This window comes from Pongo abelii, chromosome 18 (genome assembly GCF_028885655.2).
Source record: "Pongo abelii isolate AG06213 chromosome 18, NHGRI_mPonAbe1-v2.0_pri, whole genome shotgun sequence".
In the NCBI taxonomy this organism is placed as follows: Eukaryota; Metazoa; Chordata; class Mammalia; order Primates; family Hominidae; genus Pongo; species Pongo abelii.
In genome coordinates, this window is record NC_072003.2 from 35,399,846 (window position 1) to 35,544,024 (window position 144,179).

Below are 144,179 nucleotides of genomic sequence, written 5' to 3' on the forward strand. Positions count from 1 at the left end.
CTGTCTTTAGGCAAGCAAGATCACGTCTACTCCAGCGCAATCTGTCATCTGAAGACTTGAAAACAAAAACAAAGTTTTTATAGTCACTGGGTAAGCAGAGTCTGAATGCAAACTAATTAACACAAATCTTTGAAAGGTTACACTCAGTACAGAACTTTTAAACCTTGCTTTGTATGAAATGTACTTTTTGAACATAAGCTGCACTTTATTTTCTAATCCGAAGGATGAATAAGTTAAATACATGCTTTGAGGATGCTAGTAGTTGCGAGTGACATCTGATTGTGATTTTGCTTTGCAGTTTCCTAATGAATAACATATTGAGCATCTTTTCATGAGCTCATTGGCCACTCGGATCATTTAGTCCTATACTGACTTGTTGTCATCACTAATCATCAAAATGTCATCTGATAGAATATGTTTTCTAAGTTAATTTACTTTTGAGAAATTTACAAGGGTATAAAATAATGTGCTCAGTGAATGTAGTCATCTCATTTAATCTTCGATGTTTTAGATGACAATATTTTTTGAATTTTTGAGACAGAGTCTCATTCTATCGCCCAGGCTGGAGTGCAGGAGGGAGAACACAGCTCACTGCAGCCTCGACTTCCCAGGCTTAAGGGGTCCTCCAGCCTCAGTTTCTGGAGTAGCTGTGGCTACATGAATGCACCACCATATCCAGCTTTTTGTAAATTTTGTAGAGATGGGGTTTTGCTATCTTGCCCAGGCTGGTCTCAAACTCCTGAGCTCCAAAAATCTGCCCAACTCAGACTCCCAAAGTGCTGAGATTACAGGCATCAGCCATCAAACCTGGCTAAGATGGCTTGGTTTTCTTATTGGCATATTCTATATTCACCAAATGAAGTATCTACAGTCTCAGTCCTGGTAGGGTAAGCAAAAATAAATAATCTACAGTAATTTTGCATGCTTACATACAAATTTTATATCCAAATCCATAACTTATATTGGCCTAATTTTAAAGTTTTTTAAACAATATATATAATGGCCATCTAAATCTTTCATGGCCTTTTCAAATTAAAAGAGATTTGAAAGAATATCTAAATCTGAAAAATGTTTAAAGAGACATTTAAAACAATGAGAAATTTTGGTTATGTTTCAAAGAGATTTTAAATGTGTTCCTTTTTTTTACTTCCTAAATATTCTTATCTTAGTGTTTGTAGCCTGTATATTTAAAAAAGTACTTATTCCTCTTAGTTTCTTAACTTATTACCAACACGTTTTTATATTAATCTCCACAGTTGCAAAACTCTATCAATAGTTTTAATACTGCTTATTCTTAATAATATTTACATGTGTCTTTCACATTTTTTGTATCCTTTTCGTTTTATTAATGAATCAGAACATAGGCAATAAAAATTCAAAGCCAATGTCTCTTCTTCCGTTTGTCAAACCAACAATCTGTGAACACGGGATTACAATAAAAGAGAAAATGACTGTCTTGAACATCAGCGGATTCTCTTCCCTGTTCTCATTCATGCTGGCAGACTCCAGCTTGTGAGGAAGCGAGCCCAGCTGGGACCAACAGGCAGAAGATGCTGCACACACGTCCAGCTTAGGAGCAAAATGCAGCTCCTAACATTTCAAGCCATCTTGAAGAGGTTCTGAGGAAAGCCTCTGCACTGGGCGAAGGCTGTGGGGACTAGAACTCTGTGGCTCCTCTAAGGACAAACTGCGAGACAGCCTCTGCCCGCACTTTTTCTTTAGACTAAGGAGTGGTGATTGCCATAAAAGAATACCAGAAACGCAGAAATCCAAGCTCTGCTGCTCTGGCTCCCGATATTGGCAGTGGCTGCTGCCATCACGCCGGCTGCAGCAGGGAGGCGCGGCGGGGGCTGCACACTCCATGGAGCCCTGGGAGCCCCGGGAGCCCCATCCCTTCTGAGTTGGAGCCTGAACTCCCCGGTGCGCGGCAGCCGCCCAAACCGCAGCTGCAGACCCAGGCCTCCTGCTCTACCGAGCAGCCAGGAGCCCCGCCCTCCCGAACTGCGGCTGTAGGTCCGAGCTTCCCTGTGCTCTTGGGTGCGGGCCGGGAACAGGCAATATCTGCCCTCCCGGGTGCAGCTGCAGCGACTGACCTCGGTTGCAGACCTGGGCCTCCTGTTTCACAGAGCAGGCAGGAGCCAGGCACAAGCGGGAGCCCTGCCCCTTCCGAGTTGGCGGGGCGGGATCTCCCCTGTGCAGCTGCCTCCGGCCGCCAGCTCAGGTGCAGGACCCGGGCGTCTCTGCAGCCTGCACCCTCGGGGACACCAGGAAGGATCTGTGTCCCTGCAGGCTCAGGGGTATCAGCTACTGCTGCCTGGCCTCCCTCTGCTCCTGTCGCCTGCTCAGATGGCAGAGCAGGGGATGGGGCCGAGCCTTAGGGGCCATGAATGGCAGCGGGAGGCAGATTGATTACTGGGCAGAAGGGGGAGGGTCCTCAGTAAGGACCCACTTGCAGGCCTGGGAGGGCCTGAAGGCTAGAGGCTGGGCTGCCAGTCCCGTGGACCGGAGTCTGATTGTGTTCTGGAGACAGAAGTTTATTGCAAAGAAGAATAGACAAATTAAAAAATATGAAAAGTCTATGGAGAAAAATAGAGCAAGTTCTCATATATGTTTTAAGAACTTGGAAAGTAAAATTTTTCTGTAATTGACTTATGAATAGTCTGAGATCAATGGAATACAAACTTTGCAAATAGAATAAAACATATGAAAATGTACCGTACAATAAAAGCCGTGGTGTAAGAGGAATGCAAGCTTGGTGTGCCTCACTGGAGACTGATGCCCACAAATATGTAGCAAAGACCTTGTCTCTCAACATGTTTGCCTCTTACAGATCTGGCATTTCCAGATGTACAGGAAGGTCATTTAATACTCCAGCAAGACTATCTTTGGCTATGGTCTGATGGACCAGCTCTTTCCTGACTCAAAAAACATTGTAACCTGTTCTCACGGTTCACAGTGTGTTCCCTGTTGATTTGAGATGTTACTGCTGACAGCAAAAGTTTGCAACCTGTTATGGATCCCCTTGCTGGGTTAGAAAACCTTGAAGACAGTGCCACATAGTTTTATTAATGTTTTCTATTGGTGGCTTTCCTGGTTAAGATGTAGTTGAGGGACTCCTTCTTGCCCTAGGTACAGAGCTGGTAAGAGTTTGGAAACACTCCAGGGGGGGGACCAACACTGTAGGGACTTTGGGATGAGCTATCGCAAAGTGGGATACTCTTACCCTATACCCCATTGTGGCCCAGCGAGAGAATTCAGCACACTGATTTAAAATGTCAAGTTACATAAAAAGTTTATATCCCCTTTACATTTATCTAATTTATCTATATAAACAATGTACCTGGATTACTCACAAGAACTGGGATATTAGAAAAAGCTACTTGCCGTTTCAACTTATTTCTGTTAATTATTCTTTTACCATTTTATTATCTGGTGTTCACCAATGTAAGAAACTTAAGTACATGAGTATTTTGACAATAACTCAGAAGATACACCTGTTTTTACTAAACAAACTATTAAATAAGCCTTAATTATTTAGAAAGTATATAAACAAAAATTATTCTGTTTCATACTGGGCTGATATTTGTACATAATCCTTCTTGTCAAACACTAGCACCTTAAAACCCTTGTCAGGCACAAATATTAAACTGTTTTACCAGTAAACCCAGACAAAAAGTATGGTGACAATTTAAAAACATGTTCATTTTTATTTACTAATAATTTGTAAAGCAACTCATTTTTTAAAGATTTGCTCAAGTCATTTGACTAAACAGCATCCAGCTTAAATACTATATATTTTCTATGAGGGCTCATTTATCCTTAAGGAATTTCTGGCCAACGACACCAGATTTTTCCGTGTAGACACAATATAAAACATAATCTAGACACATATATATAAACAAATCTACACACATACATAAACAAACCTACACACATATAAACAGAGACCTTAAAGTTTTAATTGTAGGATTTTAGTCATAAAATAGTAATACAAACTCACCAGTTAGACAATTGAATCAAAATTCTGTGCTTTATGACACATGAGATTTGTACATATTGATGGAGGTATGTATGATATTTTGTTACGTGGATAGAATGGGCAGTGAGCAAGTCAGGGCATTTAGGATATTCATCACCATGAGCATTTCCTATTTCTATGTGTTGAGATCGTTTCAAGTCCTTATGTCTTGCTGTTTTGAAATGTACAATATATCGTTGAAAACAATAATCACCCTCCTCTACTATCAAACATTAGAATTTATTACTTCTATTTGACTGTGTTTGTACCCATTCTCCAACCTCTCTTCTCCCCCACACATAACCACATCTTTCCCAGCCCCTGGTAAATATTATTGTACTCTAATTGAGATCTATTCACCTGGCTAAACTGTATTTGCCCCAGTAGGTAATCCACTGAAGGCTATAGACCAAAATTTTGAGTAAAGCAATACATGTGGCAGTTTGGTTTTTCAAAAATCATTTTTACCTTTTCTTACCCTCCCTTTTTTTAAGTTTTAAATGAGTTTAGCATTAAATTTCCAATGTTCATATTTTAACGACGACTGACTGAACTGTATTTTTTTAAAAAACCAAAATCTCCATGTAGCCTCGAATTAGTAACACATATTTTTCTTTGATGCTCTAATTTGCTTGATTAGCAAATGTAGCTTATATTCCTTGCCATTTTCCTTTTGGCCTCTATGTGACAGAAAAAGCAAAAATTTTATGCTGGACAAAATTACCTTATATTACTGCTCTGAGCTCAAGATTTTGACCTGTTTGATCTTCCAATCTAACCCTTTTTTTTTTTTTTCTTTTGAGACGAAGTTTCCCTCTTGTTGCCCAGGCTAGAGTGCAATGGCATGATCTCAGCTCACCGCAACCTTCGCCTCCCGGGTTCAAGCGATTCTCCTGCCTCAGCCTCCCGAGTAGCTGGGATTACAGGCATGTGCCACGACGACTGGCTAATTTTGTATTTTTAGTAGAGACGGGAGTTTCTCCATGTTGGTCAGGCTGGTCTCGAACTCCGACCTCAGGCAATCCGCCTGGCTCGGCCTCCCAAAGTGCTGGGATTACAGGCGTAAGCCACCGCGCCCAGCCCTACCAGTCTAACTTTTTGAAATATTTCTCTAGTTCTTTTTTGTTTAGGTTATTAATTGTCCAATTAAGTTTTCTATCTTTGTACAAAATTGTTAGGCAAACCTAAATTTATATTTGTAAAAGGTGTCTAGGTTTTTGGTTACCATGGAGCTGTTGTAACTTATAAAGCCATTAGTTTGAAAGCATTTTAGGTCTTCTTTTTTACAAATCTTTGGCTGGGCGAGGTGGGGAGGCCGCCAGAGCTCCCAGACTGCCAGCCCCCCAGCCGCCGCGGCCACCGCAGTCACCCACGCTGCGTCACGGCTTCTGGGCCCGCCCTCCCCTGACCCCTCCCCTCTCTCCGTTTCCCCCTCCTCTCCCCTTCTTCCTCCTCCGACCCAGCAGTGACTTAATTAACCAACAGAGCGCGGTGAAGCCCATTTTTCTCCTTCCTCGCAGCCAAGCCGGGCAGCTCGCGGCACGCGGCTTCTGCCTTCCGGCGGGAGATGAATGCTGGGGCAGAAGCCGAGTTCAACATCCTCCTGGCTACCGACTCCTGCAAGGTTACTCTCTATAAACAATATCCACCCAACACAAGCAAAGTTTATTCCTACTTTGAATGCTGTGAAAAGAAGACAGAAAATTCCAAAATTAAGGAAGGCGAAATACAAGGAAACAGTACTTTATGGGTTGCCGTACATTCTTAATAAGTACTTTAAAGGTAAAGTAGTAGCCAAAGAGAAAATCCAGGGAGCCAAAGAGGTCTACAAAGAACATTTCCAAGATGATGTCTTTAATGAAAAGGGATGGGACTACATTCCTAAGAAATATGATGGGCATCTTCCAATAGAAGTAAAAGCTGTTCCCGAGGGCTCTGTCACTCCCAGAGGAAATGTTCTCTTCACGGTGGAAAACACAGATCCAAAGTGTTACTGGCTTACAAATTGGATTGAGACTATCCTTGTTCAGTCCTGGTATCTAACCACAGTGGCCACAAATTCTAGAGAGCAGAAGAAAATATTGGCCAAATGTTTGTTAGAAACTTCTGGTAACTTAGATGGTCTGGAATACAAGTTACATGATTTTGGCTACAGAGGAGCCTCTTCCTAAGAGACTGCTGGCATAGGAGCATCTGCTCATTTGGTTAACTTCAAAGGAACAGATACAGTAGCAGGAATTGCTCTAATTAAAAAAATATTATGGAACGAAAGATCCTGTTCCAGGCTGTTCTTTTCCAGCAGCAGAACACAGTACCGTAACAGCTTGGGGGAAAGACCATGAAAAAGATGCTTTTGAACATATAGTAACACAGTTTTCATCAGTGCCTGTATCTGTGGTCAGCAATAGCTATGACATCTATAATAAGTGTGAGAAAATATGGGGTGAAGATCTAAGACATTTAATAGTATCGAGAAGTACAGAGGCACCACTAATAATCAGACCTGATTCTGGAAACCCTCTTGACACTGTGTTAAAGGTTTTGGAGATTTTAGTAAGAAGTTTCCTGTTACTGAGAACTCAAAGGGCTACAAGTTGCTGCCACCTTATCTTAGAGTTATTCAAGGGGATGGAGTAGTTATTAATACCTTACAAGAGATTGTAGAAGGCATGAAACAAAAAAAGGTGGAGTATTGAAAATGTTTCCTTCGGTTCTGGTGGAGCTTTGCTACAGAAGTTAACAAGAGATCTCTTGAATTGTTCCTTCAAGTGTGGTTATGTTGTAACCAATGGCCTTGGGATTAACGTCTTCAAGGACCCAGTTGCTGATCCCAACAAAAGTTCCAGAAGGGCCGATTATCTTTACATAGAACGCCAGCAGGGAATTTTGTTACACTGGGGGAAGGAATAGGAGACCTTGAGGAATATGGTCATGATCTTCTCCATACTGTCTTCAAGAATGGCAATGTGACAAAAAGCTGTTCATTTGATGAAGTAAGAAAAAATGCACAGGTGAATATTGAACTGGAAGCAGCACCTCATTAGGCTTTATGACTGGGTGTGTGTTGCGTGTGTGTGTGTGTATGTAATACATGTTTATTGTTACAGATGTCTCGGGTTTCTTTGTGTTTTATGATACGTTACAGCCAAATTATTTGTTGGTTTATGGACATACTGGCCTTTCATTTTTTTTTTCCAGTGTTTAGGTGATCTCAAATTAGGAAATGCCCTTAACCATGTAAAAGATTAGTGCTAAAGTAAGCTTTTTAGGGCCCTTTGCCAATAGATAATCATTCAATCTGGTATTGATCTTTTCCCAAATAACAGAACTGAGAAACTTTTTATATATAACTGATGATCACATAAAACAGATTTGCATAAAATTTTCATGATTGCTTTATGTTTGTATTTAACTTGTATTTTTGTACAAACAAGATTGTGTAAGATATATTTAAAGTTTCAGTGATTTGTCTTTCCAACTTTTCATGATTTTTATGAGCACAGACTTTCAAGAAAATACTTGAAAATAAATTACATTGCCTTTTGTCCATTAATCAGCAAATAAAAGATGGCCTCAACAAAGTCGTTTATGTTATTGTACAATTTGAAAATTATGTCAGAACATACCCTATAGAATTACTAACCTCAGTGCCTCTTGTAGAATGTATATTAATCATTCAACATTAAAGAAAATAGTGGTTCTTAATGGAATGTCTAGGCACTTTACAGCTATTGTATATCTTGGTCATTGTGCCAGTGAAATGCCAAATTTGAAAGGCCTGTACTGCAATTGTATATGTCAGAGATTGCCTGTGGCTCTAATATGCACCTCAAGATTTTAAGGAGATAGTGTTTCTAGAGAGAATTTCTGCTTCCACTGTAGAATATATACATAAATGTAAAATACTGACAAAAGTGGAAGTAGTGTATTTTAAAGTAATTACACTTCTGAATTTATTTTTCATATTCTATAGTTGGTATGACTTAAATGAATTAGTGGAGTGGGTAGTGTGTGTACTTCTTTTAAATATTTTGATTCTATTATATTTTTTATTGTTTTTAAAAATTAAATCAGATATTAAATTGTATGGACATCATTTATTAATTTTAAACTGAATCCCCTCAATAAATAATACTGAAGCACATTCTTAAATGAAAATAAATTATCTCCAATGAAAAGCATGAGGTGTTTCAATAGAAGAATCTTAACTAAAAGCAGAAAGTTAGCTAACTTCAAAGTGCTTGACATCAAAATGTTCTAGAGTGATTAGCTACTAGATTCTGAATCAGACATCACATCTGACTAGAGACCAGTTTCTTTCAAATGATTCTTTTATATATGCAGATCTGTTCTTCTGAGGCAGTGGCTGGCCAACCATGGCCTGAAGGCCAAATTTGTTTGTTGTTTTTTTTTTATGAGTGCAGATTGTCTATGGCTGCTTTCCCACTACACCAGCCAAAGGTAAACAGCTGCAATAGAAGCCAAATGAGATTCACAAAGCCCAGAATGTTTGTTATCTGGCCCTTTACACAAAATCACACAAAAAGTTACCTGATCTCTGTTGTAAGAAAAGGAGTGTGCCTTTAATTTAAAGGGAAATATTGGTTTCTAGGGAAGAGAGGAGGCTAATTAATTGATAATGGAATTTTCCTCTTTTGTCCTTTTTTTTCTCGTTTAAGAATCTGATACTGGAAGACTGATTTAGAAAAGTTTTAACATGACATTAAATGTGAAATTTTAAAAATTGGAAAGCCATAAATCATCTGTTTCAAATAGCTACATGAGAAAATGTTTTATCACTAGAATAATGTAATTAGAAGTGAGATACCTTCATTAAATGTTTTTTGTAAGTGGTATTAGAAAGAATATGCTTTTCAGATGATTCTCTAAACACTTAGTGAGAACAATAAGAACTATTCACTTTTAGTAATAGTCTTCTGTAATCCATGGTAGAAAATAATTTTAAAATGATTTTTTAATGCATTTGAGTAAAGATGAGCAGTATTTTAAAAAACACACATTTCTTCACAAATGGTGCTAAGGGGTGTGTAAAGAATCAAAAGAAACTATTACCAATAATAGTTTTGATAATCACCCATAATTTTGTATTTAAACCGTTTAAACATTGAAATTACACTATAGACAGTATTCTCTGTGTTCTGCGAAGTTCAGCAGCTTCGGAATAGAGTTTAATTTTGAAACTTGCAGTGAAAAAGGCTATCCATTTGTTTGCAACCATAAATCAGGAGATTGAGATTAATTCTATTGGCTCTTAGTCACTTGGAACTGATTAATTCTGACTTTCTGTCCCTAAGCACTTGGTATTTGGCCATCTCCATTCTGAGCACCAAACGGTTAACATGAATGTCAAATAGAACTCTGCTGTGTGTCACCCTTAAATCAGCCTAACTCTTCCAGACAAAAGCAAATGGCATTTATGATTTAAGTCATTAGATTTTCAATTGACATTAATTAATCCCCCTTGATTCATTATATCATCAAGTATTTATATTTTAAATAGGAGGTAGGATTTCTGTGTTAAGACTCTTATTTGTACTCTATAATTAAAGTACAATGGTTTTTATGAGTATTCCTTATTTTCCCTTCTTAAATTGTTATCAAACAATTTTTATAATGAAATCAATCTTGGAAAATTAGAAAGAAAAATGACAAGGTATTTATGTTCTGTTTGCCGTAATTTGGAACTCACACTTAAGTAGTTTGTAGTTTTACATTCCTTTTTCACCCATTCAGTGGAGGAGGTCAGCTTTTCTCCCAAGTTGTATTTTAAGTCTATTCTAATATGTGCTCAATATCAAGTTATAAACATATAATAAACATGGAAATAAAGTTTAAAAAAAAATCTTGGCTGGAATACCATATGCAGTGAGTTTTATCTCCACACCAGTAGAAAAGTAAGCAGATACAGAGTAGGCAGGAAAAAAATAGAGAGACAGAGAACCTAGAGGACTCCATATTTTAACTCTAAAGTTGTGAGTTTTTAAAATAACGACCATTTGAAACCTGCATTTTTCTGATGTAATTTTGCCTATTAATTTTAAAATGTGCCAAAGAATGCATCATAATGTGTAATCATCAGGAGTTCAGGAAAACCTAGCATGCCTTAATGATTGAGAATCACATTCTGTTTCTTATTAATAGCTAGAGAGCAAGGAAAATTCTATAAATCTTGAAAGAAAATGCCAGGAGTTTAGACTAGTGTTTTCGATAGTGGCAACTACTTTACTAGTGACACTTTTTGAAACAAGCAAGGGGAAAAATTCAAACCAATTCAAAGGAAACCAGGATTAAAATGTTCACAAATATATGTAAATCAAACAAAATATTAAACTAGGTATGCAAACCAGAAAATAAATGCTTCACAGACAGAAGGTAAGTTCGGTACAAAACAAGAGTGCTCAATCCAGAAAGATATTTGTCTTTATAGCAGAAAGGACTTACCAGAATAGACAAAAGGCCTTTTATTATGCTAGGAGGGATAGATGGTCTTTTATTAAAGTAGGCTTATTCAAACCAGATCCCAACAATGTCAAAAATCCTGTATCAAAGTAACAGATTCTTAACCTGAGGGAAGACTCACCAGGGCAGAAAAAGTGATTTATACAAGCAGAGCACTCAGCGGTATAAAGTGAGGACTGCATACGTGTTCCGAGAATCACTAATTCCTTCCCATAGCAAACTTTTCAGGTCCCATTTATGGCACCATATGTGTAAACCTAAACAACAAACACACAAAGACTCTCTAAAGTAAAAGACATTTACTTGGGAATAAATTATAGTAATGAGGATGTAAATGTAACAGTGCACATTAATGCTCAGTGATCTCATAAACTAGTTCCTTAGTCTGTCTAAGAATAGACTGAAATGCAGATGATAAGTAGTCTAGAGGAAAAGAGAGGCTTTATAGATTGGTTTTGGCTATACCTATCACAAGATTTAGATTGGTCAGATGGCTGTGTCTGGGTTGGATTCAGAGTGTGTTAGCAAAATGCAGTCATGACCTACCACTGCAAGTTTCTTTGATGCCAGCCTACTACAAGAATATTGAGTCAGTTTCTGAGAGAGAGGCAATTCTTTGTACACATACTGTTCTCCTTTGCCAGTCTTATTCTGTTAACTTCAGTGATGGGGCATGGCTCTGTGTGCAGCAGCTATTAATAATTGGTAAATGGGTTTGAGGTTTAGAGCTGGAATGATCCTTTTGTGACAGTCTTGGAGAAGGACTATGGCTAGAACTATAGAAATAACATATTTGCTAGAAGAATGGCTTGAGACATCAGTGGAATTCTTTATTTTTCAGCCTACAACACAGATGAGCAGGAAAAGCTCTTGGATGAAGCCATACAGGCTGTGAAGGTCCAGTCATTCCAAATGAAGGGATGCCTGGTAAGAATGGAAATGTGGGAGGCACAGTTGCAGTTCGTGTGTTCCTAAGGAAGCATGTGCAGTGTTTTTTAGATTTAGGTGGCATCACTGTTTCTGGTCAATAATCTTCACTGTCTACCAGCATGTATCTTCAGCCTCATCTCCCTCAAGCACTGTGTGGAGCAATTTCAACAGAGCCCTGTTTACTCACATGTATATTTATGGTTTGGGATTGTCTGTCTTCCCTACTAGAATACAAGCTCATAAGAACAAGAGACCCTTCCTTTTATTTCTGCATTACTGTATTATTACCACACCAGTGTCTGACCAGAATTACTAGCTTCCTTGGTTCTATAGCTCAGACCTGAGAATCCCTTAAGATATAATAGGTACTTAGTAAATATTTGTTGAATGAGTGGATTTAAATGCTTTGCATTTGAATTATTCAGCTTTTATTCTAAATATCTTGAAACCTTTAATTTCTTTCCTGAATAGATATATTTATTGTAGAAGCTAACTTAAAAATTGTACTTAACACTTACTTATATATTTTCATATTTTAAAAGATAAAGTAAGAGATAATCTGTGTAGACACAGTGGATTCTCTGGATTAAAATGTAAGGAATTGAGCCAAATTGATTGGTATTTTAAGCTATAAATTACTGTGATGAAGACAATGCTATATTATCTTTGTAGAATGTCTTACTATGCTTCCTAAAGCATAGTAATATGCTCTTGTGTCTTTTATTGGTTTCATTCCCAATTCGAAAATGAAAAATAAATGTCTTGGAGTGGAGAAGATGGGTTTGCTGTTGCTTGCTCCTTTCTCTTCCTGTGTATGGATAGTGTTTCCTCTATCTCAAGGAATTGCTTGCATTTCTGAGTTAAGTGGAACATATGGGCATTGCCAGGGTTTGAAGAATGCAAGAGGAAAGCAAACTTACATGGATAGTCACTTCAGACAGCTCTGAAGAGTCTTTAACCCATGACAAAGCCACGTCAGGATAGTATCTTGTTTCATCTGAATCAGTGTGCCAGGTCTCTTGATTGCTGGTAAAATGCGATGAATGGAGCTAGTTTCCTAGTCTCTACAGATTGAAAAGATTAGCATTCTATCAAGAAGCTTGCAGTCCTAGCTAAGCAAGTCTTACTAAGAGTCATACATCCTTTTCTTTTTAGTAGAGATGGAAAGGTGAAATGATCTAAAGTTGATTTTTTTTATGTGGTTAAAATAATTTAAGTGCTGTATACTTTTAAAACTATGTAACAAGTCCTTGATGTAAAGAGTTTGTACAACCAAGATAAATGTTTATTTAAATTAAGCATTCTCATCTATTCTCTTGGTATTTCTGTAGGACAAAAACAAGCTTATGGATGCTCTAAAACATGCTTCTAATATGCTGGGTGAACTCTGGACTTCTATGTTATCACCAAAGAGCTACTATGAACTTTGTACCTTTTGAATGTTGAAGACCAAACATTTGGACCATACCTTTTTCTTGATAGGACAATTTTTGATGAAGTTTGATGAAGATAACTGGAGTTATCTTATTCTTTGTTATCTGAATCACATGGCACTGCTTCTCCATGCAGATGTGCTAAGTGAGAAAAACACTTTGAGAGTACTCCTTTCCTATGTTTAAACATCTTTAAGTGTGTTGTCGTTGGTGCATCTCAATTTTCAGACCCCTCATGTGGCTATTCAGGCTATGACGCAGTTGGTTCTTTAATGCTTAGATTTTGTTATGCAGCAGTCTCAAATGGAGAGGAATTTAATCATTTGACATTTCAAAACCCATTAGCAGTCTGACAGGTAACCATTGTATTTATTGCTTTGCTTCACCACACATGCTTTAAAACCCTTGTTTTAAAGTAAGAAAAGCCCAGCTAAAATTCTTTCTTCACTTGAGCACTCTCTTAAAGGACTAAAACTTAAGATATCTGCCCGGTAGTTAATAATGACTCCAACAAGTTTCAAAGTTTTGCTTAGGTTGGCTTATCTTTATTTTTAGTCCTTAATCATAATTAAGAGATATGGCCATTTCTGATGAACTGCACTACTTGGAGGTCTACCTGACAGATGAGTTTGCTAAAGGAAGGAAAGTGGCAGATCTCTATGAACTTGTACAGTATGCTGGAAGCATTATCCCAAGGCTGTAAGTAATTACAAATCGGAGGATTTTTGTGTCTGTATTTCCCAATTTATGTTATGTCCTTTATGATTATCAGGTTAAAAAAAAGTTTTAAGGGTAATTTCTTAACAAATTGAGATTAACATTTTGGTAGATACTCTCTTATTTGTTTTAGAGTAACTAGATTTATGTTTTATGTAGATATTTGAGGAATTTTGGAAAGAGAAAAAATGTACATGCTATTTTGTTTAATGTCTTGACTGTTAGAAAAATTAATATGACTATTATTCTCTTCCTAATATGTTTAAAGGTAATATCTATCTTGTATATATACAGTATATGTCTGTACGTGTGTGTTTATGTGTGCATATATATATATATAGTTTTTTTAGAGGTCAGTCAGCAGTTATATTTTAAATCAGATATTTTCCTCGTCATGCAGGAGAAAACAACATGGTTCCTGTCTTGTTTATTTAATGTTTTGTTCAATGTGTTTGGAAATAATCAAATTCTTGATTTGAATATTTTATTTCTAATCAGCATTTCTTCATAATTCTCCTAGTTACCTTTTGATCACAGTTGGAGTTGTATATGTGAAGTCATTTCCTCAGTTCAGGAAGGACATTTTGAAAGATTTGGTAGAAATGTGCCATGGTGTGCAGCATCCCTTGAGGGGTCTGTTTCTTTGAAATTACCTTCTTCAGTGTACCAGAAATATCTTACCTGATGAAAGAGAGCCAACAGAGTAAGTGATTGTCTTTCTTGATTTTGTTGCAATATTTCTTTCATTGTAGAATGTATAAAAGTGTGAAAACATTGACAGAAATACAATAAGTATGAATAATTCTTCCACCCAGTCAGCCATTTAGTTAGCATTTGTATATAGATTTCCTTTGTCATATAGAACTCCTCAGTGTATGCAGCATGATCTAAAATGTAGTCTTATGCAAATTTTATCTTTGGATTATTAAGACCTGCTTTTTAAATTTAATGTAATTGAGCATTTTCCCACTACACTAAATATTCTTTGAAAATGCCCAAGGTAATTTATAGATTCAATGCCATCCCCATCAAGCTACGAATGACTTTCTTCACAGAATTGGAAAAAACTACTTTAAAGTTCATGTGGAACCAAAAAAGAGCCCTCATCGCCAAGTCAATCCTAAGCCAAAAGAACAAAGCTGGAGGCATCATGCTACCTGACTTCAAACTATACTACAGGCTTACAGTAACCAAAACAGCATGGTACTGGTACCAAAATAGAGATATAGATCAATGGAACAGAACAGAGCCCTCAGAAATAACACCACATATCCACAACTATCTGATCTTTGACAAACCTGACAAAAACAAGCAATGGGGAAAGATTCCCTATTTAATAAATGGTGCTGGGAAAACTGGCTAGCCATATGAAGAAAGCTGAAACTGGATCCCTTCCTTACACCTTATACAAAAATTAATTCAAGATGGATTAAAGACTTAAACGTTAGACCTAAAACCATAAAAACCCTAGAAGAAAACCTAGGCATTACCATTCAGGACATAAGCATGGGCAAGGACTTCATGTCTAAAACACCAAAAGCAATGGCAACAAAAGCCAAAATTGACAAATGGGATCTAATTAAACTAAAGAGCTTCTGCACAGCAAAACAGACTACCATCAGAGTGAACAGGCAACCTACAAAATGGGAGAAAATTTTTGCAACCTACTCATCTGACAAAGGGCTAATATCCAGAATCTACAATGAACTCCAACAAATTTACAAGAAAAAAACAAACAACCCCATCAAAAAGTGGGGGAAAGATTTGAACAGACACGTCTCAAAAGAAGACATTTATACAGCCAAAAGACACATGAAAAAATGCTTATCATCACTGGCCATCAGAGAAATGCAAATCAAAACCACAATGAGATACCATCTCACACCAGTTAGAATGGCAATCATTAAAAAGTCAGGAAACAACAGGTGCTGGAGAGGATGTGGAGAAATAGGAAAACTTTTACACTGTTGGTGGGACTGTAAACTAGTTCAACCCTTGTGGAAGTCAGTGTGGCGATTCCTCAGGGATCTAGATCTAGAAATACCATTTGACCCAGCCATCCCATTACTGGGTATATACCCAAAGGACTATAAATCATGCTGCTATAAAGACACATGCACACGTATGTTTATTGCGGCACTATTCACAATAGCAAAGATTTGGAACCAAACCAAATGTCCAACAATGATAGACTGGATTAAGAAAATGTGGCACATATACACCATGGAATACTATGCAGCCATAAAAAAATGATGAGTTCATGTCCTTTGTAGGGACATGGATGAAATTGGAAATCATCATTCTCAGTAAACTATCGCAAGGACAAAAAACCAAACACCGCATGTTCTCACTCATAGATGGGAATTGAACAATGAGAACACATGGACACAGAAAAGGGAACATCACACTCTGGGGACTGTTGTGGGGTGGGGGGAGGGGGGAGGGATAGCATTGGGAGATATACCTAATGCTAAATGATGAGTTAATGGGTGTAGCACACCAGCATGGCACATGTATATGTATGTAACTAACCTGCACATTGTGCACATGTACCCTAAAACTTAAAGTATAATAACAAAAAAAAGAAAAGAAAATACAACTTTTAAAGGGGGTTATATTTGGAAATTGAATTTCTAATGAAATAATAAAGTGTGAGCCAGCTGGATTTCATAATTGTTCCTTCAATGTCTATCAGTTTTTATAATTTATAGACTGCTAGTTACCTTGGAATATAAGTGATTTGAATGATCTGTTACAAGTTAGCTACTAACTCCAGAAAAGAAAAAATAAAAGCCATTCAGAGACACTCCTGTCTCTAGTGTAATCAGCATTCTGGCATCAAAGTCTACTGTAATTTTATCTCACAGCAGGGGCAGGTGGTCAGCCAACTGTGGTCTTCAGTGGAGTGAGCTGTTCACATGACAGGTCCCCAGATTAAAGAACTTCATTCCTTTTTTAAAAAGTTTATGCACATTTATTTTCTTTCTTTAATTTTTAATCTTTTTTCAGTTTGCCCCAACAGATTATGGTTTTCTCTTTTTAATATTTTCATTTAGTTCTGAGGTGTACAATTCAATGGTTTTTAATATATCTGCATCAATTTCTTTTAAAACAGTACAGAAAAGATAAAAAAATTTAACAATGTAGAGAAATTGATGAAGTTATTTGCTTTATTACATTTTGACTGTCCATTTTGAGCATTTAATTAGGCAATCAATAAAAATTTTTGAAAGCTACTGAGGTCTCCATCCCAGGAGATCTAGAAAAATAAAGCAGGAAATCCATGGTCTCTTCACTCACAAAGCTTGCATTCCAATTAAAAACAAAATATTCAACAGTAAAATGATGTACTTAGCAGTACACCCTAAGTGTTAATTTTTTTAGCCTTTTGTTTTTGTTTTTGGTTTGTAGGGATGGGGTCTCATTATGTTGCCCAGGCCGGTTTTAAGCTCCTGTCCTAAAGCAATCTTCCTGCCTTGGCCTCCCAAAGCATTGGGATTACCGACATGAGCCACCATGCCCACCCTTCTAGCCTTTTTGAATTAAGGAAGTTGCCATAAGAGCAAGTCCAGTTGGCCCAGGATAGGGAGTTGGGGAAAGTAATTTGCCCTTTAAATTTATACTGTCCTCTCCAGGTACTTTTTTCCCTAGATTCTGTTCCCTTTGAAATTTAACACTAAGCCAAAGAAATTGAAAGTGGTTTTTTATAAAGCATTGGTGTACTACAGAGATAAGTAGGAAATGCACAAAGGAGAGGGATAGTAGTAAGTTGGTCCTGTAAATACTGTGTAAAGACTTTTCTGTTTCTTTGCAGCGAAGAAACAACTGGCGATATCAGTGATTCCGTGGATTTTGTACTGCTCAACTTTGCAGAAATGAACAAGCTCTGGGTGTGAATGCAGCATCAGGGACATAGCCGAGATAGAGAAAAAAGAGAACGAGAAGGATAAGAACTGAGAATTTTAGTGGGAACAAATTTGGTGCACCTTAGTCAGTTGGAAGGTGTAAATGTGGAACGTTACAAACAGGTTTATATCTTTTTGTTACCTCTTCTTATGTTCTGAGATAAACTGAAATCTGATTTTTAAAATCAGAATATTTTTGTATATAATATTACATTGAAAAAATCTTAAAATGGCTTTTACTGAAGAAGACTTAAATAAACGGAAAGATATATATGCAATGTTTGTGGATTGGAAGATTTAATGTTGTCAAGAGAGCATTTTTTTAAAAATTCATCATAGATCCAATGTAATCTCAGTCAAAATCCCAGCAGAATTTTGTAGAAATTAAGAAGTTGATTCTAAAATTTATGTGAAGAAACAAAGAACCTAGAACAGCTACAACAAATTTGAAAAGGAAGAACAAAGTTGAGACCCAAACAACCCAAATTCATGATTTACCCTAAAGCTACAGTGAAAGCCTGTGTGGTATTGGTGAAAAGGACAGACATACAAATCAATGGAGGGGAATAAAACAGGGAATGGCAAACTTTACCTGTGAGGGACCAGATAATAAATGGTTTTTGACTTTGCAAGACATATGCTGTACAAGAAGCTTGTCCAACGTGCGGCCCAGGACAGCTTTAAATGTGGCCCAACATAAGTTTGTAAACTTTAAAACATGAGATTTTTTGCTTTTTTTTTTTTAAAGCTCAGCAGCTATTATTAGTGTATTTTACATGTGGCCCAAGATAATTCTTCTAATTCTTCTTCAAGCCAAGAGATTGGACACTCCTGGTCTACAACTACTAACACTGCAGATATGGTGCAAAAGCAGCCGCAGACAATATGGAAGTGAATGGGCATGGCTGTGTTCCAGTAAAACTTTATTTGTAAAAACAAGCATCAGCTCAGTTTACTGATCTCTGACTACACTATCAATAATAGACCCAGATATTTATGATCAGTTATTTTTGATAAAAGTACAAAGGCAACCTTTTCAGCAAGTGATTCTGGAACAATTGGATGTTTATATGCAAACAAACAGAAAACCCTGAACCTTGACCCATCCTTCATACCACACAGAAAAACCCAAAAATCGATCAGAGACCTAAATATAGAACCTAAAACTGTTAGAAGAAAACACAGAGGAAATCTTTATGACCTAGGATTAGACAAAGATTTCTGAGGATACACATAAAAGCACAAGCCATGGAGAAAAAAGCTCACTTTTGAGAGACCAAGGCAGATGGATCACTTGAGTCTAGGAGTTTGAGACAAGCCTGGGCATCATAGGGAGACCCCATCTCTACAAAAATTACCAAAATTAGCTGGGCATGGTGGAATATACCTATAGTCCCAGCTACTCAGGAGGCTTGAGGTGGGAGGATGGCTTGAGCCCAGGAGGTGCACGTTGCATTGAGTGGAGAGTGTGCCACTGCACTCCAGCCTGGGCAACAGAACAAGACCTTGTCTCAAAAAGAAAATAGCTTTTAAAGTTTAGAAGTGAAGTCTCGGTGAGAAAAATCTCAAATACAGTGTTCAAGTTAGTAGTTCAAATATGTTACCAGGGGAATAGCTTAAGATTTTGAAAACAGATTTTTTTTAACCCTTACGTGTGTGTTTTGTTCTCTTTTAGATTGTTTTGACTGGCATATTGGAGCAAGCTGTAAACTGTAGGGATGCTTTGGCTCAAGAATATCTCATGGAGTGTGTTATTCTGGTAGGTGGGAATACTTATTTCATTTTTTTAAAGGACCTATTTTATCTTTCATTAAATTTAATTGTTTTGAAAAAATTTTGATGGAGTAGGAAACAAGCTTTCCTGAATAAAGAATTTTCCTTGCTGGGTGTGGTGACTCACACCTGTAATCCCAGCACTTTGGGAGTTCAAGGTGGGAGGATCTCTTGAGGCCAGGAGTTCAAAACCAGCCTGGGCAACATAGCAAGATGCCATTTCTATAAAAAATTAAAATCATTTTTCAATGCTGCTTTTTTTCACGTAATCTTGCTTCTTTGAAAAATAATTTAAAAACAGCAATTTTGTTTCTAATTTATAACTTGGTCTTTGTATCAATGTGGTTTGTTTTCCTCCAAAATGTAGGAATGAGTAATCTGAGTTTTCTAGGTCTCCATAGCTTTAGTTTAATTGTAGGTGCACTTTGTATATTGGAATATTTCTGTCTGAGCTTATATTTAGTAGAGAGGTTCAGAAGTAATGTGTTTGAATTTAGTGTGTTTGAATTTAGTTGTATAAGATTACAGTTTTTTTTCCCACAAATGTGACCTTTACCATATATGAGTTCAGAATATTATGCGAAATACTTTTACTTGTATTGATCATTTGATTTTCAGATTTTCCCTGATGAATTTCACCTCCAGACTTTGAATCCTTTTCTTCGAGCCTGTGCTAAGTTACACCAGAATGTAAACGTGAAAAACATAATCATTGCTTTAATTGATAGGGAAGACCTTCCAACACTGGAGGATAGATGCTCTGACTTGGGAATAATGAATTTTAAACATTTTTTTTTTGAATTCTTTGTTTCTGTTACATCTTTATCATACCAATGATCTTAATTTAATTATACTATAAATAATTTAGCTTTGTGAGTATGAGTACTAGGTACTTGCCTAGGTTAGACATCAAAGAGGCTTAACTTAAATGTGCAGGAGACATGAAGATAATGAATATCTTTATTCTGTGTGTTTGATTGACATTTAAAGACGTTGTACAGACTTATTTTTAAAATTGTACAAATCCAAAGATCATATTGAAGAACAAAATTTGTTTTTTACCATGATGTAAGTATCTTGCAGTGGGAACTCATTTGATTTAGAGTAGCCATAAGATACAGATGATTGAAAATGTTCAAGTAATCTACTCTATCATCACATTTTCTTAAAGAAAAAATTTTAAGTATCACGTATGTTTAGTACATCCACTTTAAGTTTTATTTTCTTAGATTTTTTTTTTTTTCACACAGAGTTTCACCCCATCACCCAAGCTAGAGTGCAGTGGCGCTATCTCGGCTCACTGCAACCTCCAACTGCTGGGTTCAAGTGATTCTAGCGTCTCAGCCTCCAGAGTAGCTGGGATTACAGACATGCACCACCATGCCTGGCTAATTTTTTTATTTTTAGTAGAGATGGGATTTTGCCAGGTTGGCCAGGCTGGTCTCAAACTCCTGAGCTCAGATGATCTGCCTGCCTCAGCTTCCCAAAGTGCTGGGATTACAGATGTGAGCCACTGCGCTTGGCCAATGGGTGACTTTTTTGCAGCCATGTTGTGTAGTAGTATATAATGTCCGTCCTACTACTTGTAAGCATTGTCATGAAACCAGAATCCTAAGTGAAGATTTATTTCTACAGATACGTCTTGTATATTTTTTAAAAAACTAAGTTATTAGTTTTAAAGTCTGAGAATTTAGATAACGAAGTTTTCCAAATTACCAGCTCAATCCTGGACAGCAGGAATTCCATACTTACTGGGCTCACTCTTAAAGGAAGCTGGTAACTGGATTTTCCTGTGTTGCCTGTAATGTCACTTCCCCATCTCTGTCAGTAATGATGCTTCTGGGCATAACAAAATGTGGATGTAGTTGTGACTCTGACAAACAGATAATGATAATGAAGCAGACATTATTTTGAGTAAGTTAAGATGTGGGAAATAAAAGTTAATTTTATGAATTTTAGACTTAGTTGTATTTCAAACTTTAAGTAGTAAAAATACAGTATCTTAAAATAGTCTATATACTTTTATTTTTTAAAGATTATTTATTTAAATCATGGTTGTTGAATACATTTGTCCCTTTAATGCATTTCTGTCCATATCTACTTAATTATGCTTCAAAGAGTTTGAGAGAATTATCTTGTTGAAAATCTACTTAGTATGGTATGAAATAAGAATGCTGATGAAAAAAGGTTTCATTGGCAAAACTGTTTAGTTAAAAATGAATTGGGGAGGCCAGGTACAGTGCCTCACATCTGTAATTCCAGCACTTTGGGAGGCCAATGAGGGAGGCTTGCTTGAGTCCAGGTCAATACCACCCTGGGCAACATGACAACACCCCATCACTACAGAAAACACAAAAATTAGCTGGGCATGGTGGCACATGCTGTTAGCCCCAGCTACTCAGGAGGCTGAGGTGGGAGGATAGCTTGAGCCCAGGAGGTGGAGATTTCATTGAGTGGAGAGTATGTTACTGCACTCCAGCCTGGGCAGGAGACGGAGACCCTGTCTCAAAACATGAGGGAATGATTGACTTAAAAACCTTTGGGGCTCATACAAAATATAGAAAAGCAATAAAGAATAAGATGTCATGCATGATCTCACTACCCAAACCCTATATCTTTTAAAATAAAGGGTTTTTGGGGTTTTTTAGATTAGCTTTATTTGCTCACTGTGAAGATGGACCTGGAATCCCAGTGGATATTATACTTTTTGATATATTTTCACAGCAGGTGGCTACAGTGATACAGGTTTGTGTAGTTTTTCTCCTAAGTTATCAAAACTTTGAAACTTCTCTGTCTTCCCTTTACAATTGTTTAAAATAAATTGTACAGTTTTCTAAACATTCCAGTCTAGACAAGACATGCCTTCAGAGGATGTTGTATCTTTACAAGTCTTTCTCATTAATCTTGCCATGAAATGTTACCCTGATCGTGTGGACTATGTTGATAAAGTTCTAGAAACAACAGCAGAGATATTCAATAAGCTCAACCTTGAACAGTAAGTTACATCTTTGTAAAAATCCTCATAAAGACATTTTTGTCCTAGATTTGCTTTTCTTTCTCAATTGTTTTTTGAACTGCTGGCATTTGTCTTGTTTTAATCATGCATTAAGATTGTCATGTTTAGCACTACTAGGGGCAGAAAGTGGTGACCAATTATTTGGTTGTGTATATTAATGAAATTGTGGTACCCAAGGACCATAGGCAGTCTTCAGGGACCAGTCTCTCCAATTTGGATCCCTTTCTGTGTATCAGGGGCATCCAATCTTTTGGCTTCCCTGGGCCACATTGGAAGAAGCATTTTCTTCGGCCACACATAAAATACACTAACACTAACAATAGCTGATGAGCTTTAAAAAGTCGCAAAAAACTCATAATGTTTTAAGAAAGTTTACAGATTTGTGTTGGGCCACATTCAAAGCCATCCTGGGCTGCATGCAGCCTGTGGGCTGTGGGTTGGACAAGCTTGCTGTATTGAGTATGAAATGAGTTTGTGTGAATGAGTTTGTTCTTAAACTGGTAAGGAAACTTTGTCAGGCAGTATTTATTTCCATAAGAGGTGTTTTCCTACGAATGAGTACATGGTGACAAATGAGGGGCATATGTATATTTAAGGTGCAGAATTAAGTTGGTTTAAATATCATTTCTATTTTGAGCTTTGATTTTGATACTTCAAAGAACTATCAACAGTACTGTTTCCAACTTGAAGCCACCTCAGCTGTTCTGTCCTAGACTTATGGCGTCCTCTAGTGGCCCCTGTGGGCAGTTCTGATCCTGTTACCCTCCCCAGCAGTTCCCTTCCTGCCCCATTCCCCATTGCTCCGGATTTGGGTTAAACCAGGCCCGCCTCCCACGCCCATATTCTTCAGAATTTTACCTCATGTAATCTTCCTCCTTTCTATCTCCCTTCCAGTGGTTAACGTGCATCAAGAAAATTTCTTTTTTTCCCCCCTTTGTATTATCCTTTTTCTTTTGGTCATTTTTAGGTTTGTGTGTGTGTGAACCGAAAACAAGTCCAGATATGGAATGCTAAGTGTGAGAGAAAATTAAATGATGTGCCAGGTGTGGTGGCTTGCCCCTGTAATCCCAGCTATTCAGGAGACTGAGTTGGGAGAATCATTTGAGCCCAGGAGTTTGAGAACAGCCTGGGCAACATAGCGAGACCCCATCTCTAATAAAAAATAAAATTAAAAATTAAAAAATTTTAAATCAAAAAAATTAAATGATGTATCTATGTCTTTCCCCCAAGTGAATTTTTAAAGTAAAAATAGACAAAATAATTAGAAATAACAAACTCTAAAGGGGTTGTAATAAATGTCCCAATATGCCTCAATATCTACAGAATGCTTTTACTAACCACTACCTAAAAGTCAGTCAGCCTGCTTTTCCTTAATCACCGACATCTGATGCAGAGGAAATAGTTTATATATTTTTCTATTGTGTCGAATTGCTGGTTTTGCATGGATTTTTTTCCTACTTGTTTTCATCGTGAATATACAATACTTGTTGGCTGCCCCCTGGGAACCAAACTACCACTTAAAGTACTTCCCTTAGAAATGTCATCGAATTCTAGGCAGTCATCTTAACTCCAGCTATACCATCTGTTCATGAGTTGGAAACTGTATCTAGTTTTGTATCAACAGAAAAATAATAGATGAATATATGTTTGTGTTTAGATAAGCATTTTTATCCTCTTGAAATGAGGTTGTTATAGTCTTCTGGTGGTATCAGTCACTTTACCCATTTCCTTTAATGTGTAATGAAAAATTTCAAATTCTTATGGAACAAGTTCTATTTGTGTGTATAGAAAGTTAATTTTATTCATTAAGACTTCTGTTTTTCTTTTTGTAGTATTGCTACCAGTAGTGCAGTTTCAAAGGAACTCACCAGACTTTTGAAAATATCAGTTGACACTTACAAAAATATTTTAATAGTCTTGAAATTGAAACATTTTCACCTACTTTTTGAGTACGTTGACTATGAGTCCAGAAAGAGCATGAGTTGTTTCTGGACTTTGTCTCTCAAGACCGGGTAAGAGAATATCTACGTGCTATTTTAGGGAAACAGTGTTACAATTTTAGACTTTGGACCTAGATACCTGAGATGGGAGGGGAGGGTAATTCAATACTAAAGAAAATTTACAAGTAACTTCTTCATCATATAAATTAGAAAACTGGAGATGTATAAAGAATTATAGTTTGAAGTCAGGTAGTGTGATGCCTCCAGCTTTGTTCTTTTGGCTTAGGATTGACTTGGCGATGCGGGCTCTTTTTTGGTTCCATATGAACTTTAAAGTAGTTTTTTCCAATTCTGTGAAGAAAGTCATTGGTAACTTGATGGGGATGGCATTGAATCTGTAAATTACCTTGGGAAGGATGGCCATTTTCACGATATTGATTCTTCCTACCCATGAGCATGGAATGTTCTTCCATTTGTTTGTATCCTCTTTTATTTCCTTGAGCAGTGGTTTGTAGTTCTCCTTGAAGAGGTCCTTCACATCCCTAGTAAGTTGGATTCCTAGGTATTTTATTCTCTTTGAAGCAATTGTGAATGGGAGTTCACTCATGATTTGGCTCTCTGTTTGTCTGTTATTGATGTATAAGAATGCTTGTGATTTTTGTACATTGATTTTGTATCCTGAGACTTTGCTGAAGTTGCTTATCAGCTTAAGGAGATTTTGGGCTGAGACAATGGGGTTTTCTAGATATACTATCATGTCATCTGCAAACAGGGACAATTTGACTTCCTCTTTTCCTAATTGAATACCCATTATTTCCTTCTCTTGCCTAATTGCCCTGGCCAGAACTTCCAACACTATGTTGAATAGAAGTGGTGAGAGAGGGCATCCCTGTCTTGTGCCAGTTTTCAAAGGGAATGCTTCCAGTTTTTGCCCATTCAGTATGATATTGGCTGTGGGTTTGTCATAAATAGCTCTTATTATTTTGAGATACGACCCATCAATACATAATTTATTGAGAGTTTTTAGCATGAAGGGTTGTTGAATTTTGTCAAAGGCCTTTTCTGCATCTATTGAGATAATCATGTGGTTTTTGTCTTTGGTTCTGTTTGTATGCTGGATTACATTTATTGATTTGCGTATATTGAACCAGCCTTGCATCCCAGGGATGAAGCCCACTTGATCATGGTGGATAAGCTTTTTGATGTGCTGCTGGATTCTGTTTGCCAGTATTTTATTGAGGATTTTTGCATCAATGTTCATCAAGGATATTGGTCTAAAATTCTCTTTTTTTGTTGTGTGTCTGCCAGGCTTTGGTATCAGGATGATGCTGGCCTCATAAAATGAGTTAGGGAGGATTCCCTCTTTTTCTATTGATTGGAATAGTTTCAGAAGGAATGGTACCAGCTCCTCCTTGTACCTCTGGTAGAATTTGGCTGTGAACCCATCTGGTCCTGGACTTTTTTTGGTTGGTAAGCTATTGATTATTGCCACAATTTCAGCTCCTGTTATTGGTCTATTCAGGGATTCAACTTCTTCCTGGTTTAGTCTTGGGAGGGTGTATGTGTTGAGGAATTTATCAATTTCTTCTAGATTTTCTAGTTTATTTGCGTAGAGGTGTTTGTAATATTCTCTGATGGTAGTTTGTATTTCTGTGGGATCGGTGGTGATATCCCCTTTATCATTTTTTATTGCATCTATTTGATTCTTCTCTCTTTTTTTCTTTATTAATCTTGCTAGTGGTCTATCAATTTTGTTGATCCTTTCAAAAAACCAGCTCCTGGATTCATTTATTTTTTGAAGGGTTTTTTGTGTCTCTATTTCCTTCAGTTCTGCTCTGATTTTAGTTATTTCTTGCCTTCTGCTAGCTTTTGAATGTGTTTGCTCTTGCTTTTCTAGTTCTTTTAATTGTGATGTTAGGGTGTCAATTTTGGATCTTTCCTGCTTTCTCTTGTGGGCATTTAGTGCTATAAATTTCCCTCTACACACTGCTTTGAATGCATCCCAGAGATTCTGGTATGTTGTGTCTTGGTTCTTGTTGGTTTCAAAGAACATCTTTATTTCTGCCTCCGTTTCGTTATGTACCCAGTAGTCATTCAGGAGCAGGTTGTTCAGTTTCCACGTAGTTGAGCGGTTTTGAGTGAGATTCTTAATCCTGAGTTCTAGCTTGATTGCACTGTGATCTGAGAGATAGTTTGTTATAATTTCTGTTCTTTTACATTTATTGAGGAGAGCTTTACTTCCAAGTATATGGTCAATTTTGGAATAGGCGTGGTGTGGTGCTGAAAAAAATGTATATTCTGTTGATTTGGCTACAGTAACCAAAACAGCATGGTACTGGTACCAAAACAGAGATATAGATCAATGGAACAGAACAGAGCCGTGAGAAATAATGCCACATATCTACAACTATCTGATCTTTGACAAACCTGACAAAAACAAGAAATGGAGAAAGGATTCCCTATTTAATAAATGGTGCTGGGAAAACTGGCTAGCCATATGTAGAAAGCTGAAACTGGATCCCTTCCTTACACCTTATACAAAAATCAATTCAAGATGGATTAAAGACTTAAATGTTAGACCTAAAACCATAAAAACCCTAGAAGAAAACCTAGACATTACCATTCAGGACATAGGCATGGGCAAGGACTTCATGTTTAGCACACCAAAAGCAATGGCAACAAAAGCCAAAATTGACAAATGGGATCTAATTAAACTAAAGAGCTTCTGCACAGCAAAGGAAACTACCATCAGGGTGAACAGGCAACCTACAAAATGGGAGAAAATTTTCACAACCTACTCATCTGACAAAGGGCTAATATCCAGAATCTACAATGAACTCCAACAAATTTACAAGAAAAAAACAAACAACCCCATCAAAAAGTGGGCGAAGGACATGAACAGACACTTCTCAAAAGAAGACATTTATGCAGCCAAAAAACACATGAAAAAATGCTCACCATCACTGGCCATCAGAGAAATGCAAATCAAAACCACAATGAGATACCATCTCACACCAGTTAGAATGGCAATCATTAAAAAGTCAGGAAACAACAGGTGCTGGAGAGGATGTGGAGAAATAGGAACACTTTTACACTGTTGGTGGGACTGTAAACTAGTTCAACCCTTGTGGAAGTCAGTGTGGCGATTCCTCAGGGATCTAGAACTAGAAATTCCATTTGACCCAGCCATCCCATTACTGGGTATATACCCAAAGGACTATAAATCATGCTGCTATAAAGACACATGCACACGTATGTTTATTGCAGCATTATTCACAATAGCAAAGACTTGGAACCAACCCAAATGTCCAACAATGATAGACTGGATTAAGAAAATGTGGCACATATACACCATGGAATACTATGCAGCCATAAAAAATGATGAGTTCATGTCCTTTGTAGGGACATGGATGAAATTGGAAATCATCATTCTCAGTAAACTATCACAAGAACAAAAAACCAAACACCGCATATTCTCACTCATAGGTGGGAATTGAACAATGAGAACACATGGACACAGGAAGGGGAACATCACACTTCGGGGACTGTTGTGGGTTGGGGGGGAGGGGGGAAGGATAGCATTGGGGGATATACCTAATGCTAGATGACGAGTTGGTGGGTGCAGCGCACCAGCATGGCACATGTATACATATGTATCTTACCTGCACATTGCGCACATGTACCATAGAGCCTAAAGTATAATAATAATAATAATAATAATAATAAAAGAAAAAACAAAACAAAACAAAAGAATTATAAAGCATTTATAATTCCACCAAATAGAGAATAACCACTGTTAATTAACATTTTGTGCATATCTTTCCAGACTTTTTTCTGTATATGTGTGGATGACATACATGGGTATCGACTTTCTAACCAAAAAAAGGAATATCTTGTTGATACTGTATTGTAATTTTATAACTGGAAACACTTTTGACAGTGGCTTTATATGCCAATGGTTTCACCTCAGTGGGTTTCTTGTGCCTCGCATGTTACAGGTGGATTCCATAATGAATTTGGTATCCACATTGATTCAAGATCAGCCAGATCAACCTGTAGAAGACCCTGATCCAGAAGAATTTGCTGATGAGTAGAGCCTTGTGGGCCCTTCATTCATCTGCTGCGCTCTGAGGACCCTGACCAGCAGTACTTGGTATGAGTTTACTCTTACTATAACCCTGTATCAGCTCCTAGTGAAATCACATGTTGAAGTGCTTAAAATGGTTTAATTCACCTTCTGGTCTTAGACGGTTTTGAAGGAATTGCAACTGAATTAAAGATTCACTTGAACCTGGGAGGCAGATGTTGCAGTGAGCTGAGATTGTGCCACTGCACTCCAGCCTGGGCAACAGAGCGAGACTCCGTCTCAAAAAAAAAAAAAAAAGATTCATGGCATCCATGGGCTTTTACTTTATATATAAACACATAATTGTTTGTCAACCTCTGAAGCATGTAACAATTCAGTTGCTCTAATTTCTTCTGAAGACTATCTGAGAATTACAAAAAAGTCTGTCTTCTTTTACTTGAGTGCCCATAATTATTCCATGTTCATTTTTTTCTGATAAACTTTATAAGAAATACAATTCTTATATTTAATTTTACTTTTCCAAATTTGCAAGTATAAGTTATATTTGTCACATTGAAAATGTGAGTTTTTGTTTTTCGATGAAAGATTTAAAAATTCATTTTGCCTTTTTCTTAACTTTTTTTTCTGATAAAGAATAGTCACATGAGGTTCTCTCTTTATTATTAGTCCACAGGGAATCTTTGTGAAATGGATAAAACATGTTGCCTGAGTAGGGGTATCAGTGACCGATACTAGATAATTTATTTTAGTGAAGGGTTAGCACAGTTGGCTGCTTAATTATTGTTTGGGTAAAGTAGTTTAACCATCCTTGGATGCATAAGGCTGTTAGGCTGCTATGAGGAAAAAGACATTTGCTTGAGGATGTCCTGTCTCATCTCCTTCTGTTGACTTTCTTCATTGTAGTTGACACTCCTGTACTTCTTCGTAATCAGTGTGAAATAAGAGGCTGACTTCTGTTGTTAGTGTGATGGTCTTTGTCTTGGCTTAGTGACAAACATTCCAGGACTGTGGTATCATGCTCTGTGAGCTATGTGATCTGTACAGAGTGACAGTCTGAGTATTTTAACTGATTCCCTTATGTTTCTGTGTGAGATTGTGTGTGTCTGTGTGTTTTCATTTTCTATTGCGTACCAAATGTAGTAGTTAGAAAGTATGCCTTTTGGCTGGGCGTAGTGGCTCACGGCTATAATCCCAGCACTTTGGGAGGCCAAGGTGAGTGGATCACCTGAAGTCAGGAGTTTGAGACTAGCGTGGCCAACGTGATGAAACCCCATCTCTACTGAAAATGCAAAAAGTTAGCCGGGCATGGTGGTGGGTGCCTGTAATCCCAGCTGCTCGGGAGACTGAGGCAGGAGAATCACTTGAACCTGGGAGGTGGAGGTTGCAGTGAGTGGATATCACGCCATTGCACTCCAGCCTGGGCAACAAGAGTGAAACTCTGTCTCAAAAACAAAACAAAAACAACAACAACAACAACAAAAAGAAAGTATGCCTTCTGCATGTGGCTGATTGGTTATTCCCATATATAGAGATGTTTACTGATAGGGTCATTAGCTCTGACTGCCCCTAGGGGAAATGCATTCTCTTATTCATCTACCATATCAGAGAATTTCACAAAACCTGGATGTCATTGTGTCACACATATTAAAAATATTTTATGAATTCTGTGTACTTTTCATAGCTAGAGAGAAGTCAGTGCTAGGCTTCACAGCTTCAAAGGACAGGCTGACTCTCTCATTCGGAGTGAATGTAACTGGTGACTTTAAGTTGAAGCCAGTGCTCATTTACTATTCTGAAAATCCTAGAGCCCTTAAGAATTATGGCAGATCTGCTCTGCCTGTGCCCTAGAAATGGAACAACAAAGCCTGAATGGTAGCACATCTGTTTATAACGTGGTTTACTGAATATTTTAGGCCCATTATTGAGATTTACTGCTGAAAAAAAAGATTCCTTTAAAAATATGATTGCTTATTGACAATGTACCTGGTCATCTGAGAGCTATGATGGAGGTGTGTCGGGAGATTAATGTTGTTTTCATGCCTGCTAATAACATTCATTCTGCAGCCCACGGATGAAGAAGTAATTTCAACTTTCAAGTCTTACTGTTTAAGAAATACACTTCATAAGGCTATACGAGCTATTGATAGTGATGGGTCTCGGCAAAGTCAATTGAAGACTTTCTGGGAAGGAGTCATCATTCTAGATGTCACTAAGAACATTTATGATTCATGGGAGGAGGTTAAAATCTCAACATTAACAGGGGTTCTGGAGAAGTTGGTTCCAGCCCTCATGGATGATTGAGGGGTTCAAGACTCAAATGGAGGAAGTAACTGCAGATGTGGTGGAAATAGCAAGAGAACTAGAGCCTGATGATAGCAAGTAGAACCTCAAGATGTGACTGAATTGCTACAATCTTATAACAAAACTGGAACAGATTAGGAGTTGCTTCTTATGGATGAGCGAAGAAGGTGGTTTCTTGAGATGGAATCTCCTGGGGAGGATGCTGTGAACATGGTTGGATGACAACAAATGATTTAGAATATTATGTAAACTTGGTAAAGCAGAGGCACATTTTGATGGGATCGACTCCAATTTTGAAAAACCTTCTACTGTGGGTAAAGTGCTATCAAACAAGATCACATGCTACAGAGAAATCCTTTCATGAAAGGAAGAGTCAATCAATGTGGCAAACTTCATTGTTGTCTTATTTTTTAAAATTGCCACAGCCACCTTAACCTTCAGCAAACACCATTCTGATCAGTAAGCAGCCATCAACATTGAGGTGACCTTCCACCAGCAAAAAAAAATTGTCTTGCTGAAGGCTCAGAGGATTGTTAGCATGTTTTAGCAAAATATTTTAAATTAAGATGTATACATTGTTAAAAAACATAATGCTTTTGTACACTTAACAGATGCATTATAAACATAGTACTCATTAGTATAAACTCATATGCTCATTAGTATAAACAAATTTTATTTATTTTTTTGTTTTTAGAGAGTCTCACTGTCATCTAGGCTAGAGTGCAATAGCATGATCATAGCTCACTGTAGCCTCAAACACCTGGGCTCAAGCAATTCTGCCTCAGCCCCCACCGAGTAGCTGGGACTACAGGTGTGTGCCACCACATCTCGCTAATTTTTGTTATTTTTTAGAGATGAGATCTTGCCATGTTGCCCAGGCTGGTCTCAGACTCCTGGCCTCAAGCCATCCACTCTCCTCAGACTCCCATAAACATAACTTTTGTATGCACTGGGAAACCAAAAAAATTGTGTGACTCACTTTAATTGTGATATTTCCTTTATTGTGGTGGTTTGGAACTCAACCTGCAATATCTCTGGGATATGCATGTGTATGGAAGGCTGATTATTTATTTATGAGGCTGGGTGTGGTGGCTCATGCCTGCAATCCCAGCACTTTGAGAGGCCGAGGAGGGTGGATCGCCTGAGGTCAGGAGTTTGAGACCAGCCTGGTGAACACGGTGGAACCCTGTCTCTACTAAAAATACAAAAATTAGCCAAGTGTAGTGGTACATGCCTGTGATCCCATCTACTCAGGAGGCTGAGGCAGGAGAATCCCCTTGAACCCAGGAAGCAGAGGTTGCAGTGAGCTGAGATCGCACCACTGCACTCCAGCCCAGGCAACAGAGGGAGGCTGTGTCTCAAAAAAAATAATAATAAATTTATTCATTTAGGCTGGGCGCAGTGGCTTACGCTTGTAATCCCAGCACTTTGGGAAGCCTAGGCATGTAGATCACCTGAGGTCAGGAGTTCAAGACCAGCCTGGCCAACATGATGAAACCCCGTCTCTACTAAAAAATACAAAAATTAGCTGGGCATGATGGCAGGTGCCTATAATCCCAGCTACTCAGGAGGCTGAGGCAGGAGAATCACTTGAACCCAGGCAGCAGAGGTCTCGCTCTGTTGCCCAGGCTGGAGTGCAGTGGAGTGATCTCGGCTCACTGCAAGTTCTGCCTTTCAGGTTCAAGTGATTCCCCTGCCTCAGCCTCCTGAGTAGCTGGGATTACAGGTGCCGCCATCACGCCCGGCGAATTTTTTGTATTTTTTAGTAGAGACGGAGTGTCACCATGTTGGCCAGGTTGGTCTTGAACTCCTGACCTTGAGTGATCCACCCCCCTTGGCCTCTCAAAGTGCTAGGATTACAGGTGTGAGCCACTGCATATGGCCTAAAAAATTATTTTTTTATGTACATAGTGTGACGACTTAGCAATCTTAACCCTGAAGTGAAAAATAGCCTATTCATGATAACTTGTTGTTTAATATTAGTTTCTTTTCTGTGTAGTGAATTTTTTCTTTGAAAACTTTCCAGTGTTGTGGTCTGTGTTTTGTGTATTCAAGGTAGCACTAGACTGAAGTTATCTTCATGTGGGATTTGTTTCCTGGAATCTTTGTATCCCCTTTCTTGAATCAAGGTCTTTTTCTTCCCAGATACTCAGCAAAATTGCTCTCTGATACTTTTTTTGTTTTCTGGTAATGGAAAGTGCTTTTGTATCTGAGGTCAAGTCATTCTTTTTAAAGAATGTTGCTTTTAGATTGTAGAAAATAACTCAAAATAGTCATTGTTTTATATTTTATGAATTTGTAATTTAGGTAAGAAAATTTAAATGGTAGCCGTTGAGAAATATTTAGACCATAGCTAATGTCAGCGCCAGGCTATCTCTAACATTGGAAAAGGCACATTACTTCTTAAAACAGTCAGTGTGTATTTTCATCCCAGTTGTTCACCGTGGTAAGACTACGCTGGAAGACTGTGTGCTGCAGTGTGAGATGACCGGAGTAACAGCGCGGACATCAGCGGAGTTTCTAATGAAGAACTTGGATTTATATAGTGCCAAGGTAGAAGCTCTTGTCCTCTTGGGGAAGTTGTAAATGAATATATGAAATATGGGACCAAGATGTATGTGCATAGTCCCACTCTCTTCAGACAGTCATCCCTACCAAGTCAGTCAAACTCAACTGTGCAAGGGTCTCCTCATGTAGCATTTTCAAATGATAGAAGAAATGTAATAAATCTCACAATTACTTTATGTAGCTTTGAGAGAGGTTTAGGTCCTTAAAATTATAACTTTGGAATTGTAGATTCACACAGTGTTGTAAGAAATAACAGGGAGAGATCCTGCATTATGCCCTTCACCAGTGTCCCCTGATGGTAACATCTTGTGAAACTGTCATGCAACATCACAACCAGAATACTGACATCGATCCAGTCAAGTGGAAGAATATTCCCATCACCACAGGGACCCCTCATGCTGCCGTCCTAGAGCCAAACTCACCTGCCTCTCCCACCAACCTCTTCCTTAACTGCAGGCACACCTTAAGCTGTTTTTCATTTCTACTTATTTCATCATTTCAAAAATGGAGAAATGGAATCACACAGTATGTCGCTCTTTGGGATTGGCTTTTCTCTTAGTGCGGTTCTGTGGAGCTTCACCTAGGTTGTTGTATGTACCAACAGCTTGCTCCTTTTTACTGTGGAGGAATAGTCCAATGTGTGGTTGTTCCACAGTTTGTTTAGTCACTTGTGCAAGGATGTCTAGATTGTCTCCAGTTTTTGCCTATTGTCAGTAAAGCTGCCGTAAACATTCGGGTACAGGTTTTTGTGTGAACACATTTTTCATTTTTTAAGGGGTAAATGCCCACGGATGCAAATGTAGGTCATATAGTAGTTGCATGTTTAATTTTTTTTTTAAGAAACCGCTAAAATGTTTTTCAGAGTAGTTGTACTATTTTACATTCCCACTAGCAATGTTTGAGTGGTCCAGTTTCTCCATGTCCTCGAGAGCATTTGGTGTTTTGACTATTTTTTGTTTTAGCCATTCTGATTAAGTGTGTAGTGATATCTCATTGTGGTTTTAATTGTCATTTCTCTAGCTGTTAATGATGTCAAGCATTTTCTCATATGCTTATTTGCCACCCTTATATCCTCTTTAGTGAAATATCTGTGACTTTTGCGCCATTTTGTAATTGGATTGTTTGTTCTTCTTTACTGTAGAGGTTTGAGAGTTCTCTGTATATTCTAGATACTAGTCCATTGTCAGGTATGTGGTTTGGAGACATTTTTTGCCACTCTGTAGCTTGTCTTTTCACCTTCTTCATATGGGTTTTTATGGAGCAAAGTATTTACTTTTGATGAAGTCCAGTGTATCAGTTTTTCCTTTTATGAGTTGAGGTTTTGGTGATAAGAACTCTTTGCCTAGCCATAGATCCTGATTTTCTCCTATTTTTAAAAAATTTTTATAGCTTTATATTTTACATAAGGTTGTGATCCATTTTCTAGTTAATTTTGGTATGAGGTGTGAGGTTTAGGTCACGGTTCATTTCTTTTCCTATTCTGTTTCACTAATCTGTGTAGCCATCCCTCCACCAATACCTGTAGCTATACATTAAGTCTTAAAATCAGGTAGAGTGATTTCTCCTACTTTTTTTTTTTTTCAAAATTGTTTCAGCGACTCTAGTTCCTTTGCTTTTCAATACAAATGTTAAAATAATTTTGTCTATATCCACAAAAGATCATGCTGAGATTTTGATAAGAACTTTAATAAACTCATATGTCAATTTGGGAAGGATTAACACCTTCCAATCTTTGAACACAATGTAGTTCTCCATTTATTTAAAATCTCTGATTTTTTTTTTTTTTTTTGAGATAGGGTCTCGTTCTGTCACCCAGGCTGGAGTGCAGTGGCATGAACATGGCTCATGGCATAGCTTCAGTCTCCTGGGCTCAAGCCATCTTCCCACCTCTGCCTCTCAAGTAGCTGGGACCACAGGTGCATGCCACTACACTGAGCTAATATTTTTTACTTTATTTTTTGTAGAGATGGGGTCTTGCCATGTTGCCCAGGCTGTTCAACTCCTAGGCTCAAGCAGTCCTCCTGCTTCAGTCTCCCAAAGTGATGGGATTATAAGCGTGAGCCACCACACCCAGCCAAATCTTTGTTTTCTTTCATCAACATCATGTACTCTTCAGCATACAAATGTTCTATGTATTTTGTTAGATTTGTACCTAATTATTTCACTTTTTTGAGTGATTGTGATATTTTTCATTTCAATGTCCATATGTTCATTGCTAGTATATAGAAATATAATTTATTTTTATATGTTTATCCTATATCCTATGACTTTGTTAAACCGTACTTATAGGAATGTTTTTGTAGATTCCTTGGGATTTTCTATATAGAGAGTATTGTTATCTGCAAATAAGGGCAGGTTCTCTTTTTTCTTTTCTAATCTTTATGCCTTTTTCCCCCCTTGCCTTATTGCACTGGCTAGAATTTCCAGCACTATGAATGCAGACATCCTTACCTTGGTTTTGATATTAGGGAGAATATATTTAGTATTCCATCAAAAAGAATAAGGTTGACCAGCTTTTTAGATATTCTTTATCAAGTTGAAGAATTTCTGCTCTATTTCTTTTTCTTTTTTTTTTTTTTTGACAATTTTTATCATAAGTGGATGTTGACTACTTTTTTTCTGAGTTCCTTTCTCAAGAATAGGCTGACTTTTAATGTTTTTTTCTGGATAGATTGATATGATCACATGATTTTTCTTACTGGAAAACAGAAAATGGTGGGTTACGTTGGTTGATTTTCAAATTTTGAGCCAGCCTTGCCTCTGTGGCATAAACCCCACTTGGTCATGGTATATAATTCTTTTTATATATTGCTGAATTATATTTGCTAATCTTTTTAAGGAAATTTTGCATCTATATTCATGAATATTGGACTCTAGTTTTGGTTTTCTGTACCACTGTCTTTGTCTGGTTTTAGCGATAATAATAGCTTCATAAAATGAATACTGAAGTGTTCTCTTCTATTTTGTAGATGAGATTGTGTAGAATTGCTGTTCATTCTTTAGATGTTTGATGGCTTTCTCCAATGCAATCATCTGGGCCTGGAGGTTTCTCTTTTGGGATTTTTAAATTATGAATTCAATTTCATTAATAGTTAAAAGGGTATTCAAATGACCTATTTCATATTGAGTATATTTTGGTAGTTTGTGCTTTTTGTGGTATTGGACTACTACTTCTAAGTTGTCAGATTTATATTTATAGAATTGTTTGTAGTATTTCCTTATTCTTCTGATATCTTCAGGGTGTATAGAAAAGATCCCTGTTTCATACTTGATATTGGTAGTTTGTGTCTTCTCTTTTTTAAGAACCAATTATTTGTTTCATTGTTCTGTGTTTTTTTTTCTTTTTGATAATTGTTTTGTTTTCAATTTCATTTATTTTAGTTCTTTTTTTAAATTTAATTTTAATTTTTACGTTTTTATGTTCTTTTTATGATTTCATCCCTTCTGCTTCTTTTTGGTTTATTTTACTTGCTTTGGGTTTTCCACCTGAGAGATCAGATTATTGATTTGAGACTTTTTCTCTTTTCTAATGTAAGCATTTAATGCCAGAAACTTGTCTCTCAGCATTGCTCTAGCTGTTTTGTAAATTTTGATATTTTTTATTTTTATGCTTTGATTCATGCAGAATTTAGAAGTGTGTTGTTTAGTTTCCAAATATTTGGAGTTTTACAATTATCTTTCTGTTGTTGATTTCCAGTCTCATTCCATTGTGGTCAAAAAACACGCTATATGATTTTAATTATTTTAAATGTCTAGAGGTTTCTTTTATGGCTCAAGATATGGTCTATCTTGATACATATTCTGTGATCAAATGAAAAGAAAGTGAGTCATTCTTACATTCTGTCTGCTGTCATTGCGTGGTATACTCTGTACAATGTCAACTAGATCAAATTGGTTGGTGGTGTTGAGTTCTTTTGTATTCTTTCTGATTTTTTTCTTCTGTCAATTGTTGAGAGAGAGGTGTTGAAATCTCTAATTATAACTGAATTTGTTTGTTTGCCTTTTCAGTACTATTAGCTTTTGCTTCACATATTTTGCAGTTCTATTATTTGGTATATGCTCATTCAGGATTGCTATGTCTTTTTGGTGAGTCAGCATGTTTATGATCACTTTATGTCTGTCTCTGGTAATTTTTTTTGCTCCAAAGTCTACTTTATCTGATATTAATATAGCCACACCTGCTTTCCTTTGATTATTGTTTGCATGATATGCCTTTTTCTATTAATTTCAACTTGCCTATATTCTGTTTGAACTGAGTTGTAGACAGCATATAGTTGAGTCATGTTTTAAACCCAATTTGGCAATCTTTGTCTTTTAATTGTATTTAGATCACTCACATTTAATTATTGATGTTAAGTCTTTTATGTTTTCTGTTTGTTCTGCTTTTCATTTCTTGATTTGCTTTTTTTCTGCCATCCTATGGATACCCAAACATTTTTCAGAATTTCATTTGTTTCTGAGAATATCTCTCTGTATAGCTTTTTTAGTGGTTGCTGTAAGTTGTATGTTATATGTGCATAACATCACAGTTTACTGGTGTCACCAGTTCAAGTAAAGTGTAGAAACCTTGCCTCCCTTTATTATTCTTTACCATCTCCTTTTTATAATTGTCTCAAACTTTTCCTTTACATACATACATCTAGAACCATATTAGAAAATTTTATGATTTTTGATTCAAATGTCAAACATAATTTAGAACACTCAAGAGAAGGAAAGCTTATTGTATTTACCTATATCTTTGTTTAATGTGTTTTTTTTTCTTTCTGATGTTCCAAGATCGTCTCTTTTATCATTTCTTTTTTGTTTAGATAACTTCCTTTAGTCATTCTATGAAGATAGGTCTGCTGGTGACAAATTTTCTTATTTTCCCTTCTTCTTAGAATATCTTGATTTCCTCTTCATTCCTGAAGAATATTTTCACTGGTTGACAATTTTTTTCTTTTAGCCCTTGAACAATACTTTGTCTCTTTCATCTGGCATCCATGGTTTCTGATGCTGTCAATCACATTTTCTCTCCTATAGGTAAGGCATAAAATGTTCATTGATGCTTTCAAATTTTTGTTTTTAGCTACGCTAGTTTAATTATGAAGTATTTTGGCATGGATTTCCTTGAATTTATCCTGTTTGGGGTCTGCTCAGCTTCTTGAACCTTGTTATCCAAATCCTGCCAAATTTGCGAGCTTTTAGTCATTATTTCTTCAGGTATGTTTTTAGCCTCACCCTCTTTCTCTTCTCTTTCCAGGACTCTGATGACATGAATATTGGATCTTTTATTATATTCCAGCAGACCTTTGGAGCTCTGTTTACTTTTCTTTTTCAGTATGTTTTCTCTGCTATTGGGTAAATTTTATTGTTCTATCTTCCAGTTCACTGATTCTTTCCTCTGTTGTTTTCATTCTGCTGTTGAGCACATCCACTGAGTTTCTATTTTAGTTATTGTATTTTTCAGTTCTAAAATTTCCATTGGGTTCTTTATATCATCTACTTCTTTGCTGAGACTTTCATTTTTCATTGGTTTTATGTGCATTCATAATTCCTTATTGAAGCATTTTTATCATGGCTGCTTTAAAATCACTACCAGTTAATTCTATCATCTCTGAAATCTTGGTTTTGGCATCTGTTGATTGTCTTATTCATTTTGACATTTTCCTGATTCTTGGTATGACAAGGGATTTTCAAATGAAAGTTGGATATTTTTGTATTATGTTGTGAGAATCTGGATCTTCTGTTTTAACTTGGCTTCTCTGATACTACTACAAGAAGGGACAGGGTTGGGGGTAGATGGGCATCATCTTGTTACTGGTGGAGGTAGAAGTCATGGTTCCCCCTTGGTCTCCATTAATACCCAAGTTGGGTGGAGGAGCTCCTCATTACTGCTATGTAGGGGTGGGAGGTGTAGCTTCCTACATGGTGTCCACTGGCACTGTGATATATGGCAATGGTCTTGTTACCACTGGGCAATGGTGAAAGTCTGGAATCTCCAGTAGGCCTGCTCTGACACTGCCCCAGTAGGGAGAGAGTGGTTGTCTGGGCACTGCCAGGTTGGGATACAAGTCCAGGATCCTCATGTAGTTTTCACTGACACTGCAGAGAAGGCCTTGTAACTGTGGTTGGTGGGGATGAAAGTCCTGGCTCCTTGCTTGATCTTCTCTGGTACTGCCCCAGTCAAGGTGTGGTACCTGGTTACATCCTTGAGGGAGTGAAAGTTTAGGTTTTTCTCTTGACCTTTGCTGGCATGGGTGAGATTTGGGCTGCTGTTTTATTCTGTGGTATTTACCTGGAATAGAGCTATTATTATCTACAAGTTTTCTGTCTTTCTAAGTTGCTTAGTCCTTTCATTAGAGCAGCTTTTTTTTGGGTGTATGTCTGTTGGTGTACTGGATTGCTGGCTTCTTCAGCTCCAAGTCTAGGGATTATGAAGCAAAAAGAAGAAAGGAACTTAACCACTGTGTTGGTGTTGTTTCTTGGGTCCTGAGGTCCCTAGCTGGTCTGCCTTCTTCTCTCCACTTTTCAGTCTTATGCTTGTTTTATATATAATGCCCACAGTTTTTGGTCGTACCTAGCAGGAGGAATAGGGACATCTACTCCATTATCCCAGAAGTGGCAGGCTCCTCAGTTACTTTTTAATTGACAAATTATCTGTACATTTTCATAACATATTTTGAATATGACTTTCATTTGCTACATGACTGCTGGTTTTAATTGTTCTCCTTTACAAATTTTATGTGATTCTTGATAGTTTGATATTTAATTTTTACTATCTTGCTGTAGATATTTTTAATGTAATCACCCCTAAACCTTTTTTTGCACATAACCCCAAACTGACAATCTCTTAGAAGAAGGCTCAATTAGCACATTTTTAAAATCCTCTCTACAGAGAGTTAGATTGGTGTATACATAGGGTTCAGGCATATGTACAGGGTTAAGTAATCATAAATGTTTTCTCATAGAATACTAGTGCTGCTAGAAAATTAACTGAACATACATGCAGTAGATGTGTCATCAATGGTTATAGCAACTCTTCTTCATCGATGCTGTTGTGTATTAAATTATTCCCAAATGGTTGCTGAAATAACTATAGAGGTTTGGGTGAATTATTTTTGTTTTCCAGAGTGCCTTGCATAGCATTAGGAAAGAAATTCTTATTACTCTTATGTTTTTTGGTGCCATGAGGTGTGAGAGAATAGTGTCATGTTTGATCCTTCTGGTTACTCTGTTTGAATGACATTTGTACTGGCTGCTAACGTTAACGTGTGTGGCAGGGAAAGCCATTGTTTAACTCATACAAATGATTTTTAAGTTGGGTGGGGTATTTTAAAACTGGCACATTTTGGAAAATGTGGGTCTTGTTTCTATCCTCAAATTACAGTATTTTACTAAATTCAAATACTTTTCTCCAACTAATTGAGTATCTGAGAGAATGGTCATTTTGAATAAGTGCATCTTTCGACAAAATTGTTAAATGACCTTTTTTTGGCAGAATCAGAAAACATTTATCTAGAATGAAAAAGAGTAGAACAAGAATTAACTGCTGGCACGTAGGCAAGTATGTGTGTGTGTGTGGTTTTGAAAGTGATAAATTGTCAACAACTTGCTAGAAATGGAACAAATGGAAATGATTAAAAATGGCTGATAAAACTTATCTGTAAAATACTTTATCTTTGTGCTGTACATTTGTACTGTGTTAAAGGCTAAGAAGTAATTATAATAAACTCTTATAGTCTTGCCTTTTAAAAACTGATTGTCATTTTCTCAAACTGTGACTCACAGGGTGCCGGTATAGAAATCTACCCTGGGAGTCAGTGTACACATTTCGATAATATCAGTAGTCAGTGATTGGAATCTCTTGTAATAATGCTTTGTTACCTATAGATCTGCAGAAATGACAGAGGAAATCTGTGTCACTAAGGGCTCAGACTGTGCTACAACATAGAACTAAGCATAGCTTTTCCCCTTTATTTTTAGAATAGCGTGAATAAAGAAGATTTTTAAAGCAGGAAATGTTGAATATGACAGTTCCTAAAACATTTTTTTTCGTTGTCACAGGACTTCTTAGATGAACATTGTGACATTCCCAAGATATCCATGGTGAATAATATAATACATAATAATGAAGGTTATGGTGCTGTCTTGGTGAAACCTACAGTCTTCTCTGACCTGCAAGAAAATGCTTAAGATGGAACTGAAAGTATGTTATATTTAGTAATTTTTAATATAAAACCAGACATAATTTATTTCTGCATTAAATGCTGATTAAGGATCTGAGTCTTCCTCTCTTCCTTCAAAAAGGTTGTTGGGATATGCATGGGCATGGAGAGAGAGAAGGTTGATAAAGCCATAACATTATAGAATGTGAAAGGAACTTTCAAGGTCAACTAGTTCAAATGTCATTCAAAGTCTTGATGTTGTGGTTTCTGCACAGTTCCCTTCTTATCATACTTAGCTTTCAATGAGGGTGGATGTGTGATATCAACAGGGGCTGTGTGACAGCAATTGTGGGTGTGTGATGCTATGGTGGGTGTGTGACAGCAACAGTGGGTACGTGACAGCAAAGGTGGCTCCTCCTGGCATTTATTAAGGCTGGAGGCAGTGACATGAATGTGCCAGGTTGAAGGCTGCATTTCCTGGAGGGGATAGTGGAGTTTATCTCTGTTTTTACTGGTAGAAGTAAATGCATTCCTGTCACCTGCCTTTCTTGGCAGCAAAGGGGAGCTAACTCAGTGGAAATTTGTGAACTTCAAGCTATGATGTAGATCACTATTAAGTCTCGTCATAGAGAAGGATTAAGCATTGATGTAGGTGAGGAAAGTTTAAAGCAGTTTATTTATTTCATCAGCTTTTTCAGGTTGAAAGAGGAGTTAAAGGGTAGTCCTTGTCATTCTTCAAGATGCGCTCCAGTTACATCTCTGCAAGTTCTTTATTTCTTCACAAGTCTCACAAAAGTGAAATCAAGGTGTCAGCTGGGCAGGACTGATCTGAAAGCTCTGGCAGCAGAATCTGCCTCCAAATGCATTCATGTCATTCACTGGCAGAATTCATTCCTTTAGCTCATGGGTCTGAAGTCTCCATTTTCTTGCTGGCTGCTGGCTGTTTGCTGGGGCTGGCACTCAGCTCCTAGAGGCTGCTCTTAGGTTCTTGCCTCATGGCATCCCTATCTCAGCAACAGAGAACATCCCTCAAGGAAAATCTTTCATGCCCTGAATTTCTCTGACTTCCTGTTTTGCAACCAGCTGGAGATAACTGATTAGCAATCTTAATTACATTGTAAAATTACAATGCAAAATTCTTCTGCCATTTAATAGCCATGAAAGTAATACCAGGGGGTGGGGATCATGGGGCCTATCTAGAATTAGCTGCTAGACTGGGACTTCATTTAGAAAAGTGGCACTATCTTATCAGTCTGTGCATCCTACCTCCTAACGCAGTGCTTAGCAGATAGTAACTATCCAGGAAATGTCTGTTAAGTAAAAGTAATTCTGGGATGAAAAGGGTAAAGGAAGAGTTCAAAATTGGTGATCCTGAATGAGGGTCAGGGAACCTTGGCATAGAAAGCAAGGCAGCTGCTCATTGAGAATCTTATGGCAAACAATTTGTAAAATCCAGTTAGAGGACAGCAGAAATCGTTTGCCAAAAAAAACTTGAAAGCTCTAACAGACTATGTAGAAAGATATGTTTTAGTTGGGTTAGCTTGTATATTTAACTTTGTTATTATTTGTTTGTTTCTCCAGAAAATAAAGCACTTAAAATTCAGACAGGTGGAGAGCCAGATGTGGCTGAAAGAGTGGATCTAGAAGAGCTGATTCAGTGTGCAACTGGTAAAATGGAGCTTTATGTAAGAACTGACCCTTCTGAGCAAGTCGAGGGAAAATTATAAATGAACTAATTGCTGCCTCCACACAAAAAGGCCAGATGAAGAAGAACAGGTTGAGTGAACTGGGGTCACGCAAGCTGATGACAACTTAATGTCACAGGAGATGTTTGTTGGGATTGTGGGGAACCAGTTCAAGTGGAGTGGGAAAGATAGTTTTGGCACATTTCTTTTCTGACCACAGGGATGTAAGTAGATAGCAAAATACTGGATTTTGCACATGCTGCCATAAGAATAACTGTTGCCATTGTAGTTGCTGTAATATCTGTATTTTATATTTGATTACTTGGGCTTGAGTGAAAGGTAGATTTATTTCCATTTGCAGATGTTGCACGTAAAACACTCCCCTTTATAAGAAAGATCATAAACACATATAAAATAGAAAATATTTGGAGATTGCTTATCTGAAAGTCTTGCTTTCTTATACACATGGTTCTCTCATATTAAGCCTGGTAGTAACTTTTTAGTGTAATTACCTTTAGCACTTCAAAGACGAGGAAGAAAGGAAGGGAATGTAAGACTAGTGCATAAAAATGCAATAGGTGTCATATGCATAGCGTTCTTCTTAGAGTTGCCTTTTCATCCCAATTACAGTGAGTCTGATTTCCATGCTGTATTTGCATAATACTTGTCTTAAAATAAAAGCTTTTATGATTGGGAATGTATCTGCCTAATCAGACTTATTATTGAGACTGTCAATGGGATGCATTTTTCTGTTGAGCTATGCAGTCATCAAAACAGCGATAGACAGCACAGGAGGTTTGAAGCAGAAATGAAATGTGTTATTCAGAGCCAATGTTGTAAATAGAGTATTTTCACTATTGCTGAATGTGAATGATTAAAAACAACGTATTTTTCAGGCCAAGCAGGGGCTCACACTTGTAATCGCAGCACTTTGGGATGCTGAGGCAGGAGGATCACTTTAGCCCAGGAGTTTGAGACTAGCTTGGGCAACATAGTGAGACCCTGTCTCTACTAAAAATAAATTTAAAAAAAAAATAGCTGGGTGTGGTGGTGCATGCATGTAGTTCCAGCTACTCAGGAGGCTGAGGCTGGAGGATCCTTGAGCCCAGGAGATTGAGGCTGCAGTGAGGTGTGATTGCACCACCACATTCCAGCCTGGGCGACAGAGCGAGACCCTGTCTCAAAAGAAAGTATTTTTCTCTTACCGTTACAGTATTCTGATTATAATACTGACATAGTCAAAATGATTAACTGTACAACCTGTATCTGCTGTGTGTTCTTGGTATCATATTGTAAAACACAGCTTTTAAAAATATTCGTATTTTAAAAACTGTGTGTGACATTAATATGCCTAATTATTAAGATTATACTGATGAAATAACAAAATTGAATCCTGTTATATCTTTTCAAACCCACGATGGCCCATAGTGTCGGTGTCGCATATGTGATCCATTGAAGAACACATGGTATTTTGGTATCTGTTTTTATGCTTTAGAAAGAGTACTACATTTTTTCCCATGAAGTGTGGTTATATTTGTTTCTTAAATTTGAGTGAAAAATAATTCTTATTTTTTGGATGCTACTAAATGTAGGATTTGTGTTAAATTTATTATTTGATCATTGAAAGGTATTTTTACTTTTTAAAAACCTTATCGCAAAGAGGTTTAAAAAGTAATGTTCATTTCTGCATCAGTTTCAGCCAAATGTTGATATTAAAACATTCTATTCTTTTTTAAAATTTTTGCCTCAGATGGGATGCCTTAAGATAAATACCACTTATTCAACTTAAAAAAAAATCACTTTTTTTTTTTTGAGATGGAGTCTTGCTCTGTCACCCAGGCTGGAGTGCAGTAGTGCTATCTCAGCTCACTGCAACCTCCGCCTCCTGAGTTCAAGCAATTTTCCTGCCTCAGCCTCCTGAGTAGCTAGGATTACAGGTTCATTCCACCATGCTCAGCTAATTATTTTTGTATTTATTTTAATTTAATTTTATTTTAGTTTGTTTTTGAGATGGAGCTTTGCTTTGTCACCCAGGCTGGAGTGCAGTGGCATGATCTCAGCTCATTGCAACCTGAGTCTCCTGGGTTCAAGTGATTTCATGCCTCAGCCTCCCAAGTAGCTGGGATTACAGGCGCCTGCCACCATGCCTGGCTAATTTTTGTATTTTTAATAGAGACGGGGTTTCACCATGTTGGCCAGGTTGGTCTCAAACTCCTGACCTCAAGTGATCCACCCACCTTGGCCTCCCAAAGTGCTGGGATTACAGGCGTGTTACTGACCTCAAGTGGGTCCACCCACCTCAGCCTCCCAAATCACATTGGTTTTTCAATTGAATTTCTACTTTATCTTGGTTTAGGTTTTGTAGATAAGTTTGTAACATTAATACCTTCCTTGCTCCTTTTTATAACATAGAGTTTTTCAGATTTCATTTCTATTTTAGTTTAAATCTAAGCTTATATTAATTTTTACTCACATAATTCGTTATAATGAGTAGGCCTACTTTGTTCTTATTTAAGTTATATGCAGTACATTTTGCCTCAATTATGGAGAGTTAAACATCTCCAGTGGTATAGCATAGGGAATTTAGGGAGTGCCCTGGAGGGGTATGGATTTGATATTTGAGATTAAAACACTGATGTGGAAAAAGGAGAAACTTCTGTATTGACTAATTGTGTGTCCTGTCCTTATGGTCCACACTTAGTGTGACCTTGAATTTATGGCAGGTAGCAAAATTCTATACCTTGATTTTATTTTATTTCAGCTTCTTTAGATGTATTTCTCTTCCTCAGTTTCTTGTTGCACCATAGATACTAACATGAATATATTTTTAAAAACTGCCCAGAGATCATTTGATCTCAAGTGTATATACTTCACTTTTGTGGAGTTATAGAAGGATGGTGAAATAACCATTTTCTGGATTTTGCTTTTCAGAGGGAGATTGAATAAAGTTCAATAAAACACTGATGAGCTCATAAGAACTGTGTCATTCATGTTTCTTTGTAATTCAGTTTGCTGTTTTTACTCTTATTCCTTTCTGGGAAGTACATTCCACAGGCTTCTATGGAAATTAAATTGAAATAAATTTTGATAATTGGGCTTTGATGCAAAATTTATGCATAGCATTTAATTTTATAACATTTTGTTTTATTCTGTGATTAAATATATATATGTGTGTTTTAAAGTCTTATATGTGTTGAAGTGAACATTCTCCTCTTTTTCCTCACTATTTAATAGAAAAATATACATTTTTTTAAAAACAACAAAACAGGCATAATGTAACAACACTCTGAAAATTGCTGTTGCTATTTTCCCTTAATACATTGCAGAAAAATATATCTGTACATACAAATCCACCTTATTCTTTTGATAGTTGTGTTACAGTCCATTGCCAGAATTCCTTCAGTTATAAGTGATAGAAACTTAACTGAGAAAGGCTGTATGAGAGTTGGTTCCTGGAACTAAACATCTAAGGATAAGAGCTTGATTATATTTCTTACTTTTATAAGGTTTCTTGACAGTATGAGTTCTCTTTTCTTTCTTTTCTTTTCTTTTCTTTTTTTCTTTTTTCTTTTTTTTCTGAGATGGAGTCTCGCTCTGTTACCCAGGCTGGAATGCAATGGCGTGATCTTGGCTCACTGCAACTGCCGCCTCCCAGTTTCAAGCAATTCTCCTGCCTCAGCTTCCTGAGTAGCTGGGACTACAGGTGCATGCTACCATGCCCGGCTAATTCTTGTATTTTTTTAGTAGAGACAGGCTTTTGCCATGTTGGCCAGGCTGCTCTCAAACTCCTAACCTTAGATGATCCACACACCTTGGCCTCCCAAAGTCCTGGGATTACAGGTGTGAGTCACCACACCCCACCAGTATGAGTTCTTCCGTGTAGTTAAAGGGAACAAGTAAGAGTGAATACTTCACCACATTTCTTACACACATAGGGTGTTTAGCCAGTGTGAATACTTTAATGTCTTCTAAGAGAACATGGAAAAACAAATCTTCCCTATATTCCTACATTCATAGAGTTTCTCTCCAGTATGAGTTGTTTCATGGTTATGCAGGTGACTGGAATGAGTGAAGCCCTTACCACATTTCTTATATTTGTATGGCTTCACACCAGTATGAATTCTTTTATGGTAATGGAGGGAGCTGAAGTATCTGAAGGTTTTATCTCATTAATTACATTCATAGAGTTTCTCCCTAGTATGAGTTTAATTATGATTATGAAGGTGTCTGGAATGAGCAAAGCCTTAACACATTCCTTATATTGATAGGGGTTTGCTATAGTTCACAGTTATAAAGAGAACTGAAATATCTGAAAGCTTTACCACATTTCTTACATTTATAGAATTTTTCTCCAGTGTGAATCTTTTCATGTATTTTAAGAGACAAAGGAAAAATGGATCTTTTCCTACATTCCCTATATTCACAGTCTTTTGCTACTGTGAATTCTTTCATGTATTTGACAGGACCTGGAAAAACTGAAGGCTTTCCACATTGATTTCATGTATAGGGTTTCTCTTCAGTGTGAGTTCTTTCACGGATTTGCAATGAATTGGGAAAATCAAAGGCTTTCCCACATACTGTACATTTATAATATCAACTTCCAGTGTGTGTTACCATGTGTCCTTGGACACTGGTGAGAAATGAAGGCTTTTCCACATTGTTTACATGTATATGTCTTCTCTCTGCATTCGTCACACTCTGATTTTTGTCCAGAATTAGGTATGCTATGACTCCAAAGGGAAGAATGGCAGGTGAAGGTGTTTCTACGCACACTGCTTTTACATGGCTTTGAGGCAGGAAATTAAAAAGAAGAAAACAAAATAAGAAAATAAAAAGAAAAAGAAAATAAGAAAGAAAAATAAAAGAGAAATATAAAAATAAAAAGAGAAATAAAAAGAGAAAAACAAGCTTGAAAAAAAAAACAAGCTTCTGTATTAGGTTGACTCATCCTAAAAGCAGTAACAGGCAAACTCCAGACCCAGGCAAAGTCTCAATAACATTATCTAAGAAGCCAGGGCTCCAAGAAATGTGCTCTGGAGAGTCTCCCAGCACTCCCTCAATATAAGGAGAAGAAAAACAAATTGTTTTTATTTTCCTTTCCCCTATAGTATGAGAAAATTTATGAGTTTATAGATTCCTGTTTTCTGTAACTGCTAACTCCAAGTATTCTGTTTTTCATCTAAGCAGCACAGTGAAGGTCATAAGACATGCCTGAGCAGGCCTGGATTGCAGCCATCTAGGCACTATAGCGAAGGTTATAAGATAAGCTCATGCAAGGGACTTGAGCAAACCTAGATAACAGCCATCTAGGCCGCATAGCAAGAGTCACATGTAATTCTGAGTTATGAACCTGTCATAGCTTCATTAACTGCCTTTGTTCTGCTTCTGTACACTCGCTTTTGCTCCACTACACTTCACACCACTGTAAGCTTGCTTCAAACTAGCCAACCCCCTTTTAGAAGTGTGTATAAAATTCAAGTCCTGTCTTTGTTCTAGGCCCAATCCCTTGATATTAATCCCCTAGGTCTGAGTGCACTCAATAAAATCCTCCTATTTTACCTGTTGATCTCTCCAATCTCCTGATTCTCACAACAGCTTTACTCCAGTAGGAATTTTCTTGTTCAGATTAAGATTTGGAATCTGGCTGAACATTTCTCCATGCTGACTACCTTCTTTACTTTCACACAGTCTTGCTACCATATGACTTCTTTGATTTCTTCAAGAATTTTTGCACTGATCCTTAGTGGTCTGGTTTTCTCATTTGTTTCCTATAGAAGCTATGTTTCTAAAAGTTTCCCACATCACATTCCCTATAGAGACCCTTTTGGGAAGGATCCAGCAAAGCCAACCCCTCCAGGGTGAAGTTACAGCCACATCCTCAAAGGCCACTAGTCAATTTCCCAGCTTCTGCAGTATCTGAATGGTCTCCCAACAGATCTCCTAGTACCTACAGGTCGCAGGATGATGGAAGCCCCAGAGGAGCCTCTGGGAGTCTTTTGGAACAGTGGAGACCAATAAGTGAATAGGGGCCTGATCTGCTTTCTATCTGTATGGATTTGCCTATTCTTGATATAGCATAAAAATGGAATTATGCAATATGTACCCCTCTGTGCCTGGCTTCTTTCAGTTAGCATAATATATTGGAGGTTCTTCCAAGTTGTAGCAATCTACATTGATTCCATAGCCAGGCATGAGTACTTTCTTTTTATGGCCTAGTACTATTCCACTTATGTACATACAACAATTTATTTATTCCTCTATTTATCCATTGATAGATATTTGGGTTGTTCCCATCTTTTCGCTGTTATGGAAAATGCTGCTTTAGGGAGTATAATTTTAAAGTTTTCTGCCTTTCCAACTGACAAAGATTAAAAATATTTACATTTTAAATTGCTTTGAATGTTATAAGATTTATTATTTTTACCAGTCACCAGTAAATATGTTCATGGATACTCAGATTCCAGTAGGAATTTTCTTGTTCAGATTAAGATTTGGAATCTGGCTGAACAAGATTGTGGACAAGAGCAGCCATTTTGATGATGGCCATCAACCAGTGAATCTAAATATGTGCTGGGAACTTTTTGTCTGATCCTGTGTTAAGTGCTGTAGATGGTGGGACTTCCAAAATAAGCATAAAGAAGAGTTGTTTATTACTTTACCCCACCCATTGCCCCAGCTCCAGAACCATTTATTCTGCAGAATTGCATGGGGTACAAGAAATATGAGTTTCTTTTTAAGCTATTTTTTATGAACCTCTTGATTTTTAAACATCTTTTATGAGGCAAATGATCCTTTAATGCATTATCACAGTGGCTGAAATCCCACAAAATTTCTTAGCCTCAAATTTGCTAGCCTGCTCCAGAACCATTTATTCTCCAGAATTACATGGGGTACAAGAAATCTGAGTTTGACTTGTTTTTAAGCTACTGATTATGAACCTCTTGATTTTAAACATATCTTATGAGGCAAATGATCCTTTAATGCATTATCACAGTGGCTGAAATCCCACAAAATTTCTTAGCCTCAAATTTGCTAGCCTGCTCCAGAACCATTTATTCTCCAGAATTACATGGGGTACAAGAAATCTGAGTTTGACTTGTTTTTAAGCTACTGATTATGAACCTCTTGATTTTAAACATATCTTATGAGGCAAATGATCCTCTCATGCACTATCACAGTGGTTGCAATCCCACAAAATTTCTTAGCCTCAAATTTGCTAGACAGAATAGCCTTTAGCCATTATCACATTTGCGGATTTCTGGGCAGCCATATTTCCAATGTTTACTTTCCATGCGTTAATGGAAGTTGTAAGCTGCTTCTTAAAAATTTATTTTAGGCTGGCTGTGGTGGCTCCTGCCTGTAATCCCAGCACTTTGGGAGGCTGAGGTGGGAAGATCGCTTGGGGCTAGGAGTTTGAGACCAGCTAGAGCAACATAGCAAGACCGCATCTCTAAAAAATTTTAGAAATTGGGAAGGCATGGTGGCACACATCTGTGGTTCCAGCTACTCAGAAGGTAGAAGTAGGAAGATTGCTTGAAACCAGGAGTTAAAGGCTGCAGTGAACTATGATTGCACCACTGTACTCCAGCCCAGGTGACAAAGTGAGGCCCTGTCTCTTAAAAAAAAAAAATCGCAGGCTGGGCATGGTGGCTCACACCTGTAATCCCAGCACTTTGGGAGGCTGAGGCAGGAGAATCACTTGAATCCAGGAGGTGGAGGTTATGGTGAGCTGAGATTGTGCCATTGCACTCCACCCTGGGAAACAAGAGTGACACTCCATCTAAAAAAAAAAATAAATAAAAGCAATTAGGATCACATTTAAAATCTTATTATGTGGTGGTTTTCTTTCCTCTCCTCTCCTCCTTTCCCCTCCCCTCCCCTCTCTTCTCTTCTTTTCTATTCTCTTTTTTTTGAGACATAGTCTTGCTCTGTCACCCAGGCTGGAGTGCAGTGGAGCAATCTCGGCTCACTGCAACCTCCGCATTCCGGGTTCAGGTGATTCTCCTGCCTCAGATCCTCAGTAGCTGGAACTACATGTGCATGCTACCATACCCAGCTATTTTGTTTTTTTTTCGTATTTTTAGTAGGGACGGGGTTTCACCATGTTAGCCAGGATGGTCTCAATCTCCTAATCTCGTGACCCCCTGCCTCGGCCTCCCAAAGTGTTAGGATTACAGATGTGAACCACCGCGCCTGGCCTGGTTTTCTTTTACATAAGCCTCTTCCTTTGTTGAAACCATAAGATCTTCCTCACAGTGGACAATTCCGAAAGCTCCCAGCAGCCAGCAATGAATGAAAGGTGGGGGCAGGGCTGCCAGCAGGGCGGGGCCTAGTGAGCCACGTGCCTAGGCTCCCACATCACAATGGAGGCGGGGGCGCGTGGAAGGGACTCTGGGCCTGATTGGTTCCTGAGAACCAGGAGGGAGCTCTGGCGGTTGGCAGGGCAACCTCCTTCAGTTGGTGGGAAGCAGTGGAAGGAGGAGGAGCTCCCTCTGTGCTCTCTTCCTTGCAATTACAGCTTGTTGCATCTAGACCCATTCTAAATAAACCAAGCAAGTTCCCAAGGGACCCATGCAGACAGGTCAGCTCAGGGGAGGCGTCTGAGGCGAGGTGCAGGCTGCTAGTGGGGTGCAGCCCCATTGCCAGGGGCTGGCCCTGCCAGCGTACCTTTGCTGGGAAGACGTGGAAGTGCTGAGCTCTGCAGACTTGGAAGCAAGGGAAGGCCCAAGCTGCTGGAGAGGAGCCGAGCTACCCCATGGGGAACACGCTGAGCTGTTGCTTGTGCACCAACGCCAGCCCCAAGCGGGGCCAGCGCAGGAGGTCTGGAGAGCTGTCCTGCAGCGCTGACATCTATGAGGCAGCGTCAAGCAAAGGTGCAGGCCAAGGCAGAGAAGAGCGGAGCCGCCACAGATGGAACATGCTGCTCCCTAATGCCAGCCCCAAGCAAAGACAGCACAGGGTGCGGTGGGCAGAACCGCCTTGCAGCTACAACATCACGGAGGTGGAGGTGGCAGTAGCGCCACACCCCACTGCTGTAGAGCCTGCTCCGTCGGATTTCGGAGCCCAAAAGGGCCATGACCTGCAGCATATCAGCGACCAGGGGATGCCCAAAGGTAAGGAGGCGGCTGATACTGTGCCCTCAGGCGCGCCTCTGGCCGTCACTGACCCAAGGTCCCCGCTAGAGGCATCCACAGCCTTGGGCTCCTCCCTCCTGCCCCCAGCCCAGGGACCGGACCAGGCAGGAGGACTGGCCTTGCTTCGTGCCTGCCCACCCTCCCCCCGACCCCCAATTCTTTTTCCTTGCAGCATCTGGTGGTTTCTCTCCTCCTCCCTACCCCAGTGCCCAGTTCTGGCCCCTTTCTCATCTCCGGAGGCTGGCCAAAAACTAAGTTTTCAAAATAGAAAATGTACACTACAGATTTCATTCCTATAGAGGAAGTGTCTTACAGCTCTTCTATTTAAACTTTGGTTGGCCTCTCAATTTATTTAAACGTTAGAATAATTAAGCTTCATGATGAATGTGCCTTTGTAACTGGAAAGTACTGTACTCTTGGAATATTCAAAAATTGTGAAAGAATGAACAAAGATAGTATGTGAATGAGTTGTACCTTTATACATAAAGCATGCAAGTACTTGTGAAAGTTTTTCCTTGTTTGGTGGTGTAAGGTAAGGCTCTGAGTGATTTTACACACTAGGTAGTAGATGGGTAGTGTTGGATGAGAGCCCAAAATAGACTCTTTATATCATTCCTTAGGATTTATAACACATATATATCACCTTGTCTCTACAAAAAAAAAAAAAAAATGGTTAAAACTTAGCCAGCTGTGGTGGCTTGCACCTATAGTTGCAGCTGCAAGAGGATCACTTGAGCCCAGGAGTTTGAGCCTTCAGTGAGCTGTGCTGGCTCCATGGCACCATTGCACCACTCCAGCTCAGACAACAGAGTGAGACTTTGTCTCTTTACAAAATTGTTTTTTGCCCAAAACAGCTCTTTGTTTTTACATATTTGATATATGGAGCCGGTGTCTGACACTAATTGACCACAGCATCACTTGCTGCTTGAGACTTTCCCTGAAATGAGCTCCTAATAGCAGCATAGAGGAGGGTGGGTATATTTGATAAGTAGAAGGAGGAAGGCATGTGTATGATTCATATACAAGTTGCATCAGTTTAGGTGCAAGTTTTAACAAGAAGTCCCAGAAACAGCCTGGTTTTATTCCACATACGTGGAGAACTTCTGTGATTTTTGCATTCTCCAGTAGAATTGGGACATTGTGGCTTTTATTTTCTTTACATTTATTGCTAAAAACTTTTCTCAAGACTGTTAAAAGTGATTAAAATGGATGTGTAGCTTTAAAAAGAATCTTTTCTACTCACCTAAACTATTACATTTTTCCTTCTTCTTCCTCTACAGATTTTGCTTCTGACCATCCAAGGGAAAGCACACTCTTCCTGAGAAAATATCAAATGAGTGGTAAGACAATATTGTTTCTTCCTCCAAGCAAAAAACTACAAACTTTCTGTTTTGTGTATTACAGAACATATTTAGAGGAACTCAGATATTAGTTAAAAAATTTTCAAATTTTCGTATATTTACTTGTCTTATTTTAATGTGTGACATAAATTCCTTTAGTTGTCACTGTTCATAGAAACATGCAGACTTTGTATTTACACAATTGGTGACATTGTTATCAATGCAATTAATTGGCCACATGATTTAATGTAGTAGTCATGGATTTATGCCTTTTTCTTCATATATCTTTGCCATTTTTCGCTTGCTCCAAAGAGTACATTTTAATGATGAGTGATAGGATTTAGGCTACAGCTTAGATTTCACTTGAACAAATCAAAAGAATCCATTGTTCTAGATTGGATCTGTGATTTTGGCCTCCTTTTTACACAGTGCTCTAACCACATGAGCCTATCACATCCATGTTCATGCTACTCAGAACTTATTCATTCGAATGTAATGGAAATGAAAACATGGCCTGTGCTGTTTTCCAGGTTAGCCTTAGTGTGTGAAACTAGTGTAAAGTTTCCACATCCTGCTTGTTTTAGGATGAGAATTAGAACTGTAGGAGTTTTCTGTACTCCTGCTTATTTTTTGTAACATTCTTACTTTATTTTCAAAAAAAGCCATACACCATGTTTTTCAGTTATTTTCACCAGTAAAGAATACAAGAAGTGGGGGTTCTATAATAACATCTGAAGTAATGCAGCACAATAAAAAATGGGTTTCTCCCCTGCGTTTTCATAGTTTGTGTGGACTTTGCCTGTCTTGAGCTGGTAACTTCTGGTTAGGATTGTTGTATTTCTCAGTTTCTTCTAGAGCCATGGGCTTCTCACACATAGAGTGCATGGAAGTAGAAGAAAACCTACCCCATGCCCCTGTCTCTTCAGCAGTGAGAAATGTGTGTCAGTGAGACCAGTTCAACTTCAAAGGAGGAGGCATTGTGGAGAACAAAGTGTGGCCCAAGTCCCCCTTGTAGCTTTTATTCTTTGGACCTGTATTAGAAAAAAATGATTTTGTGTGCTGAGGATACCATGTTCAATTAGGTTGGACACTCATTTTAACATTGGAGTTCAAGAGAGGCTACTTTTCAGTTGTGTAAAGACCCATTAATTTTTTTGGTAACATATTAGTAGATGACCGATAAGTAATTTGGGATGCTTGCAGGGATTCTAGTGCATCTGGAGATTGGCTCCTGGCCAGAAACTGGTTCTTAGAGCTGTCAGCTATTACATCCTGGTAATGAAAGTAAGCTATGTGTAAATGTAGAATCAGAAAACACTACTGCCTAGGGGTTCAGACATACAATAGGTAAATTTTTTATTAGTTAAATTTCTCATCTGTCCTGTATTTTGGCATTTCTATGAAGGAATACCTGAGACTGGATACTTTATAAAGAAAAGAGGCTTTATTGACTCACAGTTCTACAGCCTGTACAGGAAGTGTGGTGCTGCATCTGCTTCTGGCAAGGGCTTCAAGAACCTAATAATCATGGCTGAAGGTGAAGGCATCTCTCACATGGTGAGAGAAGGAGCAAGAGAGAGTGAGAGGTGCCACCTGCTTTTAAACAAGCAGATCAGGCCAGGTGCGGTGGCTCATGTCTGTAACTCCAGCACTTTGGGAGGCTGAGGCAGGCAGGTCACTTGAGGCCAGAGTCTGAGACCAGCTGTGGCCAACATAGTGAGACCCTGTCTCTACAAAAAATTTAAAAATTAGCCAGGTGTGGCAGTGCGTGCTTGCAGCCGCAGCTACTCCGCAGGCTTAGGTGGGAGGATCACTTGAGCCTAGGAGGTTAAGGTTGCAGTGAACCATAATCATGGCACTGTACTCCAGCCTGGGCATCAGAGTGAGACCCCATCTGAGAACAACAACAACAGTAACAAAAAGCCAAGAAGATTATGCATGAACTCAGAGCAGGAACTCACTCATCACCAAGGGGATGGTGCTAAGCCATTCATGAGGGATCTGCCCCTGTGATCCAAACACTTCCACACCTCCAACACTGGGCACTGCATTTCAACATGAGATTTTCAGGGCACACACTTGCCTAATTTGTTTTGCCTTTCCTTGTGTACATGGGGATTCTTTCATTTTTGTGTAATAAAATATCTGTTAGGTCAAAAAGTAAAACTATATTTTTAGATTTTACTTTATGAGATTCATCATGCCAGATTATTTAAATTATAAATTCTGTTGGTAAGAATTTTTAAAAAATGGAATTTTATCTTTATATAGTGATAATCAGATGATCAGCAACTACTTTTATTCTATGGTATTTATACCGGAATTGATTAGTTATTTTTTCATTCTTAGTGCAAGAAAAGAGGAGGAGCTCTCACCTATATTATGTAAGTAAGCTTTTGAAAAGTTAACAAATTAATTGTTTGAATTAAAAATCTGTCATGATTCTGTAAATATTTAACAGGGAGCCAGTGCTGTTAGCATGATCCTTTTTTGATGGAATTTTTAAATCTCTTCTATTTTCCTAAGTATCAGATTTATGCAGGAAAGTCTTTAGCTTACTGTGCCCATTTTTAAGGGTGTCTGACATTTAAGTTACACAATTTGGTTGTGATATAAATATCTGCCTTAAATATTTAATCTTTTGTATTCAAATAAAATTAAAAATAGCTAAGTCCACTTTCTTCAACACTTTCTGCTGACTTCCTGTCATAGCAGGTGAAAGCGTAGCTTCCTCACTCCACTGTGACCTTATTTCTCTCTCTGTTTCTTCCACCTGTAACACATTTTTAATTAAATCACTCATTGATATTTACATGATTATGGGTAAGCACATATTATTCACTGCTGAGTCATATAGTGTTCTGACTGTGCCTCCTCCTTGTACATCCTTCATTTTTTCTCTTAAGTATTTCTGAAATCTGAACGCTTCTGTACTTCTCCCAGATAACCCCCCTTTTGCTAGCCCATGATAGCTCATAAAGCCAAATGCGACCATTACCCCCCAGCTGGCCTCTTTGCTTTCATATCCTTCATTATTTTGTGTATGGAATTAATTTTCTGACTATGTTCCTTTGCCTCTTTTTTGACAGCTATTCTTCCCCAAGTGTTGTAACATTTGTCACATGCCTATCAAAAATAATGTTTGATCTGCTAAAACATATGTTGCATGTTTTTTCTTGGAGCAACTTTCCTTGGCCTTTGGTTATCCTCCTCCAGGATAGACTATGTTTCCCTCGGCTGTCCTGGGCCTGTTTGCCTGGGAGCCCTCTCTGAACTCTTCTGCGCCCACTCATGTTGGATCAGTGAGTCCTAGACTGTGCATTGCCCTCTGCCTTGTGTTACTCCCCAGTGGTGCTGGAGCAGTTTCCGAGGAAAGGCTCATGGACACACATATATAGAGATCTAGCCTCTCTCAAAACCCCTCCTTTGTTATAGAGTATAAAATTCTAGAGTGAAAACTAAATTTCATGGCTCTGAAGACATTTCTCTATTGTGTTTTCATTATACTGTTCTTGAAACTATTGCCTTTGTGTGATGCATCATATGTAACCAATTTTTACATTTCTTGAGCTTTTTCGGATCTTCTCTATTCCTGGGATTCTGAAATTGTACAATACAGCTTTGTGGGGACCTTTTATTTTATTGCGGCCATTAAGCCTGCAGACTATCTCTTTTAGAGAATTTTCTTATTTTCTCTGTTTTATTATTATTATTTTAGTATCCTTATGATTCAGATGTTGGGCATCTTAGACCAGTATTTCTGCATTGATCTTTAATTTCTTGCCCTCCTATTTTCCAGTTTGTCTTTTGTTCTGCTTCTTAGAGATTCTTTGACTTTCTGTGCTAACCCTTCTATTGAATTTTTTTTATCTCCTTAAGGGTATTTTAAGATTTTTTTAAAAAAAGTTTTGCTCCAGAATTTTTACTGGTCCCAAGACTTCCTTTTTCCTGTTGTTTTGATCTCTCATTGAAGGCTTCTCTCAGATGGGTGGTGGTCTTAGACTTTTTCTATTTGGAAGCAGGACCTTTGTTCACTAAGGGGTCTCATTGTGGGGATTTTGAGGTCAAGCCAGCTTTTCTTTTGGGGGACATCAGTGTATTATATGAGAGTATGAGGGTATTTTCTTTACAATGGTTCAGTTTTCTTCCGAGAAGGGTCTCCTAATTTTCTGCCTGGGCAGTGCAAGCATGGCTGCTGGCTTTCTAGAAGCAGGGTTGAGAAGGAAGGTGGAGTTTCCATTTGTGTGTGCAATTTAATCCCATTTCCTAGGTTTCAGCCCTAGTAGCTCTGAGCCCAGAAACCCTCAGGTATAATATATCCAGATAATACACATCCAAATTCCTTATAAGATGGGAGGGGAGGTGGACTTGGGTCTCTAAGCACAGCTTTACATTTGACCTTGCTGGCTTCTGTTGTATGTTTCACCCTACCTTCCCAGGTACCATGTGCTTCTGATTTCAGAGCCTGGATTGGGTTCTTCAAAACAAACAAGATTGCTTGTTTCTGTTCAAGTCACTCCCTGTCAGCTCCAAAGCTGTGCTTCCATGTCAGTTGCCACTCCTCTATCTGCTTTTCACCTTGCAGCATTGACTCAGAACATGTGCCATCAATCCTGTCTCCTGGTCCTGTGTATAATGTTTATTTTATGACTAATGCTAATGAGATTTCAGAAGGAAGAGAAAATAAATTTCTGGTCAATCCATCATATTTAATCCAAATTTAGAACCCTTATGTAAGTGTAAATCTAAGTTTAAATTCAACATAATTATGATATTAATTCAGACAATTTCTATTTATACCTCCAAAAAGCATATTACACTTTTCCACTCAGGCCTTGTGTAAGAATTCTATTCAAACTCCATACATGCCATGTGGTCCCATTGCTGTGCAACATAGATGGAGCTGTTTTTGTTAGTGCACAAAGTGTTAGAAATTTTTAAGTTAGCTAAAAGTCATTATTTTAAAAATATCTAAAACATGTCTTGTAAAAAAAATGGGGAGAAAAACGTGGTCTTGAGAGTTGAGCATGGTAGCTCACACCTGTATCCCAGCACTTTGAGAGGCTGAGGCATGCAGATCACTTGAGGCCAGGAGTTCGAGACCAGCCTGGCCAAAATTAGCCCAGCATGGTGGCACTCGCTTGTATTTCCAGCTACACAGGAGGCCGAGGCAGGAGAATTGGTTGAACTTGGGAGGCGGAGGTTGCAGTGAGCTGAGTCAGGCCACTGCACTCCAGGGTGGGAAACAGAGAAAGACTTCCAAAAAAAAAAAACAAAAAAAAACCACAAACCGATATGTGTTCCTTATATGAAATTTTAAATAGAACAAAATGGGGACAGATATCACCTAAAGCTGTACCAACTAGTCTATGTTTTGGTGCATTTTTTTCTGTTCTTTTTATTCTCATATATGGATTTTTCCTCAGAAACAACTTTTGTCATGGCGTAGTATTATGCTATATTACCCCTAATACTAGTGACCTTAAGGGATACCTTCTTTGACTTTGAATGAAAGTATCTCAATGAGTCCATTTTCATTTTTCATGCTATATTTGTTTTTTGAGGCAATAATAGTATGTACATTGACACACATACACTGTTAATGTAAAATATATACATTAATAGAATAGCTTAAGAGACATAAGAGTTTAGCTAGAGTTAAAACATTTCTACCTTGAAGGAGAATTTTGTCCTTCAAATAGTAATATTGTTCAAAAACATCTGGGATTTTTGTTAAGTAGTAAGTGAATTCATAGTAAAAATCATCTGAAACAAGCAAAATGGTGTTAGACTGTATGGATATTTCTGATTATTGGCTACAGGCAATTTTTAAATACTGTGTACTTTTATAAACAACCACTAGATCTTCTCCCTACCCTGTCTTTCATGTACTTGTGGGAGACCCTGATGGAAGAGTGTGATAACATGATGTAGACAAGCATATCCCAATAGGAGGAAGGAAGGCTCATCTGAGTTATTTTTTTAAAGCTACAATAATTGGTATTTTGTGGTTTTAAATAATGCTATTGATCTCTTCAACTATTTGATGACTAGGATTTGGTTACTGCCATTATTTTTAAGAAAGAGCATTTTTTTTTTCTTTTTAGACAGAGTCTTGCTCTGTCACGCAGGCTGGAATGCAGTGTCATGAGCTCAGCTCACTGCAACCTCCACCTCCCGGGTTCTAGCAATTCTCTGCCTCAGCCTCCTGAGTAGCTGGGATTACAGGCATGCCTGCCACCACACACGGCTAATTTTTGTATTTTTAGTAGAGACGGGGTTTCACCATCTTGGCCAGGCTGGTCTTGAACTCCGGACCTCATGATCCACCCGCCTCAGCCTCCCAAAGTGCTGGGATTACAGGAGTGAGCCACCGCGCCCGGCCAGGAAATGCATTTTCTTAACATAAATGAGGCAGTTTCCATAGTGGCTATTGCACTCTTGACAAGTGAACAGATACTTTTAAAGTGTTTTAGAGATAGTTTATTTTCTAGAGGGCTCAAAAGGTTCACTGTCACCTCTCTGATAGCACTGCAGATAAATTTTCACCGATTTGTAACTGTAGGAAGATTTACCTTCCAAATTGTAACTGATTTAAATAACTTGTCAAGCATTTATTGAACTCCTGAATTTCTCCCACATTCTGTGCTCAGCAGCTGCGGTTAGGAGAGGAAGGGCCCTCCCTCCCCTGGAGAGGCTTACTTTCTCACCAGGGGGATCCTCTGCAGGCAATTGCTATCATGTAACACGCAGTGAATTAGACTGATGAGTACACAAAACCGGAAGTGTTTTGTGATGTGGCTGCTGGCAGAGGGATCCCAGAAGGCAGAGGAGGTGAAGCTTGCTGGGACAAGGGGGAAAGAAATAGGTATTCCGGGCAGAGAGCAGCATGAATGAGGCAGGACAGTGCTATGATGTGTGTCAAATAACTTACAGAATAAAATCAATCAACTTTTGAAATGAATGTAAAGTATTCTCGGAAGTTCTCATTTGAGTCATGTAATAGCAGTCTTACGTAAACATGAAGTGAAAGTTAAATTCCCGTAGTTGTTTTCATCATCTGATTTCTAGATATGAGAGAGTCTTAAAGCAGTACTTTTTCTATCTTCCCCCAAGGAAATAGGCCCAGAGAGACCTATAGCCCCTCACTTGTTTGGTCACTGAGCAGCGCTGGCACACAGGGTCTCTGACTCTAAAACGCTGGTTCCATCACACTGTCTCTTGAATGAGTACACTTAGGATTAGTAACTTAGTGAATGTAGTATGAGGTCTTTATTTACTGCAATAAAAATGGTCTTGTGCCAATATTATTTAATGTATGACATTTTGTTGTAGTTAATGAATAACAGAAATAGAAAATCTCAGCTGCCTTTTACTGCATAATAAAAAAACACGAAATGTTATTTTAAACTTTTCCCATTATTTATAAAGGGAGTTCATAATAGAGGCTTGCCAGGTTTGATGATTGGTATCATAGCAAGGGCGGCATTTTATAACCCATTCCTCAAACATCATCTGCGGAAGTTAAGCACCTCCAATGAGTTTCCCATAGAGCTGCTCACGGTACCACACTCAGGCAGGTCATGGGGCGTAAGAAATACCTTAATGCTTTATTGTTTGACATTTTGACTAAGGAAAAAAGCCCACACTTTTGTAGGTTCAGCCTGCTGTAAACATTTTTCTCTATCTTCCTTCTCCTTCAGATACCTCCATGGCATCTTGACAGAAAATACTCCTCATGTTCCACCATATTGCTAGGTAACAGCACAGTCAGCCAGCCTGATCTTAGACACACACTAGAAAGGTGAGTACAACGAGGCTGCCAAGGGCCGAGTAACAGACCCCCCTATGCTAAAAGCATCACGGCCATCCTCTGTCATTTCAGCCATTTGGTTGCCCTTTACAGCAAGCAGTTTAAGAAATTGATGTCAATGATATATGGATTTCTGGGACCTAAATGTGAATTTTCTGTTTCTCTTTTAACCTTCAATGCTGTGTGGTAGAAGGAAAAGCCAGATAGCAAATAAGCAATCCCAGAAAAAGCATAGCTATTTATTCGATGCATTCATGTTATGAGAGTGTTGAACCTAATGGGAAGGAGAAGCGCCTTTTATTGGATGTTTCTGGGAAAAATTATTAGTTCTTTATGGGCTACAGGGCTAAGACGATGGGTACTACTTTGGAAACTACTCTTGGAAGAAGGAACGGCTTGTCCTCCAGTGGTACCATAGTGTATCTGCATTTACATTTTCCCATCATGCGTGAGCACTTCATAGGCTACAATCAGACATGCCTTTTCAAAACACCCTTGAACGATGGGTTCAAGTTTATTTAAAAAGTCACAACAAAGCCCACTTCCATTGGAGGTGTCCAGGGAATATTATTAACATCTCCTTAGATTATGAGTGTTGATTTTTGGGAAAACAGTTTGAGAACTACTGTCTTAGCCTGTTAATGTCCTTATCCCTAACTTAACTTTCCAGTCTATAAACGTGACTAGCTTACAAGCTTAATTTTGTTTCTAATGTACTAGCTTTTTAAGCTAATTTGTCAGTAATTTCCATTTTAATTAAAAATGGTAAATTTATGCTCATAATAATGTCACTTTCCTCTCTCATGTATAACAATTATCGAGATCAAATTCTGTTTCAGCAGGAACTGGACTCCACCCATGTCTAAAACCCTGAGGTTTGGACTCTATGGAGTCATCACCTAATGTTTGTATTCAGCCCTAAGTAAACAGCCTCTGTTTTGGCTAGAGTCCCTAGTTTCTTCTGATTTCAAAAGATTCTGATGTTTCAGTATGCAATTCCAAACTAGTTTTTAAGCTTCACCTTGCTGAAACAAGTAGAGGTTCTGCTTTTTCTTCCAGCATAGTCTCATTCTTACAAGTTTCTTTAAAATAGGATTTTTTTTCTTTTTTAGAGATAGGGTTTCCCTGTGTTGGCCAGGCTGGTTTCAAACTCCTGGGCACAAGTAATCCACCCAACTCAGCCTCCCAAAGTGCTATGATTACAGGCAGGAGCTAGCACGCCTGGCCTAGAAGTCTGTTTTTGAAGTACAGTTAGTTTTAATTTGCTCTCCAATTTTAGAAGGGATCATTTGGTATATTTACTTTTGATGAAATGAAGGTTTACTGAGTAAATTAATACAGCAAATTGGCTTTTTGGAAAGATTTTGAAAAATGTTTTTCATAGTTAGTAGTCCATTGTTCTCAAAGGGATGAGTGAGCCATATTAGAATCACATATACATGTTTCTTCAAAATATATGTCTGCAAACACATGCATCTTCCCAGCTCCACATTCCCTCCATCTCTGGGCACTCACAAGCCTTTTAGAAAAATGTTTAAGTATGTGAGGCATCATTATATGGACAAAAACATCCCAGATGATTCTGACCTTAACCCTAACTCAGTCATTCCCAAACTTTGCTGCACATTGGAATCACCTGGGGAAATTTGCCAACAACCCTGATGCCCAAATCATACCCAATGCAAATTAAATCAGAATGTCTCCAGCTGGCAGTAAGGCCATTTTTAAAGCTCCTTGGGTGATCCAGTGTGCAGCAAACATGGGGGCCATGGCTTCCTTTGCATGGAGGAGTGATGGTTCTCATGTATAAATTACATGTTTTCCCAGTCATTTGCTCTTCTTTCTACCCACAGAGCCTTTCATCTGTGCAAGTCATTTCTATGTATGTGTGCATATGCTTAAATTTAAACCTTACTCTAGTGTTTCATGAACACCTGCAGTTCACAAAAGCACTATGTGGGGACCTTGGGCAAATCAGTTTGAAGCCTTGGTTCTCTTATTTGTAAAATGGGTGGTTCATGGAGTGTCATGTAAGGTTCAGTGGTCTTTTCAGCATGTAACTTCAAATTCTGTGATTTTGAAATCAATTTGGAGATGAAACTGTTTGAGGCACTATAGAAATATCCATCTTAGATACTCATAATGTTTTAAGGCCTACTTTTTACAACTCAAATTTGCCTTCTCAAATTATTCTGAACCTCACTTTAAATGCTGAGGGCAAATGGAAGCACAGAACTTATCCAAGAGAAGCCCCTGTTTGCTGACACACACCATCTGAGGATGACTTAGGACCGCAGTAACATACATCTGAAGAGTTGTATTTGTTCACCAATATTTTGTTTAAACGAATGTGGAGATATCTGTCATGAACATTGTATGATGCAGAGTTACACTGTGTGTTTAGTGCTGCTTATATCAGGAGAGCTAAAAGTGTCATTAATTTTTGTGTGCATTATGTTTACTAATAAATTTTCTGCTAATAATTATGCACAGGTGATTTTAAATTACTTTATTTGGTGTAAAGCACATTCATTATGTGCTTTTATGGAAATAATGACAAATGGGTGAGTAGGTGATGGTGAACTAAATCAGCTGAAATGCAGCGCTTAGCCACTTAAAAAGCAAAACATTACTGTATGGCGTAAATAGAAGCATATGTACACATAGATGTAAGTGATTTGCACAGGATGAAAGGTTCTATGGATGGGAGAGCAAATGACAGGGAAAATATGTAATTATTTATATATAATAACCATCAGCAGAAACATCTTCTAACAGCATATTGCCTAGCATTTTGGTTCTCCTATTTTCGCTATAAAGCCAGAGAGCTAAAACAAAAGAAAAGTGCTCATACAGTACTGTTTCAAACAAGACGATTTCAGGGCCACTGAGGGGGTTCCCTCCTCCCCCTTTTAAAAACATATCTTCAGGCCAAACAAATGATAAAATCAGTTCTTACAAATATATTTTTCCCTCCACAGTGTGACTTTGGCAATATATTACAACATAAAGCACAGGTGAGCTCTTTGAAAACCTGCCTTGTTACTCCAGCTCATCACTTTGTATAATATGACACACGCTGTTAGGTCATAACTGTAGACATAAGCTGTAGAGTGTTTATTTTACAGTATTAAAGTGAATCATTTGTGGGTTTTTGTAAGACTCTTTTATCTCTTAAATTATTGAGGGTCTCAAAATGTATTTGTTTATGTCTTGTTTGCAATTTATTGTAAAGAAGAAAGAAAAAGATGAACTAGCCTCATACAAATATATAGTAGGAAAAATGTGTATTTTTAAAGCTTTCAGGTAATTGTGGGTATTCTTTAGCCACACCAAAACTTCACAAGTGCTGATTTATTAAAATAGTTATAATGGGATTGTACATATCGATGAATTCATTCCACTAATACTCACTAATACTCACTGATCTTTCTTGTACAATAAATGAATCTTTCCGCTTACCAGCTTTTATAATATTATGCATTGGCTATTTGGAAAATATTAATTCATGTTCATCTATAGTGTCAAAAACTCACTTTCATTAGTATCACAATGATTATAAAAATGTCTTCAAATATTTACATGCTGTCAAGCTCACAGTAGTAGGTATGTGTTTTCCAAGTCCTGATTTTTAGCTTGAAAGCATTAGCTTTATTATACACAACAAATACTTGTTATTTTCCTTGAAATGACAGAGTCACTTGACTTCTTTTTGAGAATGATAGTCAGTCATACTTTCAGATAGAAATGGTGTTCTGTGAAAAATTGGCTTGTTCAGCTCACAATTAAATCACAAGTGCTTTTCTTTAACATGACCATACTTCAGCATGCAGACGTGCTTTATGTGAACCTCCTACTTAGAATACTAAAAAGAGAGTTCAGGATTTAATAACAACATTAATTTTTACTGTTTCATCAAGGACATTCTTAAGTGAAGCAGGCTACTTTAACAAAAACTGCAAGGGGCAGTGAAGAGTGGAATGAATTCTAGTATAATTTGGTACCACGGCCCTTATTCACACTGAGAAACCAGCAGTTTTACCCACTTTTGCTTTTATGCAATCATTACAAGTGTTGAACAGTGAGAAAGCAAGCAATGTCTTACTACTTTTAGAAAGCAATAAATTATTCTTATGTTTTATTTTCAATCAGTTTCTCAGGTTGAATTGTATTCTTATAAGAACATTTAGGGCCATAGGTGGTGGTTGACACCTGTAACCCCAGCACTTTGGGAGGCCAAGGTGGGAGAATTACTTGTGACCAGGAGTTTGAGACTAGTCCGAGCAATGTGGCAAGAACCCATCCATACCAAAAAAGAATTAAAAATTAGCTGAGCATGGTGGTGTGCACATTTCATCCCAGCTACTTGGGAGGCTGAGGCAGGAGGATTGCTTGAGCCCAGGGAGTCAAGCCTGCAGTGAGCCATGTTTGTACCACTGTGCTCCATCCTGGCTGAAAGAAAAAAGCCTGTCTCAAAAAAAAAAAAAAAAGTTGTGACATTATGGGCCTCCTAGGGAATCTCAGGGGTCCACAAACCACATTTGGAGAACCACAGGTTTCCTAAATGAGCACACAATGTGTTAGTTTTTTAAAGTCCATTAAAGACTGGCCTCTTTTAAAATAAAAAGGCAACTGAGTTTGTAACTCAAACCACTTAAACAAATATGATAGATGTATACTACAGGAAGATTTGGGAAATCTGAATCTCATTCACATTTATTAAAAGTTCTAAAAACTTTATTGGCAACCACTACTGCTTCATAAAATGTTCTTGTGTTCCAGCATGAGGTTAGAGGAGTGAAAATAGATATAGTTTATTACCATTGCCTGTTAGTGGGGGTCAATATTTAAAGGCAAGTCTGGCTCATCAATGTAGAAAACACTTCACAGTTCAGGACATTATGTGCTGAAGAAAAAGAGGTCAAGAAACCCTCTGAAGGCCAGGATCCAGGAGAAAAATTTGCAAAAACTGTTTTGGTGAACAAATTTTCCCAAAGCAAACAAGGTGTGTCTCCCTCCACCCTCCATGCCCTACTCCCAGCAGTTACTTTACTAAGATGTTAACAATTCCCGAATTAATTTCATAAATGCACATTCTTATTTTATAGATATGCAAATAGATCTCTGGCTATTTTTGACGAGCCAATACATCCACTTCCAGTAAGTGTCACTTTGTTTGAGGTTCCATTTTTGTCTCATAGAGTTGTATTTAGTTCATGCTGAAGTCAAAATCACCCACCTTTAAGTCTTCCCTCTGTTGTGTCTAATCATCTTATATAAGGAGTGTTGTCAAGTGGGCATGCTGGAGTAAGAGCTGACTTGCAGCTTTGTTTAATTAGTGCACTAAGGGGAGTAAATATACCATCCAAATAACAAAATGTGTCATTTAAAAAAATAATTTTCTATAGCACCAAGCAATATAAATATTTGTAAATAGTCCTGACAAATATGCACAATCTCTGTGAATAGAACTAGAAAACAATTTAAATTTAAATCAGTTTAAATGCTATAAAAATTTAAAAACTTCCTTCTTCACATATGATAGCCACAGGGCTACCATAGGGCCTATGTTTGCAGAAAACCAAAAATATTTTAAGATCCTGCTGTTTATATTTTTAAAATTAAAAGACATTTATCCCATCAAAATTTTTGTAAGGGACACGTGGGCACAAATGTGAACACTGCCATCTTAAGAGTTCTTAAAAAGTTTTCTTGAGTGGATATTTATGTTGCCTTTTTTCTTCTTTCAGCAAGGAAAGGCTCCAGGGAAATCCTTCGAGCATGATCCCGAACGCAACTGTATTTTCAGATATTTCTGTACTCTTTTTCTAGTCATAAAACTAACAGCTCCATGTGCAATCATAGCTTTGGTAAGATATTTCCTATCTATAAAGCATCTTTAACAACTGGTCTCCTACACAGGGTATGGCCGTGTTTCTGACTAAAAGTAGATTCCTGGAATTATCATCAGATCTTTTAAGAGAAACCTGTGCAAGCAAAGTAAATACACATATTTGAGTTTAATCATCATTATGGTTTAAAATGATGCCATTGCTTTTCTTATCAGAGAATAAATGCTATTAAAGGCAGCAGGAGAGATTTCTGGTTTCTCCTTCAACAGATTCCAATGTAGATCTAAGCTGAGTCCCAGGCCATATTCCCTGGGCACTTCTGATGCATGCTGTGACTGGGAGCTGCTGCTCTGAATGCTTTGTTGTTCCTGCTGACCTCTTGTGCCTGCTCCATAAATTGCCCAGGAATCTGGTACCAGTAAGACTTGGACACAGGCTTCGCTAGATAGCCTGCTAAGCCGCAGCTGTATCCTTACCTCTACATCATTCTCACAGAATTCCTGTGGTGAGACTCATTCTGAATATGAAGTCCTTTTCAGATGGCTGGGATTGGTTTACCCCTCCCTACACTAACCTGTAGAGGAATGTCAACCATGCAGCCAGGAGAGAAAAGATACTTAGAGCAGTAAGTACCCTCTCCTTTAGCATCCGGCTAGAGCTTAGAAGAGAAGGCTTTTGCTGGGCACCTGCATAGAAACCCCTCCATGGGCACTGGATCAGACGCAGGCCTCTTCATCGAGCTGCAGGCCATTTGGAATGCTCAGCACCTGCTGGCAGGAAGCAGGAGTGGAACTTCCAGCTGGAGAGAGAGAGAGAGAGCTGATGCTGGAGGGAAAGCTGGATTGGAAGAAGGGCGTGTTCACTGTAGACAGGCTAAATTTGATGTTACTGTAAGATAGCAGACTGGCTGTGTGCAGTCAACATTTGGATCATTGGGACTGAAGCATGAATCTGAACTGGAAATAAGGAATGAAGAGTAAGAGCACCTGCTCAAGGCTGGGCACAGTGGCTCACACCTGTAATCCCAGCACTCTGGGAGGCTGAGGCAGGCGGATCACCTGAGGTCAGGAGTTCGAGAGCAGCCTGACCAACATGGTGAAACCCTGTCTACTAAAAAATACAAAAAATTAGCTGGGTGTGGTGGTGGGCACCTGTAATCCCAGCTATTCAGGAGGCTGAGGCAGGAGAATCGCTTGAACCTGGGAGACGGAGGTTGCAGTAAGCCGAGATCGTGCCCCTGCTGTCCAGGCTGGGAAACGAGAGCGAAACTCTGTCTCAAAGGAAAGAAAGTAGCTGCTCAAATGCAGAGAAAGTGTTTAGAATGAAAGTGGAGAAGCCGGGCATGGTGGGACACACCTATAGTCCCATCTATGCCGAGGCAGGAGAATCACTTGAGATCAGGAGTTTGTGTCCAGCCTGGGCAGCATAGCAAGTCCCCATCTCTAAAAAGGAAAAGAAAAGGAGGACAGAAGATAGCTGTGTAAGGACAACCAGCATGTAAGGGACAAGCCTCCAGTAAAGTGGCTAGAGTGGGAGGAGGAAGAGCACGAGAGGATAATAAAAGAAGAACAAACGGTTCAAGATAGGAAAGGCTGTGGTCACAGTGCTAAATGTTGCAAGAAGTTGTCCGTTCCATAAACACCCCCTGGATGCCGACCCTTTCCCCACTCTTCTAAGTGCTGGGGTAGAGAAAAGGACAGGTTGAACACAGTCCTTGTCTTTATGAGCTTATGTTGTAATGAGGAAAGCATTTTTTTTAGGTTATGGAAAATAGCAAAATGATAAAGCAGGATAAAGACAGAGTGACGGGAGGGGCTCACTATTTCAGATAGGATGATCAGGAAGAGCCTCTCTAGAGAGGTCACATTTGAACAGTGACCTGACTATAAAGTGAGGACGATAAGGAGTGCTGGCATGGCAGGCAGTGGGATGAGTGCAAAGACTGAGACAGGAACACGTTTCATGTGTGTTCAAGGAACAAACAACAGGACCCCGCATGGTGAGAGGAATGAAGGAAAGAACAGAAGAGATGAGGCCGCACAGGCAGTGCCACAGCTCACAGAGCCCTTTGGCTTGCAGGCCATGGGAAGGAGTTCAACCAGTTTGATGGGGGCACTCATGGTAGATCTTGAGCAGGGGAGTGCAGTGTTCTTAATTGAAGAGGTTATGGCGACTGCTTTGGGGAGAGTAGACCACAGCTGGGAGGAAGGTTGGGGCAGAGAAGAGGACCAAGAAGCAACTAGGGTGATATAGGTGAGCCGTGACCCATGGTGGCTCAGAATCTGAAGCAGGCAGGCTACCAGTGAAGGTAGGCATAGAGGGATTGCACACAGCTTGGAACAGGGTAACTCACATGTAAGTATTAGTCCCCAGGGGCTAGGCCAATGGCAATTCCCTGGACAAGATTAGGGCCAGCTTGGGGAGTGGAGCCTTAGGGTGAAGGGCTCTGGTTTGTAGGTGTCAAGACTCAGAGGACCTCAGCAAGAGGAGTCTCAGGCAAGTGATGGGGGTGGGTGAGGTGGGTTAATGAGAGATGGGAGGTGAGGAGCTGGCAACAGGGCCTGATGCTGTAAGCAAATGAGAGGATGCCCCTGGGGAGCTATGGGGAGCAGGATGGGAATAGGAAACACATTTGTATTGGGGGAAATCTCTGGCAGAGAGGGAGAAAGTCTTCAAGAAGAGGTGATTTGGGGAACAGTATTCTACAAATGTGGGATGGGATCCACTGTGCTGATAGAAGAGTTGGTGTTAAAAAAGGAACTTTCTCACTGACCCAGGAGGGCAAGTGGTATCAGTGAGTGTCAGCAGGTCCAGCTTACCAGTAAAGGTGACAGGAAGGTGAGGCCTCACCAATGCTGTTTAAGTGCTCTCTAATGAGTCCTGTGGAGTTGAACCCTGGGAGGGAGGGTCATTCCTAGGATACCTGATAGTGCGGAGTTAGGGGGAAAGGGAGCAGAATCTCTCATAAGAACATATCATGTTCAAGAGCCATTTGATTTTGAAAACACAGTTGAGTTTGGAGAACATTGCCAGATCTGAGCCTCCAATCTATAACCTTCAGACAATAAATGAACGCTCTTAAAATGAACTGTTCTCCTTTGGTCTTGATGCAAAGACGTCAAGTAGCATAGAGGCATACTCTTCTGCAGAGCACCATCTGGGGTAGCAATGCCTCACAGCTCACCTCTGTAACCTTCACTCAGCTGGTCCCTCGCCCAGTTCTTTATAGGATAGAGATTGGAAAGATAGAAAATACTTTCTGAGATTGTCTCACAAACTGCTTGGCAGGTTGAGAGGAACCCCAGGGATACAGAGGCCGACAGCTGTCTCTACCTAAAAACCAACAGAATTGACTGAATGCAGATACTGTAGGACAAGAAGTGAGTTTTCATGAAGTGACTGTGGAGACATGGAAAATAGGGGCTGTGAGCAGGACCCTCCTTTCACACACATGCGTTCCTTATCAAGGCACTGAATATGGAGATTATTTCTGAGCCACAGAGACCTGCACTTGTCATGCTGTCTTCACGGCAGGCATTGGGAAGTGCTCATGACCTGCAGTTCCTCAGCTGGTGTCCCAAGAGTGGGTTAGTTAACTGGAATATTCTTTAGAATAGAAATGAAATATTTAATCTGAAAAAAAAAAAGAAAAGGAGAAGACAGCAGTGTTCTCAGTATCACTTGGGCATTACATTTTCAAGCATGGCACACCTGTAAAATTCCTACCTGCCAGCCAGGTGTGAAGCCACACACGGACGGCACTGGAGTGTTTCCTGAACAACCTTAATCTGCACTGGGCTTGAGTTTGTGCTGCCTTTCATGAGTGTGAAGGTGTTAATGGTGCCTCTCTTCATGCCCACAGGGATGTCCAGTCATCCCTGTGACTGAAATTGGGCTGGAAATGTCTATGGGCAGAGTAGGCTGCAGAGGTTTCTCACTATGACTGTGATTTGGCCTCTTACTTTGTCTGAGCAAAGTCTCTGCAGAACATAAGAATAAAAGGCATGCATTTTCTGGTCAAAACCAGAAGAAATCTTTCATTCTTAAATGTTCGTATCACCACACTTAATCTGAACCGAAATCAAAGAGCAGCGCTCTATTTTGCAGGTGTACATCGAACGACTTTTAACTAATGCTAACATCGATCTTTGTCCTACTAATTGGAAAAAGATTGTCCTCGGAGCCATGCTTCTTGCCTCCAAGGTTGGGAGAAATCGTGGTCTGTGGAGTGTGGATGACAGCCAGAGTCCCGAGGACATTGCAGTTGAGAACATGTGAGTTTGTAAGGTTTTGGCGAACAGTGTAACCAATTTCCATACCTCATTTGCTCTCCAAGTTAACATTGTAAAAAATATCTTTATAGGTTTCCTTGTGCAGATAAAGGAAATAGGCATAAGACAACAGACTTCTCTCTATCTAGCTTTAGTGTAACAGTTTATATTTTCCGGCATTCATGGGTAGGTCTTGATGTGTTATTGTTGTAATAACCTCCTGGATAAACTGAAAAGTATTTTTCTGATTGTTTTTTGGCATACCTCTTACAAGTGTACTATGAGAATGACACAGTACAGTAAATATCTTTATAGGTTTTTAGAAGCTATCTGCCAGTTTCAGTCCCTTTTTAAGGGGCAAACATCTGGCCTTTGAAATAATTGGCCACTGTTAAGGTCTTAAGGACTCTGGACTATGGAGAAGTTTTAGCTTCAACCTAAGTCCCCCATTGTGTAGTTGCTTTTGCTGGTCCTTTCCTCCCCCTTTTATCTGAAGATCTTTTTTTATAGGAACCTTGAGATATGAAGTTAAATAGCCATAGATTTCTGTGCCCTGGCCCCTCCCCACTGAGAGTGTTGCATGTGTTTGGAAATCAGCCTGATGAGTTAGAAGCTCCAACGTTCACCTCCCGTGGTGTGAAAAGCATTTCTGGGGCATCTCCCCGTGCCCACCACACTCACAAGGCTCCATGGGTACATCCACGGCAGCACTCAGGTGTCTGGAGTTGCCCATGACAGTGCGAGGAGCCTTGCAGAGGCATGGGGTTCCTCCCAGATGCACCAACACGACACAGCTTCACCAGGACTCCTTTCCAATCCGGCCTCATGACTGCGTGAAGGGACGGGCCCTGGAGCTGGCAGGCAGGGTGAGCAGGGAGGTGTTTCCAGCAGAGCCTTCCTGGGTGCCCGCTGGACAGTGAGGACAGCTGTGCAGGCTGCATCTGTGCAAGACAAGGGAGCAGCTCTTGTTCACATTGAGCAGCAGCAGCCCATCAAGATCATTCCAGGCAGTGGCACAAGTTAGTTTTGTGACCTTTGTCCATGACTCCGGATAATACTGTCATTCTGAATCACCTCAGTGTATGTCTGCAATTGAAGATATAGTGTCTATTGTAGATATACCTCAGTGTATATCTACATTTAAAAATGACCCCTTTGTGGCTGAGCTCAGCGACTCATACCTGTTATCCCAGCTCTTCAGGAGGCTGAGGTGAGTGGATCGCTTGAGCTCAGGAGTTGAAGACCTGCTGAGTAACACAGTGAACCCCGTCTGTACAAATTTTTTAAAAAAAATTATCCAGGCATGGCGGCAGGCAGCTGTAGTAATCCCAGCTACCTGGGAGTCTGAGGTGGGAGAATTGCCTGAGCCTGGGAAGTTGAGGGTGTAGTGAACTGTGATCACATCACTGCACACCAGCCCTGGGCGATGGAGCCAGACCCCGTCTCAAAAACAAAAACAAAAATCTATTTTTGCCACCACTTTGCTAATAGTGTAAACCAAGTGATCGTGGTGGTATTTCTGGTAGCGATTTTAGCAAAGAGTGTGACCGCAAATGAATTTGAAACTAACAGAAGTACTTCGGATGTTGCAAACACTAAAGTGGCCTTGCTCATAGTCATCCATTTGAAAACTGGTCCCTTGAAGGAAGCACAGTTTGTGACTGCCTGAGTTCTCCTTGCCTGCTGCCTAGCCAGAGCTGACTTATTAAGACAGGGGAATTGCAATAGAGAAAGAGTTTAGTTCATGCAGAGGCAGCTGTACGGGAGACCACTTTTACTATTACTCAAATTAGCCTCTCCAAAAACTCTGGGATTGTTTTTTAAAGAATAATTTGGTGGGTAGGCTGTCAGAAAGTGGGGAGTGCTGATTGGTCGCATCAGAGATGGAATCAGAGAGCGTTGAAGCTGTCCTCCTGCACTGAGTTGGCTCCTGGGTGGGGGCCACAAAACCAGATGAGCCAAGTTTGTTGATTGGAGTGGTGCCACCTGATCCCAGTACAGGGCCTGCAAAGTATCTCAAGCACTGATCTTAGGTTTTACAATGGTGATATTATTCCCAGGAGCAATATGGGGAGGTTCAGACTCTTGCAGCCTTCAGCCGCATGACTCCTAAAACATAATTTCTAATCTTGTGGCTAATTTGTTAGTCCTGGAAAGGCAGTCCAGTCCCCAGGCAGGAAGCAGGTTTGTTTTGGGAAAAGGCTGCTACCGTCTTTGTTTCAAAGTTAAACTATAAACTAAGTTCATCCCAAAGTTAGTTTGGCTTCTGCCTAGGAATCAACAAGGACAGCTTGGAGGTTAGAAGTTAATTCAATAATTCAAGTTATACATATATATAATTCAAATATATATATATTTAAATTTCTATAGACTTATTGAGATGTGAAGAGAAAATTAATTTTGGAAGTAGGTTCAGATGGGTTTTAAATTCAGCAAATTAGATCACCACATCTTGGCTCGTGGTCTAACTGTCCCCCTTACAGGAGAACATCAAGCATTTGTTGACTTAGCCAGTGGGTAAAATATTAAAAACTTTCAATAAAATATTAAAAACTTTCAAACCAAGAAACCAAATGTATTGTTCAGATACTGCTCATTTTTAAGCAATTAACTCATTACAGGGGTTACTCTGAAAACAGCCAGATTTACTCTAACTGTGTACCTATTAATTTAGCCTTGGTGAGGGCGGCTGGATGACCATGTGGCAGAGGACAGCTCCCAGCCCTTTCCTCTCCCACTGTATTCAACTCCCCCAAATCCCATTCTGGCCAGGGGTGACAGATGCTGAGCACTTCAGGGTTGCATTCCCAACTCAGGAGCAAGACTGCACGTATAAGGCCAGGGCCCTACTAGAAATCACATCATAAAATGGGTTTAGTCTAGCCAAAATGTCTCTCCTTGATTTTTCTGCCTTTCAAAATTTAAAGCATATCCTTGCCCTGTCATAGTGGCAGTTTCAACTCTTCATAATACTAAGGTGAGCAGAAACTTGCTTTATGCCCCCTTGACATAGCCTTGTGGGCTGGAGCAGAGGGAAGGAGATTCTTTTTGCCATGGAATGCAGCTTGGTTATGTATTTATTTGGGATGAATCCTTCTTGTAGCCTTAGAGTTTTTCCTCCTCTGAGCTAATAGGGTGGCCCTCCATGGGTCCATTTGTTGCCATGGTGATGTGCCCAGTCTTCCTGTTGGTGCTTCTCTACTTCAGTAAGCCCCTTCCTGTTATTGTCCTGGTAAAAATGCCTGGAGGTCCTTCAGAGCTAATAAATGGCACCCATCATTCCTGTCATGTGATTGCTATTGTGGGGCTCGTGAGTGAGCATGGAGTTTGAGCTGTGCAGCTGCCCTAAGGGAACTCTCAAGAATGAGCCCCGAGTCTGCAGCAGGAGTGCAGAAGAGGCTTCCACCTTTCCCTCATCCCAAACTTGGGGTGCTGGGATACAGAAGGGACCCCAAGCAGCTGTGTCTTGTTTGGACATTAGTGTAGGAACCTGACCAGGCAGCCTTTATTTGTTTCAAAACAGAACTTAGAGCATCCTAGTAGCTCAGAATGGTATTTTTTTAAGTTAACCCACTTGACTAGAATTGTCCTATGTTGGTTTTATTGTGTTTCTCCTCCCCTAGGAGCAAGATGGAGAAGTGTTTCTTGGAGCTACTTGAGTTTAATATTCATGTATCTGCCAGTGTCTATACAAAATATTACTTTGATCTGTATGCCTTGGCAAATGACCATGACCTGTATTTTCTATTTGGTTTTCTTCACAAAGATAAAGCACAGAAACTGGAGGTAAGGATGTGAAGTCACTTAGTGGAATTTTCCATTGGCCACAAAAGCCAACATCTGTTACAAAATCATATTAAGTAGTGATTAGGAAAATGAAAGCCTTAAAATTAACAGACCAAAGAGCTTATTTCTTTGGCATCATATTTCTTATCTGTTATGGTTTATAGAAGGATCCATATTCTTTATTAATTAATTAATTAATTTTTTGTTTTTTGAGACAGAGTTTCGCTCTTGTTGCCCAGGCTGGAGTGCAATGGCACGATCTTGGCTCATGGCAACCCCCACCTCCTGGGTTCAAGCAATTCTCCTTCCTCAGCCTCCTGAGTAGCTGGGATTACAGGCACGTGCCACCACACCCAGCTAATTTTGTATTTTTAGTAGAGATGGGGTTTCTCCCTGTTGGTCAGGCTGGTCTTGAACTCCCGACCTCAGGAGATCCACCCTCCTCAGCCTCCCAAAGTACCAGGATTACAGGTGTGAGCCACCACGCCCAGCCACTGATCCTCCATATACATTTTTTTTTTTCTGAGATGGAGTTTCACTCTTGTTGCCCAGGCTGGAGGGCAATGGCACGATCTTGGTCCACTGCAACCTCCACCTCCCGGGTTCAAGCAATTCTTCTGCCTCAACCTCCCAAGTAGCTGGGTTTACAGGCATGCGCCACCATGCCCGGCTAATTTTGTATTTTTAGTAGAGACGGGGTTTCGCCATGTTGGTCAGGCTGGTCTCGAACTCCTGACCTCAGGTGATCTGCCCACCTTGGCCTCTCAAAGTGCTGGATTTACAGGCGTGAGCCACCACGCCAGCCAATGATCCATATTCTTAAAAAATTATTGATATTCTTTCTGCTATGACCATAATTCAGAATATTTTTAATTAAATTTAATGTGATTTTAATGGGTTTTGTTTTTAACCTCTATCCATTCAGACAACAATACGTGAATAAATGCAATTGTATTCCTAATTATATCTGTATACACAATGCACTTTACCACTCTTGACTGTCTTTTACTTACACAGTTTGGAAACTTACATCATTGTCTACTGTATATAATACAGTGCAGTCCCGTGAGTTTATTAGACAAAGCAGTAGTGGCTGAGAGACCTGTACTTAGACTGTACAAGGTGCCAGTGTTTCAAGTACTGTCTGTAGGAAGGTCATGGGTTTTTAATGAAAGTGGTAACTTTCATGGGGCAACGTAAGATTTATGGCTTATGACCCTTGGTGAGTATACAGGAAAATTACAACTGAACTAGACACATATAAAATTGGCACTTTCTCTGGTATCTTGGTGGTACTTTGGAATAATACATTTTTCTACCACAATGTGCAAGTAAAGTAGCACCTTATGGTGTTTCAGTCATTAGACTTCTTGGATGTTCCAAAATAGCCCAGCACACACCTGTCTCATTAAAATTTGCTTTGAGTATATAGTAACTAATAAAGATTGGGTAGAATTTGAATCGCTGAGTAAATTGATTTTTTGGCACCAGTGCATGTTTATTATGTTGAAGGAACAGGTGCACAGGTAGCAGATGATATTGTTGTTAGGATCTTGTCACAATACTCTTGAAATATTTGGGAGTCCTATTTTATTTTTTATGTAACTGTATCATTAAGCGACAAGCCCAATTTTAAAATAACTTAATAAAGTAAGTTCCTCTTGGCTCTGGCAATCTATTCATAGCCCTTAAAGGAGATTACCTTAGTGAATGGGCAGGGAGTAGCATCCTCAGAACCTGACCCTGTAAACCTCAGCCAAAGCAGCTGCAAAGGAACCATCTAAAGGAATCTGTATGTGTGGCTTCTCATCAGCGGTGCCTTTTAAAAAATGCTGGAGCCTGGCCGGGTGTGGTAGCTAATGCCTGTAATTCCAGCACTTTGGGAGGCCAAGGCGGGTGGTTCACGAGGTCAGGAGATCGAGAGCATCCTGGCTAACATGGTGAAACCCCATCTCTACTGAAAACACAAAAAATTAGCTGGGTGCAGTGGCAGGCGCCTGTAGTCCCAACTACTCGGGAGACTGAGGCAGGAGAATGGCGTGAACCCGGGAGGCGGAGCTTGCAGTGAGTGGAGATCGCACCACTGCCTCCAGCCTGGTGACAGAGCGAGACTCAGTCTCAAAAAAATAATAATAAGTTGGAGCCCTTTTTAAAATTATACCTGTTTTCTCTTTGATTTACTTTCCTAGGCTACGTCACGGCCGTGTGAATACAAAGACTTGCATCGAGATGCCGCTGCAATGAAAAGGGCTATCAGCATGAACTTCATTGGTATTCGGTGCTCTAATGCCATCTTATCTTAAAGAGAGAAATTAGTCTTAAAAGACCCTGAGCTTCTCAACTGTAAAGACTAGAAAATATCACTTCTGCTGAAAGAAACAACAAAATTAGGATTTTTCTTTTTTTTCTTTGTTTTGTTATTTGTTTTGTTATTTGTTTTTGTTGTTGTTGTTGTTAGTGTTTAAGATTTTCACTGAGAGGAAGCATCTTCCAGTTAGCCACATTGTGGAACTGGGTGATGGTGGTATGAACAGTGGGTGCCAGGTGCTTTCTGCCCTTCCTCTTCCACTGGGTCCAGATGGCATTCCTAGGGCACCACCTTGAACAACTCTTGGGGAGAAGGAGTCTCACATGGACACAGCACATCCCAGCTCAGAGTCCACAGTCACCCATAGTCTCAAGCAGGTGCCGATAGTGTCCACAGTCACCCACAGTCCCTAGCAGGTGACAGTAGTCTGAGCTGAGCTAGAGCTCAACAAACTTTAGAATTGGCTCCAGATTTGTGAGAGCACCTGGGTTTGGTTCTCTGTCCACTGAGGCACTGAATACATGATGGCCCAAAACTCAACAATGACTGGGAGAGAGTGGCATCGGGGCAAGGCTGTCATTACTCCAAGCACCAGGGTGGCTCAGGCCTGCTCATCTAGTCTTTGGAGGGAATCTGTGCATGTGAAATGAGGCCCCTACATCATGGTTATAAAGGAAGAGATTAAATCAGCTCATCTTCCCCCAGGCCAATAATGGTCACACCACCTAGGGAAGCAGTAAAAGACCTGGCCTTGGGATTGTTAGGGGAGCTACGGAAGTGAAAACTGAATTTACCCAGTTCCGGGAAGACAACAAAGGTGGAACATCCGGGTTCAAAACATTATCAGAAGATCATGTTCCCAGCTAATCTTGCCCTGGTGCATTGTATGGTCTCAGCACTTGTCAGCAAAACAAAAGCCTCTCAATAATTCTAACACAGGGACACACCACAACTCACATTTTCCAGTGCACCTCAGTGGTTCAAGAGATTGCTGGTGCTGCCTGCACCTGTCAGTCTGTTCACATATGGAGAGGAGCAGCGGTTCTCACAGGAGCGGCTTCTGCATCCTGAGGAAGTTTGCCCACACAGTCCTGATTGTAATAACTGGCGGCACCCACTGACATGCAGTCAACAATGGGACTTCTATGGTGCACAGGACTGCCCCCCTTCTCAATCATGAAAGAATTTTCTGGCTTTCAAAATAGAAGGCACTGAGGATCAACTGCCTCAGAGTCTACAAGGGAAACACTTTCTGAGACTTTCTTTTTTCTTACAAGACCAGATCCCCACCAATGTGAGACGTTAGATCAAGTTTTGTGCAAGGGTGGATGTGAGGGGCAGAATCCTAAGATGCCCTTATGATCTCTGCTGTCTTTTGTTACACCCTGAATCTTTCCTTGGGTATGGCCAGACCTGTGCCTTGTTCTAGACATTTGAATATGGCAAAGTGAGGGAGTGGCTTTCTAGGAGTTAGCTTTCCTTTCCTTTTATCGGGAACAATAGGAATCCCTATTTTCTTTCTTGCTTTTATTTTCACAGTGCAGTGGTTTGGAATATCCCACTGTTGATTTGTGATTTCCTCCTCCAACCATAATCTATGGCCCTTTATATGTAATTGAATATTTTCATGTATTGATATTTTGTGTCTGAAGATAAAATATTAGACTAAACATGTTAAAACATTTCATGCAAAACTTTAGTGGTTGTAGAGTCTACTCTTTGGTGAATACACAAATTTATCTATTTTATATATTAAAAATTGTATTAGTTGTGATAATGATATTTTCTTTTTTATCTTCACTTGTTAGATATAGTTACTTAAATTTTTCCAAAATTAATGATATTGTATCTTATATTTGATTTAAAATACTACTAGGATATTTGGATTGATAGTTGAAAATAAATGGCAAAATAAGAATTGCTGAAACCTAGTGATAATGTACTTAGGATGGTTTTATTATCTATTATCCCTATCATTGTTAAATGTTTAAATTTCCATGAAAACGTCTACATAAGAACTTACAATTTTGTGTAAAATCCTTCGTGCCCTGCACTTTAGCTCCGCTGCATAATTAATAAAAGGAAAATGGATTCTCCTGCGGGAAGTTTGGCTGGACTCTCCCTTTCTTTCCCTGCAACGTAGGGAGAGCGTTTTGAGGTCTCCATGGGGTGAGGTGGCCATGAGTGGGGGCCCTGGAGATGCCGGCCTGGAGGGGTGCATGTGTGGACATGGGTTTTGCGGCCACGATTCTCCCTTGGGTCTTTCTGGTTGTGGGTGGTGGCTTTGAGGATGGTGTCTGAGGATCCTCTCCAGGGGAGTTCTCTGCTTGTGCAGTCTCCCTCTGGAGAGGGCGCGAGGATGTCTGGGGAGGGATTCATAGGGTCTCTCCTGTGTGACAGAGGTACCCTGTGCGTGGTCTCCGGGAAAGCATCCTTTTAGGGGTGGTTGGGGGAAGCCATCGCCTGAGTGGAGGGTGGGGCCTGGTCTCCCCTGTAGGGTGGGCGGGATGTCTGAGGGAGGGCTGGAGGGTCGCCCTGTGTTTCGGGATCGCTGTGCGGGGTCTCAGTACAGCCCTCGACCTGGGGAAGTCATTGTGGAGACTCCGAGGTGGTTGGGACGGGGAAGAGGGCAGCCTGGGCATTTGCCGCGGTGTGTCAGCGTCGCTGATGCCAGGAGACAGGTTTGAGAGGGGTCTTTGGAGGGGAATAATTGTGGAGTCCCCGCCCCACAGTTCCGGGCGGGGAAAACTCCAGGGTGCTCCAAGGCCAGAGGTCAATGCAGGGTGTGCAGGAATAATCTAGGGGGGCTCACAGGGAAATGATGGCTCCCCCGAGGGGTAAAGTGTGGAAGGAAGGTGCCTCAGCAAGTTAGGTCTTGCAGGGACCTTCTGTAGGGCGTCTGTGAGATAGATCCATGGGGCCCCTGGGGTCGCACCAACCCGGCGCGCGGTATTTTCCCGGCGTCAGACCTTTCTGGGTCCCGGAGAAAGGGCTTCGCCCTCCGCACTGCCCGGTGGAGGCGGCCAGGAGGCCGGGGCTCCCGCCTGCCACACGTGGCTCTTGGCAAACTCAGTTCGGGGGAGTCGCGGTGCTTCTGGGCGGGGAACCTCCTCCAGCCTTGGGGACAGCGGGGCCACCCCTTAAGGGCCGGCAGCAGGAAAGGACGGAGCTAGTCGCGCACCTCTGCATCCTTTTATTACGGAATTGGAATTGGGTTCACTTGGCCGACGGTGCGGAGCGGAGGGTAAGGTTTGCGCTCCCACTGCTCCTTCTCTGCCAGGCGCAGTTTCCAGCGCAGATCCAAGCCCCTGGGGTGCCTACTGAGGGGAGCGCGGCCTGGTGCGGGGGACGGCCGCAGGCTCCCGGGACTGTCAGGGGACATCTGCGCCCTGTGAGCGCCAAGCCCGCCCCACAGCTCCTGAGCCAGCCAACACGGGCACCCGGTGCAGAACTCCGACCTGCAGCCCGAGCTCCCGAGGTGGACAATTTTGCTCCAGAGCGAGCGGCGACAGGTAGGGCTACAAACAGAGGGAATGCGGAGGGCTGGCCAAAAAATGAAAAAAAAAAAAAAAAAAAAAGGCAAATGATTGAATGTGGTAGTCATGAAATGTGGAGTTTCGTATTAGATTTGAGTGTTACACTGGGTTCAGAATGAGTGACTACAGTGCAGTTTTAGGAGTGGCGGTAGACAACTGTAAAACTCTAGGCAACTGCAGATAGGAGAGTCGTTGATAACCTTTCTGTGAGATATCTCTTTTGATCTGTGTTTGATAAGAAATATGCCCAACCCTACGAGTACAGCTTTCACATTCCTAACAATCTGAGTCAGTCTGAGTCAGAGTGGTCTTCAATAAATTACAATCATTTCCTTTGCTTTTCTGACCTGGTTAAACGAATCACACGGTTCCTGCCCATTAATACCCCTGCATCAGTAACCAAATCTTTGCGTGTTTGCTTGCCGCCTCCCTTTTCTTTATTATGCTTTGAAATGGACAAAAAATAGATTTCATTTTTACAATCTGTGACTTGGGTTTCTGAAAATCTTAAACAACCTTAGTGTATGTTGACATGTTGATTTTTTAAAACGCTTTACTGAGGTATACTTTATATAGTCACATATTTTAAGTACAACACCAGGCTATTTAGTATATTTATAGAGCCATGCGAGCTTAATTACCACCTAAGTTTAGAATATTTGTATCCCTTAAGAGGAAAATGCATCCTATTTGCATTCACCTTTGCCATGTCAGATCTAGACAACAATCAATTTTATGTCTCTATAGATGAGCCTATTATCAGAGTTTCTAATAGCCAGGATCATGAATTATGTGGTGTTTTGGGACTGGTTTCTTTCATTTAGCCTAATGTTTTTGGGTTTCATTTCTGTTATAGCTCGCATCATTACATAATTCCTCTTGGATGGCAAGTAGCGTTCTATTGCATGGACATGACCACATGTTATGAGCATCCATATAAGAGTCTTTGTATGATTATAGGAATTTCCTTTGCATACTAACTTTGGGTTAGAATTTCTGTGTCCTATGGTGATTTTATGTGCAACATTTTGAGGGATAGCCACATTTTTATTTCGTATTGTTTTGTTTTCAAGGTGGCGCAATATTTTACATTCCTATTTGCAGCATACGTGAGTTCCATATTCGCCACTTCTTTTCTAACATTTGTCATTGTATCTTTGGTACAGCCATTCTAGTGGGTATCAACTAGTATTAATTGTGGTTTGACTTGTATTTTCTTAACAACTAATGAAATTGAGCAAATTGGCAAATTGTGTATCTTCTATGGAAAATGTCTATTCAAATCTTTTGTCCATTTTTCATTGGTTAATAGTTGTTTCAAGAGTTTTTTATATATTCTAGATACTAGCTTCTCTGAGTTTGGTTTTTAAGATTCCATATATAACCAAGATTTTATATATATATATACAGTGTTCTTCATAAACCCTAATAGACCCAAATAATGTATACAATTTAAAATATTTTCTCCCATTAAGCAGCATATTTTTTCATATTCCTTTTGATGTTCCAAAACCAAAAGTTTCCAATTCAATAAAGTATAATTTATTTTTTTAATAAAATTGTGCCTTTGGGGTAATATCTTAGACATATTTATGTAACCGAAGAATACAAATATTAACTGTAAGATTTCTCCAAATAATTTTGTGTTTAACCTCTTACATTTTGATATATTACCCTTTTTGAGTATTTTTGGGGGTCTCCAGTTTGAGTTAGGGGTCCACTTTTTCCTTTGGCAAAGTGTATATTTAATTTTCCCAGCAAAATTTTTTGAAAAGACTTTTCCTATTACAATTTCTTGGCATCTTTGACACAATCAATTTACCATAAGTTAATGTGTTTATTAGTGACCCTTCTATTCTATTCCGTTGGCCTACATGAATCTATACTTATGCTAGTACCAGACTATAACATTGCAGTAAAAATTGATATTGGATGGGTGAGCATGGTGGCTCACACTTGTAATCCAAGTCATTCAGTTGGCTGGCAGCAACCCCTGGTAGGATTCTGGGTGGAAGCTGCTTTTCATCTTAGATTTTAATAGAAACTCAGGGTGAAAACTTTTCAAGACTCAAAAAAGCCCAAGTCTCTTAAATTTTTAGTGTAATTTTGGGTATCAGAAAATCAGTATTTTCAGCATCTCTGAAATCACAATGCAAAAATAGCCCCAGTTTCTTAAGGCCAACCCTTGGTATCTCTGTTATGAAAAGTAGGGTAAGACGATGCCACAAAAGTCAGGTTGTATGCAACATTATCCTCACTTCAACAACAGAACTGTCACGCTTTAAGTAATTCAGGGTGTCTTTAAATTATAAGACATAAAGAAAAACTTTCTTGAGAGGGAAAATTTTACAAATCAGAGAAAAAGTTTCTAGAACATAACATTTACATCTTATAACAAATAAATTATATGGCCTTATTCTTTCCCTATGAATACATTATTAGTTTTTCCATAATACTTTTAATTTTTAGCTTGAAAATACCAGTTACTTAAACAACACAAAGACACAAAACAAAACCCCAGAAATGTATTTTTTTTTTGAGACAGGGTCTTACTCTGTCACCCAGGTTGGAGTGCAGTGGTTGGATCTCAGCTCACTGCAGCCTCAATCTCCCTGGCTCAAGCGATCTTCCCACCTCAGCCTCCTAAGTAGTTGGGACTACAGAGCCATGGCACCGCACCTCACTAATTTTTGTTTTGGTTTTTTTTTAGAGATGGGGTATTGCTATCTTGCCCAGGCTGGTCTTGAATTCCTGAGGTCAAGAGATCCACCTGCCTTCACCTCCCAAAATGATTACAAGTATGGGCCATCACCCCTGGCCTAATTTTTTTAAGCTCATAAACAATACATACAATATTTAATTTATTGTATGGCTTAGTTTTTTTAAGCTGATAAAGGTAACACACCAGTACCTTCTGGGGGAAAGGCTTTCAAGCAAAGCAGTCATTTTTGATAGAGATTATAGAAGATGCTATCATGGTGAAATGGTGTAACTAATCCAGAACAATTCATAATCTCCTTCTCAGATCTTCGCTCAAATCAGCCTCATGCACAAACATTCCCGACCCTCACTTCAGTAATACACTTTTTCCTCTCTCTTTTACACTTTCTCCCTGTAGCTCTTTTTTTGTGACTCCCTGGCAGGAAAAGAGAAAACGTGCTACTTATTGAACACTATTATGTGTCATAAACTATGGTAAATACCTTCAAGAAGAAAGACTGGGCTAAAACGGCTTCACTTCAGTCTAGATGTACCTCACAGGGTCTTTGAACATTTGGTGACAGGCATTTTGGGCATGTCTTCTAGGCTGGGGTGTAGCCCTTATGGGACACACTCACTCTGGAAGAAGCTCGAGTCTCACCCCAAGATCTCTGTCTCCTCTGTCTGGGGCTGTCAGGGAAGGGAGAAGCCCAGAGTACCCTGCACTTGGGGATCGGCCATAGGAGCTGCTCACCGAGTGGAGAGATGGGAGCTAGCAGCTCAGGATGGGGACACAAGGTGAGTTCCAAACAGCTCTGTCACAGAGAGTGTCAGCAGAACTTTGTGACATCAATTGCAAAGAGAGAGGGCATGTGACGGAAGAAGCCCTGAGTGATGAGTCACAGCCCATTCTGAGGCAAGGGAAAAGAAAGTAGCCTCCAGAGGCTCTCTTGCCTTATTAACCCATTGCATTTATTCTCAGAGGCTCCTGCCTAAAATAAAGACATTATTCCACCTCCATCTCCTTACATTCTAAGCCTGAAATATGTGTGAGTTATCATTCAAGTGCACAGAGATCTCTATTTTCTTCCTCCTTAAATGATACTTTTAATACTAATAAATTCCTCATAATTTTTACCTCACATATGGGAGACAGAAGAAATAGGGCTTCAACACTGAGTTAATTGAAAATAATTCAGATTATTTATTTTCCTTCACACCATAAATTTGAACAGTGTTTTCATTATTCTCTGGGTGTTATAACATACATGCTTAAGCAGCCAAGGCAAGCGTCTCCTTAATCTTTACTAATGATTCCAAGGAAAGGCAACTGTACTTCCTAAGGATAGTCAAAGTATGTGAAATGTAGAGGGTGAGGGAAGAAAAAGTGGTAGCTGGAGGTTCCAACATTCAATCAGGTTTAATTTATTTATTTTTGTCCCAGTATATAATTCTATTATTTTTATTATTTTGGTGCCTTTTTTCAGTTTTATTTTATTTTTGATTGACAAATAGTAATTTACATATTTATGGTGTACAATGTAAAATTTCCATATATGCATACATTGTGTAATGATAAAATCAGGGCAACCATCAAATTCACCGCCTTAAACATGTATTATTTATGCTATGAATATTAATGGATTAAAATGAAAATGTTTATCAGTGGTTTCCTTGCCTCAATTTGTTTTACACACACTAGTGTCTAAGGCTATGTGCTATCCACTTGTCCACTTCAGTGGGCTTTTTCAAGTCAACTGTTTGCTCTTGGAAAGAAATATTACTCCTATCATTTTCTTCAGTCTCCAAATGTAAATGCACAATCAATTTTCTGGACAGTATAGAAAAATTACTAGACTGCAGATTGTGGTAAATTCCAAATCACAATAAATAGCAATAGAGGGTATCCACAGGCTCTTCCTTTATTCATGCATAATTATTTGTTAGGTGTGGTCATCAACACTTAGAATTCTCTAGCTGACTAATCTTTCCCTTTGTAATAAATGTTAAATATTATCTATATTATATTTTATTTGAGTATTCTATTGCCAAGGAGAAGAATCCTCTTTCATATATGGTAAATTATTTATTCATTTATTTTTACTGTGCACATTAATTTTTTTAATATTGTATGTATTGCAGATTAGTGTGTCAGTTTTTTGTCTTTTAATTCTCTAATTTTAATATATTTGAACTCGTTGGTTTCTTGTTGTCTCTTTTCCTTACATCAAAAACTGCCTATTCTTTGTCTTCTGCAAGTTTGCCAGTTGTATTTTGCACATTTGAATATACAATCAATTATTATCCATAGAATAGAGAGGAATGAATGCATTTTACCGATTAAATACCAATTAAATTTGATTCACATTTTAAAGTGCTTGAGATTTTCTACACTATTTTATAGTGTTTCCTCTGTCATTAGTCAACTTTCCATATAAACTCCAGCTCATTAAAGATATTTTTTTCTTTCTCATGGCCTATTTGTTTACATCTCTGCTAATACTACACTGTTTTAAATATTATATTTGAGAATACTTTATGGATATTTGGCAAGCTATTACATTTTTGTTCAGAAGACTTTGAAACTGTATTAGACATTTATTATTTTTATACATTTTGAAAAGTAGTTTTTGTTAACTACTAAAAAGCCCGTTTTGGGGATTTCTGAATTTTAGGACTTCATTTGTAAGAGGTGACATCCAGGTGATATGGGTTATTTTTAAGAACATGTGCTACGTTTCCACTTACTCATTCTGCTTTGACAGTTGCTAATAGAATTTTTAAACTTTTTCTGTTGTAATTCTTAAATATTTTTAGTCTTATTTATTTCTCAATTAAATTTGTTCTGGAGTATACATTTTACAAGCTATCAAATGTTTTCTCTTCATGTAACCACAGGGGAGGGACACACTTTCCCAATGAACAAGTTGTGACAACATAGTTGTGAAATATTGTCTACGAGGGAAGTTCATTAGATACTCAGGGCTCAGGGTACTTTTTGGAGGATGATCCCCTAGGCAGTGCTGTGATAATGAATTAAAATAATAGACTTTCAGAAGCAATACAGGAGTTCAGCAATGCCATATTGTTTAGATAAACTTTTTAGCCACACTGAGCTACTCCTATCACATAGGTTGTTGGGATCCCTCCCCAAATCTAAGTTCTTTGATACCAGCAAAGGTGAAACATTATGAGCAGGCCTTTCTAAGGATAATTTGTCTTAGGATGGCTAAAATTAACTTTTATATGCACATCATGTAGTAGGACATTGTTATGACAGGTACTAGCAATACACTGAACAAGGAGAAAGTAGAAGTGACCTAGTAGCACATCTTACTCCCTGGGCCCAACAACCAAAAGGCTACTCTGCCTTTGCCTGCTGGATAGTTCAATTTTAGCATCAGGACTGCTGTGTGGGAGGAAGTATTTGTGGACAGAGAATAACAGTTCTGTCTACTAAATCCTGGAATAAATGTTTGGGCAGCACAGAATCAGGTGAACGTCTTGTGAATTGACTATAGATTTTCAGTGCAATCATTCTCACCAATTGTCTACATAAACGTGGGATGATGTTTTAGGACTAAGTTGCATCTGAGGATGTGGCTGTCAACTTCACTTAGAAGTAGAATTTGCTGCCTTCTTCCCAGAAGGTGCTCTGTAGAGGTGTAATGCAGGAAATCTTCAGGAACCTGACTTCCATAGGTAAAAATAACAAGATTTCTTTACTTTGTCAATTAGAGGATAAGTGTTTCATGGTTTTCAATGTTGTTCCATGATTTAGAATGTGGAAAGGTAATATTTTGGTGAATAATCTGGCATGGCCACAGTGTAAAATGAATCTTGTGTTTAATTCTGTTTTCTGTTTCTATAACAAAATACATGGCACTCGGTAACTTACAAAGAGTAGAATGTTATATTAGCTCATGGTTGGAAAGTCCAAGATTGGGTAGATTCAGCTGGTAAGGGCCTGATGCTACTTCAGGTCATGAGAGAAAGGAGATGGGAAGTGGGCATATGCAAAGAAATCACATAGTGAGAGAGTGAGAATGAGTCTAGGGAGCGAAACTTGTTTTTTTTATAACCAACTCTCTGGTAACTAATACAGTCTTGCAGGAGCAGTAAATTATGTACTCCCAATGGTGGCTATTAATCTATTAATGAGGGATCTGTGCCCATAACCCAAACACCTCCCAACATTGCCATATTGTTGATCAAATTTCAACATACATTTTGTTGAGTAAAAACTAAATCTACATCATAGCACTTATAATCTAATTTTTAAAAATAATGTCTAATAATTTGTAGTGTTTTTGGGGTCTACATTTTAGGAAACAAATAGGAAAATCAGAACACTGAAGATTAGTACAGAAAATCTTGGAGAAATCTAAGATAATTTCCACTTAAGAGGAGGTAATATTCTTTGCGGCAGTCTTAGCATGTCATAATATTTCTAAAACAAGCAAACAAATTAAATGAGCACGACTTCAAATTTATTTATATTTAGAAAGTTTTTAACCAAACCTATATACTCTAATGTAATGTAGATATTCACTGTTTGCAAAATAGTTTACTTGGAAACAGTGCTTTGTTATTTCATTTGCATTGCTATAAAGGAATACCTGAGGCTCGGTAATTTATAACAAAAAGAAGTTTATTTGACTTATAGTTCTGCAGGCTGTACAAAAATCGTGGCGCTAGCATCTGCTTCTGGTGAGAGCCTCAGGGAATTTCCAATCATGGTGGAAAGGAAAGGAGAGCTGACACGTCACATGGTGAGAGAAGAAGCAAGAGAGAGGAAAAGAAGATGTCAGACATTTTAGCAATCACATTTAACAGCAATGAATAGAGTGAGAAGTCATTCATTACTGCAAGGGTACGATTAATTAGGGATCTAGCCAAGCACCTCCCACCAGGTTTTACCTCCAACACTGGAGATCAAATTTCAACATGAGATTTGGAGGAGACAAATATCCAACCTATATCAAGTACTAAGAAACTGCAAATATGAATATTACTGTTTTGATCATTGCTACGGGGGAAGGAGCTGTGTGGATGGGTAATCAATCCATTCACTTTTAAACACAAAACCTTTACTTTTGTCAAGGTACAAAACCTCTACATTTCCTAATAGCCATAGCAACCAAGGTAAGTTCAAAACCTCTTAATAAAATTACAGTAAACCAACTGTTAACGATGAGCTTGTCATTTTTTGTAGAAGTTATATGGTAGAGACACTGCATGAAAGTAAGGCAGGAAGGCAATGTGGAGAAACCTTTAACCAAATTTGAAATCTTCATCTGAGCAAGACAGTTGTCATTGGAGTAAAAACATGTGAATGCAGTGTGTGGAAAATTCTTCATATGCCATTCCCCACTTCATAGGCACATCATGTCTCACTCTGGAACATATGAGTGTCAGGAATATGGAGAAAAACCATATGAATGTAAACAGTGTCGAAAACCTTCATTTCTCTCACAAGAGTTTGAAGAGACATGGGAATGCACACTGGAAATGAACAATATAGTTTTACAGTTTGTGGAAATGTCTCTGATTTCCCCAGTTCATTTCAAATACATCAAGGAAGGCACACTGGAGAAAAACCCTAGAAATGTAAACAATGTAATGAAACCTCCAGTTTTTCCACGTCCTGTCACATACATGAAAGAACTCACACTGGAGAGAAACCCTGTGAATGTAAGGAGTATGGTAAAGCCTTCAGTCAGTTCTGCCACCTTCGTGACCATGAAATAACTCATACTGGAGAGAAATCCTATAAATGTAAAGAAGGTGGGAAAGCCTGCAGTTATTCTAGTAACTTTCTTTATCATGAAATAACTCATGCTGGTGAGAAACTCTATGCATGTAAGAAATGTGAGAAAGCGTTCACTATTTCCAGTTCTCTTCATAAACGTAAATAAATTCATACTGCACAGAAAACATAAGTATGTAAGGATTGCAGTAAAGGCTTCAGATGTTCTTATTTTCTTCAAAGACATTAAAAAACTCAAACTGGACAAAAGTCTTATGAATGTAAAAAAATGTGATAAAGGTTTTAGTCATTACAGTTTCTGTCAAAAACATGAAAGATCACATACTGGAGAGAAACTCTATAAATGTGAGTAATGTGGCAAAGTATTTGATTTTCCCAGTTTTCTTCTATGACATGAAATGAACCAAACTAGGGGAAAACCCTAAGACTGTAAGAAATGTAATAAAGCCTTCTGGCATTTTTCATTCTCTTTGAAAATTTGAACGTACTCACACTGAAGGAAAGCTTTATAAATGTACAAAATGTGGTAAGGCCTTTAGTTTTTTCCATTTGTATTTGGTGGCATAAAATTACCTGTTCGGGAGAATAACTTTGTGAATGTGCCAAATACAGGACTCTCTTCATTTCTCACATATTAATTCAAGGACACAAGGCATACACCATGGACTGACCTCATAAATATAAAAATACACACTGGATTGAAATCCTGGTAGTTTGGAAAATACATACAGTTCTAAATTTTAATAACTACTTTAAAAGTCCTATGAAAACTTTTGCTGGAAAAATTCTGTAGATGTAAGTAATATGGAAAGCATGATGCCGCCTAATTATAATGCTTGGGAAAATTTATAAAATGAGTGAAATCTTATATGAATTATAAATAGATTGTGGTTATCACTGGCTCATTTTTAAAAAGGGTCTCTGGGCTATGGATTTCCACTTCTTCTGCAAAGAATTATGAAAGTGAGAATTCTGTAGGTACTCTTTAAGCAATAATACATAATTTTAATAGGTAGCAGAGTTTTTTAGCCAATAAGTAATTTTTTTCATCCAAGTTTGTTTAATGTTATGTGTAAATTGAAATGTATTTCCAATATGTATATAGGCTTAATTTTTATGGTTGTTTAATTATTCTGTTATTAATGGGCCATTGAAAACCGAGTTTTTGTTAAACATTGCAATTTTCTTACTGGCCGAATATGGCAAGATTCAGATATTTTCATCTTTTATTTGTATACCAAGTGCTACTGTTTTTTGATGTAAAAAAGTGTATTTTCTTTGCTAATAAAGAGTTGGTGTTAATCTGAGGGAGCGAAAGTTTAGGTTTTTCTCTTGACCTTTGCTGGCATGGGTGAGATTTGGGCTGCTGTTTTATTCTGTGGTGTTTACCTGGAATAGAGTTCTTATTATCTAAAAGTTTTCTGTCTTTCTAAGTCTTTCTAAGTTGCTTAGTCCTTTCATTAGAGCAGCTTTTTTTTGGGTGTATGTCTGTTGTTGTTGTATCTTTACAAGTCTCTCTCATTAATCTTGCCATGAAATGTTAACCTGATCGTGTGGACTATGTTGATAAACTTCTAGAAACAACAGCAGAGATATTCAATAAGCTCAACCTTGAGCCTTAAGTTACACTTTTGTAAAAATCCTCATAAAGACATTTTTGTCCTAGATTTGCTTTTCTTTCTCAATTGTTTTTTGAACTGCTGGCATTTGTCTTGTTTTAATCATGCATTAAGATTGTCATGGTTAGCACTACTAGGGGCAGAAAGTGGTGACCAATTACTTGGTTGTGTATATTAATGAAATTGTGGTACCTATGGACCACAGGCAGTCTTCAGGGACCAGTCTCTCCAATTTGGATCCCTTTCTGTGTATCAGGGGCATCCAATCTTTTGGCTTCCCTGGGCCGCATTGGAAGAAGCATTTTCTTGCGCCACACATAAAATGCACTAACACTAACAATAGCTGGTGAGCTTTAAAAAATCGCAAAAAACTTATAATCTTTTAAGAAAGTTTACAAATTTGTGTTGGGCCGCATTCAAAGCCATCCTGGGCTGCATGCAGCCTGTGGGCTGCAGGTTGGACAAGCTTGCTGTATTGAGTATGAAATGAGTTTGTTTGTATGAGTTGCTTGTTCTTAAACTGGTAAGGAAACTTTGTCAGACAGTATTTATTTCCATAAGAGGTGTTTTCCTGCGAATGAGTACATGGTGACAAATGAGAGGCGTATTTATATTTAAGGTGCAGAATTAAATTGGTTTAAATATCGTTTCTATTTTGAGCTTTGATTTGGATACCTTCAAAGAACTATCAACAGTACTGTTTCCAACTTGAAGCCGCCTCAGCTGTTCTGTCCGAGACCTATGGCGTCCTCTAGTGGCCACTGTGGGCAGTTCTGATCCTGTTACCTTCCCCAGCAGTTCCCTTCCTGCCCCATTCCCCATTGCTCCGGATTTGGGTTAAGCCAGGCCCGCCTCCCACGCCCATATTCTTCAGAATTTTACCTCATGTAATCGTCCTCCTTTCTATCTCCCTTCCAGTGGTTTACACGCATCAAGAAAATTTCTTCTTTTTTCTCCCCTTTGCATTACCCTTTTTCTTTTGTTCATTTTCGGTTTCGTGTGTGTGTGAACCGAAAACAAGTCCAGATATGGAATAAGTGTGAGAGAAAATTAAATGATGTGCCAGGTGTGGTGGCTTGCACCTGTAATCCCAGCTATTCAGGAGGCTGAGTTGGGAGAATCACTTGAGCCCAGCAGTTTGAGAACAGCCTGGGCAGCATAGCAAGACCCCATCTCTAATAAAAATAAAATTAAAAATTAAAAAATTTAAATTAAAAAACTAAATGATGTATCTATGTATTTCCACCCAAGTGAACTTTAAAGTAAAAATAGATAAAATAATTAGAAATAACAATCTCTAAAGAGGTTGTAATAAATGTCCCAATACGCCTCAATATCTACAGAATGCTTTTACTAATGACTACCTAAAAGTCAGTCAGCCTGCTTTTCCTTAATCACCAACATCTGACGCAGAAGAAACAGTTTATATATTTTTCTATTGTGTCAAATTACTGATTTTGCATGGATCTTTTCCCTACTTGTTTTCATCGTGAATATACAATACTTGTCGGCTGCTCCCTGGGAACCAAACTACCGCTTAAAATACTTCCCTTAAGAAATGTCATCAAATTCTAGACAGTCATCTTAACTCCAGCTATACCATCTGTTCATGAGTTGGAAACTGTGTCTGGTTTTGGATCAACAGAAAAATAATAGATGAATATATGTTTGTGTTTAGATAAGCATTTTTATCCTCTTGAAAGGAGGTTGTTGGCCAGGCACGGTGGCTCAGGCCTGTAATCCCAGCACTTTAAGAGGCCGAGGCGGGTGGATCATGAGGTCAGGAGATCGAGAACACCCTGGGTAACATGGTGAAACCCCGTGTCTACTAAAAAAATACAAAATTTAGTTGGACGTGGTGGCGGGCGCCTGTAGTCCCAGCTACGTGGGAGGCTGAGGCAGGAGAATGGCGTGAACCCGGAAGGCATAGCTTGCAGTGAGCGGAGATGCGCCATTGCACTCAGCCTGGGCGACAGAGCGAGATTCTGTCTCAAAAAAAAAAAAAAAGAAAAAAAGAAAGGAGGTCGTTTTAGTCTTCTGGTGGTATGATTCACTTGACCCATTTACTTTAATATGTAACGAAAAATTTCAAATTCTTATGAAATAAGTGCTATTTGTGTATATAGAAAGTTAATTTTCTTCATTAAGACTTCTGTTTTTCTTTTTGTAGTATTGCTACCAGTAGTGCAGTTTCAAAGGAACTCACCAGACTTTTGAAAATATCAGTTGACACTTACAAAAATATTTTAACAGTCTTGAAATTAAAACATTTTCACCTACTCTTTGAGTACTTTGACTATGAGTCCAGAAAGTGCATGAGTTGTTATGTGCTTAGTAATGTTCTGAATTATAACACAGAAATTGTCTCTCAAGACCAGGTAAGAGAATACCTACGTGCTATTTTAGGGAAACAGTGTTACAATTTTAGACTTTGGACCTAGATACCTGAGATGGGAGGGGAGGGTAATTCAATACTAAAGAAAATTTACAAGTAACTCATTCATTATATAAATTAGAAAATTGGAGATGTATAAAGAATTATAAAACATTTATAATTCCACCAGATAGATAATAACCACTGCTAATTAACATTTTTTGCATATCTTTCCAGACTTTTTTCTGTTTGTGTGTGTATGACGTACATGTGTATCGACTTTCTAACCAAAAAAAAAGGAATATCTTGTTGATACTGTATTGTAATTTTATAACTGGAAACGCTTTTGACAGTGGCTTTATATGCCAATGGTTTCACGTCATTGGGTTTCTTGTGCCTCACATGATACAGGTGGATTCCATAATGAATTTGGTATCCACGTTGATTCAAGATAAGCCAGATCAACCTGTAGAAGACCCTGATCCAGAAGACTTTGCTGATGAGCAGAGCCATGTGGGCCCTTCATTCATCTGCTGCGCTCTGAGGACCCTGACCAGCAGTACTTGGTATGAGTTTACTCTTACTATAACCCTGTATCAGCTCCTAGTGAAATCACATGTTGAAGTGCTTAAAATGGTTTAATTCACCTTCTGATCTTAGATGGTTTTGAAGGGCAACTGAATTAAAGATTCACTTGAACCCGGGAGGTGGAGGTTGCAGTGAGCCGAGATTGTGCCACTGCACTCCAGCCTGGGCAACAGAGCGAGACTCCATCTCAAAAAAGAAAAAAAAAAAAAGATTCATGACATCCATGGGCTCTTACTTTATATATAAACACATAATTGTTTGTAAACTTCTGAAGCATGTCAGTAACAATTCATTTGCTTTGATTTCTTTTGAAGGCTATCTGAAATTACAAAAAAGTTGATCTTCTTTTACTTGAGTGCCCATAATTATTCCATGTTCATTTTTTTTCTGAACTGTGTATTGCTTATAATAAACTTTACACGAAATACAATTCTTATGTTTAATTTTACTTTTCCAAATTTGCAAGTATAAGTTACATTTGTCACATTGAAAATGCAAGTTTTTGTTTTTTGATGAAAGATTTAAAAAATTCATTTTGCCTTTTTCTTAACTTTTTTTTTCTGATAAAGAACAATCACATGAGATTCTCTCTTTATTATTAGTCCACAGGGAATCTTTGTGAAATGGATAAAACGTGTTGCCTGAGTAGGGGTATCAGTGACTGATACTAGATAATTTATTTTAGTGAAGGGTTAGCACGGTTGGCTGCTTAATTATTGTTTGGGCAAAGTAGTTTAACTATTCTTGGATGCATTAAGCTGTTAGGCTGCTATGATGAAAAAGACATTTGCTTGAGAATGTCCTGTCTCATCTCCTTCTGTTGACCTTCTTCATTGTAGTTGACATTCCTGTGCTTCTTCATAATCAGTGTGAAATAAGAGGCTGACTTCTGTTGGTAGTGTGATGGTCTTTGTCTTAGCTTAGTGACAGACATTCCAGGACTGTGGTATTGTACTCTGTGAGCTATGTGATCTGTACAGAGTGACTGTCTGATTATTTTAAATGATTCCCTTATGTTTCTGTGTGAGATTGTGTGTGTCTGTGTGTTTTCATTTTCTATTGCATACCAAATGTAGTAGTTACGAAGTATGCCTTTTGGGTAGGTGTGGTGGCTCACGCCTATAATCCCAGCACTTTGGGAGGCCAAGGTGGGTGGATCACCGGAGATCAGGAGTTTGAGACCAGTGTGGCCAACATGGTGAAACCCCATCTCTACTAAAAATGCAAAAAATTAGCCAGGCATGGTAGTGGGCGCCTGTAATCCCAGCTTCTCAGGAGACTGAGGCAGGAGAATCACTTGAACCTGGGAGGTGGAGGTTGCAGTGAGTGGATATCACACCATTGCACTCCAGCCTGGGCAACAAGAGTGAAACTCTGTCTCAAAAAAAAAAAAAAAAAAGAAAGAAAGAAAGAAAAGAAAGTAAGCCTTCTGCATGCAGCTGATTGGTTATTCCCATGTATAGAGATGTTTACTGATAGGGTCATTAGCTCTGACTGCCCCTAGGGGAAATGCATTCTCTTATTCATCTACCACATCAGAGAATTTCACAAAACCTGGATGTCATTGTGTCACACATATTAAAAATTTTTTATGAACTCTGTGTTTTTCTTGTAATTTGTCTGAATTTGCTATACATTGTGACATTTTAGAAAAACATCCAAGAAAAACACAGAATTCATGGAATATTTCACAAGTGGCTCTTTTAAAGTTTATTAGCATTTTCTTTGATTTAAACGGTCTTAATATTTTTTTGAATGAGGAGGTATGATGTACCAGTAATATGCATATAGTTGTATGCCTTGTGCTAAGTAGTGGTGAGACTTCACATGTGTCACTTGATCATCTCAACAACCCGAGGAGTTTACAGAAACTTCTGGCTAAGAGAAGGTAAATAATTTGCCCAAGGCCACACATGTAGTAAGTATTAGCATCTACTTTTAAATGTGAGTCTGTGAGTCTATCTTCACAGCCTTCTTTTCTTTTCTTTTTCTTTCTTTTCTTTTCCTTTCCTTTCTTTTCTTTTCCTTTTTCTTTTTTCTTTTTTTTCAGATGGAATCTTGCTCTGTCACCCAGGCTGGAGTGCAGTGGCATGATCCCAGCTTACTGCAGCTTCCGTCTCCTGGGTTCAAGCAATTCTCCTGCCTCAGGCTCCTGAGTAGCTGAGATTAGAGGTGTGCACCACCATGCACAGCTAATTTTTGTATTTTTAGTAGAGACAGGGTTTCCCTATGTTGGCCAGGCTGGTCTGAAACTGCTGACCTCAACTGATCTGTCCACCTTCGGCCTCCCAAAGTGCTGGGATTACAGATGTGAGTCACCACACCTGGCCAGAGCCTACATTCTTTATCAATGCAACATACTTTGCACATGTGTGTATGAAAATATATTTAAATATATATTTGCTTCTAACTCGCTACCTTAGGAAGGTTATACAACATCTCTGAAACTCAGGCTTCCCCGTTTGTGAAATGGGATTGTATCTGTCTCTGGGTTGTTGTGACAACTTGAGGAGATAAGAAATACGTAAATTGCCTACCTGAAAGTATGGTACATTGTATATATTCACAAAATGTTAGCAATGATGATTAAAGCCCACATTTATTTCACAAATGATTAATCATAGTTTGGAAATTTTTTTTTCTTTACTGCTTTTGGGTCAGATTTTGAACACAGCATGAAAACATTTTGGAGCTGGTGGAAATCTGTGGATTCGATTCACACTGCCGCCTTCGGTATTTGCAGCTTACCAGCTGGCTTTTCAATACAAAGAGAATTCTAAAGTGGTGAGTTTACTTTTAAGTATTTAGGTACTTTTTTTCCTTTTTCCTCACTCTGAGAGTGTGTGTGTGTTTGTTTTATATTATAAAACATTTCAAACATACGAAAACAGACAGTGGTATAATAAAATCCCAGTTTCAGCAACTCTCTATTTGTTACTTATCCTGTGCTAAGTGTTCCTAATGGTGACGTTGGTGGATCACATACTAACTGAGGGATCACCTAAAAAGCACTTAAAAATGCAAGATTAAAGCAGTGTGAATTTATGCTGAAACTCTTTCCTAAGTTCTAATTCAGGTAAGCTTTAAAACCTAAGGAGAGGGCCTAGCATTGCAGTCATTTCTCTCTAAAGGCATATAATTGAAAAATATCATGAGTTGTGGGCAACTTTTTATGAGCTTTTTTCTTCCTCAAGCTAGAATCATGGCTTGAGTCTTCATGGTGTAGTTTTGAAGAAAATACCTCAAGCTCATGTACCTGAAAGTTGGACAGTCAGGTTTATGTCAAGGAACAACCTCAGTAACTTAATTTTGTTTGTTTGTTTGTTTTGAGATAGGGTCTCATTCTCTCGCCCAGGCTGGAGTGCAGTGGCTCAGTCTTGGCTCATTGCAACCTCCACCTCCTGGGTTCAAGTGATTCTTGTGTGTCAGCCTCCTAAGTAGTTGGGATTACAGGTGTGCACCACCACACCCAGCTAATTTTTGTATTTTTATTAGAGACAGGGTCTTGCCATGTTGACCAGCTGGAATCGAACTTGTGGCCTCAAGTGATCCTCCTGCCTCAGCCTCCTAAAGTGCTAGGATTGTAGGTGTGAGCCACTGCACCCAGCCTCAGTAGGGACTTAATTTTCTCATAATAAAGAAAAAAAGATGCATTCAGTAGACCTACCAGCATGAAACAGAAGCTTTTGGCCAATTTTTATTAGGCCAGCTTATCTTTCACTCTTTACCCGCATTTATGGGTAGGAATTTATGAATATAACAATAAAACTAGCAGCCAGCCTACGTTACAAAGCCATAGTAATTAAAACAGTATGGAAATACGGTACTGGCATAAAAACAGACACATAGACCAATGGAACAGAATAGAGAGTCTAGAAATAAACCCAAACGTGCAATAAACTAATATTTGATAAGGATACCAAGAATACACAATGGGGAAAAGGATGGTCTCTTCAATAAATAGTATTGGGAAAGTTGGATATCCACATGCAAAAGAATGGACTTGGACTCTCATCTTATACCATATATAATAATGAACTCAAAATGGATTAAAGACCTGAAACCATAAAGCTGCTAGAAGAAAACATAGGGAAAAACCTCCTTGTCATTGGTCAGTGATTTTTTGGATATGAAACCAAAAACCTAGGCAACCAAAGCAAAAATAATCAAGTGGGACTCTATTAAACTAAGAAGCTTCTGAACAACAAAGGAAACAATCAGCAGAGTGAAGAGACAGCCAATGGAATGGGGGAGAATATCTGCAAACTATACATCTGAAAAGTGGTCAATATCCAAAACATATGTGGAATGCAACTCAATAACAAGAAAATGAATAACTTGATTTAAAAATGAGCAATGGATCTGAATAGACATTTTTCCAAAGAAGGCATACAGGTGGCCAACTGGTATATGAACAGATGTTCAACATCATTTATCAGGAAAATGCAAATCAAAACCACTATGAGATATTACCTCACATCTGTCAGAATAACTGTTGTCAAAAAGACAGAAAATCAAGTGTTGGCAAGGATGTAGAGAAACGGGAACCCTGTGTATTATTGGTGAGAATATAAATTAGTATAGCCGTTATGGAAAAAGGTATGGAGGTTCCTCAAAAAACTGAAACTAGAACTACCATGTGACCCTGCAGTCCCACATCTGGTTACGTATTCAGAGGAAAGGAAATCAGTATCTCAAAGAGATACCTGGACTCCCATGTTTATTGCAGCATTATTCATGTTGGCTGAGATACAAAAACAACCTTAGTGTCCATCAATAAATGAATAAAGACATTGTGTTGTGTATATGTGTGTGTGTATGTATATATAGGTGTATATATATATGTATATATTTATGTATCTACACACATATTCTCTACATAGTAGAATAATATTCAGCTATAGAAATGGAGAAAATCTTGCCATTTATGACAACAGGGATTAATCTGGAGGACATTATTCTAAGTGAAATAAGCCAAACACAGAAAGGCAAATACTGCATGACTTCATTTATATGTAGAATTGTTTTTTAAGTTGAATTCATCCAGCCTCGGTAACATTGCAAGACCCAATCTCCATTAAAAAATAAGGCCGGGTGCAGTGGCTCACACCTGTAATCCCAGCACTTTGGGAGGCCAAGGTGGGCAGATCACAAGGTCAGGAGATCGAGACCATCCTGGCTAACACGGTGAAACCCCATCTCTGCTAAAAAGACAAAAATTAGCCGGGCGTGGTGGCAGGCACCTGTAGTCCCAGATACTCAGGAGGCTGAGGCAGGAAAATGGCGTGAACCCGGGAGGCAGAGCTTGCAGTGAGCTGAGATTGCGCCACTGCACTCCAGCCTGGGCAACAGAGCAAGACTCCGTCTAAAAAATAAATAAATAAATAAATAAATAATAATAATTAAAAAAAGGTGGGGCGCAGTGGCTCATACCTGTAATCCCAGCACTTTGGGAGGCAGAGGCAGGTAGATTACCTGAGGTCGGGAGTTGAAGACCAGCCTGACCAACACGGAGAAACCCCGTCTCTACTAAAAATACAAAATTAGCTAGGCATGGTGGTGCATGCCTGTAGTCCCAGCTACTTGGGAGGCTGAGGCAGGAGAATCACTTGAACCTGGGAGGCAGAGGTTGCAGTGAGCTGAGATTGCACCATTGCACTTCAGCCTGGGCAACAAGAGCTCTGTATAAAAAAAAAAAAATTAAAAAATTAGCCAGGTGTGGTGGTGCATGCTTGTAGTCCTACCTACTCAAGAGGCTAGGGCAGGGCCTGGCATGGTGGCTCACACATGTAATCCTAGCACTTTGGGAGGCTGAGGTGGGCAGATCATCTAAGATCAGGAGTTTGAGACCAGCCTGACTAACATAGTGAAATCCCGTCCCTACTAAAACTACAAAAATTAACCAGGCGTGGGGGCACATGCCTGTAATCCCAGCTACTTGGGAAGCTGAGACAGGAGAATCACTTGAACCCAGGAGGCAGAGGTTGCAGTAAGCTGAGATCACCACTGCACTCCAGCCTGGGTGACAAAGTGAGACTCTGTCTCAAAAAAAAAGAGGTTAAGGCAGGAGGACAGCTTGAGCCCAGGAGTTGGAGGCTGCAATGAGTTATGATTGTGCTTTTGTGCTCCAGCCTGGGCGACAGAGGGAGGCCCAGTCACCAAAAAATGGCTGAACTCGGCCGGGCGCGGTGGCTCACACCTGTAATCCCAGCACTTTGGGAGGCTGAGGCAGGCAGATCACCTGAGGTCAGGAGTTCGAGACCAGCCTCAACATGGAGAAACCCCGTCTCTACTAAAAATACAAAATTAGCTGGGTGTGGTGGTGCACGTCTGTAATCCCAGCTACTCAGGCGGCTGAGGCAGGCAAATTGCTTGAACCTGGGAGGCAGAGGTTACAGTGAGCCAAGATCGCACCATTGCACCCCAGCCTGGGCAACAAGAGTGAAACTCTGCCTCAAAAAAAAAAAAAATTGAACTTGTATAAGCAAAGACTAGAACAGTAGTTGCCAAAGAACACAAACATTCAGTTATAAGATGAAAAATTCTGGGAATAAAAATGATTTAGGGTAAATAAATAAAAGTAACTAGCCTTTACTTATTTACTACCATTACTTGCTGTGTTGCCATACACTGTGCCAAGGTCTATGACTGTCACCGTCACTTATTTTTTATTTTTTTGAGTCAAGGTCTTTGTCACCCAGACTAGGATAGAGTGGTATGATTACAGCTCACTGCAGCTTTGAACTCTTAGACTCAAGCGATCCTCTCACTTCAGCGTCCTGAGTAGCTGGGACTACAAGCATGTGCCACCACAATGGCTAATTTTTTATTTTTTGTAGGGACAAGGTTTCACCATGTTGCCCAGGCTGGTCTGAAACTCTTGGGCTTAAGCAATCCTTCTGCCTCCTTGGCTTCCCAAAATGTTGGGATTCATGAGCCGCCATGCCCAGCCATCTTTTAAAAATGAAAAGAACTGATTGCTTTAACAAGAAGAAATTTGGATAGTCAATCATGATAAAATATTTAACCTCACTTGTAATTACAACAGCGAACCTTTTAAGAAATCAAATTGGCAAAGAGAAAAAAGAAAAACAAGCTCAGCAATGGCGATGGTGTGATGAAAATTCATTCTCATCTAATAATGTTGGCAGTGTGAATTACTATAATATTTCTAGGAAGTTGGCAGTATGTAAGTAGAGTGTTAAAATATCCAATAATTTTACTTCCAAGTGGAATTCCAAGAATTTATACTAAGGGAATAATTAGGGTCTCACTAAAACTTGGTGTGTATAGAACATTCATTGTAATATTACTGATTATTTCTAAAAGGGAATAGTTAAATAAATTATGCCATAGCCAGTTTCCGTAATATTTTCTAGGCATTAAAATGATTTCAAATTAGTATTGGGAAAATTGTTAGGACAAAATAAGTGAAAGAAAAATTAGAGCTGGGCACGGTGGCTCACGCCTGAATTCCCAGCCCTTTGGGAGGCCGAGGCAGGCGGATAACCTGAGGTTGGGAGTTTGAGACCAGCCTGACCAACATGGAGAAACCCCGTCCCTACTAAAAATACAAAATTAGCTGGGCGTGGTGGCGCATGCCTGTAATCCCAGCTATTTGGAAGGCTGAGGCAGGAGAATTGCTTGAACCTGGGAGGCGGAGGTTGCAGTGAGCTGAGATCGTGTCATCGCACTCCAGCCTGGGCAACCAGAGTGAAACTTCGTCTCAAAAAAAAAAAAAAAAGAAGAGAAAAATTACATACAAATTACTTGAAGTGTGAATCAATTTTATTTAACTCTCAAGTAAGAAAATAAGGGTTAGATGCGGTGGCTCATGCCAGTAATCCTAGCATTTTGGGAGGCCGAGGCAGGTGGATCACTTGAGGTCAGTAGTTCAAGACTAGCCTGGCCAATAAGGTGAAATGCCTTCTCTACTAAAAATACAAAAATTAGCGGGGTGTGGTGGCACGCTTGTAATCCCAGCTACTCAGGAGGCTGAGTTAGAAGAATGGCTTGAACCCAGCAGGCAGAGGTGGCAGTGAGCTGAGATCACGCCAAAGAGAAACACACACACACACACACACGAATTCCAGTTACATTACATTTACCTAGAAGAAAAGAAAGGAAGACGTTTAGCATCAGAATCTTACCAATGCTTATCCCTGGGTGGTAGATTTAGGGATGATGTGTGGATGATTTTATGTATTTTTCTAATTTCCTCCAATTTGGGAATGTTACTTACAAATCAGAAAAAACAAATATCAGCCAGGTGTGATAGCTCATGCCTGTAATCCCAACACTTTGGGAGGCTGGGGCAGGAGGTTTTCTCAGGGCCAGTAGTTCAAGATCAGCCTGAGCAACAGAATGAGATGCTGTCTCTACAAAAAATAAAAAATAAAAATTAGCTGAGTGTGGTGATGCGAGCCTGTAGTCCTAGCTATTCGGGAGTCTGAGGTGTGAGCATCACTTGAACCCAGGAGTTCAAGGCTGCAATGAGCTGTGGTCACACCACTGCACTCCAGCCTAGGTAACAGAGCTTTTTTTAAAAAAAAAAAAAAAGAAAAGAAAAAACAGGTCAGGTGTGATGGCTCACGCCTGTGATCCCAGCACTTTGGGAGGCTGAGGTGGGCAGATCACTTGAAATTAGGAGTTAGCAGCCTGGCCAGTGTGGTGAAACCCTGCCTCTACTAAAAATACAAATATTAGCTGGGCGTGGTGGTGGGTGCCTGTAATCCCAGCTCCTTAGGAGGCTGAGGCAGAACAATCACTTGAACCCAGAAGGCGGAGGTTGCAGTGAGCCAAGATTGCACCACTGCACTCCAGCCTGGGCAACAACAGCAAAACTCTGTCTCAAAAAAAAAGAAAGAAAGAAAGAAAATAAAAGAAAAAACAAATATCAAATACATTAACATTGCAAAGGCAATTTAACCTCAAATGATGTTTTGAGAAGACATTCTGCTTGATTTACTTGTGTGCCCTATAACTGAAACAGAGAAGGAAAATGACAGGAAAACTGTGAGTTCAACTTACTGTGTTCACTATTTTGTTCTATTAAAAGTTTTAAATAAAATGGATATCCTGGAACAAGTTAATTTTGAACTTAAGGTAACTTAAAATGTTTTTTCTTGTTTTAGGATGACAAATGGGAAAAGAAATGCCAGAAGATTTTTTCATTTGCCCACCAGACTATCAGTGCTGTGATCAAAGCACAGCTGGCAGAATTGCCCTTAAGACTTTTTCTTCAAGGAGCACTAGCTGCTGGGGAAATTGGTTTTGAAAATCATGAAACAGTCGCATATGAATTCATGTTCCAGGTGATGATCTGTTCTTTCTGCGTTGTCACATCAACTCTTCTTTTACTGAATACATAACTACCACCTTCCCACCATCATAGAACCTCTTAATATTATTGTCATAATTGACTAGTGTTGATCATTTGCTGATGAAGTCTAAGATTTCCAAGTGGCTCATTGTAAAAATGTTTCACGGAACATGGTTCCTTTGTCAATTCAGTTTGGGAACCCTGGGTTAAACAAAGTGGAAAGAAGTTCATTTATTGCAACTTTTTAGCGTTTTTACCATCTCAGCTGTGTCCTGTGGCTGTCAAGAGAGTGTGCAGCATGTTCTGATATGAAGGCTGCAGAAGTCTCACAGGATGGAGGTTTGGTGAGAAGTACTTTGGGAAATGCTCAACTAGAGGATGGTTGGTCCTTGAAAGTCCTTTCTGCTTTGTGTTCACTAGGCCTTTTCTCTGTATGAAGATGAAGTCAGTGATTCCAAAGCACAGCTAGCTGCCATCACCTTGATCACTGGCCCTTTGGAAAGGATAAAGTGCTTCAGTGAAGAGAATCATGAAACTCTGAGGACTCAGTGTGCCATTGCTGCATCCAAACTTCTGAAGAAACCTGATCAGAGCCAAGCTGTGAGCACCTGTGCACATCTCTTCTGGTCTGGCAGAAACACGGACAAACATGGGGAGGAGGTAAGGTCATTCGTGACTGCATGATAGCAGACAGGATCAATAACAGGGATCGGTTGCCATGGCCTTGTGTTCTGGAGGTGAAATATTTGCAGTGCTTGGAAATCTGATGAACAAAATTGCTTTGTTTTGTGATAAAAGAGAGTCTCATCCTGTAGTGAAGCCTCTGCTTTGAGGGTATTGTAACATGGCAAGTTCAAACCACTACCTGTTTTTAAAAAAATAAAGCTGTATACTTCAAAACAGAAGAAGAAAGAGAATGAAAAGGATTTAAATTTGTTGTGTCCCTTTAAAACACGTTGTGCGCATGTACCCTAAAACTTAAAGTATAATAAAATAAAATAAAAGAAAAAGAAAATAGAATTAAAAAAATAAAAATAAAAAAACACGGAAGAGCACGGTAGTGTTGTGTTTCTTTGTATGAAAACGGGACGTTTTATTAATCTCTTCACTGTCTCCCTACCTTTTTATTTTAGCTTCACGGAGGCAAGAGGGTAATGGAGTGCCTAAAGAAAGCTCTAAAAATAGCAGATCAGTGCATGGACCCCTCTCTACAAGTGCCAGCGTTTCATAGAAATTCTGAAGAGATACATCTATTTTTATGAAAAGGAAAATGATGTGGTAAGCGAATTAGTAAAGTGTTGTTAATAAACTAATATTTTCCCTTTCTACTCTTAGGAGATTTGATATGTACAAAAATTTATCATTCTGATACTTTAATCACTGTTCATTTGAAAAATATAAAATAATTTACAGATGTCAAATAATAGGCTAATTTGTCATAATGTTCTAGTTTAAGATAATTCCTAGGCTGGGCACGGTGGCTCACACCTGTAATCCCAGCACTTTGGGAGGCCAAGGCAGGAAGATCACCTGAGGTAAGGAGTTCGAAAACAACCTGGCCAACATTGTGAAACCCCATCTCTACCAAAAATACAGAAATTAGCCAGGCGTGGTGGCAGGCACCTGTAATCCCAGCTACTTGGAAGGCTAAGGCAGGAGAATTGCCTGAACCCAAGAGGTGGAGGCTGCAGTGAGCCAAGACTGTGCCATTGTACTCCTGCCTGGGCAACAAGAGTGAAACTCCATCTCAAAGAAAAAATAATAGTAATAATAATAATTCCTAAATGCAGTATCCTTTTAGCAATACAGTTTCAGTCAAGATTTGTAAGTTAAATAAATTTTTGCTTGTTTTTCTTTTTTTGACAGTCTCGCTCTGTCACCCAGGCTGGAGTGCAGTGGCAAAATCTCAGCTCATTGCAACCTCTGCCTCCCAGGTTCAAGCAATTCTCATGCCTCAGCCTCCTGAATAGCTGGTATTATAGATGTCCGGTACCACGCCCAGCTAATTTTTGTATTTTTAATAGAGATGGGGTTCCACCATGTTGGCCAGGCTGGTCTCAAAACTCCCGACTTCAAGTGATCTGCCCGCCTCAGCCTCCCATCTCAAAGTGCTGGGAGTACAGGGATAAGCCACTGTGCCGGGCCAATTTTGCTTGTTTTAAAGGGTTTTTTTTTTTTTTTTTTTGATAGTCAGTAATTGTTCAAACTAGGAATTGTATCCCCATCTTTCTTTTTTCATAATTACTCAAGTAACTGATGAGTGTAACAGAAGCTCCTCAAAACAGTTTTATTAAATTGCCTTTCATTTTTTGTGGTACGTGCTTGATCATGAATTTGTACATATTCTTTTGTAGGTAACAATTCAGGTTTTAAACCAGCTCATCCAAAAGATTCGAGAAGACCTCCCGAATCTTGAATCCAGTGAAGAAACAGAGCAGATTAACAAACATTTTCATAACACACTGGAGCATTTGCGCTTGCGGTGGGAATCACCAGAATCCAAGGGGCCAATTTATGAAGGTCTCATCCTTTAAAAAGGAAACAGCTCACCATACTCCTTTCCATGTACATCCAGTGAGGGTTTTATTATGCTAGGTTTCCCTTCCATAGATTGTGCCTTTCAGAAATGCTGAGGTAGGTTTCCCGTTTCTTACCTGTGATGTGTTTTACCCAGCACCTCCGGACACTCACCTTCAGGACCTTAATAAAATTATTCACTTGGTAAGTTTTCAAGTCTTTCTGATCACCCCAAGTAGCATGACTGATCTGCTATTTAAAATTCCTGTGATCTGTGAAAAAAAAAAAATCCCACACAAAAACCCACAAGCACTTATCTTGGCTACTAATGAAGCTCTCCTTTTGTTTTGTTTCATTGTTGATTGTGTATTTTCTTCATTACTGGGGAGTACTATCCCAGAAGTGTCTGTCTCTTTTGTTCTCTAGTCCAATTTGAGATTAATTTAGAAGAAAGGAATACTGTAGGTGAAATTCAGCTTAGATTTTTCCCTAAATTGCAAGAGAAGGCCATGTGTAAGATTTTCCCTAAAACTAGAATATATTAATGCATGTTTGAGAATTTTAAAGCACCATGGTCAAAACCAGAAGCTATATTTTGCATATTTGGACTCAGCCATCCATTAAGAATCTATGTTGTACTCTGGACATATTTATCAAAATAATTGTGTTTTAAATAGTATAAAATAAAATTTGTGATCTATATAATTTATGTATCACCTTCATTGTATGTTCAACAGGAAATGCATCACGATTATGATTTTTTTGCACCAGTGAAACAATAAAGTTGCTGTTAACAATTTTGGAGCTTTTTTCTCCTTTCGTACTATCTTTAATTGATAAAAAGAACTAGTAGAATGGCTATGAAGTTTAATGGTCATTCTCATTTATTCACAGAGCTCACTTCACTCTAGTTTTAAGCACTTGTTGAACAAGTCAGCATCTACTCTTTCAGTCATTTTTACCCCTTTTCTTTCCTCAACTTTACCCTGCTTTTCCCAAGGCATGATGAATTCACATAAACCCCCCAAAGGCTCACCATCGATACTAGTTATCTACTATATGCTAAACTATCCCAAAACGTAGTGTCTTAAAAGAGCAAACATTTATCTTACAGTTCTCTGGATCAGGAATTTGGGAGTGGCTTAGCTGATGGTTCTGGCAAAGGGTGTGGTATAAGGTTGCAAGCAAGATACTGGTTGGGGCTGCAGTCATCTGACACTTTGACTGGGGCTGACTTTTCTGCTTACTGACCTGGCTGTTAGGCAGAGGCCCCAGTTCCTCTCCTTGAGGGCAGAGGCCCCGGCTCCTCTCCTTGAGGGCCTTTCCATAGAAAGCATGGTGGCTGGCTTTCCCCCGAGTGCAAAAGCAAGAAGGAAACCACAGTGCCTTTCAATGGCCTCCCCGTGGAAGTGACATGCTCATTTTTGCCTTATTCAGTTAGTGGGGAGTCACTAAGTCTAGCCTATATTCAAGGGTAAGGAGAATTAAGCTCCACTTCTTGAAGGGAAAATTTATAGACATTTTCAAATGACTACATCACTTAACCCCTCACCATCTGCCCTCCCATGCTAGCACTTGATGACTAGCCCTTGCTGGGCTTTACATGAACAGATGTTTCCCAAAGTTATAAAATTAGTACCACGAAAATGTATCAAATGTTAAGCCTTTCTGTGGTATGTCATAGTCCAGAAAACCCTTTCTCTTCTTTGCAGGTGTTAGTTTACCCCATATAAACCTGATTATGGCTTGACATGTCCGTATTATTTACATGTTTTGTGAAATACAACTGGAATAGTAGAAACGACTTGAGTCAAGAATACTTGAATTTGAACTCAATTGGAGAGGTTGGTTTGCGAGTAAAATAATGTTAGTACAGTGTGTAAATTATCTCTTATTTTCTAGGTTGAGGTAAAGAAACTTGACTTTAAAAATAATAAACCAACAAAAAAAAGCAAATAAAAATGAAACCAAAGCACTACTGGTATCCTTAGCTTACAGATTTTTTTTGTTGTTGTTGAACAAAAACTGAGTACCAGATATAGTTAGGCACTGAATCTAAAGGTGAAGAAGATCACAGTCCCTAGCTTCAAGAATGTTAGTCCACTATGAGGACAGACCCATAGTAACAGAAGATGGTAAGGGTATGCCCAGGAGAGCAGTGAAGAAGAGCTTTGAGGGATTGGAGATGGGGAAGTTTTGCAGAGGGTTGTATGAATTATCACGGAATGTCAAGTCCAATAGCCTATTTAGCCTTCTGAGGCCAGTGCTTTGGCCTGCAGTCCCAGGCTACTCAGACCTATGGGCTGAAGCAAGTTATAGGCTTGGCTGTCAGTAGTGAAATAGATATTTTAAAATTGACTTGGCATTTAAAACCTTTTACAGTAATTCGATAGAGTAATTTTATGTCTATTGGGTGTAATAAACATTTGGCTTTGTGTTTTGTGTGTCTGCTACTCCCTGCTCTCCTTTTTTAGTAATTTTTATTGTAACTTACAATAATGGGGTCCTTAATGGGGGTGGGGGGCTGGGGAATCCCTCACAGGTGGATGGAAACGCTGAACCAGGGCAGGCTTGGTGCCGAATGGCATTAAATTCCAAGACTAGGGGATAGCTCAGGAGGATACATCTAGGAAGATGCTGTGAGTGGATGAGAGATGCCTGCCATGTCAGACTTTCCTACCCTCCTTTTACTGTCTCCACGCAGGAAACCAGTGATGTTTAGAGTCCAGATGATCCCTTCTTTGCCTGGAAATCCATGTGTCTGACTCATCCTCAAACCTGAGACTGGTGATTATCAGGTTAATGAACTACAAAACACCCTGTCCGTTAACAGCCCTGGCTGATACACGCAGGTCAAAGAGAGAGGCGTTTGAGTTGATCAGGCACCAGAGCACCTAGAAGGAGAATGATGAGCACTTGTAGTGTACAGTTCCTGTGCAACTCTCAGAGCCACTGAGAAATGTGACTGACCTCAAGGAATAAATGCACCACCACAGGCACTGAGGGGATTTAAACACAAAGTCTAGGTTCCAGAGGAGTCTTCCATTACATTTGCTCTCCCACTCAGAGGCCTCAAGGTAATAAGCTCAAGCAGAAAGTATTTCCCAACAGGATTGTCTTTGACAATGGGAATTCCAGATTGCATATTGTAAATGAAAGGTAGAGAAATCTGTGCAGGAGACCTTCCTGTTTGCTGGGGTTGGTCTTATGGGGATGCTGTGGGCATGGACAACAGACACTGATTCAGGTGCCAGTGTCTACACATTTACTGCACACTTGAATCCCAAGAGTAGTGACTTGCCCCAGGTTTGATTAAAGACAAATGTTTCCTGGGCTTGTGTTAATGCAAATCACTTCATTTGGAAGGGGGCTGGGATAGGTCTTGTATTGCTGATTACTCCAGTAGGACACCTGCATTGTCCAACAAAATGGTCCATGCTTCCAAAATCTCTGGAGATGGACTGTATATTTTATTTTATTTTTTTGAGATGGAGTCTTGCTCTGTCACCCAGGCAGGAGTGCAGACCTCTGCACTCCTCAGTTCAAGTGATTCTCCTGCCTCAGCCTCCAGAGTAGCTGGGATTACAGGTGTGCACCACCATGCCTGGCTAATTTTTGTATTTTTAGTAGATATGGAGATTTCACCATGTTGGCCAGGCTGCTCTCAAACTTCTGACTTTGTGATCCACCCAGCTCGGCCTCCCAAAGTGCTGGGAGTACAGGCGTGAGCCACTTCACCCAGCCAGATTGTCTATTTTACCACTCATTGCTGTGTTCAGCCTTGTGTCAGTAGTGTCTTCAAATAAGTAAAATCTTAGGCTGTGACTTAAATCCATGTTCACTTAGCAGAGAGTGAAATAGAAACACAAGGAAACCTTTGGACACTTCATAACTGTTGGGAAAGGGCTATTATCAATTGTGTTTCAGAGTCAAACTATAAATTACTTCCCAAGGTTAGTTTGACATATGCCCAGGAATGAACAAGGACAGCTTAAAGGCTAGAAGCAAGATGGAGTCAGTTGGGTGTGATCTCTTTCACTATCATAATTTCCTCATTTACAAGTTTTGCAAAGGTGGTTTCAATTGCTTTGCTGACCTCCCACAAACAAGGATGTGCCAATTGTAACTTGAGGTCTGCAATCCAAGTCTAGCTCCCAAAACTAAAGTCCACTGAATTGCACACTGATTGATAATGTTCATTAGGAGCTTATATTCCTATGTGCAGAGCAAAGACAAGAGGTGATTAGCCATTCCTCTGCCTACCCAGAGACATTGCATTGGAAAGGAGCCGTATCTTCTAGTATGGTTTTGCAAATGTAAAATGTAAAATCTATGCACAATGACAGGAAGGGAGAAAGAAAAAAGTAAACGAGGGAAAGAAACAAAGTAAAATGTAAAATCTGCCTGACATATTTTTAGAAATCAGGTTCTGTCATTTTTTTCAAGGCTTGTGTTTAATTACATACACAAAGGTAAGGAATACTTTTATATACTAGTACCGTTGACTAAAAATAAAACCCTAAGCCCCCCAGCTGATGGAATGGACCCGCTCTTGGCCAAGGAGACCCCAGTGAAACCTGAAAGACCAAGATCTCGGCCATGATGAGAAGGGAGGTTGGACTCACCCCATTGTACCACCTCGCTTTTGGAGTTTAGGCACAACTGACCAGTATTAAGTTTAAAATATAGATCACTGGTCAGGCACAGTGGCCCATGCCTGTAATCCTAGCACTTTGGGAGGCCGAGGCAAGTGGATCACTTGAGGCCAGGAGTTCAAGACCAGCCTGGCCAACATGGTGAAACCCTGTCTCTACTAAAAATACAAAAATTAGCCAGGTGAGGTGGCACATGCCTGTGATCCCAGCTTCTCAGCGGGCTGAGATAGGACAATCGTTTGAACTCGGGAGGCTGAGGCAGGACAATCATTTCATCTGAAGTCGCACCACTGTACTCCAGCCTGCGTGACACAGTAAGACTCCATATTAAAAAAAAAAATCATTACTGCCACTTGTTTGAATTTGAGGGGAAAGGAAAGAAAAAATATAAGATTGACAAAACACTGTGGCAGTAAGATACTAAATTATAAACAGGGCCTAAGTCCATTGTAAGGTAGAGGTTAAGTCACGTCCTACAAACCATAAAATCTTCTTTTAAATGGGTTTTTTATTAACTCAGGATAATGTGACTTACTTTCCAACCTGACTCTCATAAGGCATCACATGACTGACAGCAGACCACCTCCCGCCTTATCAGAACTTAAGCATTCCTTTCTACTGACTTCAAGTCTTTAGATGAAGCTCAACTCTTCCAACCAACTACCAACTAAAGCATCCCTAAAACCCACTTATGACTTGTAATCCACAGTTCTGAGATGTCCCCCCTTTTCAGGCCAAACCAATGTATACCTTCCATGTATTGATATGATTTTATCTGCAATTCCTGCCTCCCTAAAACATATGAAACCAAACTGTTGGACAGGCATGGTGGCTCATGCCTATAATCCCAGCACTTTGGGAGGCCATGGTGGGCAGATCGCTTGATCCCAGGAGTTCAAGACCACCCTGGACAACATGGTGAAACTGCATCTCTACAAAAATACAAAAGCTAGCCAGGCGTGGTGGTGTGTGCCTACAGTTCCAGCTACTTGAGAAGCTGAGACAGGAGGATCACCTGAGCCTGGGAAGTTGAGGCTGCAGTGAGCAGTGGTCACGTCACTGCACTCCAGCCTGAGATACAGAGTGAGACCCTGTCTCAAAACAAAAAACATGAAAAATTGTAACTCAACTGCCCCAGGCGCACTTTCTCAGGGCCTCTTGAGACTGTGTTTCCCAGGCCATGGTCACTCATATTGGCTCAGAATAAACCTTTAAAAAATATTTTACAGTTTGTTTTTTTTCCATTAAAAGTACAAAAAGGCCAGGCGTGGTGGCTCACATCTGTAATCTGAGCACTTTGGGAGGCCAAGGCAGGTGGATCAACTTTAAAACAGGAGTTCGAGACCAGCCTGGTCAACACGGTGAAACCCCGTCTCTACTAAAAATACAAAACATTAGCTGAGTGTGGTGAACATGCCTGTAATCCAGCTACTCCGGAGGCTGAGGCACGAGAATTGCTTGAGCCTAGGAGGTGGAGGTTGCAGTGAGCTAAGATCACCCCACTGCTTTCCAGCCTGGGCAACAGAGCAAGACTGTCTCAACAACAACAACAACAACAACAAAAACCCCAAAACAGTACAAACAAAAGGGTTGAATTATATTTAAACAGCGAGCCTTATCAAGGAATAAAATGGATTGATTAGGATATTGTGTGGAAATTTGGTAAAATAACATAAACTTGAGCTGCAGTGATTTTAAGCCTTCAATAGGATGTCTCCACAGGAGATGGGGTAGTACAAAATGATCTTTCTCAGCAATTTTATCTTCCTACGGATCCCTGGGATAAATGCTTCTTTTTCTTTTACTTTTTAGGGGTGTGGGGTGGGGGGGTTGCTATATTGCCCAGGCTGGTCTCAAACTGGCCTCAAACAATCTACCCACCTTGGGCTCCTGAAGTGCTGGGATTACAGGTGTGAGCCACTCTGCTCAGTCCCACTGCTTTTTAAACTTTATTAAACATACAAATCACCTGGGAATCTTGTTAAAATGCAGATTCTGGAATTCAAGTCTGGAGTGAGGTCAGAGAGCCCGCATTTCTAATAAGCCCCCGGATAAACTCCATGCTGTTGACCACTCTGAGTACAAAGCCCTGGAGGTCAATTCCATATACCACATTTCAAAGGAGCTTGTAGGAACTCGTTTCTTATATGGGTTCCACGTTTCCTTGTGGCAAAGACTAAAGTGAAGTTGGTGGCAGGGCCTAGGGAAGTGTTTGTGACTCTTTTCTCCATGGACTATAGTGGGTGACAGCTGAAATGAGTGACCGAGGCCAGGGGCTCAATCAACTGAGCGTTATTCAGCCAGCTTTGAGGCGTGTCTGGGAAAACCGTGAGCCACAGGTGTATCTGTGTCTGTTTTTCCAGAGATGTTTTCAGGAGGTTTCATTATTTATACATTTCCTTAAAGGGAGGTTGGGGAAGGCATGTAGGAAGAGGGGCAGGTAGGCAATAAAGCGAATGATTACAGTCCTGGGAGACTCTAATGTCCAGTAATTCTATATTTTACATAGATAAGATGAGTGTTTGAAGGAAAAAGAGAAGTAAAGGAAGAATCAATGACACAGATGTCTCTGGGTAGGTGGAGGAATGGCTGATCTCATCTTTGTTCTGCATCTGGGGAGATACACTCGTAATGGACATAATCAATCAGTGTGCAATCCAACGGACTTTAGTTTTAGGAGCTAGGCTTGCATTACAGACCTGAAGTTACAATGGACACATCCTTGTTTATGGGAGGCCAGGAAAAAATTTGAAACCACCTTCACAAAAATTATAACTGAGGAAATTATGACAGTGAAAGAGATCAGAACTAACTGACTCCATCTTGCTTCTAACCTATAATCTGTCCTTGTTCATTCCTGGGCATAGGCCAAACTAACTTTGGGAAGGAATTCGGTTCATGGTTTGACTCTGAAACAAAACTGATAACAGCCCTTTCCCGAAAAGACCCTCTTGTTGCCCGGGGACCAGTCTGCTTTTGCAGGACTAACAAATTAGCTACAAGATTAGAAATTGCAGCTTAGGGGTCATGCAGCTTCTGACTCCAAGAGTCTGAACCTCCCCAAATTGCTCCTGGGGATAACATCACTATTGTAAAACCTAAGATCAGTGCTTGAGATATTTTGCAGACCCTGCACTCGATGGATCAGCTGGCACCACCCAGACCCATAATCTGGCTCACCCAGTTCTGCCATCCCACCCAGGAACAGAAGACTGCGAGAAAACCTCACTTTGACCCCCTGTGATTCCATCTCCAACCTGACCAATCAGCACTCCCCACTTTCCAAGCTTCTACCTGCCAAATTATCTTTAAAAACTCTGATCCCCAAATGCTCGGGGAGACTGATTTGAGTAATAATAAAATTCCAGGCTGGGAGCGGTGGCTCATGCCTATAATCCCAGCACCTTGGGAGGCCAAGGCATGTGGATTGCCTGAGGTGAGGAGTTTGAGACCAGCCTGGCCAACATAGTGAAATCCGTCTCTACTAAAAATACAAAAAATTAGCTGGGCATGGTGGCGGGCTCCTGTAATCCCAGCTACTCAGGAGGCTGAGGCAGAATTGCTTGAACCCAGAAGGCGGAGGTTTCAGTGAGCTGAGATCGTGCCACTGCACTCCAGCCTGGGCAACAAGAGTGAAACTCTGTCTTGAAAGAAACAAAACGAAACAAAACAAAATGAAACTCTGGTCTCCCACAGAGCCAGCTCTGTGTGAATTACTCTTTCTGCACTGCAATTCCTCGGTCTTGATAAATCAGCTCTGTCTAGACAGTGGGCAAGGTGAACCCATTGGGCGGTTACAAATTTACTTAAGAATGATCTGTGGGAGCATCTGGAGATGCCTGAGGTCTTTGACCTTTCCCTGGGGATCTGGCTGATGCCTAATGCTGGTAACAGCTGTTCATTTGGAAGAGGGTGTTGCACAACTCAGCCTGAGGCTTAACTTTCCCTTTGGCATAGGGAGTTTGAGGGTCCTGAGATTTTTTAAATTTTCCTTTACGAGGGTTCAGGTGATCTGGTACTGAGGCAGGAAAATAGGGTTTGGAGGCAGGGAACATAAGGCAAATTCACACTTCAGCTATGGCGTCCATGGGCGGTCCTCCATAAATGACTTTGTAACTTTACTTCATCTTCTTCATTTACATCGGGCATACCCCAGGTAGAGGGTATTGAAACTCACAAAAACTCTGTAACAGGGTCTTTGAGCCCTTATGCTCAGGCCCGCTCCCACACTGTGGAGTGTACTTTCATTTTCAATAAATTGCTTCATTCCTTCCTTGCTTTGTTTGTGCGTTTTGTCCAATTCTTTGTTCAAGACGCCAAGAACCTGGACAGCCTCCACCGTTAACAGTACAAGAGTAGTTTCTGTCACATGTACATATGGGGGTGGGTGGATCTTCCTTGGCCTTTCCAGGACACAGCGGTTTGATGGAATGCTTTTCTGAAACTCATGGCAGAATGGGTACGGAAGAGGGCTGATAGCCGAATTCAGCCAGTGCAGCCAGAAGCATGTTTCATAGAGAAAGTGCTGGACGTGTGACCCGTGGCAGGCAGCTTGGATGATCACGAGCAGTGTAGGGAGCCCAGCACAGGACAAATGCACACACCATGATGTCCAGTGACGTGGACTCTTGCTTGTTCCGGGAGATGCTGTGCTGGGGAGGCCTGGCTACCTGCTGCCATTGCAGGCGTTCTTGCTGCCCTGTAGCCATTCTGCTGCGTGGGATTCTGAGGTCCATCTGCAGAGGTGAGAAATCTTGAGTCTCAGGACATCCAAGGAAAGCCCCGGTGCTGGGGAGAGGGGCTCTGGTCTCTTCTCCTCCTGCTCCTCTTTCCTGATTTAAGAAAAAATGTGGTCGGGTGCAGTGGCTCACACCCATAATCCCAGCACTTTGGGAGACCGAAGAGGGTGGATCACGAGGTCAGGAGATCGAGACCACAGTGAAACCCTGTCTCTACTAAAAATACAAAAAAAAAAAAAAAAAATTAGCCAGGCGCGGTGGCTGGTGCCTGTAGTCCCAGCTACTCGGGAGGCTGAGGCAGGAGAATGGCATGAACCCAGGAGGTGGAGCTTGCAGTGAGCCGAGATTGTGCCACTGCACTCCAACCTGGGCGACAGAGCGAGATTCTGTCTCAAAAAAAAAAAAAAAGAAAGAAAGAAAGAAAAAAATATGACGTGTTTCTTTTTTCTCCCTGAAGTTCATCTCTGCGCAGTCTCGGCTTGGGGCAATGTTGTCATTCCTCAGGGAGGTGGGCTTCTGAATCTTACATAGATGCTCAAGTTGAAATAAATTACACTGATGAGAGGGTGAAGGATTCAATGCTGGAGGCTGTCATCAGGAAACACCAGTTGCACCATTCTTCCCCTCAGGGCAGGATGCTTCTTTTGGCTAAATAGTCCCAGCTGATGATGGCAGGCCCGTAGAGGAGGCACACTATCACCTACGCCATTGCCATCTTGAAGATGGCATTCCTGGTCATGCACTCTGCACCCCATAAATCCCCTAGAGGAAAGCAGCAGGGGCTGGCAAGAGAGGACATTGAGGTCGCTTTACCCTTCAGGCTGGCACAGCAAGGTGACAACCATGAGGCCAAATAGTAGGTGTTAATATGGCAGCATTTCGGGGAGGGGGTTCTATTTCCATATCAGCCAACTCTTCCTCAGCTATACTTATTGCCTAAGTCCTCCAGATAGCCTCTTTGAGATGCATAAAGAGCTTCCCTCCCTGGGAGGTAGTGGCTCAAGTTCGGCCCCTTTGGACGTTAGCGGTATTCCTTCTTGCAAGAAAGCATCCATCATCTTCAGCGCCCTCCATGACATTTACACATTCATCCATCCAGCACCCGCATGTGCACCGTGTTGCATTGCACTTCCTTTTCCAACATTTAAGAACATCCGGTGACTATATGCTCATTCAATATTTTTACTGTAGACTAGTGGTCCCCAACATTTTTGGCATCAGGGACCGGTTTCATGGAAGAAACCACACACAGGGCATGAGGGGGATGGTTTCAGGATGATTCAAGTGCGTTACATTTATTGTGCACTTCATTTCTATTATTATTACATTGCAATATATAATGAAATAATTATACAACTCACCATAATGTGGAATCAGTTGGAGCCCTGAGCTTGTTTTCCTGAAACTAGACAGTCCCATCTGGGGGTGATGAGAGAATGTGACAGGTCATCAGGCATTAGATTCTCATAAGGAGTGTGCAACCTAAATCCCTCGCATGTGCAATTCACTATAGGGTTCCTGCTCCTATGAGAATCTAATGCCACTGGGGATCTAACAGGGGGTAATGTGAGTGATGGGGAGCAGCTACAAATACAAATGAAGCTTCACTTGCTCACTTGCTGCTCACCTCCTGCTATGAGGCCCAGTTCCCAACAGGCCAGGGACTAGTATTGGTCTGTGGCCCAGGGACTGGGGACCCCTGCTGTAAGCCAATTCGGTCCCTACTACTGTTCCTGTAAGTGGCTCTAGATCAGAGTGGCTAAGAGCAGAGGAGTCTGCTCTGTCTGGAGTCAAGTGGCTTGGATTCAAATGCACACTATCACTGGAGAGCTATTTGTTCCAGGCAACATAGCCTCTGTGTGCCTCAGTTTCTTTTATCTCTTTTCTTTTTTTTTGAGACAAGGTCTCCTTGTGTTGCCCAAGCTAGAGTGCAATGGGGTGAATATGGCTCACTGCAGCCTCAGCCTGCTAGGCTGAAGTGATCCTTCAGCCTCAGCCTCCCGTGTAGATGGGACTATGAGTGCACACCATCACACCTGGGGTCTCACTATGTTGCCCAGGCTGGTCTTGAACTCCTGGCCTCAAGTGATCCTCCCACCTCAGCCTCCCAAAGTGCTGGGATTACAGGCAAGAGCCACCACAACCAGCTTCAGTTTCTTTATGTGTAAAATGGGACACTATTTTGACTAGACCATCGTGTTGTCATGAATCTTAGAACAGTGTCTATCTTAAAATAAGCCCTCAAACATTAGTTGCCACTGTTCCTGGGTATAAAAATATCTGTAAAGGCAGAAGCATGAAATAAAAATCTTGACTTTTTTTACTCCTGTATCTTTTGTTTGTAGAAAAAGTTCTGAGAGAGTTAGAGGTAACTGGGAGAAATAAAAGGCCCTCTGAATATTTGGGGGATGGAATTTTCCCTCCAACTGGGCCGCCATGCTGCAAACCCTTTCCAAGTGGATATTGCTGGATCAGAACATCCAGCTGTCTACATGGGTTACTTCTGAGCATTTAATTCTGATCTTTAGGCAGTTTCATTGTGTGTGCCCACAGTGTACACAAAACCTTGAATTCAGAGCAAATAAAACATAATCATCAATTTAGGATCTCAGGAGACAGCACCCAAGCAATGGGTTCTCTGAGCTGCTGGAAAGAGAAAGTGGCTCTTTAGACAATGTTTGTACTTAAGAAACAATTCTGGTCAAATTCAACAGGAATGTGAGATACGATAACCGGGATGGGAGACAAGGAAGAGGTAGGTGGGAGCAATGATGGAAGGCAGTGATTTTTATGCTCAGCTGTACCCTAGAATTGCTGGAACGCATTTTTCTGTCTTTGTATCTTTATTTTATTTTATTTGTATTATTGTTTTTTAATTTTTTATTCTTTTCTTTATTACACTTTAAGTTCTGGGATACATGTGCAGAACATGCAGGTTTGTTACATAGGTATACACATGCCACGGTGGTTTGCTGCACCCATCAACCCGTCATCTACATTAGGTATTTCTCCTAATGCTACAGGCCTCGGCATGTGATGTTCCCCTCCCTGTGTCCATGTGCTCTCATTGTTCAACTCCCACTTATGAGTGAGAACATGCAGTGCTCAGTTTCTGCTCCTGTGTTAGTTTGCTGAGAATGATGGTTTCCAGCTTCATCCGTGTCCCTACAAAAGACATGAACTCATCCTTTTTTATGGCTGCATAGTATTCCATGGTATATATGTGCCACATTTTCTTTATCCAGTCTATCATTGATGGGCATTTGGATTGGTTCCAAGTCTTTTCTATTGTGAAAAGTGCTGCAATAAATATATGTGTGCATGTGTCTTTACGATAGAATGATTTATAATCCTTTGGTTATATACCCAATAATGGGATTTCTGGGTGAAATGCTATTTCTTGTTCTAGATCTTTGAGGAATCACCACACTGTCTTCCACAATGGTTGAACTAATTTACACTCCCACCAACAGTGTAAAAGTGTTCCTATTACTCCACATCCTCTCCAGCATCTGTTGTTTCCTGGCTTTTTAATGATTGCCATTCTAACTAGCATGAGATGGTACCTCATTGTGCTTTGATTTGCATTTTCTGTAATGACCAGCGATGATGAGCTTTTTTTCATGTGTTTGTTGGCTGCATAAATGTCTTCTTTTGAGTAGTGTCTGTTCACTTCCCCCCCAGCACACTTTTTGATGCAGTTTTTTTCTTGTAAATTTGTTTAAGTTCCTTGTAGATTCTGGACATTAGCCCTTTGTCAGATGGATAGATTGCAAAAAATTTCTCCCATTCTGTAGGTTGCCTGTTCACTCTGATGATAGTTTCTTTTGCTGTGCAGAAGCTCTTTAGTTTAATGAGATCCTATTTGTCAATTTTGGCTTCGTTGCAATTGCTTTTGGTGTTTTAGTTATGAATTCTTTGCCCATGCCTATGTTCTGAATGATACTGCCTAGGTTTTCTTCTAGGGTTTTTATGGTTTTAGTTACATTTAAGTCTTTAATCCATCTTGAGTTAATTTTGGTATAAGGTGTAAGGAAGGTGTCCAGTTTCAGTTTTCTGCACATGGCTAGCCAGTTTTCACAACACCATTTATTAAATAGGGAATCCTTTCCCGACTGCCTGTTGTTGTCAGGTTTGTCAAAAATCAGATGCTTGTAGATTTGTGGCATTATTTCTGAGGCCTCTGTTCTGTTCCAAAGGTCTATATATCTGTTTCGGTACAAGTACCATGCTGTTTTGGTTACTGTAGCCTTGTAGTATAGTATGAAGTCAGGTAGTGTGATGCCTCCAGCTTTGTTCCTTTTGCTTAGGATTGTCTTGGCTATAGCAGCTCTTTTTTGGTTCCATATGAAATGTAAAGTAGTTTTTTTTTTTAATTCTGTGAAGAAAGCAAATGGTAGCTTGATGGGATAGTATTGAACCTGTAAATTACTTTGGGCAGTATGGCCATTTTTATGATATTGATTCTTCCTATCCATGAGCAATGAATGTTTTTCCATTTGCTTGTGTCCTCTCTTATTTCCTCAAAGAGTGGTTTGTAGATCTCCTTGAAGAGATCCTTCACAGCCCTTGTAGGTTGTATTCCAGGGTATTTTATTCTGTTTGTAGCAATTGTGAATGGGAATTCACTCATGATTTGGCTCTCTGTTTGTTTGTTATTGGTATATAGGAATGCTTGTGTTTTTTGCACATTGATTTTGTATCCTGAGACTTTGCTGAAGTTGTTTCTCAGCTTAAGGAGATTTTGAGCTGAGACGATGGGGTTTTCTAAATATACAGTCATGTCATCTGAAAACAGAGACAATTTTACTTCCTCTCTTCCTATTTGAATACCTTTATTTCTTCCTTTTGGTTGAGTGTCCTGGCCAGAACTTCCAAATACTATGTTGAATAGGAGTGGTGAGAGAGGGCAACCTTGTCTTGTGCCAGTTTTCAAAGGGAATGCTTCCAGCTTTTGCCCATTCAGTATGATATTGGCTGTGGGTTTGTCATAAATTGCTCTTAGTATTTTGAGATACGTTTCATCAATATCTAGTTTATCGAGAATTTTTGGCATGAAGTGGTGTTGAATTCTATCGAAGACCTTTTCTGCATCTATTGAGAAAATCATATGGTTTTTATCATTGGTTCTGTTTATGTGATGGATTACAATTATTGATTTGGTGTGTTGAAGCAGCCTTGCATCCTAGGGATGAAGCCAACTTGATCGTGGCGGCTAAACTTTTTGATGTGCTGCTGGATTCTGTTTGCCATTATTTTATTGAGGATATTCACATTGATTTTCATCAGGGATATTGGCCTGAAATTTTCTTTTTTTATTGTATCTCTGCCAGGTTTTGGTATAAAATGAGTTAGGAAGGAGTCCCTCTTTTTCTATTGTATGGAATAGTTTCAGAAGGAATGGTACCAGCTCCTCTTTGTACCTCTGGTAGAATTAGACTGTGAATCCATCTGGTCCTGGGCTTTTTTTGGTTGTAAGCTATTAATTACTGCCTCAATTTCAGAACTTGTTATTGATCTAGTCAGGGATTTGACTTCTTCCTGGTTTAGTCTTGGGAGGGTGTATGTGTCTAGGAATTTATCCATTTCTTCTAGATTTTCTAGTTTATTTGCATAGAGGTGTTTGTAGTATTCTCTGATGGTAGTTTGCATTTTTGTGGGATCAGCGTGATATCCCTTTTATCATTTCTTATTGTGTCCATTTGATTCTTCTCTCTTTTCTTCTGTATTACTCTGGCTAGTAGTCTATCTATTTTGTTAATGTTTTCCAAAAAACCAGCTTCTGGATTCATTGATTTTTTGAAGGGTTTTTTGTGTCTCTATCTCCTTCAGTTCTGCTCTGATCTTAGTTATTTCTCGTCTTCTGCTAGCTTTTGAATTTGGTTGCTCTTGCTTCTCTAGTTCTTTTAATTGTGATGTTAGCATGTTGATTTTAGCTCTTTCCTGCTTTCTCTTGTGGGCATTTAATGCTATAAATTTCCCTCTAAACACTGCTGTAGCTGTGTCCCAGAGATTCTGGTGTGCTGTGTCTTTGTTCTCATTGGTTTCAAAGAACTTAATTATCTCTGCCTTAATTTCATTATTTACCCAGTAGTCATTCAGGAGCAGGGGCTTCAGTTTTCATGTAGTTGTGTGGTTTTGGGTGAGTTTCTTAATCCTGAGTTCTAATTTGATTGCACTCTGGTCTGAGAGACTGTTTTTTATGATTTCCTTTCTTTTGTATTTGCTGAGGAGTGTTTTACTTCCAATTATGTGGTCAACTTTAGAATAAGTGCGATGTGGTGCTGAGAAGAATGTATATTCTGTTGATATGAGGTGGAGAGTTCTGTAGATGTCTATTAGGTCTGCTTGGTCCAGAGCTGAGTTCAAGTCCTGAATATCCTTGTTAATGTTCTGTCTCATTGATCTGTCTAATATTGACAATGGACTGTTAAAGTCTGTCACTATTATTGTGTGGGAGTCTAAGTTTCTTTGTAGGTCTCTAAGAACTTGCTTTATGAATCTGAGTGCTCCTGTTTTGGGTGCACATATATTTAGGATAGTTAGCTCTTCTTGTTGCATTGATCCCTTTACCATTATGTAATGCCCTTCTTTGTCTTTCTTGATCTTTATTGGTTTAAAATCTGTTTTATCAGAGACTAGGATTGCAACCCCTGTTTTTTTGTTGTTGTTGTTTTGCTTTCCATTTGCTTAATAAATATTCCTCCATCCCTTTATTTTGAGCTTATGTGTGTCTTTGCATGTGAGATGGGTCTCCTGAATATAGCACACCAATGGGTCTTCACTCTTTATACTATCTGCCAGTGGCTGTCTTTTAATTGGGGCAATTACTGCATTTACATTTAAGGTTAACATTGTTATGTGTGAATTTGATCCTGTCATTATGATGCTACCTGGTTATTTTGCCTGTTAGTTGATGGAGTTTCTTCACAGTCATTGGTTTTTACAGTTTGGTATGTTTTTGCAGTGGCTGGAACTGGTTTTTCCTTTCCATATTTAGTGATTCCTTTAGGAGCTCTTGTAAGGCAGGCCTGGTGGTGACAAAATCTCTCAGCATTTGCTTGTCTGTAAAGGATTTTATTTCTCCTTCAGTTATGAAGCTTAGTTTGGCTGGATATGAGATTCTTGGTTGAAAATTCTTTAATACTTGTGAATATTGGCCCCCACTCTCTTCTGGCTTGTAGGTTTTCTGCCCATCGATCCGCTGTTAGTCTGATGGGCTTCCTTTTGTGGGTAACCCGACCTTTCTCTCTGGCTGCCCTTAACATTTTTTCCTTCATTTCAACCTTGGTGAATCTGACAATTATGTGTCTTGGGGTTGTTCTTCTCGAGGAGTATCTTTGTGGTGTTCTCTGTATTTCTTGAATTTGAATGTTGGCCTGCCTTTCTTGGTTTGGGAAGTTCTCCTGGATAATATCCTGAAGCGTGTTTTCCAAATTGGTTCCATTCTCCCCATCACTTTCAGGTACACCAATCAAACATAGATTTGGTCTTTTCACATAGTCCCATATTTCTTGCGGCTTTGTATGTTTCTTTTTACTCTTTTTTCTCTAAACCTCTCTTCTTGCTATTCCTTTCTGTTTGTTAGTTTTCCTTCTAACAGGCAGATCCCTCTGCTGCAGATCTGCTGGAGTTTGCTGGAGGTCCACTCCAGACCCTGTTTGGATAATAACAAACTCCTCTGAGCTAAAGGAGCATGTTCTAGCCCAACACAAGAAAGCTAAGAACCTTGAAAAAAGGTTAGATGAATTGCTAACTAGAATAACCAGTTTAGAGAAGAACATAAATGACCTAGTGGAGCTGAAAAACACAGTTCTTGTGCAAGGAGTTTGTTATTACCTACCTTCTGAAGCCTACTTCTGTCAATTCGTCAAACTCATTCTCTGTTCAGTTTTGTTCCCTTGCTGGCAAGAAGTTGTGATCCTCTGAAGGAGAAGAGGCATTCTGGTTTTTGGAATTTTCAGCTCTTTTGTTGTTTTTTCCTCATGTTCGTGGATTTATCTACCTTTGGTCTTTGATGTTGGTGACCTTCGGATGTGGTTTATTTGTGGATGTCCTTTTGTTGATGTTGATGCTATTTCTTTCTGTTTGTTAGTTTTCCTTCTAACAGGCAGACCCCCATGCTGCAGATCTGCTGGAGTTTGCTGGAGGTCCACTCCAGATGCTATTTGCCTGAGTATCACCAGCAGAGGCTACAGAACAGCAAAGATTGCTGCCTGTTCCTTCATCTGGGAAGCTTCATCCCAGAAGGGCACCTGCCAGATGCCAGCCAGAGCTCTCCTGTATGAGGTGTCCGTCTTCCCCTGCTGGGAGATGTCTCCTAGTCAGGAAGCATGGGATCACGGATAAACATGGGGAGGCAGTCTGTCCCTTAGCAGAGCTTGAACACTGTGCTGGGAGATCCACTGCTATCTTCAGAGCTGGCAGGCAGGAACATTTAAGTCTGCTGAAGCTGCACCCACAGCCACCCCTTCCGCCAGTTACTCTGTCCCAGGGAGATGGGAGTTTTATCTATAAGTCCCTGAAGGGGGCTGCTTAGAAGGCAGTTTTTTTTAAAGAGATGTAGTCTTACTCTATTGTCCAGGCTGAAGTGTGTGGTACAATCATAGCTCATTGAAGCCTTGAACTCCTGGGCTCAAGTGATCCTCTCACCTGAGCTCCTGAGTAGCTGGTGCACAGCACCACATCCGGCTAATTTTTAAATTTTTATTTATGTAGAGACAAGAGTCTTGCTTTCTTGCACAGGCTGGTCTTAAACTCCTGGATTCAAGCCATCTTCCCACCTCTGCCTCCCAAAGTGCTGGGATTACAGGCATGGGCCACCATACCCAACCTAAAAGCATTTTTTAAAAATATGAATACCTGGGCCCCACTCCAAGCTAATTAAATCCAAAATAGGTGAAAAACTGCAGCTATAAGCAAAGAAAATTGTGTGGGTGCCACAGAGTAGATTTAGGCTCTGAGATGGGTGGAAGGGAATGGGCTTTGTCAGATAATGATGAAGACTTGTGAGTGATGAGATGCCCAAAGCGGTTCTTGTTTTCTAATTTTTCTGCAGCTAACATGGATTACTTATACAAAAGATACATGGGGTTTTAATTAACTAATTAATTAATTTGCTAAAGGGTCTCCCTCTGTCACCCAGGCTGGAGTGCTGTGTTGCAATCTTGGCTCACTGCAGCCTCAATCTCCTGGGCTCAAGTGATCCTCCCACATCAGCATCCTCAGCATCCTGAGTAGCTGGGACAACAGGCATGCAGTACACGCTCAGCTAATTTTATTTTTTTAGAAACAGGGTCTGGCTATGTTGTCCAGGCTAGTCTTGAACTGCTGGGCTCAAGGGATCCTCCTGCCTCAGTATCCCAAAGTGCTGGGATAACAAGCAAGAGCCACTACACCCGGCCCTAAATATATCTCCATAATATATTATGTTCTCAGAAAACATACCTATTGGTGGGATGTGTGTGTGTGTGTGTGTGTGTGTGTGTCTGTGCATATGTGTGCATCTGTGTGTGGATGTATTACTCAAGAAGGGGTAGGCTTTGGTGTGGTAACAAATATTTCAAAAATTTCAGTGGCTCAGCAAACATTTAATTCTCACTCCAACACATGGTTGAGAAGTGTCTACAACAGGGATCTGTTCACTGGAACCACTAAGAGACTCAGGCCGAGAGGCTGAGAAAGCAAAGAAGAAAAAAAGAGTGGATTGTCCTTTAAAGCTTCCATCCAGAAGTGATTCACATTGCTTCTCATATTTCCATGGCCAGGGCAAGTCATATGGAATTGTTACCCAGAAGAGCGAGGGAGTCCTCCAGTTCTTGGTCTTCTTGAAGGAAAAAATTTAGACCAGAGATGCGCAAAACTAAAGCTGCCCCTGCCTGGCTACCTGCCTGTTCTAACAGAATCACCTAGCTCTAAGGAATGGGAAAGTTTGTGCCTGTGGGAACTGGAAATATTTGGTAGACAGTGCTAGTGATCACTCTTGTAGGTTTGACATGTCATTTGCCACTTCTCATTATTCAGCAATGCTTCAGGATGTATCCAAGTTGATACACATGGTTGGAGTTCATTATGATAAAGTCACTAAGCAGGACACAAGAGGGGACTGTGTTGGAATGCTGTATAACTCCAACATCCCTCAGACTTTTTTTTAATAGACTGTCTTGCTATGTTATCCAGGCTGGCCTCAAACTCCTGGGCTCAAGGTTTCCTCCAGTCTCCTTAGTAGTGGAGACAACAGGTGTGCACAGTCATGACCTGTCCCTGAGGCTTTTTATCACTTGTTAAGCTCTCCTTACAACTCTTCATGGCCTCCAGTCCAGCAATTGAGCAATGAATCAGCCCATGAAGAATGAGTTATTCAGTCAGTGTCTTAGGAGTGCCCTGTGCCTGAACATACCATGGCCCAGAGGGTTGGGGAGGAATAGGCCTAGGGAGCAGGAACTAAGTGTTTGGTTTGGACATGTTGGGTTTCAGATGCCTGATGGGCTTCCAGGCCGAGATGTGACGTGAGCAGCTGCAGAGTTGCTGGGACAGATGTCAGGACAGGAGGTAACTTGGGAGTCATCAGGCATGGAGGAACATACTATCATGTGCTGTGAGTCGCCTGGGGATCTGTTAAAATGCAGATGCTGATTCACTAGGACCAGGCAGCGCCTGGGAATCTGCACTTCAAACATGCTCCCAGGTGCTGCTGCTGGTCCACAGGGCAGGCTTTGAGGAGTGAAGATGTAGATGGAGCTTCAAGTCATGGGACTGCATGGGATGAACTAAGGCTTGGGTATGGGTTGAGAAGAGAAGAAACCCTTAGTCCCGAAGAGACAATGCCTCCTGGCTCTGCTTCTGAGCTCAGGACTATATAGAATGATGCCTTTCCCAGGGCACATCTCCCCAGCTGTTCAAGAATGTCCTCTGAGGAAGAATAACACGTGAGGCTCCCTCTGACAAAAGGGCTCGGAGGCTTCCTGAGGGAGAGGTTGTTCCATTCTAGGGATCTTTGCTTAGGAGAACAGGAGGAAGGTCTGGGAGAGAGCAGTGATGGGGGTGGTGGAGGAGGGGAGAACAGGCCTCCTTGCATCATTAACCCGCCAGCCCAGCTGTGCTGTGTGTGCAAATGCTCACTGGGATAGCTGGAATTCTTAACAGACATTTCAAGAAGCCAGGAGGTTTCTGGGCAGGTTAGTGAGAATTGAAGCAGAAAAATCACATTCGTTCCAATTTCCGAGAAAGTGCCCATTTTTTGGAACTGATTGTTTAATGAGGGCCAAGAGGAATTTCCATGCATTCTTTCATCCACTCAAGAAATATTTATTAGGCTCCAACCAAGTTCCAGTCTCTGTACTGGGTATTGAGGAGATATTAGTGGACAGAATATCATCCTCATAGTCCTCACCCTAGGGGGGAGACAGAACAAACAAGTAAAGAAAGAAATTCATAATTACAGATTGTGAAAATGCACTGCAGGAAACTAACTGGGTGTGGTGCTGGAGGATGATGGGATGGTGGGGTGAGATCTAGTTTAGATGGGTGGTCAGGAAAGGCCTTTCTGAGCAGGACATGAATCAAACACCAAATAGAATTCCACTATATGCAGAGGCACATGTGTGATCCTGAGAAAAAGTTGCTGGTAAGTTAAACACTTGTAAATCAAACCACATGGGAAGTGCAATGGGGGCAGCTCCTCTGTTGAAGCTTCCCTGCTGGGAAGATGGCTATGGGCCTGGTCCTCAGCAGTATGCATGCCGTGTCCTGATTTCTTTACTGATGAGTTCTATGAACATTTAGTGTGCCAGCTAGTGTGCAGGGCCCTGGGACAAGTTGATAAGAAAGCAGACCTGACTCTTGTCCTCATGGAGCTCACCGTTGTTGCTGTTGTTGTTGTTTTTTAATAGATGAGGGTCTCGCTCTGTCACCCAGGCTGGAATGCAATAGTGCAATCATAACTGGCTGCGGACTCGAACTTCTGGGCTCCAAGGGATCCTGTCACCTCAGCCTCCTGAAGAGCTGGGACTAGAGATGCAGGTCACTGTGCCTGGCTAATTTTTAAATTTTTAGTGGAGACAGGGTTTTGCTATGTTGCCCAGGCTGGTCTTAAACTCCTGACCTTTAAGTGATCCTCCTACTTTGGCCTCTCAAAAACACTAGGATTCCAAGGGGAAGCCACCAGGCTGGCCAGGGCTCCCTGTTAAAGGGGAGGCAGGAAAACCAGAAAAGTGTAAATTGTTAAGAGCCGCACAGGAAGAATACAGGGGGCTGTAAGAATAGCAGATCATTTACTCTAGGCTGGGGAGGCAGAGACCAATTAAGAGGTAATTGCAGTTGCCCAGACAAAGGATGATCATGTTTTGGAATAGGGCAATGATTGTAGAGAAAGAGTGAGAAGTGTTAAGAATTTGGTACACGCTTTGGAAGTTGGATTACAAGACTTGCTGATGGATTGGATGTAGAGAGGTGATTCCTCTATTTTCTCTTGAGAAACTGGATAGATAATGGTGTCACATACTCAAGTGGAGAATCCTGGATGGAGGTCAAGTTTGAGGGGACTGATAAAGAGTTTAGATTTGGACCTGCTGACCTTAAAATACGTAGTAGACAATTGGATATGGAGAGCTAGTGCTAAGAAAAACTGTCCATACATATTAGAGTTGCAGTAAGACTGGATAGAATTGCCAGTGAAAGAATAGACGCGTGAAGGAGAGGTGGATCCAGCCCTGAAGATTCTAAAATTTATAGGTCTGGTAGGTGCTGAGATGTTTTCTTTCCTTTCCTTTCCTTTTCTTTTCTTTTCTTTTCTTTCTTTTTTCTTTCTCTTTCTTTCTTTCTTTCTTTCTTTCTTTCTTTCTTTCTTTCTTTCTTTCTTTCTTTCTTCCTTCCTTCCTTCCTTCCTTCTTTCCTTCCTTCCTTCCTTCCTCTCCTCCCTCCGTCATTCCCTTCCTTTCCCCTTCCTTCCTTCCTTCCTTTTCTTTCCTCTCTTTCTCTCTTTCTCTTTCTTTCCTCTTTTGAAATGTCACTATGGAGCCCAGGCTGGTCTCAAACTTCTGGGCTCAAGCAATCCTCCCACTGTGGCCTCCAAAAGTCCTGGGGTTATAGGTGTGAGCCACCACACTCAGCCTTTTTTTTTTCAATTAAAAAAAGTTAAAAAGAATGTATCAGCTGCATTTAAGATTTGTGAGCTGTTCTTACTTTTTTCTTTTTAAAACATCTTTATTTTATAAGGAGCAGTTTTAGGTTCACAGCAAAATTAAGTGAAAAGTACAGAGAATTCCCATATACCCTACCCCACCCTACCCCACCCTCCCCCATTATCAACATCCCCCACCAGAGTGATACACTTGTTAGAACTGATGAACCTGCACTAACAACACGTCATTATCAACCTGAAGTCCACAATTTACATTAGGGTTAACTCTTGGTGTTGTGCATTCTATAGGTTTTGACAAATGTATACTGTAATATATATCCACGATTATAGGATTATACAGAAAAGACTCACTGCCCTAAAAATCCATTATGCTCTGCCTGTTTATCCCACTCTCTCTCCCCCAACCCTTTGCAACCACTGATCTTTTTAGTTTCCATAGTTTTGCCTTCTCTAGAATGTCATGTAATTGGAATCATATAGTATTCACACTCTATGATTCTATTTATATGAAACCTAGAAAAGACACATCTCTAGTGACAGTAGATCAAGGTTACTAGGGTCTAGAAGTAGGGGTTTTGCCGAGAGGGTGGTTGACTGGGAAGAGACACAGGAATCTTTTGGGATGACGAAAATACTCTACATATTTTTTTGTGGTGGTGATTATACAATTGTATACATTTGTCAAAACATAGAAGTGTGCCCTTAAATTGGGTGCATTTTGTTGATGTAAATTGTAACTTAATAAGATTGATGTTAAAAAAAAATGACACAGAGAGATGGCCACTCACTTTGTCCTGTTTCCTCCAATGGTAACCTTTGAAAATATAGTATAAGAGTATCCATTATACCTGGATATAAAGAATGACATAGTACCTATTATATGAGGGTATTGGCATTGATACAATCTACTAATCTCAATCAGATTTCCCTAATTTTACTTGTGCTCATTGCATTTGTGTATATGTATGTACCGGCATGTATGTGTGTGTGTGTGAGTGTAGTGTTACACAAGTTATCTCTTGTGTAGGTTCACTTATCCAACACCACAGTTAAGAAACTGATCAGTTCCAGCCTCACAAGGGTCCTCATATTGCAGTTTTATGACCACACCCTCCTCCTTCTGCTTCCCATCCACCCCCGCCCCTCTCTCCATCTCTGGCTACCACTAACTGCTCCTCCAGTTCTAAAAATTTGTCATTTCAAAAATATTATATAAATGGAATTATACAGTATGTAACCTTTTGGGATTGGCTTTTTTATTTTCTCAGCAAAATTCTCTGGAGAGTCATCCGGTTTGTTATGTATAATGGTAGTTTGCTCCTTTTAATTGCTAAATATGCTATAATGGTTAGTTTTAAGTGTCAATGTGGCTAGGCTATAGTACCTAGTCATTTAGTTAAACACAGATATAGGTGTTGCTGTGAAGATATTTCGTAGATGTGGTTAACATCTACAATCAATGGTTTTAAGTAAAGGAGACTGATAATGTGGGTGGACCTCATACAATCAGTTGAAGTCCTTAAGAGCAAAAACCAAGGTTTCCCTTGAGGAAGGAGAGGAAGGAACTGCCTCAAGACTACAGCATCAACTCCTACCTGAGTCTCCAGCCTGCCTGTCTATGAACTTGCCAGACTCCACAATTGCATGACCTACCTCCTCAAAGTTCTCCCTCTCTGGTGCATGTGTGTGTGTGTAAAATCTATTGATTCTGTTTCTCTGGAGAACTCTGACTGATACACATGTTGTGGAGATATCAGTTTCACCATTCACCTGTTGAAGGCTATCTGTTTTTTTTCCTGTTTTGGGCTATTAGGAATAAAGTTGCTATAAATATTAGTGTACAGGTGATTGCATGAACACAATTTTCATTTCTCAGGGATCAATGCCCAGGAGTACGGTTGTGGGTCATATGGTAGTTGTACATTTCCTTTAAGAAAGTGCCAAACTGTTTTCCAGATTAGCTGTTGCCATTTTACATTCCTGCCAGCAATGTTTGAGTGATCCAGTTGCTCTGTATCCTCACCAGCATTTTGACATTTTCCTTATTATTTTTATTTTATTTTTTGAGACAGAGTCTTGCTCTGTTACCCAGGCTAGAGTGCAGTGGTGCCACCTCGGCTCACTGCAACCTCTGCCTCCTGGGTTCAAGCGATTCTCCTGCCTCAGCCTCCTGAGTAGTTGGGACCTACAGATGAACACCACCACGCCCAACTGATCTGTTCTTTCAGTAGGTGTGATATATGCACAAACACTGGCCTGTGCACATTTGGGGTTATCTGTGGCTTGGAGGGAGAGGGCAGATCACTGGACACTGGCTCCCCTCTCCTCTTCTTACTTTCTGGAGAATTTTCAGTTGTGTCCTGGACTGGTTTCCCAGACTACATACATCTGGACACATGGAGCCTATAGTGTTAAATGCCTGACCTGCTTCTGCAGGGTTTCAAAGACCAGGATATGAGCATCCATTTTACATGATATGTGCAAATTTATATATATATATATATATATATATATAGATATATATGGGCCATAGAGCCAAGGTCATAATTTAAAAAGCCCTCAGCTGGAAGTCAGGTCAACCTTGGTTTGAATCCAGTCTCCTCCATTTACTGATCCCTCTGACTATGGGCACCTCATAAGAACTCACCAGAGAAATTTCCTCTAGTATAAATTAAGGCTAAAAACATCTCATAGTAAAGTTGGGGAAGGGGAAGGAGGGGGGCTGGGCATCCAATGAAACCCCTTTTGTAAACAAGAGAGCACTGTGCAATGTGCGGTGTTCCTGTTCGTTTTACACAACGTTGTGTCTAGGAGACAGATGTTCCCAAACGCTAAGTCCTGCAGTGTGTCCTCCACACAACAGCCAGATAGCTCTTGCCAGAGCAGCAGTCAAGTCACCTCTTTTCTTCTTTGAATCTAATCAATGGCACCCCATTATGTGTAGATTAAAATCTGAGCTTTTGCAAAGGCCTTTGAGGCTTTGTTACCCCACAACCTCATCTCTGGCCACTCCTCTGTCACACTCTATGCTGAGCCCTCAAGGACGCCTTTCCGTTTCTGGAACCCCACCCTCTCTCACGTCTCAGGGCTTCTCAAGCTAGGGCTCCCCTCTTCCTGGATCCCTACCCTCCTTCCTGAATTCCCACCTCCATTCTTCCAGAATCTGTCCCTTTCCACCTTTGGCCAGCAGCTGCCTGCGTCTTATCCTGAAGCTCCTACTCAATGCTCTCTTCTTAGGGACGTCTTCCCCAGACCTCCATGCAGAGCCCCTGCCTGGGATTCTGTCTCCTGACAGCAGCTCTCTCCTTGACAGCAACTGTTCTAGGTTCTGACTGCACCCTCACCGGGTGTCCTCTTTTTCATTTGCTGCTTCCCCACCCGACTGCCAGCTCCAAGAGGCAAGTGCTAAGTTCATTCCTTTCTCATCCCCAGGGGCCTCACGGAGGGCCTGGTCGCTCAAGAGGAAACTGAAAGGACTCCTCAATGCTTCACAAAGTGGAAAAGATTTATTTTCTTTTGAAAGTTTAAGCTGCCCTCTAGTGGAAAATGCAAGCCAAGATTTCGGCCTGGCTTTTCTTTGTTTCTGTTTTCCTCATGAGGGGAGCCCCACACTCTCCAATCAGAGTGGCAGAGACCTAGTGTCTGTCCTCTCCCTGCAGCCTATGGCAAGGTAGGCCACCTTTTTCTCCAACAGAAGATGCTCAGGCCCACCCAGGCTCCGTACAACTGCAGATAGAGGGACAAGCCTCACCCCGATGGGACTCCTCCTAGGACTGGGGCTCCCTCCCTCCCTTTCTCTGCTGTTTAGAATATGCACTGTCTGTCCTAGTCCATATCTGCTCTCAAAGCATTCACATCAAGATCCAGTAACAACTTATAGTGGGACCCTTTTCTCCCAGGGGATCAAAGCCCATAGTAATTTCTGTTCTTGGGGAAGCTGATACTCTGATTTGGAGGCAGAGGACCCCAAACACAGGCAGCCTTCACCGACCCTGACTCAGGCAGTGATACTGCTGATGAATCTATGGTTCTTGCAGGCAGCTGGGTGCAGAACCTCATGGTCCAGGCCCCAGTGCTTGACTCTAAACCCAAGCCATTTGGCTAATGACACAGTGATATTACATTTTATAGAAGAGGAACAGTATTATTTAGTTTTTCCCATTACTAAGTTGGACTGAGTCGTAGATGCTAGCAATACAAAAGGGAACAGGACATTTCCTGCCTTGGAAGAACTCACAGCCTCTGACACAATACAACAAGTGGACTATGTCTCAGAAATTGCAAACTGGTGGTCTATAGGTACGTTTATTTTGGCTGGCATGGTGTTTAACATTTTTGAAACCTGTTGGTCACATTTTCTTTTTTTTTTTTCTTTATGAGACAGAGTCTCACTCTGTCGTCCAGGCTGGAGTGCAGTGGCATGATCTTGGCTCACTGCAACCTCTGCCTCCTGGGTTAAAGCGATTATCATGGCTCAGCCTCCCAAGTAGCTGGGATTACAGGTGCCCGCCACCACACCTGGCTATTTTTTTTTTTGTAATTTCAGTAGAGATAGGTTTTCACCATGTTGGCCAGGCTGGTCTGGAGCTCCTGGCCTCAAGCAATCTACCTCCCAAAGTGCTAGGATTATAGGTGTGAGCCACTGCGCCTGGCCTGTTGGTCACATTTCAATATGGAGATATCTCAAAAAATCCTGATTTCTGACTTTTCTTGAAAGGCCACACCAGGTTCACGCCCCACTGCACTGGGTTCACACCCCACTGCACATACACCAGTGGCTGCTTCTCTGCTTGGCATCATCCTGGCTTTTTGGGGCATTTAAGCTTGTGACGCCTGTACTGGGAGCAGTTAATTCTAGAGGTGGGGTAGGGTAGGTGGAGGCTTCTCAGAGGGCACCTTCCCAGAGGCTCTCCTAGCAGTAGGACTGCAAGATGGTGGGGGTCCACACAGGCTGTGGCAGGGAAGTAGGATGCAGCTGAGGCATCTGTGCTGGAGGAAAGGCTGTGCTCCGATCTGGCTTTGTAGCACAGTGAAGGTGAATCACAGGCAAGAACTCACATCAAGTTTTCCAGCAGGAATGTGAAAACCAATAAAGCCTCAGGAGAGAGGTCAGTTCAGAAAGGCTTTGCATCAAATGTGAATGATGTCACTTGGGGACTGGGGATCTTGCCACACACAGATTCTGATCCAGCAGGTCTGGGGTTGGGGTGGGAAAGACTGCATTTCCAACAAGCTCCTTCCAGCAAGAAAGACTGCATTTACAGCTGGTCCCTGCACTGTGCCCTGAGTAGTTTGGGCTTAGAATGGAGGTTGCAGTCTGGTGGGCCATGGGACAATTTGGCCTGGGAAATAAAGTTTTTCTGGCTTGTGTAGCGTTTAAATTTAAACAAAAATAGTTGCTAAATTTAAAAACAGGTGCTTTGCATAAAAGTCTGAATTTGTCTCCCTGCATCATTTTCTATCACACTGCTGCATTTTTTTTTTTTTTTTTGAGACAGGGTCTCTCTCTGTGGCCCAGGCTGTAGTGCAATGGCGTGATTTTGGCTCACTGCAACCTCCACCTCCTGGGTTCAAGCGATTCTCCTGCCTCAGCTTCCTGACTAGCTGGGACCACAGGCGCATGTCACCAGGCCCGGCTAATTTTTGTATTTTTAATGGAGATGGGGTTTCATCATGTTGGCCAGGCTGGACTCGAACTCCTGACCTCAAGTGGTCCTCCTGCCTCTGTCTCCCAAAGTGCTGGGATTACAGGTGTGAGCCACTGCACCCAGCCTGCATTTTGTTTTATTGTTAGTATTTTTTGAATACTTGAAATTTGCTTGTTAATTGATTTTTTACTTGTTTGTTGCATGTTCTTGCTAGGCTGTGAACTCTGTGCAGGCAGGGACCTTGTCTGTCTCATTTACCCTGTTTCCCTTGAACCTAGAACAATGTCTGGCACATAGTCTAGACTGTATATATTTATTATTTGTGGAATGAATGAGCAAATCTGCTTTCCTGCATGGCCGCAGTGGTTGCCATAGCCTGCCTTAGGCCCTTGCTAGTATATGACCCTGGGAATCACCTCCATTTATGGAGTCTGAAAGGACTCCATAAGGAAGAGAAATGAGAGCAGGAAGGAGTAGAGTAGTGCCCCTTATTCTCGGGGGATATGTTTCAAGATCCCCCGTGACTGCTTGAAATCACAGATCGTACTGAACCCTATATAAATTGCACTATGTTTTTTCTGATCTGATAATCTAGTTGGCTACTAAGTGATATGGGGGCCCATAAACTGATACCCTGAAATATGGCGCTTTGTCAGGCTGAACTGAAGGATAAACTTCAAGGCCTCTCTGACCTCCCCACATCCCCCATCTCTTAATCCTCTGTCCTCCCAAAGCACAGAACAATGTTCTCTGAGATTCCTTTATTCTGCCTAAAGTCTGAACTCACCAAAGAAGGAAACAATCACCTCTGCTCACCTCCCTGAGTTTTCATTAACTGAACTCCATATTGCAGGAAGAAAGACTGAAGTCAGCCAAGGCACCTGGACAGACATGTCACAAACTATCGTCTGCTCTAAAGGCCCAATAGGCTTTGTCCCAGGTCACTGTATGTTCTTTTTTTGTTCTTATTTTATTTTATTTTTTTTGAGACTGAGGTTCACTCTTGTCTCCTGGGCTGGAGTGCAATGGCGTGATCTCAGCTCACTGCAACCTCCGCCTCCCGGGTTCAAGTGATTCTCCTGTCTCAGCCTCCTGGGCCATTGGGATTACAGGCATGCACCACCACACCTGGCTAAATTTTGTATTTTTTTTTTTTTAAGTAGAGATGGGGTTTTAGTAGAGATGGGGTTGGCTAGGCTGGTCTTGAACTCCTGACCTCAGGTGATCCACCCACCTCGGCCTCCCAAAGTGCTGGGATTACAGGTGTGAGCCACCACGCCCAGCCTCACTGTATGTTCTTTAAGCCCACTGAATTCCCTAAAAATCATTTAGTATCCCCCTGAAATCATCCACACTTCCCTGCCTCCCTTTCCCCTAAGCAGAAGGGTATAGACCGTGCTATACCTCATTACATGGTGGGGTAATTAGTGTGATTTATGGGCATGTTAATAATTTTTTAGGTCTTCTCTTCTATTCATCTGCCTTTTGACAGTTAACTTCCAGTGAACCTTCAGAGGATAAGTGGGGAGCTTTCACTTGGCCCTGACAGTGTCAGCATGATACGTTGGAAAAGGAATGATTCATGCTACTCAGAACGGCACACAATTTGAAACTGATGAATTATTTATTTCTGGACTTTTCCACTTTCTCACTGCAGTTGACTGAGGTACTATATTCAGTGAACTAGAAGGAAGACCAGGAAAGTGAGGACCCAGAGGCCAAAGGAGGGAAGACTAGAGAGGTGGGTGGTCAGCAGAGGCAGTGCCGCTGTGGGGTGTGGGGAGCGGCTTCTAGAGGGGCCACTGGCCTCCAAGACAGCAGGAGCGGGAAGGCACTATGCTGAGCAGTTTGGGGCTACAGAGAAAGAGATAGCTAGGGCAGGATCTCAAGGTTGCAGATGGGCTTAAAGTGTTTTTAGGAGAACAGGTATTTTGGAGCGCATGTGTGGACATATGGATGAGAAAGAGGGCAAAGCCATAAACAAGACAGGGAAGAGCAGGTGACAGCCACCTTAGGGCAGGTAGAAGGTTGTGATGGGCCACAGGTAGAGGGATTGAAATGGAGGAGGGAGAAAACCCTTTCTTGTAGGATGAGGGGAAGCAGGGAAAGCAAACTCCCAAGAAATGTGTGCTCCTAGAAAGTCTTCACTTAGGGGAAAATTAAACATCTTTGATATAATCTGAGCAAGTAGCAAATACATGTCAATGTAGGTTTGGAAATGAGAAGGGCTAGGGTATAGCAAACGTATTTACTTTTTAAATTTTATTATTTTGAGACAGAGTCTCACTCTGTTGCCCAGGCTGGAGTGCAGTGGCATGATCTCAGCTCACTGCAACCTCCATCTCCTGGATTCAAGTGATTCTCCTGCCTCAGCCTCCCAAGTAGCTGAGATTACAGGCACCCGCCACCACACCTGGCTAATTTTTGTATATTCAGTAGAGACTGGGTTTCACCACGTTGGCCAGGCTGGTCTCGAGCTCCTGACCCCAGGTGATCCGCCCACCTCCACCTCCTGAAGTGCTGAGATTACAGGTGTGAGCCACCATCCCTGGCCATCATGTTATACACTTTAAATGTATATAATTTCTGTACGTTAATTATACCTCCATAAAGCTACAAAGAATGGTGCTGGAAAAAAAAGAATGGTGCCGAAGTACTACTATTTCTTTAATAAACATATACATTATGTAATGGGCACTGTTGTAAATTATTAACAAATAATCTTCTTAATTTAATTGAAGTAGGTGTACTATTTTTATCTTCCCTTTATAGGCAAGGAAGCTGAGGCACAGAGTGATTGTCACACAGCCAGTAAGGTACTGATGCCTTCTAAGGCTCATGTGCATCAGTGTTTGTGAGCAGTAGACCCTTGAGTACACTTTGGTCATCTGTGGGTCAAGTACTTCTGGTGGCTTGAACACAGACAAAGAAATGGAAGGAAGGAGGAAAGGGAAGGAGAAAATCAAGGTGGAGGGAGAAAAAAGACTTCTAACAGCTCAGATACCTTCCCTGAGACCACCTCTGGAAACTACTCTACGTTCTAAATGCTACCCTTGTTAGCATTGCTCATTTAGTAGTTGTTTCATTTATTAAAAACATCTTATTACACAGAATTAGATATGCTGCTGGTCTTATCATACCTTATGAAACATTAGATACAGCCCAACCCTAATGTGATTTGCATTTTCCGATCTTTTCCTTAGACACAGTTGAAATTAGTGAGGAGGAACCTAATACCCTTACTGAAGTAAACCTTGTGGATTATTAAGACTCTCTCATCCCTGTGTATTGAGGGGCGATTGAAAGACTGATATTGTGGGAAATAAAGGGAGGACTTAACCCATCTGAGAGGAAGTCAGCTCCCTTTCTTAAAGGAGCTTTATGGAATTGTTTTGGAAAACAAGTAACTAAGATACTTTATTATAACTTGCTAACTGTAGTATAAATCACAGGCTGGGCTGTATGCTTTGAAGGAGAACTTGAGTGATTTCCACTGAATTAAAAATCAACTGTCTTCTAGCTGCATGTGGTGGTGCACGTCTGTAGTCCTAGCTACTCAGGAGGATGTGACAGGAGGGTTGCTTGAGCCCAGGAGTTTGAGGTTGCATTGAGCTATGATCGCACCACTGCACTCCAGCCTAGGTGACAGAGTGAGACCGTTTCTAAAACAAAAACAAAAACAAAAACAAAAACAAACAACCTTCTGCTTCCCCCCAAAACCTCACATAACAACAACAAAAATCTAACTGTGAAAGATCTTAAGCTCTTATTGTTTTGAAGTAGAATTTGCATTTTGAAATATTTTTAAGTTTGGAAAACTAGTTTCTTCTGACAATGGTAGAGGTAAGTAGACCATTCATATTCAAATTCTTGTTTGTATTTTGTTTGAGATTTCTATGCAAGGATATGAAAATAGAAGCATTCAATTAGGCACTGGAGCTTGCTCATGTATTTATTTTTTTTTTTAGGTTTGTTCCAAGATGAAGATTCATGCAGTGATTGTAGCTACGGTGATAAACCAGGTTCTAGTTTACAAAGTTTTATGCCAAAAGGAAAAACCTTTTTCCTAGAAATTTTCCAAACAAATCAACTTTTGTTCTATGAGCAATTCAGAGCCTATCAAGGTTATATTTTAGATGAGTAGGTGTTTTGTTTTGAGACAGAGTTTTGTTCTTGTTGCCCAGACTGGAGTGCAATAGTGTGATCTTGGCTCACTGCAACCTCTGCCTCCTGGGTTCAAGTGATTCTCCTGCCTCAGCCTCCTGAGTAGCTGGGATTACAGGCATGCACCACTATGCCTGGCTAATTTTGTGTTTTTAGTAGAGATGGGGTTTCTCCATGTTGGTCAGGCTGGTCTCAAACTCCCGACCTCTGGTGATCCACCTGCCTCAGCCTCCCAAAGTGCTGGGATTACAGGCATGAGCCACCATGCCTGGCTGTTTTTTTCCATCTTTTATCTTTTTAGTTTACAAGTAGATTATCTGTTTCAGTCCCTCAGATTGCCAGTTGTTGTTCCTGAGAAAGTGTATTTAAGTGGATTTATAAACTTCCCTCTCCTTTACGCATTCTCAGTTCTTCCTGTGTTTAATTTGTTTGTAGCTGACTGCAAGTCCTCTGAGGTACTGGAATTCACAGCTGAGTTCTTGGAGAAGGTCCTTGAGCCATCTGAATGACGGGAAGTCTGGCACACTACTGTGCTGGTTGAGGTAATGTTAATTTTGTTGTTAAGACTTTTGTCTCTAACTATAAGCACCTTACTTCAGACTGTTATAGGCAAAGCGCTTATTCTTAATTAAAGTTTATGAGCTGATTCAAACAGCATGTTTTTCACATCGAATTGCCATGTTGTAGGAAGTGTTTTGCAAATTTTAAAGGCAACTGAGGATTTGTTACCAGGGAATTAAACTGGTTTAATTTAATCAAAAGAGGGTATTTGAGATCACTTAAAAAATTAGGCCTAATCATGAAGTTAATGGTTTCAAATAAGTTTTTAACTTCTTAATTGTAGTTCATTAAGCAGCTCAGACCTAGGAAGCATTTTTATTGATTTTTTTTTTTTTGAGATGAAGTCTCATTCTGTTGCTTAGGCTGGAGTGCGGTGGCACGATCTCGACTCACTGCAACCTCCACTTAGAGGCATTTTTAAACTAGCCCATTTTTTTGCCTAGCAAATTTGTTTACATGTGGTTAATCTCTTGACAGTGTGTCCCATTGCAGAATGTAAAAACAATCTTATTCTTCTGGTAACTAGGCCTTTTACATTACATTTGCATTCTAATTGCCGCTTTGAATTTTTCTCAGTGTTTGTTAACTTACCACAAAAAGCCCTAGTAACCTAAAATGTGAAACCAGGGAGTGTGAATACAAGTTGTTGCTGCAGCTCCCTTAGAAAATGGCATCACATACTGCAGGGATTATGTACGAGGCAGTGGATTGCAGCTATTGCTTGTGAGTTTTAAAATTTTGGATTATGCTAATATTTTTTGGTTGAAGTTCAAGCCTATTTATTTGGTTATGATAGTGCCCTGACCCCCTGCCAATCAGTTATCTGAAAACAAAGTCATTGTTTTAAAACAGAAGCATGCCATTTCTCTGCTTAAAACTCCTAATGCATTGTCTTTACCAAGGGCTTAGTATTGGCTTTATGACTTCTCATTGTATAGAAAACATGTAAAATCCACGCTCCTTCAGGTGTCCTTCATGTCCTGGTCTCCTTGCCTCTCTCTCTCACCTCATGTCTTGCTGCTCCACTGCACACCCACCCCCTCCTCCATTTCCTCCCTTTGGCTCCAGCAAGAAGGACTGCCTTTCCGCTCCTCCAGCTGCCAAGCCTGTCTCTGCCACAGGCCTTCTGTGCTTTCCCTGCTCTTCAGATGGCTGCTTCCTTCTCGTCCTCCTCAGCATGACTCAGAGCTGACTTCCTTGGCCATCTCAGCAGAACCAGATCTCCACCCCTGCTAGTTATTCTCTGTCACCTACTCGTTACCATTGTGTTTACTGATCTCCTTGATTACAGTGTAAGCTCCATGAGGGTAGAGGCAGCCTGTCTTGTTCATCCTTTATATTATGGGTAAAGGCTCCCCACCAATATTGTATGCTTTTAAAAAAATCAGGTTGTCAGTAGTGTCTTATAGGTGTATTTAATTTTGATTTCCATGTGTTAAGTCACATTATTTTAAATTTCAGGTCACAGATGTGGACTTTGCAGCCTCGAAGGCAGTGGTGAGGCTTGATGAACTATACCTCTGTGACTTTCAAGTGAGCACTTTTACCATGGAGTGCCTGAAGGAGCTCCTGTATCTGAAGGAGCATCGGTTGCCTCTGCATGAGCTCTGGGTGGTGTTTGATGTTTTGGGAGTGTTTGACCAGACAGCCTTTGCAATTGAGCATGTCAGGTAGGGAAAGAATTTGAGAAAAATAAACTTGTGGCCAGAAACTTTGGATGAAATGAAGTAATTCTGGTCTGTGTTAGACCCAGACTTAAAACTCAACTGTAAACTTGGTCATTGCAATAATCAAAAATAGCCAAAGATAGGATAATCTTTTTTAAATTAAAAAAAATTTAATATTTTAAATCATTTTATTTTATTTTTTAATTTTGAGACAGAGTCTTGCTCTGTTGCCCACGCTGGAGTGCAGTGGCGTGATCTCGGCTCACTGCAACCTCTGCCTCCTGGGTTCAAGGGATTCTCCTGCCTCAGCCTCCCAAGTAGCTGGGATTACAGGTGTGCACCACCATGCCCAGCTAATTTTTGTATTTTCAGTAGAGACGAGGTTTCACTATGTTGGCAAGGCTGGTCTCAAACCCTTGACCTCAGGTGATCCACCAGCCTTGGCCTCCCAAAGTGCTGGGATTACAGGCACGACCCACTGTGCACCTGGCCTAAAAATGTTTTAAATCATTTTATGCTAATTTCAAACTTATAGAAAAGCTGACAAAACTAGTATAGTTGACTCTTGAATGATGTGGGGGTTAGGGGTGCCTATCTCCTCCCACCCCTACACAGTCAAAAATCTGAGTACAATATTTGACTCCCCCAAAACTTAACTACTAATAGCTTACTGTTGACCAGGAAATAAGCCTTACCATTAACATAAATAGTTGATTGGCACATATTTTGTATGTTATGTGTATTATCTTATAATAAAGTCCTAGAAAAAAGGAAAGTTAAGAAATTCATAAGGAAGAGAAAATATATTTACTACTCATTAAGTGGAAGTGGATCATCATAAAGGTCTTCATCCTCATCGTCTTCACCAGAGGAGGAAGAGGAAGAACAGGGATTGGTCTTGCTGCCTCAGGGGTGGCAGAGGTAAAACAGGTGGAGGAGAGATGGAAAGGGAGACAGGAGAGGCTGGCACACTCAGTGTAAATTATCAGTGAACCCCACGAAATTCAGACCTGTTTTCTTCAAGGGTCAAGTGTATGAAGAATTCCTGTTTATCTTTTACTTGGTTTTCACAAATGTTAACAAAAGTAGGGGATTCTTAATTGGGTTTGTATATATTTATAAACTGACTTAAAAGTTATGGATGTTAAGGCTTATGGTTGGTATATTTCAGTACAAGAGTACAGAAAGTAGGAGAACAGAAAGACAATGAGGAAGGTTGTATACCATGGTGTGTGTACTGCTAAAAGATGAATACACATTTTTTTTCAAGCATATGTCTGGTCAAAGCAAGTGTTTTCTTAGGCTGCTTCTAGGATCTTTAGGGGATGTATTCCTACCTGTCAGCATTTTTTGCCATAGTTATTTCACTGCACAAGCAGACCCCTTGTCCCTTCCATGAGAAAGAAAGCCCATGCCTGGATCAGTGGGTATGATTTAAACAATTTTTCCGATCAATCTTTTATTGGATAGTTCCCTATACAGATAGTTATTTTGGATCTTCTGTATATAAGTATATTCACTAAAGAAGGCTTACTTTTAGCTATTTAAAAATAGACTTATATTCCTTCAGGAACTAGAAGACTGAGTAACATATAATGACCATAATGTAAATAATATTGTTGTATAAAAAGCACTTAACCATTTTCTATACCATTAGTGAGTTAACCTGGTTTTGCTGAGCTTAACTCGAATGCTCTGCAAAGAAGCAGAGTGTTTCAGGCCCTGCTGCCAACATCTTATGGACAGTTTCTAATTGTATGAAAGACAATTTAACCCCAGATGTTAGTATTGGGCCAAGCAGAATGAATCTAAAGAACCAGTTTCTGTCCAGAACCAAAATAACTCCCTTCTATTTTTCTCATTAAAAAAAAAAAAACTGTCTATTGAAGCATTTGAAGATAAAGGGATAACTGATAAGTTTAGGAAATTAAGAATCAGGGAGTTAATCTCTATGGGCATAGAAGTTCGTAGAACACATGCACACATATGTTTATTATGGCACTATTCACAATAGCAAAGACTTGGAACCAACCCAAATGTCCAACAATGGTAGACTAGATTAAGAAAATGTGGCACATATACACCGTGGAATACTATGCAGCCATAAAAAATGATGAGTTCATGTCCTTTGTAGGGACATGGATGAAGCTGGAAATCATCATTCTCAGCAAACTATCACAAGGAAAAAAACCAAACACCGCATGTTCTCATTCATAGGTGGGAACTGAACAATGAGAGCACATGGACACAGGAAGGGGAACATCACACTCTGGGGCCTGTTGTGGGGTGAGGGGAGGAGAGAGGGATACCATTAGGAGATACACCTAATGCTAAATGACGAGTTAATGGGTGCAGCACACCAATATGGCACACGTATACATATGAAACAAACCTGCACACGTTGTGCACATGTACCGTAAAACTTAAGGTACAATTAAAAAAATAAAAAAAAGTATCTGGAATGTTATTTGGTAGTATTATTTGAAGAGGAGCCTGGTTAAATTTACACTGCATTTTGAGGGCTGAGATTTGGGTCAGTGCCCAGAGAAGGTCAAATTATGAGGGATTTCATTTGTTCGTTGATTCAATAAATATTTGAGTGCCAGGTCCTTAGTCAAGGGTGGGGTATGTTTGGTGCATGAGACACACCATCATCAGGGAGCTGTCAGTATAAAGGTGGGAGATGAGCCTTGATGAAATAATCATGCACAGATGTCTGCATGATTGGAAATAGCAGTCAGTGCTGTGAAGAATTACAGAGTGTCCTAAGATTAGGTCAAGTTGCTCTTCTAGGGTTATTTCCTGGAATAATGACATTTGAACTTGTGTTAGCTGGGTGAAAGGGATGGCAGGGGTGGGGAAGGGAAAAGATGTAGGAGCTCAGTGTGTTTAAGGAGCTGAAAGGCCAGCATGGCTGGAACATAGACAGTGCTGGGAGAGACCTAGGAAATGAGATTAGAGAGGTTGGCAGGGGCCAGACAGTGCGGGGCTTTGTTAGCTGGTTAGTCATTTTTTGTCGTTAAGAGCAGTGGGAAACCACTGAAGGGTTTTTATTCTTGGATAAATATGACTAGTTTTGTGTTTTGTGTTTTTGTTCTTTTGGAAACAGGGTCTTATTCTGTTGCCCAGGCTGTAGTGCAGTGTTGCAATTATGGTTCAATGAAGGATCAAACTGCGGGGCTCAAGTCATCCTCTTGCCTCAGCCTCTGGATCAGCTGGGATTATAGGCATGTGCCACCACTGCCCAGCTAATTTTTTTTTTTTTTTCTGAGATGGAGTCTCACTCTGTCGCCCAGGCTGGAGTGCAGTGGCGTGGTCTTGGCTCATTGCAAGCTGCGCCTCCTGGGTTCACGCCATTCTCCTGACTCAGCCTCCCGAGTGGCTGGGACTACAGGCGCCCACCACCATGACCGTCTAATTTTTTGTATTCTTAGTAGATACAGGTTTTCACCATGTTAGCCAAGATGGTCTTGATCTCCTGACCTCGGATCTGCCTGTCTCGGCCTCCCAAAGTGCTGGGATTACAGGCATGAGCCTCCGCGCCCGGCCGCCCTGCTACTTTTTTAACAAAATTTTTCTGTAGAGTTGGGGGTCTCGTTGTGTTGCCCAAGCTGATCTCGAACTCCTGGGCTCAAGCAATCCTCCCACCTCAGCCCCCTGAAGTTCTGCTTTGT

The 144,179-nt window shown here is 40.1% G+C and overlaps 1 protein-coding gene, 3 long non-coding RNA genes and 3 pseudogenes across 5 annotated transcripts; 6 read left to right on the plus strand and 1 right to left on the minus strand.

Moving 5' to 3' along the window:
* Positions 1 to 5,585: 5,585 nt before the first annotated feature.
* LOC100442191 (nicotinamide phosphoribosyltransferase-like) lies at positions 5,586 to 7,599 on the plus strand (annotated as a pseudogene).
* Positions 7,600 to 12,768: 5,169 nt separating this feature from the next.
* Positions 12,769 to 14,113, plus strand: LOC129050886 (uncharacterized). The gene is made up of 3 exons (XR_010137752.1): positions 12,769 to 12,856; positions 13,437 to 13,560; positions 14,099 to 14,113. It is a non-coding gene; the product is annotated as an uncharacterized LOC129050886 (long non-coding RNA).
* A 7,788-nt stretch (positions 14,114 to 21,901) lies between these two features.
* On the plus strand, positions 21,902 to 24,160 carry LOC134759381 (uncharacterized). Its single transcript, XR_010137753.1, has 3 exons — positions 21,902 to 22,001; positions 22,103 to 22,251; positions 24,105 to 24,160. It is a non-coding gene; the product is annotated as an uncharacterized LOC134759381 (long non-coding RNA).
* A 3,909-nt stretch (positions 24,161 to 28,069) lies between these two features.
* On the plus strand, positions 28,070 to 43,214 carry LOC134760400 (SHC SH2 domain-binding protein 1-like; annotated as a pseudogene).
* Positions 43,215 to 51,412: 8,198 nt separating this feature from the next.
* LOC129050755 (cyclin-Y-like protein 1B) lies at positions 51,413 to 77,595 on the plus strand. Of its 2 annotated transcripts, XM_054533834.2 has the most exons (10): positions 51,413 to 52,113; positions 53,415 to 53,474; positions 55,824 to 55,858; positions 61,178 to 61,278; positions 64,269 to 64,304; positions 66,396 to 66,447; positions 67,038 to 67,157; positions 71,247 to 71,413; positions 75,034 to 75,196; positions 77,386 to 77,595. In XM_054533834.2, the coding sequence occupies exons 1-10, from the start codon at positions 51,756 to 51,758 to the stop codon at positions 77,497 to 77,499; spliced, it is 1,206 nt and encodes a 401-aa protein (XP_054389809.1). In that variant the 5' UTR covers positions 51,413 to 51,755; the 3' UTR covers positions 77,500 to 77,595. The 2 variants fall into 2 exon arrangements, with proteins under 2 accessions (XP_054389809.1, XP_054389810.1); XM_054533835.2 differs by lacking the exon at positions 64,269 to 64,304 and having other exon boundaries at positions 51,425 to 52,113; positions 77,386 to 77,568.
* On the minus strand, positions 67,289 to 84,557 carry LOC129050757 (uncharacterized). The gene is made up of 4 exons (XR_008514501.2): positions 84,244 to 84,557; positions 72,092 to 72,351; positions 70,645 to 70,772; positions 67,289 to 67,938 (listed from the first exon to the last, which is right to left on the minus strand). It is a non-coding gene; the product is annotated as an uncharacterized LOC129050757 (long non-coding RNA).
* Positions 84,558 to 89,128: 4,571 nt separating this feature from the next.
* On the plus strand, positions 89,129 to 106,138 carry LOC129050756 (vacuolar protein sorting-associated protein 35-like; annotated as a pseudogene).
* The last annotated feature ends 38,041 nt before the right edge of the window (positions 106,139 to 144,179 follow it).

What these genes read in the sequence shown, in the direction of transcription:
- LOC129050755 (XM_054533834.2), top strand. Translation starts at nt 51,756, where the DNA reads ATGGGGAACACGCTGAGCTGTTGCTTGTGCACCAACGCCAGCCCCAAG. An exon ending in CATGTGCAATCATAGCTTTG is followed by an intron (nt 67,158 to 71,246) that starts GTAAGATATTTC and finishes TCTATTTTGCAG; the next exon opens with GTGTACATCGAACGACTTTT. An exon ending in GACATTGCAGTTGAGAACAT is followed by an intron (nt 71,414 to 75,033) that starts GTGAGTTTGTAA and finishes CTCCTCCCCTAG; the next exon opens with GAGCAAGATGGAGAAGTGTT.